Source organism: Vicia villosa, linkage group LG6 (assembly GCF_029867415.1).
Source record: "Vicia villosa cultivar HV-30 ecotype Madison, WI linkage group LG6, Vvil1.0, whole genome shotgun sequence".
Taxonomy (NCBI): Eukaryota; Viridiplantae; Streptophyta; class Magnoliopsida; order Fabales; family Fabaceae; genus Vicia; species Vicia villosa.
Window position 1 is genome coordinate 152,975,537 of NC_081185.1, and position 144,179 is coordinate 153,119,715.

The 144,179-nt window shown below is 33.3% G+C and overlaps 12 protein-coding genes, 5 non-coding genes and 1 pseudogene across 21 annotated transcripts; 12 read left to right on the forward strand and 6 right to left on the reverse strand.

The window, feature by feature from the left end:
• The first annotated feature begins 1,995 nt into the window (after positions 1-1,995).
• LOC131615028 (protein FAR1-RELATED SEQUENCE 5-like) lies at positions 1,996-12,677 on the forward strand (annotated as a pseudogene).
• Positions 12,678-17,552: 4,875 nt separating this feature from the next.
• On the forward strand, positions 17,553-19,229 carry LOC131610564 (uncharacterized). The gene is made up of 3 exons (XM_058882534.1): positions 17,553-18,128; positions 18,330-18,574; positions 18,679-19,229. The coding sequence occupies exons 1-3, from the start codon at positions 17,661-17,663 to the stop codon at positions 18,923-18,925; spliced, it is 960 nt and encodes a 319-aa protein (XP_058738517.1). The 5' UTR covers positions 17,553-17,660; the 3' UTR covers positions 18,926-19,229.
• A 4,991-nt stretch (positions 19,230-24,220) lies between these two features.
• On the forward strand, positions 24,221-25,757 carry LOC131610561 (uncharacterized). The gene is made up of 3 exons (XM_058882530.1): positions 24,221-24,728; positions 24,979-25,223; positions 25,328-25,757. Exons 1-3 carry the CDS (start codon positions 24,261-24,263, stop codon positions 25,572-25,574), a joined length of 960 nt encoding a protein of 319 aa, XP_058738513.1. The 5' UTR covers positions 24,221-24,260; the 3' UTR covers positions 25,575-25,757.
• A 6,690-nt stretch (positions 25,758-32,447) lies between these two features.
• Positions 32,448-33,959, forward strand: LOC131610563 (uncharacterized). Its single transcript, XM_058882532.1, has 3 exons — positions 32,448-33,067; positions 33,175-33,419; positions 33,515-33,959. Exons 1-3 carry the CDS (start codon positions 32,600-32,602, stop codon positions 33,759-33,761), a joined length of 960 nt encoding a protein of 319 aa, XP_058738515.1. The 5' UTR covers positions 32,448-32,599; the 3' UTR covers positions 33,762-33,959.
• Positions 33,960-45,403: 11,444 nt separating this feature from the next.
• Positions 45,404-46,907, forward strand: LOC131610562 (uncharacterized). Its single transcript, XM_058882531.1, has 3 exons — positions 45,404-46,008; positions 46,099-46,343; positions 46,437-46,907. The coding sequence occupies exons 1-3, from the start codon at positions 45,541-45,543 to the stop codon at positions 46,681-46,683; spliced, it is 960 nt and encodes a 319-aa protein (XP_058738514.1). The 5' UTR covers positions 45,404-45,540; the 3' UTR covers positions 46,684-46,907.
• An 8,727-nt stretch (positions 46,908-55,634) lies between these two features.
• Positions 55,635-60,727, forward strand: LOC131610566 (uncharacterized). Of its 2 annotated transcripts, none has more exons than XM_058882537.1 (3): positions 55,635-56,145; positions 56,224-56,468; positions 60,342-60,727. In XM_058882537.1, exons 1-3 carry the CDS (start codon positions 55,678-55,680, stop codon positions 60,586-60,588), a joined length of 960 nt encoding a protein of 319 aa, XP_058738520.1. In that variant the 5' UTR covers positions 55,635-55,677; the 3' UTR covers positions 60,589-60,727. The 2 variants fall into 2 exon arrangements, with proteins under 2 accessions (XP_058738520.1, XP_058738519.1); XM_058882536.1 differs by lacking the exon at positions 60,342-60,727 and adding an exon at positions 56,645-57,000.
• A 4,354-nt stretch (positions 60,728-65,081) lies between these two features.
• LOC131610565 (uncharacterized) lies at positions 65,082-66,521 on the forward strand. Its single transcript, XM_058882535.1, has 3 exons — positions 65,082-65,616; positions 65,694-65,938; positions 66,102-66,521. The coding sequence occupies exons 1-3, from the start codon at positions 65,149-65,151 to the stop codon at positions 66,346-66,348; spliced, it is 960 nt and encodes a 319-aa protein (XP_058738518.1). The 5' UTR covers positions 65,082-65,148; the 3' UTR covers positions 66,349-66,521.
• A 6,011-nt stretch (positions 66,522-72,532) lies between these two features.
• Positions 72,533-96,413, forward strand: LOC131610567 (uncharacterized). Of its 4 annotated transcripts, none has more exons than XM_058882539.1 (3): positions 72,533-73,101; positions 73,337-73,584; positions 96,003-96,413. In XM_058882539.1, exons 1-3 carry the CDS (start codon positions 72,634-72,636, stop codon positions 96,247-96,249), a joined length of 963 nt encoding a protein of 320 aa, XP_058738522.1. In that variant the 5' UTR covers positions 72,533-72,633; the 3' UTR covers positions 96,250-96,413. The 4 variants fall into 4 exon arrangements, with proteins under 4 accessions (XP_058738522.1, XP_058738521.1, XP_058738524.1 ...); XM_058882538.1 differs by lacking the exon at positions 96,003-96,413 and adding an exon at positions 73,765-74,168 and having other exon boundaries at positions 72,548-73,101; XM_058882541.1 differs by lacking the exons at positions 72,533-73,101; positions 73,337-73,584 and adding exons at positions 94,194-94,828; positions 94,981-94,989.
• LOC131610570 (uncharacterized) lies at positions 83,577-89,564 on the forward strand. The gene is made up of 3 exons (XM_058882543.1): positions 83,577-84,194; positions 88,842-89,083; positions 89,159-89,564. Exons 1-3 carry the CDS (start codon positions 83,727-83,729, stop codon positions 89,403-89,405), a joined length of 957 nt encoding a protein of 318 aa, XP_058738526.1. The 5' UTR covers positions 83,577-83,726; the 3' UTR covers positions 89,406-89,564.
• Positions 96,414-111,209: 14,796 nt separating the features above from the next.
• On the forward strand, positions 111,210-111,917 carry LOC131615030 (NDR1/HIN1-like protein 10). The gene has a single exon (XM_058886547.1). The coding sequence runs from the start codon at positions 111,210-111,212 to the stop codon at positions 111,915-111,917; it is 708 nt and encodes a 235-aa protein (XP_058742530.1).
• Positions 111,918-115,932: 4,015 nt separating this feature from the next.
• Positions 115,933-119,171, forward strand: LOC131610569 (uncharacterized). Its single transcript, XM_058882542.1, has 3 exons — positions 115,933-116,574; positions 116,793-117,037; positions 118,616-119,171. The coding sequence occupies exons 1-3, from the start codon at positions 116,107-116,109 to the stop codon at positions 118,860-118,862; spliced, it is 960 nt and encodes a 319-aa protein (XP_058738525.1). The 5' UTR covers positions 115,933-116,106; the 3' UTR covers positions 118,863-119,171.
• A 922-nt stretch (positions 119,172-120,093) lies between these two features.
• Positions 120,094-123,474, reverse strand: LOC131610571 (large ribosomal subunit protein eL18y-like). Its single transcript, XM_058882544.1, has 5 exons — positions 123,371-123,474; positions 123,222-123,275; positions 121,798-121,926; positions 121,470-121,685; positions 120,094-121,342 (listed from the first exon to the last, which is right to left on the reverse strand). The coding sequence occupies exons 1-5, from the start codon at positions 123,371-123,373 to the stop codon at positions 121,247-121,249; spliced, it is 498 nt and encodes a 165-aa protein (XP_058738527.1). The 5' UTR covers positions 123,374-123,474; the 3' UTR covers positions 120,094-121,246.
• On the reverse strand, positions 122,072-122,150 carry LOC131615433 (small nucleolar RNA snoR53Y). Its single transcript, XR_009287845.1, has one exon. It is a non-coding gene; the product is annotated as a small nucleolar RNA snoR53Y (small nucleolar RNA).
• LOC131615426 (small nucleolar RNA snoR69Y) lies at positions 122,276-122,371 on the reverse strand. The gene has a single exon (XR_009287839.1). It is a non-coding gene; the product is annotated as a small nucleolar RNA snoR69Y (small nucleolar RNA).
• On the reverse strand, positions 122,515-122,609 carry LOC131615429 (small nucleolar RNA snoR69Y). The gene has a single exon (XR_009287841.1). It is a non-coding gene; the product is annotated as a small nucleolar RNA snoR69Y (small nucleolar RNA).
• LOC131615425 (small nucleolar RNA snoR69Y) lies at positions 122,746-122,838 on the reverse strand. Its single transcript, XR_009287838.1, has one exon. It is a non-coding gene; the product is annotated as a small nucleolar RNA snoR69Y (small nucleolar RNA).
• Positions 123,069-123,162, reverse strand: LOC131615427 (small nucleolar RNA snoR69Y). Its single transcript, XR_009287840.1, has one exon. It is a non-coding gene; the product is annotated as a small nucleolar RNA snoR69Y (small nucleolar RNA).
• A 4,996-nt stretch (positions 123,475-128,470) lies between the features above and the next one.
• On the forward strand, positions 128,471-131,208 carry LOC131610572 (serine/threonine-protein phosphatase PP1). The gene is made up of 4 exons (XM_058882546.1): positions 128,471-128,831; positions 129,742-130,301; positions 130,577-130,771; positions 130,859-131,208. Exons 1-4 carry the CDS (start codon positions 128,636-128,638, stop codon positions 130,874-130,876), a joined length of 969 nt encoding a protein of 322 aa, XP_058738529.1. The 5' UTR covers positions 128,471-128,635; the 3' UTR covers positions 130,877-131,208.
• Positions 131,209-144,179: the final 12,971 nt, after the last annotated feature.

Genomic DNA, 144,179 nt, shown 5'->3' on the forward strand with positions numbered 1-144,179 from the left:
ATGTATAAATTAAATATATATAAATTTTAATATTTATCAAATTAATTAATGACATATATAAAAAATGTCATTTATATAGAAAATTAGAAACTTCGATATTTTAAAAGATTTATTTCAATTTGTATATAATTAAAACTCAAACTATAGTAAACAAATAACATATAAAATAAAATATAAGAATAGTAAATCATTAATAAAATAAATATATAATATTAATCAAATGAATTAAATGAGAAAATAATCGATATTTATAAATGTATTGATTTTAAAGATATTTTTGTAGTTTATATGTGATCTTTACTTTAATTCACATATTAACATTAATTTATATTGTTAAATGTATTTATATAACATTGTATTATTAGAAATTATAAGGAATCTCATTCATGGTTTATATAAATTAGTAGTATTTATACTAAAAATACAATAAATATCTGTTTTAATTAAATGAGATGCCATGGAAAAAAAATCAATAAATTAACGAAGAGTAATATAGGTAAAATAATATATGTAGTAAAATTTGTTTATATCAATTCTTTTAACGGTTAAGATTTTGGTGTCAAATTAAACTTTGACACCTTGATGTCATTTGATCCTATCTCATATATATATATATATATATATATAAATTGATGAATAAAAAAACAATTTTAATACAATATTTATACTTCATATAGCTTTATCTATAAATATTATTTATCTTTTTATGTTCTTTTTAAAAATATATGTAATTTATTAATTATAATTAAAGATACAATTAAATAATAATAAAGGATATTAAAAATTTCAATTGATACACTATTAATAAAGTATAATAAAAAATAACGATATGCTATCAATATCGATATTGTGAATTAAAATCTGAAAATAATAATGATACACGGTTAATATCAATATTGTGAGTAAATATTGTTTTTTTATTCATCAATTTATATAAATATATATATATATATATATATATATATATATATATATATATATATATATATATATATATATATATAGGGGACGACTCAAGTGAGAACATTTGGTTATTATGAGAAATGAGAACAATGAATCACGACCATTAAATTTGATTTTAATGGACTGGATTGGTTTCTCTTTCTAAGATCCTTAATTTAATGGTCGTGATTCATTGTTCTCATTTCTCATAATAACCAAGTGTTCTCACTTGAGTCGTCCCCTATATATATATATATATATATATATATATATATATATATATATATATATATATATATATATATATATATATATATATATATATATAGGGGGCGACTCAAGCGAAAACGCTTTGCTATTATGAGAAACGAGAACAAGTAATTAGAACCGTTAGATCTATTTAATTTATATTAGCGGATCAGATTTCATTTTAATTAAAAATGGCACGTGAGATCTTTCTATTTAATGTTAACAAATCAGACCTTTTTTTTATTTTATTATTATTATTATTATTATTATTATTATTATTATTATTATTATTATTATTACAACGAATATAAAACCCTTGCCTTATTATTATTATTAGAATTGCTACCAATATAAAACCCTTGCCGCCAGGTAGCGCCAACCCTATTCTTATTTACTGTTTTCGATATTTTTCATAGAAGTTGCATAAGCTACCTACTATCCATCATCTCTTAATTTTGTTACTATCTCCAACAATAGTTTCAGGTAAGAAAAGATTAGTAATATCATCATATAGAAACAGTGATATATTGTTTTATAGCTATTAATATTATTTGATAATTATAATAAATTACACATGTCTCTATATTGAAAAAATTTGTTGGTTTGTAATGAAAATAATTTAAATTGATACTGCATATTTGATATAAATTGTTCTTGCATCATTTATAATTTCGGTAATATTTCTACACTTAACGAGATGATATTTAAAACATTGTATGTTAATATTAATATTTATATGTTTTAATATTTAAAATATTAAATATTAATATTCATACTTATATATATTTTTCTATTTTTTCAAGCATGAGTGATAATCATGACGGTGAATATGGACTTGGTAACTTAGAAGATAATCTCATATCTCAGGTAAATGAGCATTTGAATTAATTATAAATTTTGGGTTTTTTTTATTTTATAATTTAAACGTGATTTTGTTCAAAGTTTTTTTGATAATTTATTTTACTTTTTAAAAGATAAATGAATGGGTGCCAAATTGTGAAGAAGAATCCAAGCCTAAGATAGGACAGTTATTTGATACATTAGATGATGCTGAACAATTTTATAAAAGATATGCACATACTGTTGGATTTAGCGTGCGTTGCTCATCTGAAAGTAAAAACAAAGAAGGAATGAAGCGTTGGAAGTATTTTGTGTAACACCCTTCTAATACCCCGCATAAATATTAAACAATAATCAGAGTAAAACATGAAAAGGGCATTACAACTTCCATATAATTAAAATAATACTCATGTCATGCCATAAAAGAGAACGTCAACCAAATTTATTCAGATCATCATGTTTAACACAGCGGAATTATCCTTAACATCTGAATAACAAACAGCCAAGTCACAGACTTAAAACATCAACATAAAAATCCATCCAAAATAAAAAGAGTTTAACAAGTACTCTAAACGACGCCCCCAGTGTTACACGACCAGAGCATGACACGGACCCAACTGACTCTAACGAACTACTTGACGAGCTAATCCTCACCAAGTACGAGAGCTACTCCTCAATCTGAAAAATAACAACAGTAAGGGTGAGTCTCATTCACATTTAACTAATGTTATAAGATATAGATAATAAAATATCATTTCACATGCCATTCACCCAATCACAGTTATGATCAGATTCAAACCATACAATCAGTAAGCAAATAACCAGATTAACACATATTATAACATTGGACAATCTTCCATTCATGTTATAATAGCAGAACAGCCTAATGCAATGCAACTATATGCATGTGGTACCAAAATCTGGGATAACCCAACTCACCGACCCACCATCGTCAAGGATACGGTAACACCCACTCACTAATTCCACACAATGGGAATTAGCTACCACTGATCCACCATCGTCAAGGACCAGCCACATAATGATTATGAATGCATGCATCAACCATAACATGCTCATCACCCACATAAATCGATCAATGTCATAATCATTAATAAAACACGCATTTCACGCCAACAATACATGTATAATAAACACCAGTTATAACCACAACATCATACAGGTAAAACATTCATTAGTGTACCTATAAACATATCCCACCACAAACAAATAAGATCGAGTGTTTTAAAAATAATTCAAGCCACAACTCAAAACACCATTTGAGTATATAAATTATTTGATTAGCTTCACTTTACTCGAAACGGCACCAAAATCCCGTTTACGGTTTAAAAGTTACACATTTTTAAACCTTTCAAAACGGCCTGTCGCAACAACTAACAGCACGCGGCGCCACACACATTCACGGCGCGGAACGAATCGGAACTACGCCTTCGCGGCGCAAACAAGGTTTCGCGGCGCGGAACGAGAAGGAACTACGCCTTCGCGGCGCGTACTGAACACAACAAAACTTCCTGGCCTTCTGCCAAGCAGTTCGCGGCGTCAACCCCTGGACGCGGCGCAAACTGGCGATTTCCAGAACTCCGAATAGCAGAAAACAGCCTGCGATTTCGTCCCTCTTTCACCGAATCACTACCAAACCAATCTCATTCCAACCAGATTTCGCATACAGTGAAATAACACATATTATAACACATTTATAATACATTCAACCATCCAATTATCACCATGCATGATCAATACAATCATTATAAATCAATTCTCTCAAAAACCTAATATTTCTACAACCTAAGCATAACCCAATTGATCCGAATAACACGATCAAATTCTATCATACTACCTATAATCCCATAATAGAAGATAAACGGAAGAGTCCCCCCTTACCTGAAGGTTGATTCTCCGTTCTTCCTCGCGTCGCACTTCTCCGCTCCTCTTCTCTTTTCACGTTCAGACTCTTTTCCCAAAATGATGTAACCCTCTCTATTCCACAACTCCTTCTATTTTATTAAAATTGAAATAAAATTATTTTAATTAGTAATAGGGCCTACCAATGCACCCCCTCTTTACTAACCACAACACAAGCCCGATTGCTTAATTCCTCATAATCTTCCATAATTCCAAATAATTCCCCATAATTCAATTAAATTAATTAAATTAAATTATGAAAATAAATGGAGTGTTACAACTCTCCCCCACTAAATAGTTTTCGTCCTCGAAAACATACCTTAGGCAAATAACTCTGGATAGGAATCCTTCATCTGACTTTCCAGTTCCCAAGTCACATTCCCACCTGCTGGTCCTCCCCAAGCTACTCTGACCAACGCTATCTCCTTGCCACGCAATTGTTTCACCTTCCGATCTCCAATCCTCATAGGCAAAGTTTCAACTGTCAGATTATCCTTTACCTGTACATCATCGACTTGGATCACATGAGACGGATCAGCAATGTATTTCCTCAACTGCGATACATGGAATACATCATGCAGATTTGCAAGTGTCGGTGGCAACGCAATGCGATACGCCACTTCTCTAACCCTCTCCGTAATTTGAAACGGACCAATAAAACGCGGAGTCAACTTCCTTGACTTCAGTGCTCTACCAACACCAGTTGTAGGAGTCACCCTCAAGAACACATGATCTCCTTCTTGAAATTCAAGTGTCCTCCTTCTTTTATCATGATAACTCTTCTGACGACTCTGAGAAGTCTTCATCTTCTCCTGAATCATCTTAATCCTTTCTGTTGTCTCCTGAACAATTTCCGGCCCAATCACAACACTTTCGCCAGATTCGTACCAACATAAAGGCGTTCTACACCTCCGACCATACAAAGCTTCAAACGGAGCCATACCAATACTCGAGTGAAAACTATTATTGTAAGTAAATTCGATCAAGGGTAGATAACTATCCCAAGCACCACCCTTTTCCAACACACAAGCACGCAACAAATCTTCTAGTGATTGAATAGTTCTTTCTGTCTGTCCATCCGTCTGTGGATGATAAGCAGAACTCAATCTCAGCTTAGTACCCAAAGCCTTCTGCAAACCTTCCCAGAATCTGGATGTAAACCTTGGATCTCTATCCGACACGATACTCGAAGGAATACCATGTAAACTCACTATCTTTTCAATATACAATTGAGCCAGCTTCTCCATTGGGTAATCCATTCTCATTGGTATAAAGTGAGCAGACTTTGTCAACCTGTCCACAATAACCCAAATAGCTTCACAATTCTTCACCGTCCTCGGAAAACCTGAAACAAAATCCATAGATATACTATCCCACTTCCAGTCTGGAATAAATAACGGTTGCATAGCTCCATACGGTTTCTGATGCTCAATCTTCGACTTCTGGCAAGTCAAACAAGCGTAGACAAATTCAGCTATTTCCTTTTTCATTCCAGGCCACCAAAACAGCTTCTTCAGGTCATGATACATCTTGGTAGCACCAGGATGAATACTCAATCCGCTAAGATGTCCTTCTTCAAGAATACTCTTCCTCAATTCGGCAATGTCAGGAACACAAACACGATTACCAAACCTTATTATACCATTCTCGTCGATTCTGAATTCACCTCCTTTATCTTGGTTAATCAGAGTCAACTTATCAACCAACTTTACATCAGTCTTATGACCTTCTCGGATTTCCTCAAGAATACCACTAGTCAGCTTCAGCATACCCAATTTAACACTGGTAGGAGTGTCTTCACATACTAAACTCAAATCTCGGAATTGCTCAAGTAAATCCAATTCTCTCACCATAAGCATAGACATATGCAAGGACTTCCTACTCAATGCATCGGCAACAACATTTGTTTTACCCAGATGATAATTCAGTTCAAAATCATAATCCTTGAGAAATTCTAACCATCTTCTTTGTCTCATATTCAGCTCTTTTTGGCCAAAGAGATACTTCAAACTCTTGTGATCACTAAATACTTCAAACCTTGAACCATATAGGTAATGCCTCCACAATTTCAACACAAATACCACTGCTGCCAACTCTAATTCATGAGTCGGATAGTTTCTCTCATGCACTTTGAGTTGTCTCGACGCATAAGCGACCACCTGTTGATTCTGCATTAGTACACCTCCTAATCCCGACAACGAAGCATCACAATAAACAACAAAAGATTCCGCCGGATTCGGCAAAATCAAGATCGGCGCACTAGTCAACCTCTTCTTCAACTCTTGGAATCCTTCTTCACATTTCGAATCCCAAACAAAAGCTTGACCCTTCCTAGTCAACTTAGTTAACGGCAATGCTAACTTTGAAAAACCTTCAATGAACTTTCTATAGTAACCCGCAAGACCAAGGAAACTACGGATTTCGGAAACTGACTTCGGAGCTTCCCACTGAGACACTGCTTCTACTTTCGTAGGATCAACAACAATACCATTCTTAGAAATCACATGTCCCAGAAAACTAACTTCCTCTAACCAGAATTCACACTTCGACAGTTTGGCAAAAAGTTGCTTCTCTTTCAACAGCTCTAACACAGTTCTGAGATGTTCTGCATGTTCTTCCTTACTCTTAGAATATATTAGGATATCATCTATAAACACCACCACGAACTTATCGAGATAAGGATGAAATATCCTATTCATATACTCCATAAATACACCAGGTGCGTTAGTAACTCCAAACGGCATTACCGAATACTCGTAATGTCCATACCTTGTCCTGAAAGCGGTCTTCTGAATATCATCGTCTTTCACACGAATCTGGTGATACCCAGACCTCAGATCAATCTTATTAAACACACATGCTCCAACCAACTGATCCATCAAATCATCAATCCTCGGCAAGGGATACCGATTCTTGATAGTAACCTTGTTCAATTGTCTGTAATCCACACACAGCCTCATTGAACCCTCCCTCTTCTTCACTAGCAACACAGGTGCACCCCACGGAGAGACACTAGGACGAATGAATTTCTTCTCCAGCAATTCTTCCAACTGCTTCTTCAGTTCTGTCAGCTCAGACGGTGACATACGGTATGGTGCCATTGACACTGGGCTAGTTCCCGGAATTAAATCAATAGAAAACTCCACTTCTCTTTCCGGTGGTAATTCATTCACTTCTTCCGGAAAAACTTCTGGGAATTCATACACCACAGGTAATTCGCTACTCGCCACTTTTTCTTTCACATTCATCAATGCGAACAACATAAACACTGTTGCACCATCCTTGATAGCTTCACCCACTTGTCTAGCCGTCATCTCCAGATCATCAGAATGAACTTCTTCAGGAAAGATTACTGTCTTCGAAAAATAGTTGATGTGAACACGGTTAAATTCTAACCAGTTCATCCCCAGGATTACATCGAGTTGTTTCAATGGAAGGCACACTAAGTCCATCCCGAATTCCCTACCAAAAATATCAACCGGACAATTCAAGCATGCAGACGAAGTAGTTACTGACCCCGACGCTGGAGTATCAATAACCATACTTCCATTTATTTCAGATATTTCCAAATTCAACCTCTCAGCACAATCCCAAGAAATAAAAGAATGAGTTGCTCCAGTATCAATAATCGCAACTAAAGGTGTGCCATGAATAAAACACGTACCTTTAATTAGTCTATCCTCCGGAGTGGTTTCCGATCCAGACAAAGCAAAGACCTTCCCTCCAGCTTGGTTCTTCTTCGGTTTAGGACACTGTGGGCTAATGTGACCCTCCTCACCACAATTGTAACAAGTCACAATCTTCTTCTTACAATCAGCGGCAACATGCCCCACCTCTTCACACTTGAAGCACTTCTTCTGATTCAGCTTGCACTCATTCCTATGGTGCCCGACCTCACCACAGTTATAGCACCTGACAAAAGCACTGGAGTCTCCCCCACTAGGCTTCTTCCAACCACCAGTCTTTGGATTACCTCTACCATATGGCTTACCCTTATCCATAGGCTTCTTCCCTTTCCTGTCATCTAACTCGCGAGAGTGAGATGACTTCAGCTTGAGATTATCTTCCTCGAAGATCCTACTACAGTCCACCAAGTCTACAAATCTCCGGATTCTCTGATATCTGATACCCTGCTTAATCTCATCGCGGAGACCGTTCTCGAACTTGACGCACTTCGAGAATTCACTAGCTTCATCATTGTTGTAGTGGACGTAGTACTTTGCCAACTCAACGAACTTCGAAGCGTACTCTGGTACTGTCATGCTACCTTGAACTAGTTCCAGAAATTCAATTTCCTTTCGACCCCTTACGTCTTCAGGAAAGTACCTTCTCAAAAACTCTCTCTTGAACACAGCCCAAGAAATAGCCACCCCATCAGCTTCCAGTTCAGTCCTGGTAGTCAGCCACCAGTCGTCAGCCTCTTCAGACAACATGTGAGTACCATACCTCACTTTCAGATCCTCAGCACAATCGATGACTCTGAAGATTCTCTCGATCTCCTTAAGCCACTTCTGAGCACCTTCAGGATCATGCGTGCCCTTGAACAATGGAGGATTGTTCCTCTGAAAACTGTTCAGCTGCCTGTCAGCACCGATCGCAGCTCCATTGGCATTTCCTCCCAGCACACCAGCAATCATGCCCAGAGCCTCAGCGATAGCATCATCGTTTCTTCCTCCTCTTCCAGCCATTGTTCTGCTTAAATCACAACCAATTTAATCAGAACAGAAGTATCGACAGTTAACTCTTACTAGTCGCATACACAGGAAAGCAAAACTGACACTAAGACTCTGGTCATAACGACCGACTATGCTCTGATACCACTATTGTAACACCCTTCTAATACCCCGCATAAATATTAAACAATAATCAGAGTAAAACACGAAAAGGGCATTACAACTTCCATATAATTAAAATAATACTCATGTCATGCCATAAAAGAGAACGTCAACCAAATTTATTCAGATCATCATGTTTAACACAGCGGAATTATCCTTAACATCTGAATAACAAACAGCCAAGTCACAGACTTAAAACATCAACATAAAAATCCATCCAAAATAAAAAGAGTTTAACAAGTACTCTAAACGACGCCCCCAGTGTTACACGACCAGAGCATGACACGGACCCAACTGACTCTAACGAACTACTTGACGAGCTAATCCTCACCAAGTACGAGAGCTACTCCTCAATCTGAAAAATAACAACAGTAAGGGTGAGTCTCATTCACATTTAACTAATGTTATAAGATATAGATAATAAAATATCATTTCACATGCCATTCACCCAATCACAGTTATGATCAGATTCAAACCATACAATCAGTAAGCAAATAACCAGATTAACACATATTATAACATTGGACAATCTTCCATTCATGTTATAATAGCAGAACAGCCTAATGCAATGCAACTATATGCATGTGGTACCAAAATCTGGGATAACCCAACTCACCGACCCACCATCGTCAAGGATACGGTAACACCCACTCACTAATTCCACACAATGGGAATTAGCTACCACTGATCCACCATCGTCAAGGACCAGCCACATAATGATTATGAATGCATGCATCAACCATAACATGCTCATCACCCACATAAATCGATCAATGTCATAATCATTAATAAAACACGCATTTCACGCCAGCAATACATGTATAATAAACACCAGTTATAACCACAACATCATACAGGTAAAACATTCATTAGTGTACCTATAAACATATCCCACCACAAACAAATAAGATCGAGTGTTTTAAAAATAATTCAAGCCACAACTCAAAACACCATTTGAGTATATAAATTATTTGATTAGCTTCACTGTACTCGAAACGGCACCAAAATCCGATTTACGGTTTAAAAGTTACACATTTTTAAACCTTTCAAAACGGCTTGTCGCAACAACTAACAGCACGCGGCGCCACACACATTCGCGGCGCGGAACGAATCGGAACTACGCCTTCGCGGCACAAACAAGGTTTCGCGGCGCGGAACGAGAAGGAACTACGCCTTCGCGGCGCGGCCATATGCTCGCGGCGTGTACTGAACACAACAAAACTTCCTGGCCTTCTGCCAAGCAGTTCGCGGCGCCAACCCCTGGACGCGGCGCGAACTGGCGATTTCCAGAACTCCGAATAGCAGAAAATAGCCTGCGATTTCGTCCCTCTTTCACCGAATCACTACCAAACCAATCTCATTCCAACCAGATTTCGCATACAGTGAAATAACACATATTATAACACATTTATAATACATTCAACCATCCAATTATCACCATGCATGATCAATACAATCATTATAAATCAATTCTCCCAAAAACCTAACATTTCTACAACCTAAGCATAACCCAATTGAGCCGAATAACACAATCAAATTATATCATACTACCTATAATCCCATAATAGAAGATAAACGGAAGAGTCCCCCCTTACCTGAAGGTTGATTCTTCGTTCTTCCTCGCGTCGCACTTCTCCACTCCTCTTCTCTTTTCACGTTCAGACTCTTTTCCCAAAATGCTGTAACCCTCTCTATTCCACAACTCCTTCTATTTTATTAAAATTGAAATAAAATTATTTTAATTAGTAATAGGGCCTACCAATGCACCCCCTCTTTACTAACCACAACACAAGCCCAATTGCTTAATTCCTCATAATCTTCCATAATTCCAAATAATTCCCCATAATTCAATTAAATTAATTAAATTAAATTATGAAAATAAATGGAGTGTTACATTTTGTCTGCTCAAAAGAAGGTTACAAACCAATAAAAGAGAAAATTGAAAAAGAAAATGAGTCCACCATTAAAGTTCGAAGAAGGAGTCTTACAAGAGAAGGATGTAATGCTAAAGCTGCTTTCAAACTATCAGAGCAAGGAAAATATGAGCTTGCTCGATTCCATGAAAGTCATACACATGAACTTTCCACGCCAAGGAAGAGACAATTTCTTAGATCAGCAAGAAAAGTGAACCCTGTTCATAGGAATATATTATATGCTAATAGTCGAGCAAATGTTGGACCATAAAAAACATATCACTTATTAAAAGAACAACTTGGAGGTTATGAAAATGTTGGGTGCACACAAAAGGATCTTCAAAATTGCTTGAGAGATTTAAAGACATTGACTAAAGATTCTAACGCGTGTGTGTTTGTTGATAATTTTAAGAGGAAACAAGAAGCAAATCCTTCATTTTATTATGAATATGAGGTAGATATTGAAGGTCGATTAAAACATATATTTTGGGCAGATGGTATTTGCAGAAAAAATTACTCTTTGTTTAGAGATGTGATTTCTTTTGACACTACATATGAAACAAACAAATATTCTATGATTTTTGCACCATTTATCGGATTGAACCACCATAGACAATGTGTTTCTTTTGGAGCTGCCTTTCTAGAAAATGAGAAAAGTGATTCATTCATTTGGTTGTTTGAAAAGTTTTTGGAAGCGATGGGAGGACATAAACCTGATCTTATAATAACAGATCAAGATCCCGCCATGAAACTTGCAATAGAAAAGACTTTTGATTCTTCTTCTCATAGATTTTGCATGTGGCACATCATGAAAAAAGTATCTGAAAAGGTTGGTGTTACTATAAATGCCAATGATGAGTTCAATAATAGTTTCAAGTCTTTTGTTTGGAGTTCAGAGACGCCACACGAATTTGAAACATCGTGGAATTCTGTCATGATTAAGTTTAACTTGTAAAAGAATGACTGGCTCTCAAATTTGTATGATATTAGAAGTATGTGGATCCCAGCGTATTCTAAAGATATTTTTTTGGGTGGAATATTGAGAACAACATCTATATCCGAGAGTGAAAATTCTTTTTATCGCACCTTTTTGAATTCTAAGATTGGTTTGGTTGAATTTTGGATGAGGTTTGAGTCTGCCATAGAAGCTCAAAGGCATAAATAGATACTTGCTGATAATGATTCCTTACATTCTCAACCAATACTAAAGTTGGATCGTGCTTTAGAGAAGCACGGAAGAGATATCTATACTCGTGAAAATTTTTACATATTTCAAAAGGAGTTATGGATCGCATGTGTAGATTGTGGAGTTGAAAGTAAAGATGTGAAAGATGGGGTGGAAATACTACTTATAGTTGATAATAGTGGAGACAATCGTAAATTTCGTGAGATTATTTATACTATTTGTGATAATGATGCAAATTGTTCATGCAAAATGTTTCAATCTCAAGGCATACTATGTAGGCATATACTTTGTGTTCTAAAGGTTAAAGGTATAAATGAAATACCAATTAAATACATCATTAATAGGTGGACCAAGTTGGCAACTAGTAAGTCTATTTTTGGTGTTGATGACAAGGTGTTGGAAGGGTGTTCTAAACCAAAAAGTGTAAGTCAACTTATATCAACTGCATGGGATTACTTTTTCACTTATATGCATATGGCCGGACAAAGTAAGGAAAAATTAAGCGTTGTAATAAGTGGAGCTATTAGCATGAAAAAACAACTAATTAAATTTGAAGGTAGTTCTACCCAAACCAAAGATAAAGAAGTTGAGTCCTTCATTGTATGTAATATTCCTAAAGAAGTAGAAATTCGTCCACCGCAAATTTCAAAGACGAAAGGAAGTGGTAAACGATTTAAAGGAGGAAAAGAGAAGGCTATTGAACAACAACAAAAAAGAGCGAGACTTTGTAAAGCATGTGGTCAATATACATATCATGACAGCCGTAATTGTCCTAAAGTACCCAATCTATAATCCGGTAAGCATTCTTTTTTATACTTAATCACTCACATATAATAAATATTTAATCTCATGTTTTTCTATATCTTGATTTATATGCAGGAATGCTGTGCTCAATGAATAATTTCTTTAAAAATAATTTTGGCATCGAAGGAATTCAGAATTTGGAGTGCCTCTTGAAGATTTTAATTTGCAGTTGACTATTTTAGTTAGTTTTAAAAATAACTAACACTTATATGGAGTTATTTATTAATTTTAAATTTTAGTACTTCCATAGACAACTTTTGTGGCACTATCAGCCTAGTATACTACAACTTTTGGTTTTCTTTCAAAATAGATTGGCTTAGTACATAATATAACTTCTAAAATAAAATATCTAGACAAGGTAGCTCTAAGGTTTTGCTAACAGATTAATTAAATTTAATGCATCAAAGCTTTTCATGTACCTTTTATTTCTTAGTTCATGTATAAGCCATGCTAGAATTCTACTTTTTAAAATCTACAAATGCCAAGAATGCATGTTAATGTTAACAGATTTTCAAGGACTGCAATAGCTTTTGATTGATTTAAAATAGATAAATAAATCTTACTCTATCTTCATTAAACTAATAAAAAAACTACTAATCCAAAATATATTTTGTTAGCAAAAAGTACTTGAATAATAAAGATTCACAAATCATTTACTTTTGGATTCTTTGTTTTCCACGGTAAAGCATACAATGATGCATATTTTTACTAGTTGTAAGTTGTAACAATATTACTTACAGGAGAGGAAAAAATGGAGGTGTTAAAATAGAATAAAATAGGTCTTGATCACTTCATAAATTCTGAGCAAGAGAAGATACAGGGAAAATAGAGAGATGAAGAATGATAAATAAACTCCATGAGATTGGAGGAGAAGACCGTCAATGGCAGTGAATTGGAGAAGACTGTCAATAGTTTCAATTAAAAAAAAAGTATAGGTTGTAATTATAATAATAATAATAATAATAAAATAAAAAAAATGGTCTGATTTGTTAACATTAAATAGAAAGATCTCACGTGCCATTTTTAATTAAAATGAAATCTGATCCACTAATATAAATTAAATAGATCTAACGGTTCTAATTACTTGTTCTCATTTCTCATAATAGCAAAGCGTTCTCGCTTGAGTCGCCCCCTATATATATATATATATATATATATATATATATATATATATATATATATATATATATATGGTGTATTTATTGTATGTATAGTGCTCTTAAATTTTAAGAAGTGCAATAGGGTAAATTAATATTATATTTAATTTGAATATATTTTATATTTATGATATATTTTAGTTTAAACCCTAAACCCTAAATTATAGGTGTGCTCGACGAGCCGAACCTATTTTTCTAACGGGCCGACAAAAATATTTACTTAAATTGAACCGATATTATAGATCATATGTTTAATCACTTATTAGTTACTATAACATATAATTTCTAAATTACTACACAAATTTAACAAATATGAATACACCTATTTTTCCAAATTTTGTATTCCAAAATTTGAATTCGAAGATTTGTGTCACAAAATTTAAGTCATACAATCTCTTTAATGATTACACTATAGATTTTTTAATCCATATATTATTTTTTTTTCTATAGATTTATCTCAATTTGTTTATAATTTAAAATCAAAATTTTGTAAACAACTAACTTATAAAATAAAGAGTGAAGACCCATTTTGGTCCCTCACAAATATTACACGAGTCAAATTAGTCCTTCACAATAAAATAGACCCAATTTAGTCCCTTATAAAATTTAACCGGATCATATAAGTCCTTCTCTTAATATTTTTTTCAAACCGGTTTTTTCTTAGTTTTAAACTGTGACTGTACTGCCACGTTGGATTTTATTTATTTTTCATTTTTTAAATCCTAAGTTGATTTTTATTTTTAAATTCATTTTTAAACAATTATAAATTAATAATATAAAAAAGTCAAAATTATTTTTTATAAGGAGTTGAACACAGGCTCATGTGGTTAATCTTAAACAATTCTAAATTTAAAATAAAAAATACAAAATTTGTATAAATATGGTCTTGAACCTAAGTCTCTTCAGATTAAATGAAAGTCAATTTAATAAAATAGAAATTGATTTGTCTATTTGTAAATGATAGTCATTTTACTAACAATAGAGATTGATTTGTCTAGTTGTTATTGATAGTCACTTTACTAACCCTGGAAATTGATTTGTCTAGTTGTAAATGATAATCACTTTATTAACAATAGAAATTGATTTATTTAGTTGTAAATGATAGTCACTTTACTAACAATAGAAATTGATTTGTCTTGTTGTAAATAATAGTCACTTTACTAACAATAAAAATTGATTTTTCTAGTTGTAAATGATAGTCAATTTATTGATAGAAATTGATTTGTCTAGATGTAAAGTGAAAATCATTTAACTTGAAGGGACTTGGATTTGAGATCTCATAGGTAAAAATTTATGTATAGAATTTGTTAATATTAGTAGAAATCATGGAAATTACTTGTTTAAAAATAATTTTGGCTTTTTTGATATTATTCATTGATAACTATTTAAAAATGAAATTAAAAATAAAAATTAATTTAAGTATTTAAAAAAAAAATCCAACGTGTTCACGGTTTAAAAGGATGAAAAGAACCGATTTAGAAGTAGGAAAAAACCGATTTGAAAAAATATTAGCAGAAGGACTAATATGATCCGGTTAAATTTTGTAAGGGATTAAGTTGGGTCAATTTTTTTGTGAGGGACTAATTTGACTCGTGTAATATTTGTGAGGGACCAAAATGGGTCTTCACTCTAAAATAAAATACAAGAATAGTAAATCATTAAGGAATATTTAAAAAAATAAAAAATTAATTGATTCAGAACTCTAATATTTGAACATTTTTACGATGAATTTTTTATATATATAGAAATTGTGTATTTGTTGTATTTATAGTGGTCTTAAATGTTAAGAAGTGCAATAGGATAAATTAATATTATATTTAATTTAGACCATTTCTTCATAAATAGTGGTATTAAATGTTAAGAATTGCAATAGTCATTATTATTAACACGGATATAATTAAAAGACAATTTTAATACAATATTTGCACTTCATATAGTTTTATCTATAAATATTATTTATTTTTTATGTTCTTTTTAAAATTATATGTAATATATTAGTTTTATTACAAAAAATTTCTTTATTTTTATATGTTGATATTAACCTATAAATGATATTTTTGAAAAAATAAATCTATTAAATGTATTGAGATTTTTATTTAAAATAAGTGAAAAAGATTTCAAATGCTTATAATAAGATAGGGGTATGAGTGACAATGAACAAAAGTTGGGCAACAAATTTTGTACATGTTACCAAATCAAATAAATATAATCATATATTTATTTATTATTTATAACATTGTGCAATAAATATAATCACATGTATTATATTTATTTATTATTTATAACATGTACAATCCATGTGAACGCACAGCTAGATGACTACTCATGATAGATTTGTAACGATATTGTATGATGTGTGTGAGAATGCACGGGTGGAAGACTACTTAATTATTTCATTTATTTTTTCTACTCAAGTATATATTTCTACCTAGATTAAACTACTATTTATATGACAATTATAATTTCAAATGTTTTTTATTTTTAATTTACATATCTTTTATATATATTTATTAACTATCTTTATATATTTATTTATTATTCATATCGACTTTGCGTGACCCGTGCGAACGCACGGGTCCTTTACTAGTTATCTTATATAAGTGTTACAATATAATATTCAAATGTGAAAAATTTTATACATATTTTTTGTTAGTAAAATTTTTAATATTGGGTGACTAAAAAATTATAATTTACTACATAACGTTAAAAAATTGAATTCACTTAATTTGAATAAAATGTTCAAAAACAAATTAAACTATATGTTGATAACTTTGAAATCGTAATGAATTATTTAACACATAAAATACATAAAATAATTTATTATTAAATATAAATAGTTTAAATTTTTTAATAAAATAAATAAATTAATTAAAATGAAAAATTTAAAATTTGATATAAAAGAAAATATGAAAGGATTCATAACAAAATTAGAAAAAAAACATAAATAAACATAAAAGAGTTATAAAAAAAATAAAAAAGTGAAATGATTATGATTTATATTAAGGACAAAAATTTTAAAATAATTTGAAGGTAGAGAATAATTATAATAAGTTGATAGAAGCAATCGAGAAAAATCACACAGAAGAGAGCAATAAAGAAAATGAATAATTTTAAAATATTAAAATTAAACTGAGGATATTATAGTAATTATAATATTTTTTAAAATATTAAAGTTGATATTCCCTCTCCTCCCCTCCAAATCCCTCCGATTTGGAGGAACGCAAAAAGTGTGTTTTGGAGGGGTTTTGCTCCCCTCCCCTTCCCTCCCCTCATAAAATTTGAACCAAACACATTTAATTAAAAATATTCCCTCCCCCCCTCCCCTCCATCTACCCCGAACCAAACACACCCTTAATGTACGGTTTACCACATTTATATTTAATTGGTCTTATTGGTCATTTGACCAACCCAAAACATATTCCATTTTATATTAAGAAAAAATATTATATCAAATATCATTATTCAATTTTGAAATGGGACATTGAAATGAAGATGGATATAGAGAGAGGAAGAGAGACAACGGAAAAACAAACAATTAGTTGGACAAAATTGACATTAGAAAAGATTTCCAAGAAGAAATATCAAACATGACAAACTTTGTATTTTGCTATTAATAATTTTCATTTCTAAATTGATATTGATACTAAAATCAATAGAGATAAGACAAATATAGTTTATCTTTCCTCGCTGTATAAAAAAGAACAATAACTTTCTTTATTGTAGACTCCGACATGATATAGTAGTTTATTTTTCGTGATTGTCAAACATACACTAGTTTCTTTTTGCGGAGAAAAGAAAAGAAGGAAAAAAGAAGATGAAAGGAATAGAACACAGAACAGTGGAAGTGAATGGAATCAAAATGCATATCGCTGAGAAAGGCAAAGAAGGACCGGTTGTTTTGTTCCTTCACGGCTTCCCTGAACTCTGGTACTCATGGCGCCACCAGATTGCTGCTCTCGGCTCCCTCAGTTACCGCGCGGTGGCTCCGGATCTCCGTGGATACGGCGACACCGATGCTCCAGCTTCCATTAACAGCTATACGATTTTCCATTTGGTTGGTGACATAGTTGCTCTTATTGATTCACTCGGTGTTGAACAAGTGTTTCTCGTGGCTCATGATTGGGGTGCTCTTGTTGGATGGTATTTATGCTTGTTTCGCCCTGAAAGAATCAAAGCCTATGTGTGTCTCAGTGTTCCTTTTGTCCGTAGAAACCCTAAAGTCAAAACCATAGATGGTAGGCGAGCTGCTTATGGAGATGATTATTACATGTGCAGATTTCAGGTCATTACTTTTCCAATCTTTCATTTATCATTAAGAATCTTAGACTGAGTTCTGTTTGATGATGATGGATTATGTGTGGTGTTCTCTGGTTCGAGGGATTAGTCTCTGCTCTTGCAGAGAATAATTGATTTCTACCGGAAAAAACGAGAAATCGCTGTAATGATAGATCTATATGTCATAATTGTTTTTTTTGTATCACAGGAACCGGGCAAAATGGAAGCTGAGATGGCTGAAGTTGGCACTGCATATGTGCTGAAAAATATCCTCACAACTCGCCAAACTGGTCCTCCAATTTTTCCAAAGGGAAAGTATGGAACTGGATTCAACCCGGATACTCCCGACACTTTACCCTCTTGGCTCACAGAAGATGATCTTGCTTATTTTGTATCCAAATTTGAGAAAACTGGCTTCACTGGAGGATTGAACTACTATAGAAACTTTAACTTGTAGTTTTCTTTTTCTCTGTGCTTCAACAATTGTTCTTCACAAATAAAAACCAACTATGAAAAGAGTCTCAATTCTAAGGGCATTTAAACTATTTGTATTGCAGAAATTGGGAGCTCACAGCACCATGGACTGGAGTCAAAATCAAGGCGCCTGTGAAATTCATTACAGGTGAATTAGACATCGTATACACCACGCCCGGCGTGAAGGAGTATGTCCATGGAGGAGGATTCAAGGAAGAGGTGCCAAATTTGGAGGAAGTGATTGTGCAAAAAGGTGTGGCTCACTTCAACAATCAAGAAGCAGCAGAGGACATCAGTAATCACATTTACGAATTCATCAAGAGGTTCTGAGCTGATCCGCCTGTACTCCATCCTCTTAATAAGATGCTTGATCTATCTCTCCAGGTCAAGCAATAACATACCTCTTCAATGTATGCCTTCTGAGAAAGCTTAATTGTGGATATAGTGTTAATTATGTCAATTTGCTTCTATAAATGATAAATGAATCCAAAAGAGAATTGCACATACATGTTTCTGGATAAAAAAAACGAAACATGCTGTGTAATTTGTTGTGTGTAATTAGTTGTTTGACGCATAAATCATGAAGTGTAAAACAATCCAAGTGGATATTTAAATGTTGACAAAATGGCTGGAATTAGTCTCAACAATGAGAATTTTTTTTCCATTTCTCATAAATACATGAAGAACTAAAAAATAAGCCGTGTATTCTTCCTTACGAGTTATAACCCATGAAACTTCTCCTCTTTCCCTAGCACTTTTTCTTTTATGGCTTGAAAAATTTTAGATTCTAGAATTCAAATTTGCAAAACACCTCTTCCACATATTCAAATTATATATGAAAACCTATTATAACCCAAGAAGCCTCTCCTCTTTCTCATCACTTCTTTTAGTTGAAAATTTATTAATTCTAGAATTTGACTTTGCAAAACACCCCCTCAGCGTATTTGAATTCTACAATAAAAAAAGGACTAATTTGAGAATTATAATTATAATATTTCTAGACAAGCACTAGTTCTACTGACTAAAATAACATCGTCTATTAAAATTAATCTTGTTTAACTATTTATGCAGATCATGCGTGTGTGTTTTTTCACTATTGAAGGTATGTGAGGCCTCACTTCATGTTTTCCCTTATCCATATGTGTGTAGCTTCCTCATAGGGTATTTTTTCTTTCTAATTTTCTAATTTTCTTTGACTAGTGGTGCTATAAAAATGAAACACGGGTAAAATTCTCAATTATCAAGTTTTAGTCTTGATTGGTTTCTAAAATCAAAGAACGTCATAGAATTTATTGGACAAAATAATGTTTTGATTACTTTGCATTTGAATGTGTTTGCATTCATCTAACCTCCCATCGGATGAAGATGCATCGCATTGTTAAATCACCTATGCGTTGATCTCCACATAATCAAAACCTATAGCCTTCATATTCCCTAACAACTTTCCACCATTCCAAGATTTCATCTAGCTCATCAATACCATTGCTCAACATACGTACATGTTTTGTCATATTATCAAGTTTGAATTTTGACAAGGTTACTTTCTCTTCCAGCTCAGTGATGATTGAAAAAAGTTTCTCTTTTTATTGGAAGAGATCACTTATGGTTTTCATCTGTTTCTCCCTGATCATGCAAGCTTCCTCCCACTTGCTGTGTAAGAGCCTGAATGTTGCATCTAACTTTTTTTTCAGTCATGTCTTATTCACTAGAGTATCCTTCAGACTCATACTTCCTATTGAAAGCCATTACTTTTTTAGTTGTTTCCCCTTCACTTTCACCATTAGAATCAGACCAAGTGATTGACAATCCCTTTTTTCTGTTTCTTTAGAAAAGTAGGACATTCAGCTTTGATGTGATCAAACCCATCACATTCATGATATTTAACTCATTTGCCTTTGTAGTATTGTCATCATTTTTACTCTTTCTCTGACAATTGACGTCTGACCCCTTGTCTTGGACATTTGTCCTCCATTATCTGTCCAGCCTTCTCAGGAATTTGTTAAATTTTCTTCCAATAAGAGTTTTAGCATTTGAGAGGCTTTCAATATCCTTCTCATTATGGTCTTCATTCTATTCAGTGTTGGATACAAAATATATATTTACTCTTGTTCTTCTTTTCAGATTTCTCACTTATAGTCATCTCAAAGGTTTGTAAAGGCACAATGAGTTCATCAACTTTTGCTTCAGTCTTGTAATTCTTCAATTGTTGTTACCTTCATGTTAAACTTCTTAGGCAAAGATCTGAGGGTTTTTTTGAACAACTTTTCTTCTGACATCTTCTCTCCCAGAGCAAATGAATTGTTGGCTATGTCACGAAGACGAATGTTGAAATCAGATATGGATTCATCTTCCATCTTTATCATATTCTGAAACTTTGTTGTGAGGAGCTGCAATCTTGACATACGCACTTTCGATGTGCCTTCATAGGCAGTTTTGAGAATCTCTCAACCCTCTTTAGCTACAGTACACATGTTGATTAATCTGAACATGTTCTTTTCAAAGCCATTGAATATAACATTCAAGGATTTGTCGTTTCCAAGAGATTCATCATTTTCATTTTTAGACCAGTCGACTTCGGGATTTAAGTTTGTTGTATCATCTTAAGAAGTAATCACAGAGTGTTTCTAACCTTTAATCACAACCTTCCATATTTTGTTGTCTATGAATTTAAGAAAAGCAACCATCTTAACTTTTCAATAATCATAATTGGTGTCATCCAAAATAGGTGGTCTATTGATTGACCCATCCATCCTTAGTGTTGTCCATTTGAATAAAAAATATCTTCCCTGAACAGACACTGCAACAAAACGCGCATACAACAACGCCAAAGTCATCACAGTTCATCAGTACACCATGATGACATATCTAAATTGAGGCGCTAACCATTTTTTTAATTAAAAAAAATGTTAACATATAATAACGATGGATGGTTTAACTGTGGTGATAAAATAAAACTTTCATGTGTTCGAACCTCAAAGCCCTCAAATATTTTATTCCTTTAACATTAAGACGCATTTTTTATTTTTTATTTATTTTTAAATAAATAATAAAAGGGATATCGCTACGGTTGATAGTTTTAATCTTTGTGAAATAGTATACCCATATACGAGGGAATTAACTCTCACTTTTTTATAGTAGCGTCGTATCCTTCGCAGGTAAATCTTACCACCCATTTTTTCTCTTCTTCTTCGTCATTAGTCATGATTCTAGTTCTTCATACATAATGTATTATTCTTCTTCCATCTTTTTGTTAGATAGTTCTTGTGTCGCATCTTGTTGAATGTTCTCTTTTTTTTAGATTCGTCTTCACGACCTTAACATGAAGAAAGTTCAAGAAGTATGAAGCTATGTTGAAAAATTCATTCACCTTGTTCTTCTTCTTCATAGCTTCACAAACAATATGAACTTTATACTTTGTTACAGTTCCACGACTTCATGTATATCCATTTATGATGTAAGTTGTTAGTGTTTTTATTTTTTTGCATGTAATTGTTGTTGAAAATTAAGTTTGCGGTTTCACATCTTGATAACTTTCATGGTGTTTGTAGGACTCAAAACAAGAACAATACATTGTTAAGTCACAAGAAAAGTAAATGAAGAAACAACATCAACAAACTTCATCTAGTTTGAGAAACTATGAGAAGAAATATAAGAATTATGAAGCTGTTGTGTAAAATTTTTACTCCTTATATTTCTTTTTCATAGCTTCACAACCTAGATGAACCTCATAATTGATTCTTGTTCCACGTACGATTAGTTTCAATAAAAGGTGTGTCCTGGAAACATTTTATAATATTTGGTTCTGCATGTATTATGTTGTTTTGTTGATAACTGCTTTTGTATGTTGTTTTTGTTGTTGATTAATCTACCTCGTCATCAACACTTACAATCGCAATTTTTATGTTTAGTGCTATTAACCTAACTAAAAACCTTGTGCTACACTCTCATACTAAACATATTGAGATACATTACAATTTCCTACGCGATCATGTTGAAAAAAGGGATGCCGTTTTTGAGCATGTTGATAGCAAAAAGCAACTTGCCGATATTTTCACAAAAAAATCTCTTGCGGTTGAGCCGTTTTTTTAATATTCATCGGGAATTAGACATTCTCGATATCTAAAATTTTGCCTAAATATTTTTAATGCATGCGCTCTCTATAACTTTTTTAACCTTTGTTCAAAAGTTCTATTTCATGTGAGTGCATCCTCCATTTCTCATCCTATGAAGTAATATCGTCTCACTTATCTCCTTGTTCGTATGTTGTTATGTCTTCCGTTCCTTATCTATGTCTCTTGTAATTTAATTACATGTTTATGCTCCTAAATGTGTGGTATATTTAATGTACGAAACAATCTCATGACTGGTCATTTCCAAAAAAATTGTTTTTGGCCTGTGAGTATTTTCAATCTATATGTTTATAGTAACATCATGTTTTAATCATTTGTATTCTATCATCATATGTATTTTCTGTTTTAATACTCATATGTTTTAATCTTTGATGACGTTAATATGATTGAACATGTTAATATTATTATTGTTCTATTCTGACTTTATTCAGACAAATTTGAATTTGCAAATCTCCCTACAATGTTAGAAAATCTCTCTACATGTGATTATATAAAACAATTTATGAATATAATATAAAAATATTATTTAATGTTAAAGTTTTATTTAAATAATTTATTTATTATTTGTAGTTTTAAATAAGTAAAAGTTATTAAATATTTATGTAAATAATTATTTTAAAAAAAATTAAATATATAATAATTAAAAAAGTTAATTTTTAAAATAAATTTTACTTTTTAGATTCTTTGAATAAATGATGTAAATTCTCTAAGAGAAAATGGGTGATGCGCTGACAGTGTAAAATAGTTTTACATTGTCAACCAATCACAACCATGTATCTAATTCCATCACACTTTTATCTTTAAAAAATTTTAATGACATGACAAATTGGTTGTTTTCTATTAGATGACCGTGTAAAACTGTTTTACATGGTCAGTGCATATCCATTAAACCAATTCTCTAATTAATATTATAAGGAATTTTTTTTAATACATTTGACCAAATGTATAAAAAAAATCAAATTTATTGCGAGTAAAGAGTGTGGATATATAAAATAGGGCAAATTTTTATCTATCCAACTCAAAAAAATGGTTTAGATTACTTTTTTTTTTTGTAAAATACTTTGAAAACAATAAATATTTGTAGTATTTTAATAAATAATTAAATATATTAAATTAAATAGAATCATATAATTGGTTGGAGGTACACTATCCAACTTTTTGTTTTGGGTAGAGAAGATGAATTAATTATTTAATAAACTAAAAATAGCTTAAGATAAGGAATAAAGAGAGTAGTACTTAATTATTGACCATTGACAATGACTACAAGTCCAGATCGGACGGTGAGGGTTGTGTACACTTGCGATCCGTATCCAATTTTATTTATTAAGGTTATTAAGATTATGGTGGATTGATGTATCATACGGTTGAATTATGTTCCACGCTGGCTATCCGTGTGCTAGTTTTGGATCCAATGGTGTTAATAACAATACCAAATTACCAATTATACGTAGAGTGTCTTATCCCGAACCTCATCCCCTAGATGGTCTTCTCCTATATATTTCAACATCCACTTCACTTCACAACTCACACCAACCATGGCAGGAATTGAACACAGAACAGTTGAAGTAAATGGCATCAAAATGCACATCGCCGAGAAAGGTAAAGAAGGACCAGTTGTGTTGTTCCTTCACGGCTTCCCTGAACTCTGGTACTCATGGCGCCACCAGATTGCTGCTCTCGGCTCCCTCGGCTACCGTGCAGTAGCACCGGATCTACGTGGCTACGGTGACACCGATGCTCCAGCTTCGATAAGTAGCTACACAGCTTTTCATATGGTAGGTGACCTCATTGCTCTCATCGATTTACTCGGTGCTGAACAAGTGTACCTCGTGGCTCATGATTGGGGTGCTACCCTTGGTTGGTACCTATGCATGTTTCGTCCCGATAGAATCAAAGCTTATGTGTGTCTCAGCATTGCCTTCCCCCGTAGAAACCCTAAAATCAAAATCATGGATTATAGGCGTGCTACCTTTGGAGATGACTATTATATGTCCAGATTCCAGGTCAATCATTTTCCTTACTTTAACAATCTTATATTACCTATTGTCCTATTTACAAAAGAAAATTGGGTTTTATATTCATTGATTAATCAATGTATATAGTCTATATCCAGTCCATATACATTGACTGTTCAGTAAATTTAAAAATTAAAATTTCTCTCATAAATTGTTTGTTTATGTAAAATTAAGTGAGAAATTTCTGTAACCGTGTTACTATATGTTATATATATATTTTTTTTGATGCGTATCACAGGAACCGGGCAAAATGGAAGCTGAGATGGCTGAGGTTGGCACTGAATATGTGCTGAAAAATCTCCTCACAACTCGTCAAACTGGTCCTCCCATTCTTCCAAAGGGGAAGTATGGAACCGGATTTAACCCGAATACCCCTGATACTTTGCCATCTTGGCTCACAGAAGATGATCTTGCCTATTATGTCTCCAAATTTGAGAAAACCGGCTTCACTGGAGGATTGAACTACTATAGAAACCTCAATGCGTAATTTTCTGTTTAATTATACTTCAAGAACTGTTTTTCACAAATAAAAGCCAACTGTGAAAAGAGTTTCAATTCTAATGACAGTTGAACTATTTGTATTTCAGAAATTGGGAGCTCACAGCACCATGGACTGGAATCAAAATCAAGGTGCCTGTGAAATTTATTATTGGTGAAGAAGACTTTGTATACACCACACCCGGTGTGAAGGAGTACCTCCATGGTGGTGGATTCAAGGAAGATGTGCCAAATCTGGAGGAAGTGATTGTGCAAAAAGGTGTGGCTCACTTCAACAATCAAGAAGCTGCAGAGGATATCAGTAATCACATTCTTGAATTCATCAAGAAGTTTTGAGCTAATCCGCTTGTACTCTATCCTTTTAATAAAAATACATCTTCATATGCACGGGTCACTTAGGTTTTTAGGACACCTGCATAATTACTTGAAGTTGTAAAATAATTGGTATGCTTTGTACCTAAGCATCGGCAACATCGAGGGTATGTTTTGCTCTATTTCCTCAAAGTTAACATTTGAACATATCGAGGTCTTGTAGTATGGAGTACAGAGTCTAAACTTTCGTGCATGTTATACAGCACAGCAGTTGTTGTTTTGTTTAGTTTATTCCTTTTCATTCGGTTTTGCATGTGCATCTATGAAATTATTCCAATATATGCTTTCTTTGAAAGCTTGGTTATGGATATAGTATTAAGTATGTCAATTTACTTCTATAGATGATAAGTGAAGCCAAAAAGAATTGCACATAAAAAAAACGAAACAGATGCCGTGAAATTAGGGATGTCAAGTGCAACGGTTAATGGAGATTATGTGGGGGTTGTTTCTTTGGAGCTTTGAATGATTTGCAGTAGATTGATAAAGTGTTGAGATCTTTGATTGCAAGTTTTGATTATATTTTAATAATATTTATTGAAGAGTCCAAGAACCTAGTTGAAATGAAGTTAGAAGAACTTCAAGCTTCATTAGAGGCTCATGAGATAAGATTGAAGCAGAGGAACTCAAAAAGAGAGAAGGTGACTGAACAGATATTGCAAACAAGATTCGTCAAAAAGTTTAGAAAAAAAGACAAAGTAAAGAAAAAAATCCTGCTTATAATGAGAAGTCGAGCAAAAATTCAAAGAATCATAACACATGTGAGGAAGAAAGTTAACATGAAGGAGGTGTATTGCTACAAGTGTCAATGAATTGATCATTATGCTCGAGACTATCGAAAAAAGAATGAATCAAGAGCAAAAGATAACAAAGAAGTGAAGTATGCACATGTTAGAGAAATGGACTTTAAGGATGTGCTACTTGTGGCCAATACACAATCGAATTGATAAATAAGTCAATATGTGGTATATGGATTCAAGACGCAGTAACCACATGACTAGGAACAAAAATTAGTTCATCAAGTTATATGAATTGGCTAAGAAATGATCAAGTTTGCATATGGAAGGCATGTTAGATCAGAAAGGAATGGTAACATAGATGTAGTAAAGAAATATGGTCAGAAGGCTACCATCACCGACATGTTGTATGTACCTTCTATGAAAAGTAACCTAATAAGCATATGTCAGTTACTTATTAAAGGGTATATCATGAAGATGGTAGACAATCAAACGAAGGTGTTTGCTAGTGAAGGAAGGATGATCCTGAAAGCACCATTGACAGATAACAAAACCTTCAAGATTAATATCGACACAGTTGATCATCAACGTCTCGCCTCGACTGCTATAGAAGACAAGAACTAGATATGACACCATATGTATGGACACCTAAACTTCATAAGTTTAGGTATGCTCGAGTTAAAGAATATGGTGTATGGCTTACCTTAGGTGAAAGAACCAAGGCATATGTGTGAGAAGTGCTCCAAAGCAAAGCAGGCTCGGAAAACATTAACGCATGACTTGCCTAAGAGGTCGAAGGAAAATCTAGATCTTGTTCACTCTGATGTGTATAGACCTTTTGAAGTAAGATAGAATGAAGATAAATACACCTATATGAAATTTGCAAGATATTGCAATGAGGAAGATATAAAGCATGATGTCATTTCACCATAGACACCACACCATAATATTATAGCTGAGAGGAGAAATAAAAGTATAGTGAACACGACAAAGAGTATGTTGAAAGCTAAAGAAATGCCAAAGATATTTTGGGAAGAAGTAGTGTGGACAATACTATACATACTTAATAGATGTCCAACTAAGAAGATAATCAACAAGACACCTTATGAGGCTTGGACTAGACTAAAGTCAAATTTTAGACATTTTAGAGTATTAGGATCAATGTGTTTCAGTCACATACTTGAGCAATTGAGGAAGAAACTAGATGAAAGAAGTCAGGTCATGGTGCTTATTGGTTATGCTTCGACTGGTGCATACAAGTTGTATTCACGAAAGGATGATAAACTAGTGATCAATAGGGATGTTCTTATGGAAGAAAGCAAAGGATTGAATTAGACTCAAAGGTCAGTTCGACATGAGCAAGATACAGTCATAATTGTGCTTGAAGAATATCAACAAACTAAAGCCACAACCTCTCGAAATGAAGAACTAATTGAGAAAAATGGTAGAAGATATGCTAGAATGAGAATGAGTACACAAGGCTAGCTAAATATGAAGGATTTCCAAATCAAGCAATCGATGCAGATGGTGACTTCATAGGAGAAGTGGCGATGATGGATGAATCATAACCAATTGATGCATATAAAAAATACCTATGACATACCATTTACATTTTTTCTACAATTTGTGACATGTAACAAATCTTTCCATGCCCTTATAATTTCATTTTTACTCACAAGCTTTTCTATTCTAGTTTCTTGTCCGAGTTCTCACATGGTCTTCATTCATGGGTATTTGATACACACAAACAAATATCTTATTTATTTTATGATAAAACCAACTTCATTCTCTTTGATTTTACCTCTTTTTTAGAATTTTTCTGGTCAGTGAGTTTTTGACTTGTCTATCGTTTGAACTCTCGCTACTCGTGTGCTTAATCAGAGTGTTTATCTTCACACTTTTCCTTTTTGTATTGATATTGTTCTTTAAAATTTATATTTCACCTACCACACGTTGCATCAGAGTGTTTATATTTATACTTCTCATTTATTTGTTGATAGTGTTCTTTACAATGTATATTCCACCTACCACGCGTTGCAAGGAAAAAAGGGATATTTCTTCAGCGTGGGTGGATCTGGAGACCTTGGATAAAATAATTTTGCAGGGTTGTTTAGATCAAACCTTCTTCGAAGGGTGTGATTGAGGAGTGCTTATTTTTCTTCATGAGTGTATATTCTCTTTGATAGGTTTTCGTCTTCTTTTCAACGCATTTCAGGTTAGCATTTTCAATCACTTGTCAATTGCCCTTTCGCAACTGCACCAGGTGAGTTGACTTGCATTAAAGTATTTCAATGTTTGTGTAAATACAAGAGGGTGTGCTGACCTTGATGCTCTTTTATCATCTCTTCAAGGTCAAGTAGCTTGACTGCTTTGACGAAATACCATGACTTAATATCTCTTATCCAATATGTCACAATGTTTGACGTTTATTGGGATAACGCGAAACACTTCAAGGACCATTTCTTCCTGGTCATCCCTCATAACAAAGAGGCTCGCGCTAAAAATTGATCCATAGATCTTGGTCGCCCTACCAATAAATAGATAAATTTTCTAATTTTTTGCGCTAAATCCATTTCTTGGTGAAGTCTTGATCCTAGGTTTATAAGATGGATGATTTGACTCGAGAGGACACCTTTCTTGAAGAGGTAGCTGATATATTTCTATGAGGATTTAGGTTATAACTAGGGTGTTACCCCTTCTGATGCGACTTTAAAATAAATAATTAAGGCGACTTATAGAGACATGCATGCTTATGGAGGCTGACTCAAAAGATGCTAGAAAGGAAAATTTGGGTAAGTTAGTTAAGAGTATCTTCTTTTTTAATATTACTATATGACCCCATCTATAATCCATCTATCCTTTCCCCACAAATAATATGAAATGTGAGAAAATAATGTAGTATATGTATAGGGAAATCGAGATAATCCCTTTTCCCGCCATCGTAAAAATGTGGTGGTTTGGGCACATCTATTATGACGTAGGTGGAAGTTTGGGATTCGTCAATCCGTTATGATGGAAGATGCTTTGGGTCGCTCACGACTAGACGATGGAGAAGGATTGGGGCCTAGTCCCGATCTTGAGGAGCTTCGAGTGACATACCACTTATTAAACATCCCCATAAGAGGTCTGGTGAGGAACATGTGTCGACTTTAAATGGATAATATTTTACATTGTTAGCTCGCCATGGTCAAGGAACGACTAAGGAGCTACCGTCTTCCTTCTTTGAAGAAAATAATTCTTATTTTTTGAACAAATCTAAATAAGTTCGCTTGAAGGAGTTATTGAATTTGGCGTACTGCACTCGTCGGGCATCAACCGTCTTAGTATTTGGAGGTGTTAGGCGATGGGAAGTTTTCTTTCCTGACCCGTTTTTAGAGGAAGAAAAACCATTGAGAAAAATTGGTATTATGAAGAGGTTAGGGGAGCACCCATCTTTCTTTTGAGTATAAATGTTGTTGTGGAGGCTTTCGGGTATCCCGATACACTAGTTGAGAAAGTCAAACTGCTTGCTCAAGAAGGGACAGAGAAGTTCAAAGCCTTTGTTTCCGCTCAGGTGCCATTATCTAGGGTAGATGCTACTCTTAGTGAAGCAAGTTAGTCTTTGGATTTTTCTCAAAAAAGGGTAGAAGATCTTGAGGCGTCTTTGAAGGAGTCTCAATAAGGTTGGAAGAAGGCTGGAGACTAACTTCGTGCAAAGTGCCTCGAGAACCTTGATTTATCCAAGGAGTAAGTGAATTTATTGGAAAAGAGTTACTTTATTGAACATGACTAATTTGAAAGTGTTTTGTAGTAGGTGGAGTATTTCTATCCCACTGAACCTATTCTCGAGGCACGTTCGCCTTCACCAAGCGATGGAAGATGGGAAACCTGTTTCACTGGTGAATTAGTCGATTTCAATGGTGTAATTCTTCTTTTTTGGGTGTTTGTTCCCGACATGTATGTATTTAATAAATGAGTAAACTTTATGGTTCCTGTCCTGCAATTATATTTGAATCTTTACCTATTTGTGTGGTATTACTTTCAGTCCTGAGTCAGTATCTTTGGGAGGTAGATTATCTACCGAGATCATGCTTGGAATTTTATTGGACGTCTCTGGAGACCGTACTCGGCCAAGGGTCGATACTCTTTCCCTACCTCCAGGCGAAAACTTGATTTGAGGCCGACGTAGTATGGACTCACCACTTCTTCTTGAGTGGCTAGCTACCAAGGCAGGAGAGAGCTTGTATTTGCCACTTGGTGTTTTGCTGTCTTTGTCCGTGCATTAGCATTATGGACATTCTAATACTTTAGTCATACGACATAAGCGTTTATGACAACACCCATGAGTCTTTGTGTTGTTGCTTTATCTACTTTCGGTCGTGCACATAGACATTTATGATAGCACCCATGAGTCTTTGTGTTGTTGCCTTTAAAGTCATAAGGAAAAGGCAGAGTTTAGTGAAAATTTATTTATTCTTTGACGTAATTACGTCGTACATCATAGATGTATATCATAGCTTTATATACGAGGAAAATTAAAATTGACAACGCGACATGGCCGCTGCTTATTATCCAGTGGGAATGTGATAACTAACTTTGACTTTCATCAAGACTCATAACCTACACATTTCTGGCCATAGCATTTTGCTTTACCTACCGGGCCTTGGATAACCATGTCTCTTAAGTGGCTGACTAGGGAAGAAATATTGATCTCCATAGTTTTGCCTTCTCCCTCTTTATGGTTTCGTTGAAAGGCCTTGTATATCCTCTTTAATCCTAACAAGTCGATACTTATCGTCACCAACTCATCATGGACGTTATGGTATTCCAGCTTGAGATTGAATGCGGAAGCCGCAAAAAGTCTTCATAGGATGTTGTTGTAGACACTTCTACAAAGAGCTACCAGAAATTATGAATCAATCTGCTGGCGTCTCGTCCTTCTCCTAGAGGGATCATTAGTTCAATGTAACTCAAGAGACGAGTTATTGTGTCGGTGAAGGGACCTTTGTAAGGTCATAATTTCTCTTTCTTCAACACCATATTCTAAAAAAATAATAATTTGTATTATTATTTAAAAATATATATTTAAAAAATGATTTGTTAACATAAATAAAAATTTGTTTTTTTTTTTAAAATAAAACAAACGGCCCATAAGAACTACTCCCTCCGTCTCACAATAGATGTCCTCTTTGAGATTTTCACACTTTTTAAGAAAATAATTAATTATGTTGATTTCAATGATAAAATGAATCTCATTTACTAAAATAATCTTATTAATAATAGGTAGTGGAGTACTTAAATGAATTAAAATACAATAAATAAGGGTAAGTTAGTGGAAAGAAATAATAAATATTACATTGATATTCTAAATGGACAAATAATTTGACATGAATAAAAATTGGAAAGAGGACATCTATTGAAGGGAGTAGTTTTAATGACAAATATGTATATTGTTTTATATTTAATTACACAATTGTTTTTATGACAAAAAATATATGCTATTTTACATCGAAGAAATATATGACAAAAAGTCACTTAATTTTGAAAATAGTTCGAATAAATTTTTATAAAAATCACTTTTGTAATATCATTTTTAAAAAAAATTGATTTTGATTATATTTTTATATTCAATAATATATGTTTATCTTATAGGATGTCAAAATTAGTGTTTTAATTTTAAAAAATAAATATTAAAAATATAAAAAAAATTATTTTTTTAAAGCTGAAACAAATTTATCCTATATTATTTTATAAAAGTAAAACGGCATTCAACTTATTTTGACATTTTTTTTAAATTTAAGATTGAAGGTGAATATTTTTTTTTCTAAGACGATTGGAGGTTAGTCTGTCATCTCATGCATGAAAAATTGAGTATATTTAATGAGTTTAAAGGTAGTGCACTGAGAGTGTAAACAAACTTTACACATACATCCAATCAAAATCTTCACACTTGCCATGTTATATTAATTTTTTTAAATTAAAATTGTGTTTTAATTGAATGCATGGTTGTGATTGGTTGACAGTGTAAAAATATTTTACACTGTCGGTATTTAATACATATTTAATGACCATTGACCAGGGGTATTCCTTACCTTAAATAAAGAAATTCAATACATATGAGATTACCAATTATACTACGCAGAGTGTCTTAGTTTGGTCAGTGAATAGACATAACCCCGAATCTCATTCCCTAAACACCTCATCTCCGTTTATATTTCAATATTCTACTTCACTTCACAACAAATCTCATCACAATTCACACCAAACAGATCAATCATGGAAGGAATAGAACACAGAACCGTCGAAGTAAACGGCATCAAAATGCATATCGCCGAGAAAGGCAAAGAAGGACCAGTTGTCTTGTTCCTTCACGGCTTCCCTGAACTCTGGTACTCATGGCGCCACCAGATTGCCGCTCTCGGCTCCCTCGGCTACCGTGCCGTGGCTCCAGATCTCCGCGGCTACGGCGACACCGACGCTCCAACCTCAGCAAGCAGCTACTCGTGTTTTCATATAGTAGGTGACATCGTTGCTCTCATCGATTTACTCGGTGTTGATCAAGTGTTCCTCGTGGCTCATGATTGGGGTGCTTCCATTGGTTGGTATCTATGCATGTTTCGCCCTGAAAGAATCAAAGCCTATGTGTGTCTCAGTGTTCCCTTCCTTCGTAGAAACCCTAAATTCAGGACCCTAGATGCCTTGCGTGCTGCTTATGGTGAAGATTATTATATCTGCAGATTTCAGGTCCTTTCTATTTCTTCCCTACTTTTACATTTTCTTATACATATAAATAATCAATAATATTTTGTTAATTCTATTTTCTTCGAATATGCTTTTCATACTTGTTACAGGAACCGGGCAAAATGGAAGCTGAGATAGCTGAGGCCGGCACTGCATATGTGCTGAAGAATATCTTCACAACTCGCCAAACTGGTCCTCCGATACTTCCAAAGGGAAAGTATGGAATTGGATTCAACCCGGATGCACCTGAAACTCTGCCATCTTGGCTCACAGAGGATGATCTTGCTTATTATGTCTCCAAATTTGAGAAAACTGGCTTCACTGGAGGATTGAACTACTATAGAAACCTCAACTTGTAATTTTTGGTTTCTTTATGCTTTAAGAATTGTTTTTCACGAAAAGAGTCTCAATTCTAATGACAGTTAAACTATTTGACTATTTGTATTGTAGAAATTGGGAGCTCACAGCACCATGGAGTGGAGTCAAAATCAAGGTGCCTGTGAAATACATTACAGGGGAGTTAGACATGGTATACACCTCGCCGCGCACGAAGGAGTATATTCACAGTGGAGGATTCAAGGAAGATGTGCCCAATTTGGAGGAAGTGATTGTGCAAAAAGGTGTGGCTCACTTCAACAATGAAGAAGCATCAAAGGAAATCAGTAATCACATTTATGAATTCATCAAGAAGTTCTGAGCTTATCTGTGAATGAAATAAGGAGACACACATATTCTGGACTGGAACACCTTGGTATGTTTTGGACCTAGAAAGTATAAGCATCAATAATATTCTAGATTATGTTTTGTTGTATGATCTCAGATTAACATCAGAATTCAGAACATATTGAGCTTTTTTATTGGATTACAGAGTCTGAACTTTCTTGCTTTTGTACAATTGTTCTTAAATTTTTCTTCTTCGCTCAGTATTCATACATACACCAATGAAAAATATTTTTATACATGCTTTTTGAACAAGCTTGAATGATTGTATAAGCTTGATGATTTCTTCTCTAAATATAAAATTTAAATTGAAAACCAATAAATCTATTAGTACAAGACCGTGTAAAATGAAAAGAGTAGGCGTCACTTATGCATCCATCCCCACTAAAAAGATGTGGGCTTGTAGTCTATTTGGGTTAAAAAAAAATGTCAAACAACAATTTTCTAGAAAATCCTTGTTATCCCTCTCCCATTTAAGAACTGTTGTGAATAAAAATTTGTAAAGGAAAAAGAAGAAAAACATATAAGTAGGCTTGAGAAGAAAAAAAAACCCCTTTCACTTAAGAACTATTATTCCCGTCCATATTTCTAGAGCTGTCACCCGAAAAATCACTTAAGAACTGTTATCCCCGTCCATATTTTTAGAGCTGGATTATTTTATGCCAGTGTTAAAAAGTCTGGTATCCATTAGGACTATCCCGTATGAACCGCCGTAGACTATTATGACTAGGGCTCGTATATTTATAATAAACTAGCTAATAAACCCGTGCGTTGCACGGGATTAATTATAATGTATTTAAATAAAAATTTTATGATAGGAAAATAAATTATTTTGGTTTACTTGATTTTTTATAATTTTTTTTATATAAATAATTGTATATGGTTTGTACATAATTATATATAATAAAATAATGATTTTGATATGTATAATTATGAAAATTAACTTTATTATTTGTTGGAGAAATAAAAATAAAAATTATGGCTTGAGAAAAACGTCCATATTTTTTATGATTAAAATAGCTTTACATGTATATGATTAAAGATTTGCTTGCTTCTATAATAAAAGAAGAAAAAATCGTATTCGAATTCGATATTAAAACAGTGAGGATAAATGATAACAAAAGTGGTATAAGAGGCGGAAACAAAAATAATAATGTTAAAATGTATTACTTTTTAATTATTTTTTTTTATAAATTATAATGATTAGAACATTCTTTGTCATTGATATATGAAAAAAAACAATTTATTTAAAAAGTTTTTTTTTGAAATTTATATTTCACTCAACCTCAAAAATTCTCCTAATGCTATGAGAATTTAAATTGATTTAGGCAACCATAAAATTAAAATTTTAAATATAAAATTATTTGATTATAGAAAATAATGTGTTAAAAAATATCTGATACTATATTATTAAAGTGTCGATTATAATATGCAATTATAAGAGTTAAAAATGTATAGGAGAATTGTAAGAGACGAATGTATTTCTAAATAATCTATATTTATAATCTGTAATATATTAATCTTATGACCAATCATTTTTATTCAAAAAATGAAAAAATGATTTGAGTATTAAATATTAAAATAAAATATAACTCAATTAAAAAATATTTAAAAATTAACTGAATGGAATTGATTATTATATTTTATTATTATATATTATTAAAATAAAATATATTATTTATAAAAAAAAGTGTATTCAATTAAAAATCATATCAAATAAATAACTTTTGTCTCTCTATTGGTACTAAATATATATGATTATTATTAGTAAATTTATTTTCTGTTTAATAGCACAGAAGATACATTTAAGAATTTCAAAATTATAAATTTAAAACTTCATATAATTTTTCTTCTATAAAGTAAATAATAATATAAGAGTGTATAGAATATTAAAAAAACGGTTGTGAGATTTTTTTAATTAATGTTTTTTTTAAAATAACGTAATATTGAATCAATATTTTCAAAATAGTCATAATTAGAGTAAAAGATTTTTTAATACAATTTCATAATATATGACACATGTTCAATAACATCAATTTAAAAAGTGAATAAAAATCTCTCAAATAATTTAATAATATAAGCATGTTTACTACTATTAATTTACTATAGTATAATAGAAATTATTAATATACATAATATCCTTCTTCTTTTGTTATCAACTCTTTAATGGTTGATGATCTAAATCTCCCATAACATCACTTAGATCGACTATTCTAAATCTCCCATAACATCACTTAGATCTCCAATAGTCGATTTGGACAAAGAGATGTATCCGAATAAAAAGTAGACAAATATTGTTTAAGCTTACACAATTTGTAATCTATGTGTCTTTGATTCTTTAAATATTGAGGGACTTGATATCAACATTTGTATGTATGATCTTCTCAATTAGATTTACTTCAATAATAAACTCATTTACATATCAACAAAAATATATAATCTATTTTACATGAAAATATAATAATTGAATATGAAATTTAATAATAAGATAAACTTACTAACAAATTTACCTTTAAAACACACTAATTTAAAAAACATTAGGAAAAAACAAAAAAACAACTTACTTGTTGAAGTTGTATCAGTAGCATACATGATAAAAAAAATCATATAAAATGGTAAGTCTGTGAAATATGCAGTAGACAATGCATATGAATATGAGATTAAGTGAGGTTATATATATGTGGAGGAATACAAAGAGACGTGGCATTTTATTAGTGTTTTATTATATTATCATTAATGTTATGAGCTGTCATTTTCTATTTTTGATATGAGAAGTTATGAGCTGTCATTTTCTATTTATGATATGAGAAATAAAACTGAATATTTTGTGAGAATTAAAGTTATAAAAATTTGAAACGGACAATTAAATGAATAGTTAAAGAAAAAAATAGTGAATGTCAATTTTTTCTATTTATGATATGAGAAATAAAACTGAATATTTTGCGAGAATTAAAGTTATAAAAATTTGAAACGGACAATTAAATGAATAGTTAATGAAAAAAATAGTGAATGTCAATTAAGAGATAGAGGAGATATTTTTCTTCCAAAAATGTAAGAAGTTTGAAATGTGCAATTTAATGAAAAGTTAAGGAAGAAAATTTAAAAAAATGAATGTCAATTAAGAAATATAAGAGAATTCTAATAATCATATTTAATTTTTTAATTTTATATGATAATATCAAAATTTAGCTATGAAAATTATATTATAAAAATATCATAAATTTATAAAAGTCTTTGTCATAATATATTTAAATCTTAATTTTTCGCTTTTTAATTGACAAAAGCAAAAACATGTGGTAGAATATTTTACATTAGAATGTACTAAAAAAAGACCTCTATAAATAAAAATTAAAAAAATAATTAGAAGAAATGATGTTACAAAATGTGAGAATTAACGGGATAAGATAAAATTTTAAAATAAAGTCAATAATCGGAGATAGTGAGAATTTTTTTGTGACATAAATGTGTTAATTTAAAGTGATAAAATTAAATTAAATTTTTTATATAAATAATTTCGTATAGTTTAAACCTTATTATTATTATTATTATTATTTTATAACACTGACTTAATATTCTTATTATAATTATTATTATTATAATGTCAATTAAATAAATAATATAATTAAAGTTATTTGATTGATATATATATATATATATATATATATATATATATATATATATATATATATATATATATATATATATATATATATAATGATATAAATTATAAACAAATTAAGATATATTTGTTTGACAATTTTTTAAAGCAAAATGTATTTATATTTATATTTAAAATAAATATAGATTTTTAATTTTGGTTTAGATTGAGAAGAAATTGTGAGATTGTCACATCACCATAAATTATTTGATATTTATATTTAAAATAAATACATATTTATTATTATTATTTTATTATTAGTATTAGCTAGATATTATATTATTATTATTATTAATAGTGGTGGTTTAATATTATTATATTATTATAATTTAAGAATTAAAGGTTTTACTATTATTATTAGTTAGATATTATTTTATTATTATTAATAGTGATGATTTAATATTAATATATCATTATTAATAGTTGTCTTGAATTGGAGTGGTGTGAATAATTAAAATAAGATAAAAATTATAAATTTTAATATGATGTCACATCAGCATTAGGATTCTAATATGATGCCATGTAAGAATTAGGGTTAGGGGAGTGTCCAAGGTTGTTATCATGACAACCTTGGATTTATATTAAGTAGATATTATGAATTTTTATTTTAATTTTTCATAAAAAAATCCGTTTAGGGCCGGGTAGCTTGAAGTCCATCTAGAACCGACCTCAGATAGTAATTTTCAGGCTCATATTACAACAAGTTTTATTTGGCCCGACTCTATAAAACCCGAGGCTTGCTAGGGATGACCCGTTTACGGTCGGGTTGTCCATTTTGACAAATCTACATATTTTAATGTAGATCAATGTAAGCTAAAATAATTTAGGCTTAACTAATTTTTTAATCCATGTAAGTTGGTGCATTTTTGGTTTTAGTCCATAAATCTTTTTTTAGATGGAGTCCCTAATTGTTCCTTTTCTAAACCCCCGTTAGAAAAGATGATGCGGCAAACAACGATGATTTGGACCTAATTTTATATTTTCCTCTTCTGATACTCTAATATGCACGGAAATGAGAGTTTTGTTATTATAAATGGAGAACTAAATCCAAAATTAAAAAAATGTTTTTCAAGTTGTCCTTCTTCTTCGTCTTCCTCTACATAAATCACTATTCTTACAGGTTGTCGTCCACTTCTACACAGTGAGGCATGAATATGTCCTGAGTTGGAAACTCTAATCTGTTTCAAATCTCAGTATGTGGTTGCAATAGATCAATGAGGATGTACATTCCAAATTCCACTGAAAACCCTAAAAGGAGATATTGAAAATGTGCAAATTTCGAGGGTAATGTTCAATGTTCATATGTTAATGTTTCATTATTTATATGATTTTGTTCGTTGTTTAACATTCATAGGCATTGTCAAGTTACAAGTTAGTCATGTGGGATGATGAACTTGAACAAAACATGTCAAGTGAACCCAGAAATTCAATCGGTTGTAATTGCCCAGAGATTGTAAAGGATTTAGGCTGCATTTTCAAAGACATTGACTATAGGAAAAAAGAGAAAATGAAGATGAAGGTGGAAGTCAACATGTTTAAGTTTTTGTTGGTTGTTTCACAAGGTTTCTTCATTGCTTACCAGAAATGGCGTTAATTGTAATTGTAATGATTTGGATTTTTTGTTTTGTTTCCATCCCTCTATCAAGTAGAATTTATGAATTTCGTCCCTGTATTGTTTAAGTAAAGAATATAGGTGGGTGTTTTGAATTTTTTGATTCTCGTCCCTATAAGTGTTTCATTTTTTTTCATCCTTGTGACTTAATGAAGTGAAATAAAGATTTGCACAAAACGATAATGTATTACATAATCAAAATACATGAACCTATATGATCAACACTAATTGGTAATTTCTTTAGAGTGTGCATGTGCTTCCTTGCTATAAGTTTTACCTTGCTCCTTTTACCCTCGGCCTCATCTTGTTTATCAATTAAATCAAAGCCGTCATCCAACCCAAGAGCCCTCTCATCCTCATTATCATCTAATGACATGCCATCACATTCAAAGTCACTACCATCACTATCAACACTACCATCATCATCTACTTCATCTTCTTCAACATTATTTTCAACATCATCTACTTCATCTTCTTAAACATTATTTCCAACATGAGCTACTTCATCTTATTAATCATTATTTCCATCATGAGCTACTTCATCTTCTTCAACATTTTTTCCATGATGAGCTACTTTACCTTCTTCAACATTATTTCCATCATGAGCTTATTCATCTTCTTCAACATTATTTTCATCTGGAGCTACTTCATCTTCTTCAACATTATTTCGAACATGAGCTACTTCATCTTCAGAATTATTTCCTACATCAACTACTACATCTTCTTCAACATTAACTCTATTCATGCCTTTAACATTATGCTCAATATACAGTCAGCCTCAACGACATATTTATAAACCTCTTGAGCAGCACTATCACTAACCATTCTACTACACCTGTATGCATCATTGTTATACCCACATGGCCAATATTCTGAATGGTCAAATTGAGTAATATCTTTCACAATACCTATAGCTTTAAAGAAGATCCACCTATTAGGATCAATACCTAATGCACGTTAAAGTCCCCTTTTGTAATATACTACATAGTCCCTAACAAAAAGATCCACATAAAGAAAACTCAAAGTAGAACTCATCTATAGATACTTCAACAACACATACCGAAAAAACTCATAATGAATAGAACCTAGTTAATCGAAGAATATTGCGCTTGAGTCAATCGTCTTCATCAATCATGTACCACGGTGAATCACTCGTCCTCTTCCTCATGCAATCGCCTGTCACACTAAGCTTTTCCTATTTTGAAACCCTAATTTTGCACGGACTAAATGTAAAAAAGATTTTGGGCATTTTTTGGTGGGAAACTCTCATTTCCATGTAATATTAGAGTATCAGAAGAGGAAAATATAAGATTAAGTCAACATCATCACTATTTGCCACATCATCTTTTTTTAACATAAGTTTAGCATTAGGGACTAACGCCAAAAGAAAAAGAACATTTAAGAAATCCATCCAAAATAAAAATATTTAGAGACTTAAATAAAAAACGCGCCAACTTACATGGAGTAAAAAATTATTTAAGCCAATAATTTAATAATATTCCAATCTTTTCATCTACATACTACAATATCCCAAAGCAACTATAAACTATGCCCTTAATCCTAATGTTGTTATTGTAACCAATAAATCTTATATTTGAAGCCAATTTTCATATCCACCAATTTCAAAATTATAACAAACAATTGTATGAAACCCTTTTCTTTCTTTCTTTTTGGGCATTACTCTTTGCATTATTAATTGTGCTCACCCATCTTAATGAAAAATCAATAATATTCTTAAAATTCAAATGCCTTATGATTTGTAGTAAGTTATATATACGTAGAAAGGCTGATAATTGACTAAAATATATGATGATGAGGTAGTTTAACCCTAGGACCCTAATTGGTTGAAACAAAAAGGAAATGTGAGGAAATCATAGGTTTTGATTGAATTAAGCTCAATTGTGAGACTCACATACAAAATGCTGCCTTGGTGAGCATCCGTATATGAGTAGACATAGGATCAGAATATTCTATCTCCTAAAATTCCTTAGTTGGCATGAAAGTATAGCGATGGACTCATTGTGAGTCTAGTTGGACTTGTACGAGAAATAACTAGACAAAGTGATTGCTAAGAAGAGTCACGTAATCGAGAAGAACCCCTACTTATACTTGTCATGTGTTCGAGGCTTACGTAAAGTAGTAACCGGGAAATATGAGTCACCAGAATATGGATTTCCATAACCCGTGTCTCGACCCATGTAAGCGATGCATTCCGGGGAAAGATAATCCATTCGGGATGGACGTTCGTGACCCATGTCTTGACCCATGTAAAAGGTAGTTATCGAAGAAAGAATTTTGTCTAGTGTAGAGGATTGTGTCTTTCCCCATGTAAGAGTCTCTTACTAAGGAAAGACATTCCTCATTGGGCGAGATATGCATGAACTGTTTCCATAGTCCCAAACATGGAATCAATCAGGGAAAAATGCTCTGATGTCAGCAGAAACATCCGTGATCCGTGTTCATAGTCCTAGCGATGAGATTAGTTAGGGAAAGATGCTATGTTGGTGATTTCCCGAGTTATGTTGACTAATGGGGTAATTTGGACCCATTATCGTTATGTTCCTATACGATGCGAGATCACGTGAATTCTCGATTTCTCGATCTACTGTGTGATTGTATACACGTAAAGCGGAAGTGAATGATGTAACACCCCATAAATTCTGATTTATTAATTTAATTGAATTTTTAAATTAATTAATTAATATCAGTATTTTAAATTGGAATTATTGGAGAATTGTGGATTAAGGGCCATTGGGCCGGATGGTGAGATTAGTAAGGTGGAGGTGCTAAGTAAGTAAACCCATTACTAATTATTTTATGTTTTCATAAAATAAAGGGAATAATGAAAAAGAGTGGAGAACGTGAAAAAGGAGAAGAGAAGAGAAAAGCTGAGGAACGTAAAGAGGAACAAAGAGAAAGAGACCAAAGATCAAGAATTTGGCTAAGGTAAGGGAGACTCTTCCAATTACCATCTCTTATTGTAATTATGAATGATAGTGCATGATTGGTTGTGTTGTTGAGTCAATTTGATTATATTTCAGAGTTAGGTTTTGGGGTTCTAAGAATTGATTAGAAATTGGGTTTTTGGGTGTATAACTTGATATAGAAGGATAGTCTAATAAGTATGAAGGAATCCTATGAATAAAAGTGTGAAAATGGACTATTTTAGACTCAAAATCGTGGACTGATAGGAGTAAAAACGAGTGAGAATTGGACTGATACGAAGTTGCAGGTTCTGGGTAATTTCTGGTGTTTTGCGTATGAAACAGTGTCATACGCGTATGGGATGAAGCCATACGTGTATGAGGGATAACCCCAGGGGAAATACGCGTATGATACGCAGCTGCCCTGTCCCAAAGACCATTTTCCGGTGGATTGCGTATGAGAAGCGTATGAAAGTGACCATACGCGTACGAGGGATTTTTAAAAAGGATTTTGGTTCTGCTGATACGCGTATGAAGAGGTTGATACGCGTATGAGATGTTTTCTGGGCAATTTTGATTTTGGTGAAACGCGTATGATACGCGTATGATGAATGGCGATACGCGTATGGGCGAGGTCATACGCGTATGGCTGCGTGTGTTAAAATTTTGTTTTGGTGATTTTCTTCGAAACTTCAATGATGCGTAACTTTTGATCTGTAGGTCTGTTTTGAGTGCCATTTTGAGGATGATGAACCTTGTGATACGATCTGTGTTTTAATGATGATTTGAACTATATTGAATGATTGCTAATATACATATGAACATGCTTAATGATGATGATGATGATATAAGTATGTTGTGTATGTTGCATTCATTTCGTAGTTATTTGATGAGGGCTGAATCCTAATGATGAGAGGATTCAGTGAAGGGCATAATTCCCATTGTGTGGAATTTGTGCTGGCAGGGCCGTATCCGAACGATGTGGATCGGTCGGGGGGTTATTCCCATTGATGATGTTTGGTACCACATGCATAGAGTCAGTTGCATTCATATGCATGAATTTGATAATATGACTGAATGTACTTCATTATTATGATTGGTAATTTGTGTTGTGTGATGATGGATTATCTGAATATAGATGAATTGGGTGAATGATATAACTATTGATGTGTTGTTATTTATAATGCAATAATATTTGTTAATTGCGAATGTGACTCACCCTTACACTATATTTTTCAGATTGAGGATAGCGACTTCGACTTGGTGAGGATTAGCTCATGAGTCAATATGATAGTTAGCGTCGGGTGTCATGCTCTGATAGATGTAACACTGGGGAACGCAATGTTTTTAAGTTCATGATAATGATTCTACTTGTTTAATTTATTTTGAGGATTAGAGCATTGATGATGTGATGCTAGATGATGATTTATTCCGCCGTGTAAACATGAGATTTGTATTTTGAGTTATGCTAAGATGTTTCTCGGTGAATGCATGACATATGACGGATGATGTTTATTTAATTATGAATTGTGACGCCCTTGTGGATGTTACTATAATTTACTTATTTAATTGCCGCGGGGTTTAGAAGGGTGTTACAAATGATCTGTAAATTAGTATGTCGTATAAACACACTATAGGTCCAAGTGAACCCATTAGATAAGAAACTCCAATCAGATTTAGTAATCTCACCCGAATCACGTTGTTTTCTTTCAGGTATGCTGAAGAAGCCAGAGGATTCGATACAAGATTTTAATTTGAAGGTTGTGGTGTCTGATGGATGTTTTTCACTCTATCTTTCTGTTTAGTTTATTTTGGACATCGGATGTATTAATTTTTATGTATCATCGAATGTATTTCAGTACCAAATTTTTAACGCCTTGCGTAATATGATTCTAGATATTATTATGTGGGGTGTTATATGGTATATGTATATATTTATTTCATCAATATTATTTTAAAATTATTAGTTTATTTTTTGTTTTTCTAAATTTATTTATTAATTTTAATTCATTGCTATTCTATTTATTATTACTATAAAATTTTTTAAAAAATATATTAAATGATGATAAGTCAATATTAAATATTTATATACATGTGATTATAGCTAGAACGATAATAAATAATAAAAATAATAAAAAATTAAATTTATAATTAAAATTTGCATCAATACATTAAGTAAATGAATGATCATAATTAAATAATAGGAGTTATAGAATAGAGAAAAAAATATAGTTCAAAATTTAAATATTTGTGTAAATAGTTATTAAAAAAATAAATATAATTAAATTAAAAGAGAATTATTTTCTAACATCGTATAAAGATTTTTATATAAAAATTCTTTTTAGCAAAAATTTTATGGTCGTTTTTATTGTACAGAACAAACAAAAAGTTTGGTCAAAACAAAAAAAAAAGTTAATAAAAAAATATTTTTTAAAACTAAATTATATTTATTATTTTGAATAGAAGTTTAGAAAAAATGAATAGTTATAAAGTTTTATAAAAGTGATAATTTACTTTTATATTTCTATATGTTATTTTTTTTTAGAACTTAATTATTAAAAATTACTTCGATCAATTTTTATGTGAAATTATTTAAAATAGCTTTTTAATTAATTATTTTCTAAAATTCAATTACATAAAAAGTCACATAACAATAATAAAATATTTAAAATAAATATTTATAAAATATTTAAATCAACTTTTTATTTGAAGTTTTCTTTAGAATGTTTTTATTTTATTTTAAAATATAACAAAAAGATTAAACATTTTTAGAAAAGGTGGTAAAATATATCATGGGTCTATTTGTTTCAGCTTTAAAAAAAGTTTTTTTTTTTTTGAAAATATATTTTATAATTTTTTTTAAAAATATTGCAACTTTTTATATTAGTTTTTTTAATTGAAACATAATTTTTATATCCTAAAACATAAATACACATTATTGAAGATCAAAACATAGTTAAAATTGCAATTTTGTTAAAAAAATTATATTTTAAAAATAATTTTTAGAAAAATCTATTTTTAGAATTAAGTGTCCTTTTAAAATTTTGATATTTAATTTAAATAATAAAATGATGAAATACTTAAAATAACATTTTAAAAATAATTATTCAAATTAAACTTTTATAAAAATTTATAATTTTTTATACAAAATTATGTAATACTATAAAAATTATTTAAAAATAAAATCTAACACAAACATTATTTATACTATATGATAAAATAATTTATTGGATGACAAAATTACTTATATAATACGGCAGTGTGAATTTTTTTGTCTCTGTGCATTAAACCTATTATGACAAAAAGATAAACATTCTATCACTAAAATAACTTTTTCTTAAAAAGGAATAAAGTTTTGAAAATAATTTTTTATAGATACTCAATAATTAGAGACCTGACTTAAAGATAAGGTAAATGGTTTTTCCCATTCAGTCACACACACCTCTTCAAAGTTGAAAGTTGAAACCCAACCCTTCTTCGTTATTATCGCCCATCACCTTATATTTAAACACCAACACTTCACAGCAAACACTCCTCACACTTCACACCAAAGAGATCAACAATGGAAGGAATTGAACACAGAACAGTTGAAGTGAATGGCATCAAAATGCACATTGCCGAGAAAGGCAAAGAAGGACCAGTTGTTTTGTTCCTTCACGGCTTCCCTGAACTCTGGTACTCATGGCGCCACCAGATTGCTGCTATCGGTTCCCTCGGTTACCGTGCCGTGGCTCCAGATCTCCGTGGTTACGGCGACACCGATGCTCCAACCTCGGTAAGCAGCTACACATGCTGTCATATAGTAGGTGACATTGTTGCTCTCATTGATTTACTCAGTGTTGAACAAGTGTTCCTTGTGGCTCATGATTGGGGTGCTACCATGGGTTGGTATCTCTGCATGTTTCGTCCCGAAAGAATCAAAGCCTTTGTGTGTCTCAGTGTTCCCTTCCCCCGTAGAAACCCTAAAATCAAAACCATGGATGCTAGGCGTGCTGCTTTTGGAGATGACTATTATATGTGCAGATTTCAGGTCAATCATTTTCTTTACTTTTGAATCAGAATTCTTTGTTTATGTAAAATTAAGTCAGGAATTTCTGTAACGATTGTATCTATATCACAGGAACCAGGCAAAATGGAAGCTGAGATGGCTGAGGTTGGCACTGAATATGTGCTGAAAAATTTCCTCTTAGCTCGGAAACCTGGTCCTCCAATATTTCCAAAGGGAAAATATGGAACCGGATTCGACCCCGATACCCCGGACACTTTGCCTTCTTGGCTCACAGAAGAAGATCTTGCTTATTATGTCTCCAAATTAGAGAAAACCGGCTTCACTGGAGGATTGAACTACTACAGAAATCATAACTTGTAATCTTCTGTTTCTTTATGCTTCAAGAATTGTTTTTCACAATTACGAAAAGAGTCTCAATTCTAATGACAGTTAAACTATTTGTATTGCAGAAATTGGGAGCTCATAGCACCATGGAGTGGAGTCAAAGTCAAGGTGCCTGTGAGATTCATTACTGGTGAGTTAGACATAGTATACACCTCGCCCGGCACGAAAGAGTATATTCATGGTGGAGGATTCAAGGAAGATGTACCAAATTTGGAGGAAGTGATTGTGCAAAAAGGCGTGGCTCACTTCAACAATGAAGAAGCTGCTGAGGAAGTCAGTAATCTCATTTATGACTTCATTAAGAAGTACTAGTTCTGAAGCAGCTATTAGCTAGAAGTTTTGTCTGAATTGTTTTCTAATAAAATAATTTAGCTGCAATCTATGCTACTTTGTAGTCTTGATTGTGCTATTATGGAAACTTTGATGTTCCAATGAACCGGAGATTTCTTTGTTATGTTTTCTATGTTTTGGACCTAGAATATGTTTTTGCTGTATGATCTCAAATTAACATCAGAATTCAGAACATATTCGGATTAGGCTTCACGGACTTTCAAGTGGAAAATTCATCATGCCTTTCAGCTAATCCAAGCCATTTGATCAATCAAAGGCTTCAATTGACACCACACAACTTTTTTTTTATTTGAAAAAAAGCACATAAATTATACTCCCTCCGTCACACAATGAGTAACCAAACATACCATTTCACACAGTTTAAGGAAATTGTATAAAAATAAGAGAGAATATTGTTTTTACTATAGTACTCTTATCATATATTGGAAATGGTAAAATTTTTATTAATTAAACGGTATAATTGGAAAAAGTGTATTGAAAATTGAAATGAATTATATATTTTGGGACATCATTTTATTCCAAATAAGTCCGTCATTGTGGGACGGAGGGAGTATATATTTCCCCATTGTTCCTTTCTGTTTCTATTCTTTTCCTTAACTTGTTATGTTCCTCCACCATCGCCCGCCGAACAAATTACTGCCACCTGAACAATCCTCAATATTACACCTAGAAATAATCTCTTTAATTATTGAACTTGAATTGCTTCATCCTGCTTTCAAAGCTTTCAAGTTGCCAACTTCTTCTTGCTTTCAAAGCTATCAAGTTCCCAACTTCTTCTTGATGTTTTGTTTTGTTTTTCACATGTTGTTATGATTAGCTTTCACAAGTTTGAGCTATTGTTTCCATTTCCCGTGTATCTCCATCCATGCTCTCTTTGCACTCATCTATAGTCAATTATGTAATGGTTATTTAGCTTTTTCATAACAATACAACGTCAGGGTTTTACTAACCGTTGGAGCATAAGGTTGAAGATGGAGATGGTGATGGAAGAGAGAGAAAAATGGTAACTAACTTTTACTCCATTGAAAAACCATTACAATAAATGATTTTATTATGTACTATTGCAAAGCAAAAAATGCAATATATACTATCTTATATTGAGTCAACTAACTAAAGTCCAACACATGACCCAAAATAAACTAACAGCAAACACTGAATGTGCAATTACACTTCAACACCATCCATTGATTCACATTTAGAGATAAAATCAATAACACCAATTCTCTTCCTCAGATTGATGAAGTGATTAGTCTTGATGGCTTTAGTTAGCAAATCTGTAACTTGCCTCTGGGTGCTACAATGCACAACTTCTATCACTCCATTATGAACTTGATTCCTCATATAGTGAAACTTTGTGTCAATGTGCTTGCTTCTCCCACGTAGCATTGGTTTCTTGGCAAGACGTATAACTGACTTGTTGTCTATCATCAGCTTCACAGGTTTGCTTACCTTGATCTTTAGATCCTGCAACAAATTTATCAGCCAAACAGCCTGACACGTAGATAAAACACCTCCAAGGTACTCAGCTTCACAAGTTGATAAGGCAGCCACATGTTGCTTCTTGAAGCACCAAAAAAGAGACTTTACAGATATTTGAAAAAATATCCAGAAGTACTTCTTGTGTCGACTCTATCACCACACCAGTCAGAGTCTGAGTAGCACATCAGTTCCAATATTCATCACCAGAAGGAAACAAAACTCCAAACTTCAGAGTCCCTTTAGTATACCTCAGAATCATAATTGTAGCTTGGCAATGTGACCATTTTGGTTTGTTCATAAACCTACTCACCATTCCAACTGCATAATAAATGTCATGTATTGCATTACAGAGATATCTTAACGAGTCATCAACTGTTTAAAATTTGTAGAATCTACATCATCATCCTCAACATCAAAATTTAGCTTGTGATTCGTCTCAGCAGGTGTGATTGCAGACTTGCAATTTGTTAACTCAAATCTCTTCAGAAGTTCAAGTTCATACTTTAACTAATGCAAAATAATATCCTTCTTAAAATACAAAATCTCCATGCCTAAAAAATATACCATATTTTCCATATCATTCATATCAAACTCATTCATCAGCACTTTCTTGAACTTGAGTATCATCAGAACAACTTCCAATCAGAAATATGTCATCAACATAGAGACATATCAGAATCACATTGCCTTTCGAAGTATGTTGAACATAAATACCACATTCCATCTTACATTTCTGAAACCCCTGCTTCTTGAAAAACGAATCAATCTTCAAATTCCAAGCTCTGAGAGCCTGCTTCAATCCTTACAAGGCTTTATGCAACTTGTACACCCTCCCTTCTTGATTCATTTTCACAAATTCAAGAGGTAGTGACAGATAAACTTCTTCTTGTAAAGGACCGTTCAGAAATACATATTTAACATCCAGATGTATCATAAGCCAATTTCTATTAGCAGCTATAGCAATCACCAACCCGATTGTTTAATGTGTAGTTACAGGTGCAAACACCTCATAGTAATCTAGCCCAGATTTTTGAAGAAAACCTCTAGCTACTAACCTTGTTTTGTATTTGCCAATTGATCAATCTGGCTTCAACTTCACCTTGAAGACCCATATGACGTTGATGACTTTCTTCTCCTTTAGAAGATCAGTCAACTCCAAAGTCTCATTTCATTCTATAGCCTTAAGTTCTTCTTTCACGGTCTTCAACCACACTTTCTTCTTAAGTGTTTCTCCTGTATTCACAAGTTCAAAGTCGACTAACATGGCACACTGAATGACTTCGTCTGCAGATTCTATTTCAGTATCGCGTAACATGTCAAACTCTACAAACCTTATGGGTATTTTTCTCATTCTTTGTGATCTCTGAACTTGATTTAAATCTTCTACAAAACCTGTAACAATGTTAGCTTCTGGACCTCCTTCAGAAACACTACCTTCAGAAACATGGTCACCTCCAGAAGTTTGACCTCTAGAGTCTTGACCACCAGAGTCTAGACCACCTTTAGAGTCTGGATCACTTCCAGAGTCTCCGTCAGAGTCACCTTCAGAGTCACCTTTAGACTCTGACTCCCCCTTAGTGTCATAATCATTTTCAACTTCAGAGTCATCTGTTAGAACAAGATTTGTTCTGATCAATTATCTTAGTTTTGATGATAACAATAATATGAATTTTGCTTAAGATAATATGGTACTCTAATCCAATGCAATTTCCCTTTCAGGAAATATATAAAGAGTACGCATAATTCAGCGCTCAGAAGTTTTGTCTCAAATGGTTCAGCATGCAACATCAGAACATGGTCTGGCAAGACATCAGAAGATGGTCGAAGCAGAATCAGAACATGGGTCTATGGAAGCATCAGAAGAACAAGAGAACAGAAGCACTGAAGTTCTGATGGTATCACGCTCAGAAGCACTTCAAGGTCAGAAGATCAGAAGATGCTATGCACCAAGCTGTTTGACTCTGATGATATTCAAACATTGTATTCACAAACATCAGATCAGAAGAAAGTACAAGTGGCAAGCTACGCTGACTGACAAAAGGAACGTTAAAAGCTACTAAAGGCTACGTAAGTAGACACAGCGTGAACAAGGCTCGAGGTAGTTGACAAAAGCGTATAACATTAAATGCGATGTTGTACGGAACACGCAAAGCATTAAATGCATTCAACGGTCATCTTCTCCAACGCCTATAAATATGAAGTTCTGATGAGAAGCAAGGTTAACGATCCTGAACAAATACAATTCAAATTAACTTGCTGAAACGCTGTTCAATCAAAACTCAGAATCTTCATCTTCATCAAAGCTCACTACATTGCTTTTGTAATATATTAGTGAGATTAAGCTTAAACGTTAAGAGAAATATCACAGTTGTGATTATCGCTTTTAAGAAGCATTTGTAATACTCTTAGAATTACATTAAGTTGTAAGGAACTAGAGTGATCGTGTTGATCAGAATACTCTAGGAAGTCTTAGGAGTGAACTAAGCAAGTTGTAACTAGAGTGATCGTGTTGATCAGTAGACTCTAGAAAAGTCTTAGAGGGTATCTAAGCAGTTGTTCCTGGAGTGATCAGTGTGTGATCAGAAGACTCTGGAAGACTTAGTTGCGGACTAAGTGGAAAACCATTGTAATCCGTGCGATTAGTGGATTAAATCCTCAGTTGAGGTAAATCATCTCTGCGGGGGTGGACTGGAGTAGTTTAGTTAACAACGAACCAGGATAAAAATAACTGTGCAATTTATTTTTATCTGTCAAGTTTTTAAAGCTACACTTATTCAAACCCCCCCTTTCTAAGTGTTTTTCTATCCTTCATCATCTTCAAACTCTAACTCATCTTCATAAACAACTTCATATTGGACAATAAAGCTTATAAGCACCTGTATCATGGTACCCCACCAATAACATCATTTTGCTTATGTCATCCAGCTTCTTTCTAGTAGCTCTGAAACATGTCCATAGCAAATATAACCAAATACCCTAAGGTGACTCACACTTTCCTTATCTTCAGTCCACATCTCAAAAAAACAACTTCCTTCAGTTTTTTAGTTGGACATCTATGGAGCATATACATTGCAGTGGCAACAACTTCTCCCCACAACAAGGGAGGTAACTTCTTCTCCTTCAACATGCTCCTTGTCATATTAAGAAAAACAAAATTTCTTCTTTCAATAAACCATTATGTTGTGGAGTATACAGAGCATTCACTTCATGCTCAACTCCATTTTCTTCACATAATTGTTTGAATTCTGTAGAGTTTACCCACCTCGACCATCAGTTTTGAGAATATTCATCTTCTGACCACTCTGTCTTTCTGCCTTTATCTTGAACTTCTGAAACTCACTAAACACCTCATACTAATATTTTATTATTCTAATTCTACCTAAACAATTAGTAAACCCTTTTAATTCACAGTGTACCCTTGCACTAGTGCTCTTAGCCTCATCACAATCAATCCAAATTATTATAATTGTAACACAAACAACTAGATATTTAAATAGAGTGTTACATCACGAGCTTTTAATTCACGTGGGAATCATGACAATCATCCATTATGGACCCGGACACTTGGTCCATAATGGAGACCATTGGCCAAGCACTAGGGGCTCATTATAAATACCCTCCTCCGAAGGAGGGTCATATATTCAATTATAAAATCCCTTTTCACTTACCTCTTCACCCGAACTGACTTAAGCATCAGAGTGTCTGTAGGTACAATCCCTCCTCCGTTGATCATTCAGAGCTACGGACATGCTGCTGACCACATTCACACTTTTTGGTCACTAGTAAGATCAATAATTATTGTAATTTAATGACACATGACAAACTTGACAAAGAACTCCTATTTCTTTATTATATATTATGCTTTATGTGTTTATAAAACTTATTTATGTTTATAAGACATTCATACATTTACTTTTTAAATTAAAAAGTTATCCTATGAATGTTGGCCAAAGCAGCTGGGCCCATATGTTTCATAATTAAAAATGAAAGGCTTAAATGCAGTTTTGGCCCCTCAAATTTTTCAATTGTTTGATTTTGGTCTCTCTTGTTTTAATTGTTTGATTTTGGTCCCCTGAGTTTTTTAATTGTTTAATTTTAGCCCTTAAGTTTCAATTGCTTGATTTTGGCCCCTCAAGTTTGCCCCCTTTTGTATTTGATCGTCCCTAATAACATGTAGACTAACTTTTTTTTGTTGTTTTTTCTTTTCTTTTTATTTTATTTTTATTTTCTTCTTTTTGATTCTATTTTTCTTTTTTTAATAGGTAAATTTTGAATGGAATATTTTGAAAATCTTAAATATTTATTCAACTTAGAATCTATGGACAAACATGCAATATCCCTTATAAAAATTGAAATTCTATATGACTAATAGAATTGCTAGACTTTGGGACTTTATGCTTAACTATGTGGGAGTTATTGGCCAAAGAGTTTGTCATTTTAATTAGGTAGTGGTCTATTTTATTTTATCAAAATAGTTTGCCATTACACATAAGTTAAGTGAAATATTTAAGATTTTTAAATATTACATTCAAAGTTTAACTATTAAAAAGAGAAGAAAAATAAATGGTAGAGAAGAAAATTTAAAAAAGAGAAAAGAAAAGAGAAAAAACAAAAAAAAGAAAAGTTTAGTCCGCATGTCATCAGGGGACTATCAAATACAAAAGAGGACAAATTTGAGGGGTCAAAATCAAGCAATTGGAATTTGGAGGGCCAAAATCAAGCAATTACAAAACTTGAAAGACCAAAATGAAGCAATTAAAACATGAGAGACCAAAATCAAACAATTGAAAAATTGGGGGTCAAAAGTACATTTAAGTCAAAATGAAAAATATGAAACCATAATTAAATGTAATAATTAAATTTTTTCTTTAAAAAATAATAAAATATTAACATATTAATAAGTTATCTTAATCGTAAATTCCAAGTCATTAAACTTATATTTTTTGTCCTAATCATCAGAAAGAAATAAAAGTACATTTAAGTCTATTTTTAAATAGGGTTTATGAATTCTCTAAAAGATTTATTTAAATTTTTGTGTATATTTTGTTAACTTTTTTTTTTGACTAAAAAAATATTCATTAATTCAAATTAAAAATACATCGATCATTACAAATTCAAGATTGATAAAAACTGAAAAAGGTGAATCTGCAAACAATCTCGCAACACCTAGGTTAATAGCATGCAACGGCAACATGAAAGTGCCTACAAATATGACAAAATAAAAGTCACCAAAATATTCATACTTCTGGATATGCAACATTGACGCTCAAGTCTTCCTTAGATATGCAATGATTTGAAATGAATGTGTCAATTTGAACCAACAAATACCGTACTAAGACGGGAAAACCAACAAACACCGTACTAAGACGGGAAAACCAACAAACGCCGTACAAGACGATGAAAACTTAAAAACACACAAAACAAGAAGCACATCTGTATGGATAACCACTTATTTAAATAAAAAGAGAAAGAAAAACGATGTTAGGGGTGATTTTTAGCCGACAATGACAAAAAACCACCCCTAAGATGGAAGAATGAAAAGAGAGAAACGATGAGAGGAGTTTTTTCTGAGGAATACTCGATTTATATTATTGAAAAATAGAAAAACATTTTTATTATTGAAATTTGAAATATTGAAACATTTTTATTTTGTTAACTTATAAAATTTGAAATATTGAAATTTTTTAAAATAAATAATTAATTGTTTCATAAAAAGGAAATTTTAATATTTAAATATCATATAAATTAATTGTGGCAAGCCTTCCACGATAGACTACCCACAAAAGACCGTCGGATGAGATTTGGTTTATTGAATAATAATTCTTGTTTCTGCGATGGGGTAGAGTCTCATGTCCACCTCTTTTTTGGTTGCAATACTCTTGGTGCAATTTAGAAAAAAGTTTTTGATTGGATTCAGGTTAAGCATCGTCCAAAAGAATGACAGAAAGAGTTGAAATGGATTATTAGATGCGGTAAAGGAAAAGACCATAAAGCCTCTATTTTGAAATTGGTTGCAACTGAAACTATCTATGGCATTTAAAAACACCAAAATGATAAGATTTTTGATAATACTGTAGATAATACGATTATAATAGATAAAATTATAGAAATGATACTATATAAGGGGTGGTATAATGTTAAGTTCACATAGCTCATTTGATGATGTAATAAGCCATTCCCTTTGATTTGTTGTCTTTGTCTTCTTTGCGGATGGATTTGTGATCGCCATATTATTATTATTTTGAATTATTAAAAAGTCCTTTTAATTCAAAAAAAAATTATCTTATTATTATTAAGTACATAAACACATAGGGTCTGTTTGGTAAAAATAGTGGTTGCCTGATAAGCTAGCTGATAGCTTATAGCTTATGACTGATGGCTGATGACTGATGACTTATAGCTTAAAGCGGATGGTTGAGACTGATAGTTTATAAGCTCATTGAAGTGCTTGGTAAAATTAGCGGTTCAATTAACTTATAAATGTAAAATGACATAAAAGATATTTAATATATAATTATTTTATTTTAAATTAAAATAAATTATAAGGGTTAAAAATAGATTTTAATTAAAATAATAAGGATAAAAAAGGAAGAAAAAGTAATAAGTTATAGGACATAAGCTAAAACGCTATTTGAAATAACGTTTGGAAAATAAGTTATAAGCTAGTAAAATAAGCTATAAACTCGTGATGAAAAGACCGTTACCAAACGGGTCTAAATTATCACATGAGCTTATAAGACATAAGATATAAGCTATAAACTCGAAAAATTGTCTTACCAAACAGAACCATAATAGGACGGCCATTTATATTTTAACACATCTTATTTTGTCTCTATCCAACATTATACATCAAACATAAAAACAAAAAAAAATTATTATCACAAAGAATTATCTATTATTTTTTTATCTTCAATTACACAACTGATTTCACAATACAAGTAAACGACTTCTCTAAGTAATCAACTTCTTCCTATTTCAACTTATGTTGAATTTTATGTATATTTCAGATCATAGGGAGTACACGTTACTTATTAGTAGTATTTGGTCCATTGGTGATAATTTCATGAAATATATTTATTACTATTTCTGTTTTTTTATAAAAAGACAATATTTTTTTATAATAATTGAATAACCTAATATATTTGGTTTATATAAAATAATAATTAAATAATTATGATTTTACTTAAATAAAAAATTAATAATATTCCTTATTTACTCTTATATTACCGTTTCAATTTTTTAATAAAAAATACATCAAAAATTAAGGTATGTTATTCAATAAATACATTAAGTTTTTATTGAATAAGGAATGTATTACCTTTGTTCATTGTATGGACAATATTATCGAATAAGAAATTAATTAAGTCTCCTTAGTACAAATCGCCTAATTCAATTAACCTTCTCATCTCCGCTTATATTTAAATACAAACGCTTTACAACAAACTCTCATAACACTTCACACCAAAGAAATCGACAATGGAAGGAATAGAACACAGAACAGTTGAAGTGAATGGCATCAAAATGCATATTGCCGAGAAAGGCAAAGAAGGACCTGTTGTATTGTTCCTTCACGGCTTCCCTGAACTCTGGTACTCATGGCGCCACCAGATTGCGACTCTCGGCTCACTCGGCTACCGCGCGGTAGCTCCGGATCTCCGCGGCTATGGTGACACCGAAGCTCCGTCCTCGGTTAGCAGCTACACAATTTTCCATTTGGTTGGTGATATTGTTGCTCTTATCGACTCACTCGGTGTTGAACAAGTGTTTCTGGTGGCTCATGATTGGGGTGCTGTCGTTGGTTGGAATCTCTGTTTGCTTCGACCTGAGAAAGTGAAAGCTTATGTGTGTTTGAGTGTTCCTTATTTTCCAAGAAATCCCAAAATCAAACCTGTTGATGGCATGCGAGCTTTGTTTGGAGATGATTATTATGTCTGCAGATTTCAGGTTTGTATTAGTGTTGATAGTTTAATCTTGATTAATTCTTAATCCTGCATAATGATCCAATTTAAATCCATGTTACAGGAACCAGGGAAAATAGAAGCTGAATTTGCAAAAGGTACCATAGAACTTGTGCTCAAGAACATGCTCACAACCAGGGATCCTGGGCCACCAATTATTCCCAAAGAGGGAACGGTTCTTAACCCTCAAGATTTAATTTCAAAGCCCCTCCCTTCATGGCTCTCACAACAAGATCTCAATTACTTTGCTTCTAAATTTGAGAAGTCTGGATTCACCGGTGGCCTTAACTACTACAGAAATCTCAACTTGTAAGTCTTTTTTTCATAGTCCGCTAGCTAGGGTCCATTTAACAAAATTCGAACCTGTAATTTTGAGAGGAGCACATTTTCAGGTCCCAAACTTTCATCATCAGGCAAACTCTTCGGGTTTGACATTGACATCCCATTTATATTAGTATGCTCATGTGTATATATTATGTTTACAGAAACTGGGAATTGACAGCAGCTTGGACTGGAGCACAAATTAAGGTACCAGTGAAGTTCATCACAGGTGATTTGGATTTAGTTTACGTTTCAATGGGTACAAAGCAATACATTGAAAGTGGTGGTTTCAAGAAACATGTGCCAAATTTGGAGGAAGTGGTTATACAAGAAGGCGTGGCTCACTTCAACAACCAAGAAGCTGCTGAGGATGTCGGCAATCATATTTATGAATTTATCAAGAAGTTCTGATCTTATCGACTTCATTTTCAAGCAACTCTTTACTTCTTTTAATTAATAAATTAGCCACAATCTATGTTACATTTGCATGCTCATTGCTTGATTCTGTACTTAAAATTTATGAAAACTTTTTATCTTTTGAATGTTTTCATTTGGGTCATTTGGCTCTCTTATAGTGCAAGTTTGTGTGATCAATGATCATCATCCAACAATTGAGAATTTTTAACTCATGTTGTGAAATTCATATCTCATAATTGCAAAGGAGGATTTGACTTGACGTGTATAGTAGGTTTGGGTGGGTGGAAAAAGCAATTTGACTTAAGTCACTAATACGATAGTGTATGTAGAACAAATAGCAGTGGTAGACAAATACTAAAATAACTAAGAAACAAAACTTTTATGTAAAGCAAAGACATAATAAACAAAGAACTAAATAAAGGAGGAGTGAAATTGATCAACATTTATACAAATAATAAACAAAGAACTAAATAAACGAGGAATGAAATTGATCAACATTTATACATATAATAAACAAAGAACTAAATAAAGGAGGAATGAAATTGATCAACATTTATACATATAATAAACAAAGAACTAAATAAAGGAGGAATGAAATTGATCAACATTTATACGTTTAGAAGACAGAGTGACTGCTTGTTCATTATTTAAAAATTGCAACAAGTTATATATAGAAGTTGCAAAATATTCTATTTTTCATGTTCTATCATAACAATCTATAATTTCTACCCTTACTTTTTTCATTTAACCCACACAAAATTTTTTAAAGAAACAAGATAGAACACTACTATTGATGATGACAACGATGATGATGAGTCCAATTTTTTTTAATAAATTGATGTTTTTCAAAATAAACTAGAAGAAAACGAATCGTTGCTTTAAAGAATTTGAAGTATTGAACCAAATACTATACGAGAGATAAATTACAAGATGCATGCAATTTAAAAAACATTGATTGATTTAAGTTGGTTTTCAAATATACCTTTTTTCTAATTATCATTTTCTAAATCAATTTAAATGAACACGTATGTTCAGTGAAGAGTTAGTGAAACAAACAATCTACATACAATATAATCCTCATGAAATTGATGTTTTTTTTTTTTTTTACAAAAGATAAATTAAATATGAATTTTTAAGTGTCAATTTTCCATAAAACATAAACAACGCAAACTTTGGCATATGATGGAATTTTGATATAATGTTTTGCTGGGATTTATCTCATAACACATAGAAACTATGTGCAAAGTTTTGTGACATTCTAAATAAATCTTAATTTATTTTAATTTTTCGATCGAAACACATATATTATTGTACTTTAGACAAAACAACATAAACATAGGTGTACACATTGTATTTTGATCAATTTTTTTAGTATTCTACGACAAAAAAATCGAGAGAAAATACAAAGTTTCATAGAATTACGACGATGCTTCGATTTATTTTGCTTTTATGAATGTCAAGTTTTCAAGAAGCCAAAACAACGTAAACATAGGCCTAAGCATCACATTCCATCTATTTTTTTTAAAGGAATTTCAATAAAGACAAATAGAGAGAAACAGTGAAGTTTCGTATCATTATGGGGATACCTTAATTTATTTTGATTTGTTTCCATCTCTTGAAAAAGAAATACATTTATGTGTTTCAATAGAAAAATGAGAACAAATCGAGACTTATTTGAAATGTCACAAAATTGTATAGATCCTTTTTATATGTTATAGTATAAATCTCTACAAAAAATTAACTCAAAATTCAATCATATGACGGTGTTTCCGTTGTTTCTGTTTTATAGAAAATCGACGCTTAAAAATTTTATATTTAATTCATTCAACGTTAAAACAACTTCAATTTTTATGAGAGAGAAAAAAAATAAGTCTAGATCATTATAAGTATTTATTTAGGATATATTTTTTTAAAATAATAGTGTGTTTGAATTACAAGGGATTAGGGCGGATCAACTAGGGAATATCTATCATGTTCATCTTACTGACGGATTTAGCGTCAAACTTGCCGTACCTATTTAATTAATTAATTATAATAATAATATAAAATGACAACAAATTGATATGTGACATCCATGTCAATGTCTTTGTGACGATGGCATTGCCATAAATATGCTCAATCATAAAAAAAATTACACTTAACACTTAACATTATTTCATGTCTTACTATTTTATAGAATAAGAGTTGGTCAATTCAGTTCAAAACATGACCGCGTTAAGCATCCACTGTAAAAAATTCTCATATTTGTTGACAAGATAATTCTTTAATTTCAAAGACCAGGTTCCTTATTTAGAAGATTATCAAAAAGATATAGATATACATTTTATTTTTAAACAGTGTTTATGAATTTTTTGAAATTATTTATTTATTTTTGTATATTTTGTTAACTTATAAAATTTGAATTATTATAAAAATTTTCAAAATAAATAATTAATTGTTTCACAAAAGACTATTTTATCATTTATAAAAAACAAAATTATTTTTTAAGTTCATTGAATAATCAATATAATTGTAATTATTGACCAGATACATTGATCATTTAATTAATCTAAAAATCAATTTTTTCTTATAAATAAAAAATTTAATATAATAAAATAATATTATCCTATTTATTACTATGTACGTAAACAATAATAGGACAAACATTTATAGTATTTAACATATTTTATTTTGTCTCTATCCAACATTATACATCAAATATAAATTAACAAGATCAAAAGTCATTATTATCACAAAAAATTGTCTAATTTTTTTATGTTCAATCATACAACTTTTCTAAGAAGTAATGTTCAATCATACAACTTTTCTAATAAGTAATCAACTTGATATTTCAAGTTATGTTGAATTTTATGTATATCTCTGATCATAGGAATTAGGGAGTGTACGTAACTTATTAGTAGTATTTGGTCAATCTGTAATCCCTAATTTCATGAAATATATATTTTTACTATCTCTTTTGTTTTTATTTTCATAATAAGACAATATCTTTTATATTGGTTGAATAAACTGATTAATTTCTATATAAAATAATAATTAATTAAAAATCATGATTTTACTTAAATAAAAAATTAATAATATTCCTCATTTACTCTTATATTAAAGTTTTCAAATACAACAAAATTAAGGTATGAACGGTTTCTAACCCTCAAGATTTAATTTCAAAGCCCCTCCCTTCTTGGCTCTCACAAGAAGATCTCAATTACTATGCTTCTAAATTTGAAAAGTCTGGATTCACGGGTGGCCTTAACTACTACCGAAATCTCAACTTGTAAGTCTTTTTTTCACCGTCCACTAGTTAGGGTCCATTTAACTAATTTCGAACTTGTGATTTTGAGAGGAGGACATTCTCAGGTCCCAAACTTTCATCATCAGGCAAACTAGTCGTGTTTAACATTGACATGCCATTTATATTAGTGTGCTCATGTGTATATATTATGTTTACAGAAACTGGGAATTGACAGCAGCTTGGACTGGAGCACAAATTAAGGTACCGGTGAAGTTTATCACAGGTGATTTGGATTTAGTTTATGTTTCAATGGGTACAAAGCAATACATTGAAAGTGGTGGTTTCAAGAAACATGTGCCAAATTTGGAGGAAGTGGTTATACAAGAAGGTGTGGCTCACTTCAACAACCAAGAAGCTGCCGAGGATGTCAGCAATCATATTTATGAATTTATCAAGAAGTTCTGATCTCATCGACTCAATTCGGGAGCAACTCTTTATTTCTTTTAATTAATAATTTAGCCCCAATCTATGTTACATTTGGACGCTCATTGCCTTGTTCTGTACTTGAAATTTATGAAAACTTTTTATCGCTTGGATGTTTTCATTTGGGTCATTTCGCTCTCTTATAGTGCAAGTTTGTGTGATCAATGATCCTCATCCAACTAGAATTTTTAACTTATATTGTGAAATTCATATCTCATAATTGCAAAGGAGGATTTGACTTGACGTGTATATAGTAGGTGTGGTGGGTGCTTCCAAAAGCAATTTTACTGTCAACAAATACAATAGTGTGTGTAGAACAAATAGCAGTGGTAGACAAATACTAAAATAACTAAGAAACAAAACAACTTTTATGTAAAGCAAATACATAATAAACAAAGAACTAAATAAAAGAGGAATGAAATTGATCAACATTTATACGTTTAGAAGACATAAGACTCTCTAATTCATTATATAAAAATTGTAACAAAAGCTATATAGAAGTTGCAAAATATTTAATTTTTCATGTTCTATCATAACAATATATAATTTCTACCCCTTACTCTATTCATGTCACCCACAAAAATTCCTAAGGAAACAAGAGAGAACACTACTATTGATGATAACAATGATGAGTCCGAATTTCTCAATAAATTGATGTTTTTTAAAATAAACTAGAAGAAAATGAATTGTTGCTTTGAAAAATTTGGAACATTCAACCAAATTCTATATGTTAAAGAATGGGAGATAAATTACAAGATGCATGTAATTCAAAAAATATTGATTGATCTAAATTGGTTTTTAAATATAACAAAAATTTCAAATTATCATTTTCTAAATCAATTTAAATGAACATATATGTTCTGTGAAGGATTAGTGAAACAAGCAATCTACATACAATATAATAAACTCAACTATAATTAGAGCCGAACTAAATCACATTTACATACGAGATAATCCTCATGAAATTGATTTTTTGTTTTGTTACAGAAGATGAATTAATATGAAATTTTAAGTGTTAATTTTCCATAAAATGGAAACAACGCAAATTTTGGCATATGATTGAATTTTGATATAATGTTTGTAGGGATTAATCTCATAACACGTGGAAAGTATGTGCAAAGTTTTGTGTCATTCTGAATAAATCTTAATTTATTTTAATTTTTTGATCAAACACATATATTAATGTATTTTAGACAAAAACAACACAAACATAGGCGTACACATTGTATTTTGATCAATTTTTTCCAGTATTCTATGACCAAAAAAATTGAGAGAAAATACAAAGTTTCATAAAATTACGATGATGCTTCAATTTATTTTTCTTTTATGAATGTCAAGTTTTCAAGAAGCCAAAACAACGAAAACATAGGCCTAAGCATCACATTTTCATCTATTTTTTTCCAGGAATTTCAATAAAGACAAATAGAGAGAAATTGTAAAGTTTCGTATCATTTTGGGGATATCTTAATTTATTTTGATTTGTTTCTATTTTTTGAAAAAATACATTTATGTGTTTCAATAGAAAAATAAGAACAACCGAGAATTATTTAAAATGTCACGAAACTTTACATATCCTTTATATGTGTTATAGTATAAATTTTTGCAAAAAATTAACTCAAAATTCAATCATATGACAACGTTTGCGTTGTTTCTATTTTATGGAAAATCGACGCTTAAAAATTTCATCTTTAATTCATCTAACTTCAAAACAACTTCAATTTTTATGGGAGAGTTCTTTATAATATAATAAATTTTCATGCAGAAAATCATTGAGAAGAAAAATGAAGTCTAGGTCATTATAAGTATTTTTTTTAGGATAAAAAAATAGAAAAAAATATTGTGTTTGAATTGCTAGGGATTAGATCGGATCAACTAAGAAATATGTATCATGTTCATCTTACAAACGGATTTAGCGTCAAACTTGCCATACCTATATAATTAATTAATTATAATAATATAAATGACAACAGATTAACCTATGACATCCATGTCAACATCTTTGTCACGCTGACATTGTCATAAATATGACCAGTCATAAAAACATTACACTTAACACTTAACATTATTTTACCAATGGAACATAGATTGTCTTATTATTTTATAGAATCAGAGTTGGTTAATTCATCTCAGAACATGACGACATTAAGCATCTCCTATCAAAAGTAATATTTTAAAAACTGGATCGAATCGGCCGATTCAATTGGTTGGACTTTGAACTAGAGATTAATTCGGCTGGGTCAACCTTTCAAAATCTCTAGTGGGTCAAAATCGGTGTAGAACCGGAAAAACTAGATTGAATCGTTCAAAACCATTCAAACCATAGAATCAGAGCCGATTATATAAAACCGCCCGATTAAAAAAAAAGCATCAAATTGGTTTTTTTTTTAAGTTTAATATGTAAATATCAAAACTTAACATACATTCATACATTTTCCAATCACAAAAAATTCTTCAGTGTTTTTATTACAAGCATATAAATTTCTAATTTTTGTTACTCTGTTATAGTTTTCTTTCAACCATACTCCATTATATGTTTGTCGTAGTTCAACTTGAAATTTTTTGTTGTTTAATTAAGTGTATTATTGTATTGTTTATTTTTTATATTCTATATTTTAATTTAGGTATTTTTAATTATTTGAACTTTATTTTAATTATTATGTTATATTATTTTACTTTTTGTTTGAATTAGTTTAACTTATTTTGTTGTAGTTTTTTAATTTGTTCAAATTATTCTTAAATGAAATTTGAAATGAAATGTACAACTATATCATGTTATTATATGCACTATCAATATTGTTAAATTAAATCTGCAATTAATTTTTGAAATATTTATTTAATTAAGTTGTGAATATGTGATTATGCACGACATATCTATCAAAAATTAATTTCATATTAATAATTTATTTCATTAACGGTTCAACCATAAATTTAATCAGTCGAACCAATTAAACCTTAAACCAAAAGTTTTATCAGTTCAATCTCTGGTCTAATTTTTATAACATCGGTCAAAAGTTCTCATATTTGTTGACAAGATAAGTCTTTAGTTTCAAAGACCAAGTTCCTTATCTTGAATATTATCAATAAGATATAGATATACATTTTATTTTTAAATAGTGTTTATGAATTATTATCAATATATTTGAATTTTTTGTGTGTGTAAGCAAGATGATATTAATGGGAGAATTAAGGGTTCTCCAACCTGTTTACACAATGAAACGGGGAAACAATCCGACAAAAAGGGACAAAGAAATTACCAACCAAATAAATTACGAAAGAAAAAGCAAAAGATCTTTGCTAAAATCGTAGAAGCTAAAGTTGGAATTAGTAATTTCTTCTAAAACCGTCCATTTTCAAACCAGAATCTTAATATTCCAAGCCGTATTATCAACACTCCAACCGTCGTTCCAAAAACATACGCCGTTATGCAGAAGCCAAATATTCAAAGTAGTAGCAAGCCAAACGACTCCCAATTTACCCTCCTTAACTTTCTTACATTTACAAAAAGAATACCAATTCATAAAATTCAAGAAGCACTCTTCCACCACACTAACCGGTTTACCAATCCAAAAAAATCTCATCCCACACACTTCACTACTTTACAAAAGAAAAAAGAGTGGTCTCTACATTCCAAATTTATACCACATAAAACACACTTTAAACTATTTAAGAAAAAGATGATTGGTTGAGAACATGTTCCAAGAAAATTTATCAGAGATACATTGATTATCTAATTAATCCAAAAATCAATTTTCACTTATAAATAAAACATACTATAGTAACAAATATAATATAATAAAATAATATTATCTTATTTATTAATATGTACATAAACACATAATAGGACAAACATTTATAATATTTAACATATTTTATTTTGTCTCTATCCAACATTATACATCAAATACAAATTAACAAAACCAAAAGTCATTATTATCACAAAATTGTCTAATCTTTTTATGTTCAATCATACAACTTTTCTAAAAAGTAATTCATATTTCAACTTATGTTGAATTTTATGTATATTTCTGATCATAGGGATTAGGCATTAGGGAGTACACGTAACTTATTAGTAGTATTTGGTCAATTTGCGATCTCTAATTTCATGAAATATATTTTCTACTATCTTTTTTGTTTTTATTTTTATAATAAGACAATATCTTTTATATTAGTTGAATAAAGTAATGTACTGGATCTATATAAAATAATTAATTAAAAATCATTATTTTACTCAAATAAAAAAATTAATAATATTGCTTATTTACTCATATATTACAGTTTTCAAATACAACAAAATAAAGGTAAGTTATTTCAATATATAAGTTAAATACATTAAGTTTTTGTTGAACAATGAATGTATGACTCTTGTTCATTGTATGGAGTGTGGACAATATTTTAATATGGACAGTGAATTGGATAAGGAATTAATTAACTCTCCTTAGTAAAAATCGTCAAATTCAATTAACTATCTCATCTCTCCGCTTATATTTAAATACAACGCTTTACAACAAATTCTCATAACAGTTCACATCAAAGAAATCCATAATGGAAGGAATAGAACACAGAACAGTTGAAGTTAATGGCATCAAAATGCATATCGCTGAGAAAGGGAAACAAGGACCTGTTGTGTTGTTTCTTCACGGCTTCCCTGAACTCTGGTACTCATGGCGCCACCAGATTGCTGCTCTCGGCTCCCTCGGTTACCGTGCTGTGGCTCCGGATCTTCGCGGCTATGGCGACACCGAAGCTCCCTCTTCGATTAGCAGCTATACAATTTTCCATTTGGTTGGTGACATAGTTGCTCTTATTGATTCACTCGGTGTTGAACAAGTGTTTCTTGTGGCTCATGATTGGGGTGCTATCATTGGTTGGAATCTCTGTTTGCTTCGACCCAAAAAAGTGAAAGCTTATGTGTGTCTCAGTGTTCCTTACTTACCAAGAAATCCCAAAATCAAACCTGTTGATGGCATGCGAGCTTTGTTTGGAGATGATTATTATGTCTGCAGATTTCAGGTTTGTATTAATGTTGTTGATAGTTTAATCTTAATTAATTCTTAATTCTGCATAATGATTCAATTTAAATGTGACAGGAACCAGGGAAAATAGAAGCTGAATTTGCAAAAGGTACCACAGAACTGGTGCTCAAGAACATACTTACAAGCAGGGATCCAGGGCCACCAATCATACCCAAAGAGGGAACGGTTTCTAACCCTCAAGATTTAATTTCAAAGCCCCTCCCTTCTTGGCTCTCACAAGAAGATATCAATTACTATGCTTCTAAATTTGATAAGTCAGGATTCACCGGTGGCCTTAACTACTACCGAAATTTCAACTTGTAAGTCTTTCTCTCACTATCAACTAACGGATCCATTTAGCGGGATTCAAACCTAGGACATTCTGAAAAATAACTCTCAGATACCAAGTTTTCACCAAACAGAGCCGACAATTCACATGCCATTTATATTACTTTGCTCATGACTGTTTTTTTGTGTTTACAGAAACTGGGAGCTGACAGCAGCATGGACTGGAGCAAAAATTAAGGTGCCAGTGAAGTTCATCACAGGTGATTTGGATTTAGTTTACGTTTCTTTTGGTACAAAGCAATACATTGAGAGTGGTGGTTTCAAGAAAGATGTGCCAAATTTGGAGGAAGTGGTTATACAAGAAGGTGTGGCTCACTTCAACAACCAAGAAGCTGCTGAGGATGTCAGCAATCATATTTATGAATTTATCAAGAAGTTCTGATCTTATCGACTCAATTCGCAAGCAACTCTTCACTTCTTTGAATAAATAATTTGGCAACAATCTATATATGCTACTCGTGGCAATTTGAAGTTACATTTGCATGCGTATTGCTTTAATTCTGTACTTGTAATTTATGGATAACTTTTATTGTTTGAATGTTTTCATTTGAGTTATTTCGCTCTGTTATAGCGCAAGTTGTGTGATCGATGATCATCATCCAACAATTGAGAATTTTTAACATGTTGTGAAATTCATATCTCATAATTGCAATGCAAAGGCGTATTTGACTTAACGTGTATAATAGATGTTAGTGGGTGATTCAAAAAATCATTTTACTTAGATCAACAAAAACAATAATATGTAGAACAAATAGCAATGGTAGACAAATACTAACATAACTTCAAGCAAAAAAAAAAAAACTCTTATGAAAAGCAAACACATAATACACAAAGAATCAAATAATGGAGGAAGAAAAACCCTACATTATCTAAGGGTCATAAGTACATATTAGTAGGCATCAATTATTTTACCAAATGGGTCAAAGCGTTGCCTTTGACAGATGTTGATTAAGATGATGTGATCGATTTTATTTAGAGTCACATTATGTCTAGGTTTGAGATTCCTAAGACCATAACCATAGATAAAGGTTCAGCGTTCATTGGTCGAAAGATGGCTGAGTTTGCTTTAGATTCAAGAATCAAACTTGTAACTTCTACCTCTTATTATGCTCAAGAAAATGGTCAAGTCGATGCTGCGAATAAGATCCTTATTGGCCTAATTAAGAAGCATGTAGGTCAAAAGCCAAAGAAATGAAATAAGACTTTGGACCAAGCACTTTGGGCTTGTCGAACGTCTCATAAGGAAGTAACTAGCTCTACCCCCTTTTCGACTGACATTTGGCCATGAAGTCGTCTTGCCTACTAAGATATACTTAAAGTCAGTAAGAATCCAAAGGCAATATGAGTTTCCAACCAACCATTATTGGAACATGATGATGGATGAGTTGGTATATCTAGATGAAGAAAGGTTAGCTTCCCCAAACGTTCTTACTAGAAAAAACAACGAATAACTAAGGCTTACATCTAAAAGGTTAAGTCAAAGGTTTTTGCAGCTTATGACTATGTTTGAAAGATAATCCTACCTATGGATTGAAAGGACATAGCCTTAGGAAAATGGTTATCAAAATGGGAAGGGCCATTTCGAATTAATCAAGTGTTTTCTAATAACGCTTATGTAATTAGAAGAATTAGGTCCTGACAGTCGAATTTTAAGAGAATGTTGCAAAAAGTCAAAATATCAGACGAATAATAATATACAGGAAGTTATAATCCTAAATTGGTGTTCATTCAGAAGCGCCAATTAATCAAATTACATGGAGAACGAGAAAATTAAGATTTCAACTCAGTTTACATGGAATCACATGTTTGATTCCAGCATTAGGCTCTTTGACTAATTTTTCTTTGGTAGAAGTTAATTCAGAAGCATCAATCCCAACTTTCTCCTTTTCGCCCTTTTTGTAGAGCACTCATCCTTTGTGATCACCTCTACTAACGAAGATGGTGGCCTTTGGGTGAGAGACTTGTTGATGTTCCCTAATTTGAGACCCTTATGGATGCTCCCACGAACATTTTTAAGTTCGGGTGGACGACCCTTATTATGGATTCATTACGCCCGAGGTACTCCCTCAACGACTCTGAAGTGCCTTGTCAAATGTTAAATAAGCTAGTGGCGGATATCTTCTGGTGTTAACTGGCTACGAACTAATGCATGAGTTTATTCATCAGCTCTTGGTAGCAGGAGATGGAAGCTCAGGGTAGGCCCATATACCATCGTAAGGCTGCATCTATGAGAGTTCTAGATAATATCTTGCATTTTAGAGAGGCGGGCGCTCCGATGACAGCCATATGTGGGTTGATGGAGACGACGTGCTCGTAGGGTCGCTGCGGCTATCGAACTTTGCTAAGGCGGGAGGCTTGAAGCTTTCAAAAATATGTGTTTCCTATATTTCTCCTGAAAGTGGATAGGGGTCCATCACTCCCATCTCCTATATGGGAGTAACCTCCTATTGGCGTTGTTGGATATTGTGAACATTGTCTTCCAAGCTTTGATTCTAGCAACACAGTTCTTCCATGGGGGCAAGTATTTCGGCCATATCGTTGAAATCACTACTACCTCTAGTATCCTCCTGTGTCAGGGATTGTGCCCTCCTAGAAACCATGATTGAAGATGGTTAAGGCTAGAGGTGGAGACTTTAGTGAGTGTGGGAGTGGTGATGATCATGGAAGGTATGGGCTATGTTAGTTTTACCATGGCTCCACGTTGGGTGTCATTGTACTTGTAGAAAAAACATAATGCGTGATACTCCATATGCTGGTAGGGTGGCTAGAGGCTTTGTAAGTTTTGGTGGGTTAGAGCTTACTCACGGCGGTGAGAAACCCTATTCGACAATGTGTTTGGCTATGGAGAGAGCAAGCTCACGTGAGGTGAGAAACTTTGTATTCTTGGTGATATTTCTTATGTATATAAGTTATCTATCCTCATGCTAGAGATGAAGTATTTATCTACGTTTCCCCTTAGGACGAACTCCCTTCTAAGTAAGGGTTATGCTTCAGGCGCCTGGTGAAGGCAAATCATGTACCGCCCCATTTGTGGGCTCACACACACACACACACACATATATAATTGATATTATTTTGTTACATGATTTTTTAACTTAAGATGATATTAAAATTTTATGCGAATATGAATATATTAAGATTATTGTTACTTAAGTCTAATAATAATAATTTAATAGGTTTATAATATAAATTGATGTAGTCTAGAATGTTTTAAAATGAGCAACGACTACAAACCGTTGTTATATCCCCAACAAAATCGTTCCCTAAAGTATATGAATCACAACAGTTTTAAAATGGGAATGAGTAAAATCGTTGCTATTGGGAAATGTTCTTTAAAGAAACCTAAAAAACGATTATCTCTAAGGAGTTTTCGTTTGGTACAAATTTTTTTGCGAATGGATAAAGTAACACCTCAGTTTGGCACGGCCTAAAAAACCGTTATCATAGTTAAAGCCGACGAATTTTTTTAGATTTTTCCACAGTTTTCTTGCGTTGTCGTAGAGTCAAAATATTGTAGTGATTTGTGCTTTGAAAGAAAAAATATCGGTGATTTGAAAGAGAAAAGCCCGATGATCTAGATTCGTGGTGAAAAAATGCCGATTTTTCTTGGAAATTCGCGTCAATCAAAAGTCGATTCCCTCATATGGCGCCACTCTTTCGTACATAAATTAAAAATATTTGGATATTGAATAAAACAAAGATCCAATGTGACTGAGTGAGCTTCCGATACGGAGAAGCAAGGTGGACCTACAAGGTGAACACTCCAACGTTTAAGTCACTAAATGAATGAAAAAGTAGTTTGATTGTGCGATTGAGAGAATACGTAAAATGAATGGTCTTATTCTACATGTTGAGTGAGATTATGGACAATAAACGGTCTAGTGGGAGGGGGATTGAATAGACCTCCCAGCTCATAATTTCTTTGAAAAATAGTTTGAAAAACTTTTATCATACTTTCCAAAACAAAAGCGATTTTGCATGGTGGAAGCTAATTTAGGGTAAATTAGATTATAATTATTGATTAAAATTGTTAAATGACAACTTAAACAGTTCAAAGCTCAAATATGATTGATACACAAGTATAACCAAAAATGTAAAAAATAGTAATGTATTGATCAATTGCTAAATTACACGAGAAGTGTGATTTAACAACAATTATACACAATGAATTCTACAACTTTAGTTTTCAGGTTTAATCGACAAAAGGCAAAATTGAATTACCAATTCTAATAGAACCTACACCTTTATAATTAATCGCTACCAAGAGAAATCCTAATGGCATGCAATTTCTAGAAAGCAATAAGGAACAACCTAATCATGCAATTAACTATAGATCTATTAAAACCTACACCTTTACTATTAATCGCTACCAAAAGAAATCTTAATGGCATGCAATTTCTAGAAAGCAATAAGGAACAACCTAATCATGCAATTAACTATAAAATTAAAAGGATATAGAGAGAGGAGAGATAGAAAAAGAGAGTACATCGAGATTTATAGTGGTTTGACATGTTCGTCCTCACTTTGTGCTTAATTCAGTCTCTAATGGTCCGTTGAAAATTCTTTGGTCATATAATATGATTTGTAACAAAAGTATAAGAGTTCGTACAATCACAATATCCAAAATAAATGCTGGAAAATAAATTTCTTCTTTCTGTCTACAAACTGAACAACTATATGTGAAATCTTTACTCGAATTCGCCTCTTGAATCTTACAGCCCTAACAAACTGCTACTAAGTCTCTGTCTATGGAAATCTTTACTCTATTCCACCAGTATCTTGAGTGTTGTTATTTCCGAAGATTGAGAAGAAGTCCTACCTTGTATGTAGACTTCCACACAACACTACTAAGGTTAAACTGGAGAGAAGAACTTTCTTCTTTTCCACTGAAATTGTCAAAACCAGTCGCAACATCACACACCCTTGCGAACCTTTGAAATTTTAACCAAATCTTTGAAAAAAATATTAAATTAAAAAATGAATCTCCTCAACAACCACGAATTTTCAAAATGAGATTCATATCCATGCAACAAAGGAGAAATAATGAGGTAGAAAATGAAAGAAAATATTCGCAAGTATTCATAAAAGATCCAAAACTCTTTTGAAAAATGAAAGAACAAGTGGTTTGTGAGTTTTCAAATCAATAATGGAAGTATATCTTTTCTAACATTATGAATGATTTGAGAGAAAAATGATTTATAGGTAGTGGAGATTAAGCACATAAGATAGTGAAAAATCATGCTTGATGAGTCATGAGCACTTGTGTAATTTGAGTCAAGTGAGAAAGTAGTTTGGATCAAGATCTATCTTATGAGAGATCCATTTTAGCCATGGTTTGAGTCAAGGCAAAGTTGTGATTCGAGTCACACATGGCCTAATTCGAGTCAAGAACAATCTATGATTTGAGTCATGAACAACTTGTAATATCAAGTCACGTGATTCATGATTTGAATCTTGCACTGACTGTGATTCGACTCATAGAATTCTAATTTCCCTCTAGGTGTGTGATTCGAATCACACAGCTAAAATCTCGATTTTTTGTTGTTGCAATATGAAGATATTTTAAGATTTCACTTATGTCCTAACTTGAACCATTCTCACATATGGTTCTTGATCCAAAAACTCAACTAATTGACTTAAAACGTATTGCTCATACTCAACCACAAGCAGTTTGAATTATGCATGCTAAAATATGAATCAAAAACTCGATCCAAAAATGCGCAATTGAAGATGAGACTCAATGATATAAATTAAAATTGAAATAAAACTTAAAAGACAAACAACATAACCATATAGCATATACATGCATAATCTCCCCCTTAATATAGTATAGATATGCAACTTTACTCTATATAATGTGAGAAGTTAAAACTGTCTCCATGAGATTCAGCGTCTCATGCGGATGATCATCCGATCATGTCCAAATGTGAAAAATATGCTAGAGACTAGGGGTGTTGAAAACTGAACTGATCCAATAGAAAACTACAAAATAAGCCAAACCAAATCGAAACCACAAAAAATCGCCAATAATTCAAATATATTTGAGTCAATTTTTAACAAAATCACATGATTTAATTCAGTTTGCAGCTTATATTTTACAAACCGAACCAAACCAAACAGTGAACACCCCAATATACCATAGTCACATATCCTTAGCTAAAGCAATACCTCATCTATTTCACGCATCTTTCCAAGCACTGTTCATTTTTTTTAAAATGTTGAATTACACAACTGTTTTCCTGATGCATGTAAAAAACGTTTCTAAAAAAATAGTCTAACTTTCATTTAAAAATGGAGTAATCAACTTTCAGATTTCAACTTTGAATTTTGTATACATTCAGATCAAAGGGAGTACATACACGTTACTCAATATTCTACTCACCGGTCAATTTGTGATCCAAATCTCGAGAAATGGAATATATTTAATAACACAGCAGAAATAAATTAATGACAACGATTTTACTTAAATAAACAAATTATATCAATTGTATGCAGAGTGTCTAGTCATAGTGATTTTGAGATAACATTAAATCTCTTCCCACGTGTATGCATGAATTAATTAAACAAACACATCTTCGTTAAAATCGCCATCACCTTATATAGTTATATTTAAACACAAAAACTTCACATCAATCTCTCATCACACTTCACACCAAAGAGATCAATCATGGAAGGAATTGAACACAGAACAGTTGAGGTGAATGGAATCAAAATGCATATTGCTGAGAAAGGTAAAGAAGGACCGGTAGTTTTGTTCCTTCACGGCTTCCCTGAACTCTGGTATTCATGGCGCCACCAGATTGCGGCTCTTGGCTCCCTTGGTTACCGGGCGGTGGCTCCGGATCTCCGTGGCTACGGAGACACCGAAGTTCCCGCTTCGGTAAGTAGCTATACGATTTTCCATTTGGTTGGGGACGTTATTGCACTGATCGATTTACTCGGTGCTGATCAAGTGTTTCTTGTGGCTCATGATTGGGGTGCTATCATTGGTTGGTATGTTTGTTTGTTTCGTCCTGAGAGAATCAAAGCTTATGTGTGTCTCAGTGTTCCATTTTTACCGAGAAACCCTAAAATCAAACCTGTTGATGGCATGCGAGCTTTGTTTGGTGATGATTACTATATCTGCAGATTCCAGGTTTGTTTTTTTTTGTGTTTTCACTTTTAATTATTACTACCTTTGAATCTGTCTATGCAATTTGAACTTTTGACTCCTCAATAATAGCGATGGTGCCTTTGACCGTGGCCAGAACTAGAAGTGTCATTGCTTCATTGGGAGTTGGGACATATAATAAAATTTGTAAACCCTAGTTGTAGATATGAAAATGATATATTAATTCTGCATAATAATTAAATTCGAATCCATGTGATAGGAACCGGGGAAAGCAGAAGCTGAATTTGCCAAAGCTAGTCCAGATTTGGTGATTAGGAACACGCTTACAAGCAGGAATTCTGGACCACCAATCTTACCCAAAGAAGGAACTGTGCTATCTAATCCTGAAGCTGCAAGTGCAAAGCCTCTTCCTTCTTGGCTCTCACAAGAAGATATCAATTACTATGCTTCTAAATTTGAAAAATCAGGATTCACTGGTGGGCTTAACTACTACAGAAATTTCAACTTGTAAGTCTTTTTTATGTCCATTACAGTTAAAACGGCATTTGTTGATGCCGATACAATTATTCACCGTTTTTATGATAAAAAATATATTGTGGTTAATTTATACCGTAACCACCGCAATTAGTGTCCATCAGTTACATGTCATTTAAACTACTCTCCTTATTCTGTGTATTATGTTTATAGAAACTGGGAGCTGACAGCAGCTTGGACCGGAGCAAAAATTAAGGTACCAGTGAAGTTCATCACAGGTGATTTGGATTTAGTTTATGTTTCAATGGGTACAAAGCAATATATTGAGAGTGGTGGATTCAAGAAAGATGTGCCAAATTTAGAGGAAGTGGTTATACAAAAAGGTGTGGCTCATTACAACAGCCAAGAGGCTGCTGAAGATGTTAGCAATCACATTTATGAATTTATCAAGAAGTATTGATATTATTAACTCAATTCTCAAGCAACTCTTTACTTCTTTGAATAAATGATTTTACCACAATCTAAGCTACTTGCGACAATTTGAAGTTACATTTGTGTGCTCATTGTATTAAGGATTACTTGGACTTGTAATGTAAGGGTAATGATTATTGTTTGGATGTTTTTATTTTGCACCATAGACGTTAATCCTTATTTTAATCCTTGTTTTTGCTTGATGAATTTGGACCACTTCAATTCAAGATCCTAAAATTAGGACCACTTGAATTATTTTTTTTAACAACGATTTTAAAAAAATTGGGTCAATTTTGTCGTCTCGGGTTGTTTTTTCTTTTAAAAAGGGGTGGGACAAGCCAATTAAAAGTGTAGGACAAAAAATCCTATTCGGTATCTTTTTATGGGTATCTTATTATGCGTGGTTAATGGATTGTACCGTCAATATTTTATTAAAACATGTATTAGAAAAAGTACATAAAAATAAAATAAGTTTTTAGGTGCACCTTGAAATACTCATTCACACTCAAAATAAAAATTATATGTAAACTTAATTAATGTTGACCAAATTCATATTGAGTAGTACTTCGGCAGGCCTGATTTATAAAAAGATAATAATTTTCACTACCTTATTAAGAAAGTTAGTTAAATGTATTAAATTTTCTTAATTTCATGTAAAAGTAATAATACAATTACGAATGTACTCTTAATTAAATGGTTAACCTTTAACAATAGTAAGTAATTAAAGTTGAGATAGTTTTTGAATTAAAGCATTAAATGTGTTTAGATTTATTGACATTTGCTTATATTTAAGGCCAAAAATTTTAGAATACTGTTTGCGGTTAGCAATTTCTGGCTGCAATGTATTCCTATCCCTAAAACGGTTATCAAAAGGATTGAATCTATCTGTAGATCATTTATGTGGGTTGGTACTGATATTATAACCTGTAAATCTCCCATTTCCTGGCAGCAGGTTTGTTATCCCCGAAACAAAGCGGGCTAAATGTTATTGGTCTCCTGGATTGGAGTAACATGATGAAAAACATATGGAATCTTTATAAGAAGGCTGACAGTTTGTAGATTCGTTGGATCCACGGTTACTACGTAAATGGAGCAGATATTATGAACGGTTTCTGTCAAACAATCTGCCTCACGGATCATAAAGAGTATTTTGAGTATGAGAGCAGAGATTAGTAGTGTCCAAGTGTGGCATGATATCCTGAATCAACAGCATTTCAATACAAGAAAGGTGTATAGAATGCTTAAGGACTTGGGACCAGATGTGCCTTGGAGGAAAATTATGTATGGGAATGTTGCTAGCGCGAGATTTGTTCAGGTGCTTTGGATGGCTTGCCATAGGAGGTTGGCCATGAAAGCAAGGTTGTATAGACTGGGAATGTTAGCTAACACTTAATGTGTGTTTTGCAGGAACATAGAAACTCTGGATCACCTTTTGTTTGGATATGCTGTGATGAAAAATATATGGGGCCGTATCCTTAGATGGTTGGAAATGGCACACCAACCTGAAGAAGAATGGCGTATGGAATTGTACTGGATGACAAGTCTATGTAACAAAAAAAAAGGGTGGAGACTGAAGATCCTCCCATGTGCTTTCACGGAGACGGTGTATGAATGTTGGAGGTATCAGAACCAAACCTGTTTTGGGGGCCAAACCTGCCAAGATGTTGTTGTCTCGAAAATAATTGATGCTACGGTGTACCGGTGTTAGGCCAAACCTAAGCTTAGAGTGCCTCTTAATAGTGTGCTTATGCCTTAATGTTTGCAGTCAGATTTGTTGTTTGTAACTTGGATTGTTGGATCCATTGGATCACTAGCTTGTAATGTTTTTTAATTTTCTAATAAAGTTATTTCTTGATTAAAAATAATATATATATATATATATATATATATATATATATATATATATATATATATATATATATATATATATATATGAAGCATATCAAGTGAGAGCATTTTTAAATGAGAGACGAGAGGAATAAATATCAACCTTTAGATTCATCAAGAGAGAGAATGTTAATACATTAATGTGGCTATTAATTTCTCTCTCTTGATGAATCCAAAGGTTGATATTTATTCCTCTCATCCTCTCATTTAAAATTGCTCTCGCTTGATATGCTCCCTATATATATATATATATATATATATATATATATATGAAAAATTAATATCAGTTTAATTATTCAAGTTATACTATATATTCCAAATTAGTTTCAAATTTTTTTAAATATATACTATACTTTATTTATCCAAATATATGCTACAGGTTATTTCTAAATTAATTTAATTCATTTTTATATATCATTTTAAAAATAATTGTACACCAAAACACATTTTGATAGTACATATTAAAATAAAAAATTAAATAAAACAGAAAATTAAAATCAGAAATTAATTAAAATAGCTTTAATAGTTGTTAATATTAAAATATTTAAAACACAAAATTAATAATAAATTATAATTAATTTTGAATAATATTGAAAAGATTATGCCTTTAAGTTTATAAATAAATATTTTATTAAATATTAAATAATATTGATATAATAATATAATTGATATAATAATATAATATTATTAATGTACTGATAATGTATTGATAATATTTACTATAATATAATAGTAAATTAATGTAGGCAAAATACCCTTTTTGGTCCCTTAACTATACCCTAATGTCCATTCTGGTCCCTTATCTTTAGAAAGTATCAAAGTGGTCCTTTAATTGTTCAAAAAGTACCACGTTTGTCCTTTCTGTCAGCTCCGTTAGTCAAAATCTGTTAAAAGTCTACGTGGCAGTGACACGTGGATCTAACCAAATACTGTGATGGACTTAGTGTCGAAAAAACCGACGCTAAAAGCTAGTTTTGGATTTTAATTATTTTTGTTCATCTTCTTCCCCAAAAATTTTCTTAAAAAACCCCAGAAATTTGAAGATAACAAAAATTCAGAATTTATTTTATTCAGATTTTAATTCCAATTAATGCTAATTATTAAAATAATAAGAGGAAAATAATTAGGGTTTTTAATGTGACGTTCCAGATTTTTTTAAAGTTCTCAGACCCTTTCTTCTTCATCTCTCTCACGACGGCACGACGAAGAAATTTTCTTCTCCGGTGAACTCAACGCCCGTCGCTCATCTTGCATCGTGACTCTCTCCTCCGATTTCGTTCTCTCATCTCCCGTTTATTCCATTTCTTCGATGTCGTTCTATGCACTATTTCCATTTTCTTCCATTTTCACTTTTTGATTCAGAAGCGAGGGCATGTGGGTCTGAGGATGATAATGACAGAAATGACGCAGCAGAGGAAAGAATAGATGATGACGATGATGCCACCTTTTTAACACACGTGATTTTCTATCATCATCCAGTTCTTTTAAAAGTAATGGGTCTGGATTTGGTGCTCAAGTTTCACTATGCTTATACTTGTTGTTAGCTATTCAGTGTATTTGCTGGGAACAATGTTTGATATTTAAAACCATTGATGATGTCATGCAGTGCAATACCCTTATGAGGATTCTCAATGTTGCTGCTTTTGTTGTATCGCCTTGGAAAATTTTGCAAACCATTCAATCCATTACTGGGAGAGACATATGAGGCTGGCTTTCTAGATAAAGGCTATTTCTGGGTTTTTGTTGTTATCCCAAATTTCTGGGTTTTTTTAAGAAACTTTTTGGGGAAAAAGATGAACAAAAATAATTAAAATCCAGAAATAGTTTTTAGCGTCCGTTTTTTCGACGCTAAATCCATCACAGTATTTAGTCAGATCCACGTGTCACTGCCACGTAGACTTTTAACAGATTTTACTAACGGAACTGACAGAAAGGACAAACGTGATACTTTTTGAATAATTAAAGGACTACTTTGACACTTTTTAGAGATAAAGGATCAGAATGAACCTTAGGATATAGTTAAGGGACCAAAAAGAGTATTTTGCCATTAATGTATTGATAATGTTTATTATAATATAATAGTAAATTAATGTATCATTATTTAATTCGAATTAGTTTGAAATAAATTAATATTTATTTGTATTTTATTTAATTTCAATTACATATAATTTAATTTATTTTTAATTGATTAAATATATTGGGGATTTACATTTTATAAATTTATTTTTAAATTGGTGTATTATTTGAAATTAGTAAATATGTATTTGTGTGTTATTTGAAATAAGTAAATGTTTGTTCTAAATTAAGATAAGTATTTATCATTAAGAATATTAACAATAGAAATTGATTTGTCTAGTTGTAAAGTGATTATCATTTATCAGACTTAAATTTGAGACCCCATATTGGTACAAATTTTGTGCATGAGGTCTTTCTTGCCCCTTTTTTTCGAGTTTTATAAAGGCTTAATCCTCTTATCTCTTTGTGACTTGTGAGTTTGTGTACTACTAGAAAATATACAATTAATTCTTTCGGTTTTTAATGAAAACCGAAGGATAAACTAATTCAGTGTACATGCTTCAAATTTCATCAGCTTCAGATTATGTTTTTATTTCATTAAAAGTGGTGCCTTCCTAGATATTTTATTTTTAAACTAAAAATAAGTCACATTTCACCTCGATTTTGTTGAGGTGAATTTGTTTCTCTCTCTCTCTCTCTCTCTCTCTCTCTCTCTCTCTCTCTCTCTCTCTCTCTCTCTCTCTCTTTCTCTCTCTCTCTCTCTATATATATATATCTTGTAGCATTCAGTTTCACTTGTCTAAAATAATAAAAACATAACTCTAACAAAGAGCCATAAACAAGAGATCCAACAAGAGAGGCCTAAACAACTAGAGTTATAAACACATATCATCTTCAATACAAAGATGATATGTGTTTAGGGCTCTCGTTTCTTCTTCAAAGATCCAAAACATTTTCTTTCACTTCTTCTTTAGAGATTTGGTACGTCGAACATAGCTACTCATCTTGTTGTTATAGTTGTTGTTTTTGTTATTGTTTTAACAGATTTATGTTATAGGTCTATTGATGGTGTTGTTGTTGAGACCCGTTATTGAGACCCTAAATTCTAGAGGTTTAATCTTGTTGTTATTGTTGTTGACACTCGTTGTTGAGACCCTAAACCCTAGAGGTTTAGTCTTGTCGTTATTGTGTTGTTTAAACAGAATTATATTAAGGGTTTATTGATGATGGTGTTGTTGTAGATTTGTTGTGAGATTGTTTTTTTGAGTTTTTGTTTAATGGAAGTTTTTATTTTTGAGTTATTGATGTTGTTGTTGTTGTTTAGTTGTTCTACTACCCAAAGTTATGAAAATCTATATGTTGTAGTTTATCTTTTGTTATTGGGTTTAAGTTTGAGATTGATATTGATATTGAGATTATATTTTTGTGATTCTTTGTGGAACTGTCATCTTGTTTCATCGAGTTGAGTTTATTATATCTAATGTCGATTGTTTATTTTACTAACCCCTCTTTGAACATATAACCTATTAAATTGACTTGAAAATAATCATATGAAAAATTATGTTGTATTTAAAAATAATCTTACAATGATTTCTGCGACTCATCTTTTATCTCATGTTCTTTTATGCTTAAAATCTCTCCAATACTTCTAGTTTTTGTTCCTTATTTGTTCATTTTTCAAAGCATCAAATTTTATGCTTTCAAGAATGAATTAATTGAAAAGGAAGTGTTGAATAAAGAACTTGAAATATTGAAGAGATTTTAACCATTAAAGAGCGTGAGATGAATGATGAGTTACATGATGCTCGAAAATTATTGATTAATGTAAGTTGTTAGTCAAATGTGACATAATTGTTCATAAAATTATTTTCCTACCCAATTTTGAGAAGTTTTAAGTTCAGTTAGGGTGTAGTGAAATAAGAAATCCATATTAGATTTATTAAACTCAATTGTGTTTTACTCGTCAGTTGAATTTTAAAACCAAGGTGAAAGGTGTTATATTTGTCAATGGAATGTCAAAACCGAAGGGAAATGTGTTATACCCGTCAGTGGAATGTCAAAACCGAAGGGAAAGGTGTTTTCGCCATTTAAAAATTCTAAAAAGGATCTCCCTGGAGATCAAATACATGAACTTTACATTTTACTTGTCGGTTTAGTTAAAACTGAGAGGTAAAGTGACACACTTTTTATGACGCCCTTCGTTACCTCGCATGTGAAACCGAGGAAAACCCCCCTTTTTAACTGAGGTAAAATGTGTTTTTCGTTTTTGTGGTGGTTTCTAACTATTATATGATTTCTAATTGGTTTGGGTGGTACATAGTCTTACTTAGGAATTTCTTGATCCATTTTCAAATGTTCTTCACATCTAGTGATATGTCTAGGATTAGGCCATTAGGGGGTATCTTCCGATGCATGTTGTGGTTTGGTTGATATTGAAACCTTATAATGATATAGTGTTATCAGATAAGTTGGTGTATTTGAAGTACATGGGAGATATGGAAATATTTTTGACTTAGAAATGATATATTAATATATGTGAGGGAAACTCATGTGCTTTCTTAGCCTGACTCGAAAACCGTATCTGACATACGAGTCAATAGTAGCGTGAATGTCTTTGGCCTTCTTCAGGTGTGTTCTTGCTATTCAATGGTGATTGATGTTGTTTATCACATGTCTTTGACTGAGGAGATCTAACTCGTATCCCTTCTAGTGCTCTTGATTTTTGTCTATCTTCGACTCTCCTACCTTTATATTGGTTTTTCCATTATTGATCACGTTGTTTTGGTGTTTTTCTTTATTTTGCACGTTGGTTCGTTTTTGTATTTTTTTGAATTTTTCTTCACCCACCTCCCAACCTTCTTGCCCACCCATGGTGAATTTACCACAATACCCCTTGTTTCGGAAGTTCATTTCCGAAACTGTACTTTTTTTTTAAAAAAAGGTGATTTCGGAAATGCATCTCCGAAAACGTGTTTTTTTTAATATAAAATATTGATTTCGGAGATGCATCTCCGAAATAAAGTTACATTTTCAGAAAATGTGGTGTTTCGGAAGTTCATCTCCGGACGCACCCCCTTGGGGAATTCGGAAATGAACTTCCGAAAATATGTCTGGACAGAAGAAAATGAAAAACAACAACAATTCGCTTTATTTAATCGGGTGAAGATTACAACGATAATATTACATATAATTAAAGTTACATATTGTTGATCACAGGTAGGTGGGGATGAGTCAACATTTTGATAACATCGTCCGCCGATCTTTGAAGTTTCGCGTCCAACTCGATCGGGCCCTTCGAAGAAAATCGGTCGAACGTTGTCCACAAAACCGCCAAATCTTCTTCGTTCTTGATCTCAAAAGGTGTGAACTTAATGCCTCCCTCGTCGTTAAGCGATGGCGAGCGGTACTCGAGCTTGACAACCTTTCGATTCTCGGGATAGCGCAAAAGCGTGTTGAGCGACGGTATCAACTCCGCAAACGGCGTGTCGCGTGAGAAGCGAAATTGGAACGGCATCGGGTAGCCGGTTTCAAAGTAGACGAATGCTAGGTGGGGGTAGGTTTGTGTCATTTGTGTTTTGTGGTGTGGAAAGGATGAAGAAGAGTGTGTATTTATAGACTTATTGGAGCATTGATGGCCTAACAAACCTTATCCTGCCTCAGGGGACATTTCGGAAATGAACTTCCGAAAATAGGTTCCAGACATGTATATTTCGGAAGTTCATTTCCGAATTATGCAGAAACAGACATAAATTTTGCATTTTGTTGATTGCTTAGTGTGTTGTCTAAATTGAACATATGGAATTGACATTAACCATAAATTAGACAAGCAAGTCATAAAACATAATTATATTATACATGTATTGAATCGGTCTGATTTTACATGATAAACAACAATACATACAAAAAACGATCCGGAACAAACTAAAATTCACCGAACCAATCGGTGGATCCTAAGTCCAAAATAGGCTCATTCTTCGACCGCTCTCTATTTTGCTCGCGCTCTTGGCTCATCATTTCTTCAAACTCCGACATTCTTGAAACAAAAGGATCCGGCCAAGTTTCCGCCTTATTTGAACGATGTGCGGTCCATTGACAACAAGTAGCCGGTATAGGACACCCCGGTTTCAAAAACACTTGGACGAAGTGCCGCGATCGTAGATACCCGATGCATATGATTCGGCCCGACGAGTCCAATGGCGGTCGACTATGAAGTGGAAAGAAAGTCTCACTTAGTCCAAACCTCGTCAAATCGACGCATACAATATCATATGCACTTGCTATGAGATGACCCATATCGGGGAATGACATCCACTTCGAGACCGGAGCGATACCGGTAAGTGGTGGAACAAGTGCATCATGAATTTTTGCAAACTTTTCTTGATTTTCATATAGTCGGCCGTAGATGTCCCGATACGAAGTCAACTCCGCAAGAAGTTCCCGTCGGAGTAAAGTGTGATTATTTTCCCCTTTACCGAGCAAACCCGCAACGGCCCGATATCCACAATTGCCGTCTCCTCCAACATCCACGATGTTATCGATATATTTGTGCATAAAAAGTGGCATCTCATCAATGTAGACAATGGGTGATTTTTTTATCGGAGGTGTGCGAGGTGGCTTCGAAATACGGGCACCTTTGTTACCACTATTCTTGGACTTAGGTGTCTCATGAATTTCCGAATTATATCAGTGTTCAGCAGAATTTTGTTGAATCAATGTAGTGAAATAGGGAATGAAATAAGTGATGTTTACCTGAAATTGTAGCTTTTTATGCTCCCTTTAACGTGATCAACGGTCTGAAACTTGATTTTAGGACGAAAAATAGATGGAGATTGATTGGGTTTTGTGGAGGGTTTGGAAAAGTGTTGGAGAAAAATGATGAAATAGTGAAGGAGGGAAATTTGTATATGCAGAAATATTTTCGGAAATGAACTTCCGAAATATTAACGGTTTTGACATCTTCGGAGGTTCATTTCCGAAGACAAAAAAAAATTCAAAAAAAAAAAACGTTTCGGAAGTTCATTTTCGAAACAGGGGTAGTTTTGATTTTTCGCTGGGGGTCACCCCCATAGGGAGGTGGCTAAAGAAAAAATCATTTTTTTTTACTAGTTGTTTTGTACATTTTGTGTCGTCAATCAATCTTTTATTTTATACTTTTGGCATTTAGTGCCTCTATATTAATATATAGTTCTATTTGCTTAAAAAAAACAATTTTAAACAAAGGAGATTAACTAATGACCATTGTTGGTCTGAATGTCCGATTGTTATAAAATATTTAAAAAGTAATATTTTACTTTATATATTTTAAAAATGTTTTTGAGAATATATAAAAAAAATAGTACTATTAAAAATTATTTCAATCAATTTTTCTGAGAAATTCTTTAGCATATATTTTTAATAAACATTTTTTAAAACTTCGTTACATAAAAAGTCATATAACAATTATAATGAAATATTTGAAATAAATCTTGATAAAAAAATTTAAATTAATTGTTTATGAAGTCGTTTTTAGAATGTTTTTTTTAATATAACAATTTTTTTATAAAAGTGGTAAAATAAATTAAATGGATTTAATAGGGATAGTTACCAAATTTAAAATAAGTTTTTTTTATAGATAGTTTAAATGGATTTAATAGGGATAGTTACCAAATTTCCTCCACATGCAGTATGAATTTTTCCTCATTCAGTCACACACGCCTCTTCAAAGTTGAAAGTTGAAACCAAACACTTCTTCGTTAAAATCTCCCAATTCAATTTCAATTTTCATCTTATCTCTCCGCATATTCACACAAACTAGATCGATCATGGAAGGAATAGAACACAGAACAGTTGAAGTGAATGGCATCAAAATGCATATCGCTGAGAAAGGCAAAGAAGGACCGGTTGTATTGTTCCTTCACGGCTTCCCTGAACTCTGGTACTCATGGCGCCACCAGATTGCCGCTCTCGGCTCCCTCGGCTACCGCGCGGTGGCTCCGGATCTTCGTGGCTACGGTGATACCGAAGCTCCGTCTTCGATTAGTAGCTATACGATTTTCCATTTGGTTGGTGACATCGTTGCTCTTATTGATTCACTCGGTGTTGAACAAGTTTTTCTTGTGGCTCATGATTGGGGTGCTACCATTGGTTGGCATGTTTGTTTGTTTCGTCCTGAGAGAATCAAAGCTTATGTGTGTCTAAGTGTTCCATATTTTCCGAGAAACCCCAAAATCAAACCTCTTGATGCTATGCGAGCTCTGTTTGGCGATGATTATTATGTCTGCAGATTCCAGGTTAGTTCAAATATTTTTAAGTTGATTTATTTCTACTTAGATTATTGCCTTTGAATCTGTTAGGTAACTAAACGAAGAATTTTAATCTATGCATGTGGTAGAATGGGAATTGTTGTTTGCTGTTTGTTGTTTTTTTTAATAAAGAAATGTTGGTGTTTATCTATTCTAGTAAGATATTCTCAACTTTGCAACTCAAAACAAAGTTCACTGGCTCCGGATGATATAATGTTTTAAAATACATAATTAATCTATTTATCTTACATTCAATAATAAATTAATTTAATTTCTTGTAATATTGTTGAACTCAATTTTCATAAATTCGAAAGTATTCTTTTATTTATTCTTGCTGCATTTTATATAAGTGAAAGTTTTTGTGAATTTTCTTTTTGTTTTAGTTAAGTTTAATGTATCAACTTTTAAAATATACATACCTATTAGTACACAATAACTGACTTATTTAATAATTGTATGTAAATTAAGAAAATATAAAAATAAAATAAATAAATAAGAATATTATTCTTACATCATCTTATTAAATATTGGTACTATCCTAGTGTCGTTCCTTTTTCTGCTTGTGGTGGAGGATTTAATATGCGGATGACATTACTCGGATTGGTATTCCACCGATGGATGATTTGTTATCGATTAATGTCATCCTTAGGGATTTTGAGTACTTGCTTCTGGATCTGGAAGAGGGTTTTTTGCACTGCAAAGCTGGTACTTTTCCTTTCAAGTATTTGTGACTTCATGTTGGTTATAATCTTAAGAAAGTGGAACCTTGGGACTCTATAGTTAAGGTTATTTCTAAGCGGCTTGATTGCAAGAGGAACATGTTTATGAGTATTGGTGGTAGGATTTATCTGTTGAATTTAGTTATGAATAATTTATCGATTTTCTTCCATTTTTTATAAAGATGCAGATTTTAATATAGAATAAGTTAGTTAGGGATTTATTTTGGGGTTTAAAAGGGAGGGGTCAATGTTGCTCGGGTGAAGTGTGAGGATGTGTGCAAACCCAAGAGGGTCGGTGATTTAGGGGTTATGGATTTGAGGATTGTTCATTTGGCTCTGTTAAATAAGTGAAGGTGAAGGATGCTAGACGGCATACCATCTTTGTGAAAAAGTTTAACATCTCTTCCAGGTATGGCTATCAAATAGGTATTTCCCCATTGGATGGTACGAATGATAGCAGGCGAAAGGCTTCTTCCTTTCAGAGATGGGTTTCCTTTCTTGGTCCTACTTCTGATCAGCCATCAGATTTGTTCACCTCTTCCCACATCAAGGTAGTAGATGACTGTATGAGAAATATGTCATGGCATGATATTTGGGTGTGGGTGAATTCGATGTGTGTGTCTTTTGAGAGGTTGTTCCTCGTCTTAGGGAAAAAGTCTCTCGTAGTGGGGTTGATGGGCATCTTGGAGAATCTTACAAAGCTTATTAGTTCTATTGTTGGGTGTTTAAGCAAGATCGGGTGGATGTATGGTCGTGGTTGTCGTATCTCACTGAAGAGTTTTCAGTCAGTTTTGCTTACATTAGGCTTTCCACCTGGATGATTGGTGTTGATTGTAGATCAGATTAGATGATTCAGGGTTTGGTTATGGCTTGGAAGAGACGTGTGATTTCTAAAGTGTTGTTTTTTTGTGGCAGCTGCTTCAAGATAGATTGTCAACTAAGCAAAATATTTATAAGCGTTAAATTGTGTTTGTTGATAGTGGTTTCAGGAGTGTGGTGTGAATAGGACATGTTGAGTATGTGGCTCATTTGTTTGTCTTGTGTGAGGCAGGCTTTTTGATTAGATATAATGATCTTAGTTGGGTGGAAATGCGTTTACCTCTTGCGTGTTTAATTTTAGGGATTTTCGAGATTTTTCAAGGGGTTGGATTGAGTAAGAAGACTCGTTTAGGTTTGCTTTCAATCTGACATTATGTGGTCTAGATATTTGGAAAATGCATAGTAAAATCATCTTTTTATCAATAAACCTTCTTGGTTAGTCACTGGGTGAATTCGATAATTAACCTGACTTAAAAGTGAATTTATTCGCATGATCTAACTTTTGTCTTCTCTTTGCTTGACTGGAAGTGTGACTCGCTCTGGTTCCTTAGATTTTAAGGGTGTGTTGGGTGCCAGCATCCTTTTTTTTAGGTGGTGGTGTTTGCCTCTCTTAAGGCGTCTCTTGCTAGGGGTGTGATACTGTAGTTCTTGAATTGGTATGTCTTGTTTAGTGTGTTGGATTTGTCTGCACGCATTTCTTTCTTTGTTTTTTGTTTAGTTGGGTTTTCTCTGTTTTAGAGCATAGTTGGTGCTCCTTGTTTATTTTTATTAATTAAAATAAATATAAATCAATATGCATTAAATTGAAAATTGAAAAATATAATTACTTTGAAAGTACAATTTCAAAAATATAATTAATGTTATCTTAAAAGTTAAAAATATTTATTTTTTAAATATTCCTAGATATATTTTAAAAATTAAGATTAGATTGGGTGACTCTGATTCATTTGTCATCACTATTCTTTTATAATCAAAGGTGCTCACGCTTTTACAACCAAGGAAACCAAAGAAAAACAATAAACCCACCTACAACAAAATAAAAACGCATATTACACCCAAGAAGCTCCAGGGTTGTCACACCAATCCGACCGAGAGATATTCTCCCTTTTCTAATAAAAGCATTGAACCAATCCCAAACTAATAACTTAATCAAACTCAAGACATTTGAGTTTATGAGAGTACTTATCCTTAAAAATAATAAAATTCCTACAATACCAAATGAATCAACAAAATGCAAGACAAAAAAAAGGAAATGGTCGAATTTAAATCGTGGAGGCTATCCAACAAAGAACCCGCAATAGAAGAATCATCCATTCCAAAACACAAGCAAAATTTTGTCCTAATGAGATTTGAAAGAGAGCGAGAACAAAACAGTTGCTACACACTCTCCTTTTCCAAAAATCATAAAGGACAAACACATTGTGAGCACCATAAATAATTCCACGCTTTTCCTAATCCATTCTCGTGGGCAACTTGTTAAGGATTAACCTCCAACAAAAAATAAGGATTTTGCCGGGAACTTTAGATTTCCATAAACAAGTTAATACTTTTTCCTTTAAAGGATCCAAAAAAGGCACGGAATTGCAAAACTCAAGAATCTTCTTGTAACAATCATTGACCGAAAATCCATTTATATGCCTCCACAAAAAAAAATGTGATCCTCTTCTAGAGACTTAGGCTTCACACCATTCAAAATTTTCAATAACTCTTATAACAACGAGACATCATCTCTCTAAAAACTGCCTCATTAAATCCAAGATCCCACACCCAAGAGTCATTGATCCAAAACCCCTGCATCACCAACTTTAAGACAACCTGGACAACTAAACCGAAACAACGAAAGGAATAAGACATCAAAGGAAGAAGACTCAAGCCAATGGTGTCTTCCAAAAGTCTAAATACCTCTCATTCCCAATCTTTTAATAAATGGAAGAATAAAATCATTTAATGAGTCAAGAATTTACCACTAACTCCCTAATTGCACACAAATCCTTTCACTAAAAAGACACATTCCTATTCAAACAAGGACCACCTAAAACCTCCCAATTCACATTATCACACCTATAAGAAATTAGCTCGGCCCATAAAGAAGTATCATCATTTAAGATCCATGATTTCCACGTGCTTAACAAAGCAAGATGAAAAATCCCACAATGTTTAACCCCTAAACCTTCTTCCTCTTGTATTAAACCAATAGACTAACGAACCCAACTAAACTTATGAGAATCTTTAACCCCGCCCCATAAGAAAGCTCTTTGGATCTTTATGATCTCTTTTAATCACCTTAGGAGCCTTATTGAAAGAGAAGAAAAAATAGGAATGTTGGATAAAATGGAATTCAAAAGAACCACTTTACCTCCCTTAGACAAAAATCTATCACGTCACACCGTCAACCTTATTCTAATTTTCTTCTAATTTTGGAGCCAATATGAGCCCATGATTCTTTTCTTCTATGACTAATTCCAATTAGGATGTCAAGAAACACAAAAGGGTATCAATCCAAAACCACAAGACAAGAAAGAAGTGACTACCTACAAAAGATTGGAATCAAGATTAAGACAAAATAATTTATTTTTGGACCAATTCACCCGAAGACCCAACATCAACTCAATGCCTCTAAGTAAAGCTTTGATGGTCCGAATATTCTTCCAAAACCTATCTCTGATCAAGAGAGTATCATCCGTGAATTGTAACAATTCAAAAATGAGAATGAATCATTAAATTGAAAACCCTCAAATTCCCCTAAAGAGACCACTTGGTACAATACCTTCTGCCACCAAAAGAAAAAAAATAAAAGGTGAAAGGGGACCCCCATGTCTCAAACCTCTAGTGATTTCCCTTATAGTTATGTCTTCTTCCAAATTCCATTCTCTAGTTTCAAAACATGGTTTATCTGTATTCTATAAATGACCATACGACAATATTACAAAGTGAATATGTCATTTCATTTGCATGTGCTTTGTATTACTATTTTTAACTATTTTTAATTTTGTTAGTACAATTGTACTATAAGTATCTTTCACTTTTTAGTACCCAAATTATTACTATTGTACTATTTCTTACTTGGCATAATCCAATACAAACACATGTGACACAGGAACCTGGGAAAATAGAAGTTGAATTTGCAAAAAGCCCTGAGCTAGTTATGAAAGCCATGCTTACAAGTAGGAGTGATAAGCCACTAATAATACCCAAAGAAGGCTTCTTAGCTTTTCCAGAAGCTATAAGAACAAGATCCCTGCCTTCTTGGCTCTCACAACAAGATATCGATTACTATGCTTCTAAATTTGAAAAGACGGGATTTACTGGTGCCCTTAACTATTACAGAAATTTCAACTTGTAAGTCTATTTCTATGTCTAACATTCGCATGCCATTTATATTACTATGTTCATGTCTATTTATTATGTTTATAGAAACTGGGAGCTAATAGCAGCATGGACTGGAGCACAATTTAATGTGCCAGTGAAGTTCATCACAGGTGATTCAGATTTAGTATATGTTTCTTTTGGTTCAAAGCAATACATTGAGAGTGGTGATTTTAAGAAAGATGTGCCAAATTTGAAGGAAGTAGTTATACAGGATGGTGTGGCTCACTTCAACAACCAAGAAGCTGCTGATGAAATCAGCAATCACATTTATGAATTCATCAAGAAGTATTAGTTATGATCTTATTAACTCAATTCTTAAGCAAGTATTCACTATAAGTTTTGTCTAAATTGTCTTCTAATAAATGGCTTAGCTACAATCTATGTTACTTTGTACTCGTGGTTGTGCTATTATGGACATTTTATTGTTCTAATGAATTGGAAATTTATTTGATATGTTTCTCTTTGCATGATCAACTACTTATCTCTACTCAATGATAAAAATCATATAAAGACACCATCTATGTATTTTCTAATTTAGTCACTTGTTTGTTAAGTTAGTTATTGTTTATCTTTCATAACCCTCCATTCACATTGTAACTCTTAGCTTTAAAAAGAAAGTTTAATGAGAATGAGTAGATATTTTCATACATTTAATTTAGTCGTGTGTTTGATAGCGAGTCAAGGATGACCCATATGTTATAGTAAGAAGAGCGGAAAGAATGTTAAACAAAACATGACAAGCATAAATAAAACTTTGATTGAAGAAAGGTAAATAAATAAGATATTGTTGTTTATACATGTAATAGGAAACCATAAGGCAACAATATCCTATCAGCATTAAACATAACATCAAGACTTTCAACTTGAGGCATTGCACCTTCATCCTCCACGAAAGCTTCTTCCTAAACGAATTTGTGCATGTCAAGTTGTGAGCATAGAATATGAATACCTTAACGAATCACTTCCACTTGGTCGGAGGATTGGTCAAAGTTTATGTGCTCCATTTTAAGAGTTTTCTGGAGGGCATCATCAACTTCCTTCCTCAATCCAACCACCCATCCCTCACAGGCTTCACGATCCTTATACTTAGTTTCCTTCCCCTGTTGAAAATCTCCCATGACCTCGTTAGCACGGGATTTCATTTTCGCAACAGCACTGGTAGCCTCCATTCGAGATTTTTTCTTTGCTTCTAGAGAGGATTCGAGCTCAATAATCCTGGCAGCAAGAGAGGAAGGGGATCCATGAATTTTCCCCTCCTCTTAAAGAGACTCTACACGACTAGCCTATTCCTAAAGGACCAACAGTTATTTTTGAAGATTGGGTCTCTCTTGTTCAGCCGCCTCACACTTTTCCTTTCAAGTATTCATTTACTTGGAAGGATTACCCATACCTAAAACATCACTTCAAACGAAAACATTTAGGAAAAAAATAGAGAAGCAGTATGGTAAGTGAAGAAAGTGACCTAAGAGATAGCAATGAGTGCCTCATGAGAAGTGCGAGGAATCTAGGATGGAAAAATGGCCGATAGCTTGAGAAAAGGAGTGGATGACCTAGAAAAAGAACCATTGGACAGCCGAGAATGTTTATCCAAATATACCTATGGAAGAGGACTATGATCCTTTTCTTGGTCCATTTTGTTATTAGGAGAAGGATATTGAGTCTTGTCTTTAACAACTGCAGTATAAACCCTAGAGGCAAGGTGGCCTGGGCCAAGGGAATTCCAATAGTCATAGAAGAAATATCCCTCAATGTTCCCTAATTTCTCCATGAAGGATATATCATGCTTTAGACCATTCTCAAATATCCAATACTTAAGACCCTTTTCACTTCCTCCTACTTCCACAACTACTTGCATGAAACAGTTAATGTACACTCGCAAGCTAGTCTTCTTCCCCATGCATTATCCCACTGAGGGAAACTAGTGTCACTAATTGCCTTTTTCAAGTTGAAAAATAAGAAGTGAAGTTCTCACACTGATTGTCCCAAGAGTTAATGCTCGTGTCAAGTAAAGACTTAAATCAGAGTATCCACGATCCTATTAGTGTTGGTACAAATAGTTTACACTTAGGATGTGTTTGGTTCGAGGTAGAGCGAGGGGAGGGGAGAGGAGGGGAGGGGAGGGAATATTTAAAATAAAATGTGTTTGGTTCAATTTTTAGGAGGGAAAGGAGGGGAGCAAATTCCCTCCAAATGACACTTTTTGCGTTCCTCCGAATCGGGGGGATTCGGAGAGGAGGGGAGGGGATATGAGTTTTAATATTAATTAAATTAATATATTTACTAAAATAACCTCAATTTTATTTTATTATTTTAAAAATATTATTTTCTTTCACGTTCCTACTTTTCTTTTTGTGATTTTTTTCTATTGCTTCCATCAATTTATTGCAATTATTCTTCACCTTCAAATTATTTTTTATTTTTTTATTTAATAAAATTATAACTACTATAATTTTTTGTTTTTTATTATAATTTATTTTATGTATTCAAAAGTTGTTATCAACACATAGTTTATTTTGTGCCGAAAGTTATAATACGAATCAAGTGTACTCAATTTTTTTAATATTATGCGATAAGTTATAACTTTTTAATCACTCAGTTATTAAAATATTATTTCCAATAAAATATTTATGAAATTTTTACAATTGAATATCATATCACCTATATAAAATTACAAGGATAAAATTGTAAATTATTATTAAAATCCCTCCCCTCCCCTCGTGAACCAAACATATTTTTAAACGAAATCCCTTCCCTCCCCTCCCCTCCCCTCCCCTCCCCTTGTTTGAACCAAACATATATATAATTACAAAAAATCCATCCCCTCCTCTCCCCCTCCCTTCCCTCCATTAAAATCCCTCCCCTCCCCTCCCCCTCATTTGAACCAAACAGACCCTTAGTTGACTGTCAACGTGGAAGTAGTTTAAACTGTCATCTATTAGTGTTGGTACACTTAGTTTACACTTAGTTAATGCGTGTTGTATTTGTTTGTCCAGATCTCTATTCTTGTCGTACTCCTTTAACTTTGGAGGTTCTTCCAGCAACTTTGGTATCTAGTTTTCCAGTATACGAGCACAAAGATGATCCTTCTTCGAATTCTTCACAGGTGGTATCTCTACTTGTTCCTCAGGAGGAACGGGACTACCTCAACCTCATCTTGGGCTGTGAGGAGGAGTTTGACGTCCTTTTCTCTTTTGGTGATTTGGAAATTTCATAACTCTATCATTTCTAACATGGCCGACTCAAGGACGATTGTTCAACTTCCTTTGGAAGTGGCTTTCTACACCATGTTCCCCTTCGAATTCACGTTCTACAAGCATTCTTTCGAACAAAGTAATCTTTCTTCTATGACTTGCGAGTTTTGCTGTCGAACTATGTTGTACATATTATTCAATAACTCGTTCACACCTTGTATTCTGAGGCTAACTTGTAAGAACAGAAACCCATGTAGTGCCTCTGGTGTTGAGATCGATGGTGGTGCTGGTGGTTTGAGTGAATACTCACCTTGTTGGAACTGCAAAGCATGTCCTACTATCTGAGGAGGTAAGAGAAGATTTGGATGTCACGAAGTGTTCACAATGACACTATCTGCACCGCATGAGGAGGAGGGAAATCTCTTGCGGATAGAGTAGTGGCAAGAACAACGACTGTTTCGCCCAAAGTGGCGGAGCGAGTGACTTTAGATCTTCTATTGTTGGAAATATGGAGATTAGAAATTTAGAAATTCTAAAAATCAGAGTTGATTTGCTACCAAACTAAATAGAAAATAGTAGGTATGTGGCTTAATCTCAAGAATTCTGATCTGCTAGGTTGATAAAGCTTCGAATATATGAATCAAAATAGGTGTATTCAATCGTGTTAAACACGGGAATCAGAAGTCCATTTCCAGAGACGACGATGTTGTTCCGTTATGGAACCAGAATTGATTAGATGATAGAGGTTGCGAGGTGCAACGCTATACTTGAGTTTCTGGTGCGGTGAAGAAGAGAAATTGGCATGCAAGGTTACTACTCCAACGCTCAAGTCAGTATGCGAGTAAGATGGATGAATAAAGTTTGACTTTAAATTATGTAGCTTAAAAATTGCATGATTCATCTTTATACAATTGAACAGTTATAACAACATATTTTTCTTTATACGTGAGATATAGGGAACCATTGGATGAATTCATGATCTAAATCTCCTACGCTAGCCCAAGATAATGTTCCTACTCATTGGGTGAGGTGGTAGATTATAACCTTCTCTAAACGGCAACAACATGGCCTTTTAGCCGAGTCAAAATATGTGTACAAGTATTTTCAGTGTTTAGGTATTAATCTCTCTCACTCTCTATATTAATTATTTTTTACAATTCTGTATATTAAAATAGTTTATTTATTTCACGTTTAAATATAATATTTATTATTCTTTACAATTCTATATAACCCATAAGCTATTGATAATCTGTTTTTTTTTTTTTTTGGTTAAATAGAATCATATTCTACTTCAAATAATTTATAAAAAAAATTATAAGATGATAAAAAAAATATATAAACATGCAAGAAAATAATTTTTACCACAAAAAAATGTAATATATGAATAAATTATAAAATATAAGCTCAAAAATAAGGAGTTTATTGAAAAGAAATTTTATTTTGAGACAACTTTTGTTAGGATGGCCACTCAGTTTTTTGACGAAGAAAATTAACTAATAATTGTTATACAAATTTTAAAAATTGTGATATTTTACTTTATATTTCTAAAAACTATTTTTGAGACCCTATTAAAAACAGTACTGGTAAAAATGATTACAATCAATCTTTATGAGAAATTATTTAAAATATCCTTTTAATAAATATTTTTTAAAACTTCATTACCTAATAAAATATTTAAAATAATACTTATAAAGAAAATCAATTTTTATTTGAAGTCTTCTTTTGAAAGTTTCTTTAATATAACAAAATAATTAAAACATTTTTAGCAAAAGTGGTAAAAAAAAATATTATTATAACAAAAAGATTAAACATTCTATATATAAAATCAGTTTTTCATAAAAAGAAATAAACTTTTTAAAATAAATTTTTATAGACAGTCTAAAAGTCTAAAAGTCTAAATGGATTTAAAAGCAATTGATTTGATGCCAGGCGAATAGGGATAGTCACCAAATTCATCTTATCTCTCCGCATATAATTGAATATCGAATTCTCTTCACAAATTCACACCAAATAGAACGATCATGGAAGGAATTGAACACAGAACAGTTGAAGTTAATGGAATCAAGATGCATATTGCCGAGAAAGGCAGAGAAGGACCGGTTGTATTGTTCCTTCACGGCTTCCCTGAACTCTGGTACTCATGGCGCCACCAGATTGCCGCTCTCGGCTCCCTCGGTTACCGTGCGGTGGCTCCTGATCTCCGAGGCTACGGCGACACCGAAGCTCCCGCTTCAGTAAGTAGCTATACGATCTTCCATTTGGTTGGTGATATAGTTGCTCTTATTGATTCACTCGGTGTTGAACAAGTGTTTCTCGTGGCTCATGATTGGGGTGCTATTATTGGTTGGAATCTCTGTTTGTTTAGACCTGAAAAAGTGAAAGCTTATGTGTGTTTGAGTGTTCCATATTTACCGAGAAATCCCAAAGTTAAACCTGTTGATGGCATGCGAGCTGCGTTTGGTGATGATTATTATGTCTGCAGATTCCAGGTTCGTTTGTATTTGCGTTTTCATTATTTGAATATGTCACTTAATTTGCATCTCCCGTTGTATTTTCATTTTTGACTATTTTTAGTTTCGCTGGTACTACTATTGTACTTTTAGTGTCTTTCACATTTTAGTACTGAACTTCTTTGCCATACGGCTCTTGCTGCCTCAAATATATAATTATGAAAAGAGGAAAAGAGTACCACATACAAATAAGAAGCACATGCAATACTCTAAAAAAGAGAAAGAAGAGTCATCTAAAATAAAAGGTTGAAGAAAGAACAGACTATTAGAATCATCAACACACAAATAAAGAACAAATCAATATTGGAACAAGGACAACACACTACTCGAAAGAGACAGTTGATAGAAGGTAAATTCGACCCATGCAAAATGTTGGCCGCCCGGCGCATCCTTAAAAACAGAGGCACCGGAGCGAATCATGCTCCAATTCTAGCAAGGAGAAAACAAAGGCTGAAGTATGAGAATGAATTCATTTCCAAGTCAAATTTCAATCAGTGATTAACCAACATGTTTTCCTACAAAAATGATTTTATTACATATAATTCAGACCATTGAAAGCAAACTATACGGGTCTTCTTACCCTTGCCAGGCCTTGAAAAACCTCAAAAACCCTAGAGTAAAGCCTAGAAGTAGTCCTCATAGAAAAACTTATTTAGGAGACGGGTAACCATGATCAAGCATCCTTCCGACTTTGCTTGATCGGGCAAGAATAGATATGGCCTATCCTCCACCTCCACTTACTTAACAGAATCAAATTAACAAGCCTTAAATCCTTGACCCTTAAACTTCCCTCCCTCTTGAGTTTGCACACATACACCCACTTCACCTAAACAACCTTAACCCCCTGCTGAAAACTCCATAAAAACCTCTTCTGAAGCCCAACTAGTTTATTTCTGATCGAAACCAGTCATAAAAGAAAGAAAGAAAAATATGACATAGAGAATAAATCCATGAATTTAATTTGCTGTGCAAATTAATTCTATAACTGTATTAATTTAAATGCTATTGCTTTCTATGTAATTATTATTATTTGATATACGATAAGGTTATGAAAGTTTTTCAATCCACGCTTGAAAATGTATGGCTTATGGAAGAATCACTCTGGTAATGTATATCCTAACCCCCGGAGGTTACGTTCACATGCAATTTACATTACTCTGCTCATGTGTGTATATATTATGTTTACAGAAACTGGGAGCTGACAGCAGCATGGACCGGAGCACAAATTAAGGTACCAGTGAAGTTCATCACTGGTGATTTGGATCTAGTTTATGTTTCATTGGGTACAAAGCAATACATTGAGAGTGGTGGTTTCAAGAAAGATGTGCCAAATTTGGAGGAAGTAGTTGTACAGGAAGGTGTGGCTCACTTCAACAACCAAGAAGCTGCTGATGAAATCAGTAATCACATTTATGAATTCATCAAGAAATATTAGTTATGATCTTATAATCAACTCAATTCTTAAGCAACTATTCACAATAGAAGTTTTGTCTAAATTGTCTTCTAATAAATGGTTTAGCTGCAATATATGTTACTTTGTACTCGTGGTTGTGCTATTATGGCAACTTTATTATTCTAATGAATTGGAAATTTCTTTGATATGATTTTCTTTGCAGGATCAACTTATCTATACTCAATGATCAAAATCATATAAAGACAACATCTATTTATTTTTTAATTTTGTTGTGCTTGTTATGTTGGTTATTATTTTTCTTTCATGACCCTTCATTCACATTGTAAATTTTAGCTTTAAAAAGAAAGTGTGATGAGAATGAGTAGATATTCAAACGTACTAGATTATAAAATATTATATATTAACCACAAGTTCTTGCACAAAATAAATTTACTACAACGATATAGTCCAAATTTTATTGTTCTAAACTTCATAACTTTAAAAGTAATTATGAAATTGTAAACAAATTATAATTATGAATTTTAAAAGTCTTTAAAGTACACTGAAAAAATAACTTAAATGTTAAATTATAATTTTGACTTAATTAAGAACTACACATGATAATAACATGTCTAAAGTGCAATCACCATCACCATAAATTATATACTTAAATAATACATTAACAACTATTAAATTCCAAAATATAGTAGCAAAGTAGATTATCAATTATAATATCATGTTTATCATTGTGTTTTAGAATCTTTGCACAAATAAAGTGATAACACCAATCTCAAAGATGTAAAAAATGTAATTATTTGTGTATGTAAACGTTAGGTTCTAAAGAGTCGAATCAATGTGTATTTGACAGAGTCGAATAGAGTTGTATATGTTGGATTCAACAGGGAGTTGAATACAACTTGTCAAAGTATATGTTAGTCGGTTATTTTGAGAATTGCTTAGTGATCAAGCAATCTAACTATAAATGGGGAGGTACCATATTGTTGTAAGTGTCAAGAAACGTTGAATAAAATTTTTAGTTGAAAGTAGATAGAAACTCTGCGGACTCAATTCCATCTTCTTTACTTTCTCCCAAAACCCTAATTTCTCTTTTCTTCCCTAATTAAAGTTCACAAATTTCTTCTCTTATCAAATTAATTGTGCACAAGAATCCTCTTGCAACCAATGAGTGGTTAAATCACCTGAGTGAAGAGTGAGAAGTGAGAATTGTTAATCAATCAAGAAAGTGATTGAATCTCGTTTCGTAAACAAGAGTGATTTCCTAACATCTGGTATCTAGAGCATTGGCTACTGTCATACCCCAAAATTTGCCCTCTTATAATTGTCTATGTCATGTTATTTCAAATAATTGACGTAGCGCAATCGGTAAGAATTTGAGGGCAAAAGACGTACGACCGAAAGGTCCCGGGTTCGAATTTCACGTCTAACCTTTATTTTATTTTCTAACTTTTTTTCCATTTTTTATTATTTTTTTAACTTCATTAGTTATAATTTTCTTCTTTTTTATCAGGAAGTTTAAGACATCTTTCTTCTTTAAATCTTAATTTTTATAGTCCTTTCAGTAAAGTATATTCAAAAATTACAAAAAATACGGGATGCTGGATAGTATGAGTTGCTGTTTTTGCCAAGAACAGGAAACACTGAACCATATCTTTTTCGAATGTAGTACTTACAAGAAAATTTGGTTGGAGGTTCTACAATGGTTGCAGATCCAACATAATCCGCAAAAATGGGAGACGGAGATCCAGTGGCTAATCCGTCACACTAAAGGTAAAAGTTGTCGAGCTCGAGTTTTAAAAATGGCTGTGGCAGAAACCATTTATGAAATATGGAGATTAAGAAATGATAAAAGTTTTGGTAATGATGTTTCTCACACGGGGATAGGAAACAGGATTATAGATACGATTACATATAGAGGCTGGAATAATAAAGAGATTCGAAGCTACATAGCTCTCCTTATGATGGAAATTTAGTATTTTAGCAAAACAGGTTATATTTTTTGTCTTTTTGTCTGCAAGTTTCAATGACTGATTGCTGGATCCCAATTTGGATCGCTTGTACTTATTATTATTTTTGAATAAATATATCAAAGTATTTTACTTCAAAAAAAAAAAATTACAAAAAATATATATAGTTTTTAGAAGTTACTTTTTTTTTATTTTAAGCATTAGTTTTGTTATTAGTATTATATTAAAGATTTAGAAATATTATATCAGATAGATGTTTTTATTATTATTATTATTATAGTTTTAATTCAGTTATTATTAGTTTTATATTTTTATTTCTAATTATATTATAGTTAGTTAGCTATTAGTATTGTTTAGTATTATAATTATAATTAATAGTTATTAGAATTTTATTTTTATTACTTATTAAATCCTTTTTAGAGTCCAAGCCCATTGTTTTTTAACCTAATATTTTTCTTATAAATACTAATATTTTTTGTACTAACAATTCTAACCCTTATTCTCACTCTCTCTCTCTCTTCTCACAAATACAAAAAATATTTTCTCCTATTTCTTCTTCTTCAGGGTTTCAATTCCGGTTGCAGCAGAGTGATAAATTTTCCAGCCTATCAGCCGAATTCTGAAACTACTGTTTTGATTTGCTCCGAATTTTTTCCAGAAGTTCATAAAAAAAATCAAGGAACAATACTCCTTTAGAATAGAATTCTAAAGAAGTTCGACGCTCAAAATCGCAAATTCCTCTTTTTTCTATTTTATTTGATTTAATTTCTATTTTCATATTTTCAAACAAATCTAAAAAAATTTGTAGTTTCGTGTTCTTATTTTATTTGATTTATAATTAGGTTTTTATATTTTTTTGATTTTATTTTAATCACTTTTCTATTTTTCCATTTGTTTTCTTAACCGTGACATTACGTTGGTTTATGAACAGGTTTTCTATGGATTGACCAAGTGGATGGTACCCAATTGCTTTAAGGAAATCAGGTGTCAATTCTTCCTTACATTGCTTCATTGCCCTTGAAAACCTTGGTAAAATCAGGTGTCAAATCTTCCTTACATTGCTTCATTGCCCTTGAAAACCTTGGTAAAATCTCTTTTAACCATTAACCCTAAAATATATATAATAGGTAGATGTTGTCCATTTTCATGAATTAGGGTTAGGATTTTATCACATTCTTTATTTTTAGGCTAATAATTATTTTTAGGATAATTAATTTATTTTTAGGCTAATAATTATTTTTAGGCTAATTAATTTATTTTTAGGCTAATAATTATTTTTAGGCTAATAATTTAATTTTAGGCTAATTAATTTAATTTTAGGTTTGTTAGCCTTGTTTTCAAAAAACCTTTGTTGCCTCTTCGCTCTCCTTTCAATTTTATCCTGCTTTTATTTTCGCGCCCAATTCTTCCTCTATATTGTCACTGACCCACTTTCTTGTTTATTGCGAGGTACATTCGAGCTGTTCATCTATTTTCGTGGATATTCGCAAATTCATCCTCACCAGAACGTGTTGCTCCATCATAGACCTCCACCACACCTAATCAGAGGTTACCTCAAGCTCCTCCGACCGCGCGCCATATCAGATCTAAAAGCTAAGTTTCTGATTTTATTATTTATTTAATATCATTTTATTTTGCCTCTTTTGATTAAAATAGGGTTAGCTTTAATCGCCAATAAATTGGTAATGCACTCACCCTTTTGTTTATTCTTCCTTTGCCAATTTTCAGGGTTAACCAACCATTAAAGCTCGAAACTTCGGTAATCCTAAAACCCTGATTTACTTTCTTTAATTATTACTTGTTCAGACCTATTGCACTATTGATCCGCTGGTTTCTTTTTCCCCTTCCCCATATTATTGCGTGGTTAGTAATTTAGGGAGTGTAACCTTGAACTGAATTAGAGCCATTTAATTACAAGATAATTTATTTTGAATTGAATCACGTGATTGTTGCACCCACGCACCTTTTATGGTACCCCTCTTGTTGCCTGTTGCCTTGTGTTTTTTTTTTGCAGAATAGCCATGTCCCTCGAATACGAGGATACCTCAGCCATGTTGCCTCGATAAATACAAAGGTCATAAGACCCTAATGATGCTGCCTTCGATACACGAATATGACCTCGACCCCCGGAAGTTGCCTATGAAAGGCTGAGGTATCCTCTGGTAGCCTAAACGAACGGCTATTATGGTCCTTCCCTTAGACTACCTGCCTCTCTATGGCATGGGGAAGTCTTATGGCGAACGACATTGCGACGACCCTTGAACCTCCAAATGAAAGGCTTTCTGCCCTCTTATGGCATGGATAGACCCTTTCACCTAGAAAGGCTAAAAGAACGTTCTTTTTCAAATACTAAGGTAATTGCCCCTAATTGCCTTGCTCTGGCTAAAACTTATTCATATTCTTTCTCATAAACCTTCAAAATGGCTACGCTCATTTACGAGCTAAAGTCCGTATTCACTTCTTCTACATTTCTTTTCAAAAAAACGAGCAAAGCAATTAAGAGCCCATGGATAACCATGGATGCAAAGGGTGCCTTACACCTTCCCTTTGCATAAATTACCCCCCGAACCCGCTTTCTTTTAAAAAGGTTTTTTCCTGTTCTTTTAGCCTTTCTGAATATTTGGATAAAATAAAAGTCGGTGGCGACTCATGTTTAACCGCGACATTTTGATATAAAAGTCAGTTCACCGTATTACAGCTACGTTTCGTGGGAAGCATAAAACAATGACTTCTCATCTGAACGGGCGTTTTCCAGTCAATCTTTCAACCTTGAATGGTAAGAATTATGATAATTCTCTTAAGCAGATGAAGGTTATCTTTTGTTATCAAGGCATGTGGAATCTTGTGAAGAATGGAGTAACACCAATTAGCAAAAATGCAACAGAAGAACAAAAGGTTGCACATAAAGATTTGAAGAAGAAAGATTATAAAATTCTCTTTATAATTCATCAATGTGTTAATCCAGACAACTTTGAGAAAGTTAATGATGCAGAATCATCAAAGAAAACATGGGATATCCTGGAGAAATCATTTGGAGGTGATGAAAACTTGAAAAGGTGAGATTACACACTCATAAAAGAACGTATGAGTTTCTTCAGATGGAAGAAACTGAAAGCATGGCTGATTTTTCACTAGGGTTATGAAACTGGTGAATGAAATTAAGATGTGTCGATCAGTACTAACATCAAGATCAATATTGCAAAGATATTTAGGTTATTGACTCCAAAATTTGATCATGTGGTAGTAGCCATGCAAGAATCGAAAGATTTGTCAAGTGAGACAAAATAAGAGATTCGAGGGACGCCTGAATCTCATGCACAAAGAATAGATGAAAGATTTGCAAGCAAGTCGAAAGGTGGTGTAGCTCTACAAGCGCAATCAACAAAAGAAAAGGAAGACAAAGGAAAATGAAATGGTAATAAAGGCAGAGGAAGTTAGAACAACTCGAATGGTAAAAGTAACCAACAAGAAGAAAATTTTTCGAACCAAAGAAGACCCTCAAACCAAATCAATCACATAGATGGTGTTGCAGGTAGATAAAAGAGGCGGTGGAAGAAAACTTGACAAGAGTCACATTCAATATTTTAATTATTAGAAATATGGTTACTACGCTAGTGGTTATCCTGAAAACAAAAGAAATAATCAAGAAAATGAAGCAAGGCTTGCATGACACGAAGAAGAGTAAGAAGAGATGATGTTGATGGTCACAATAAAAGATGAAGAAATATTCAAGGACCATTGATACTTGGATTCAGGTTGTTCATCACACATGACTAGGAGGAAAAATTGGTTTGTCAATATAAGTCCCTCAATGAAGAAGAAGGTGAGATTCTCAAATGATAATACCCTAGTTGTTAAAGGTATTGGTGATTTTTTATCATGAGTAAAGATGGCAAAAGGTCTGTGATTTCAAATATATTGTACATATCGGGCATGAAAAGAAATTTTGTTCGGCATAGGGAAACAGATCTAGAAAAATTACGAAGTGTTAATTGAAGATAAGATGATGAGAGTTCTCTGTGGAAATTTAATCTTGTAGGCACCGATGTCTCAAAACAAAACCTTCAAGATTGAACTCAATGTGATGGAGCACAGGTGTCTGCTAATGAAAGGTTATGGCCCTATAGACTTAGCCATCTCAATTTCAAAGACATCAGAAATATGAAAAGAGGAAACATGGTTTCAGGCTTACCAGAAATCGACATTCCAAATAAAGTGTGTGAAGAAAGTGTTTGGGCAAAGCAATATAAGAATAGCTTTAGCAAAGATGCAGGAAGCATGTCAAAGGATATTCTTGATGTGATATACTATGATGTGTGTGATCCTATCCAAGTGGATTCGATTAGAGGAAACATATACTTTGTCATATTCAAAGATGATTTTAGTCAAAAACTGTGGACTTACCTGATCAGGAAGAAAAATGATGTAATCGAGGTATTCACCAAGTTCAAAGCTATGGGGGGAAAGACAGAGCAATCGAAAGATTAAGACCTTAAGGACAAATGGTGGTGGAGAGTATGTTTCAAATGATTTTGCTGATCTATGTGAAAAAGAAGGGATTGTGCATCAGATGGTATCACCGTACACTTCACGGCAAAATGGAACCTTTGAAAGGAAGAACAGAACCATCATGAATATAGTAAGAAGTATGTTGAAAGGCAAGAATTTTTAAAATGAGTTATGGGGTAAATCTGTGTTGATTGCAACATACATCTTGAACAAATGTATGACTAAAATGATAGAAGGAAACACACTAGAAAATGTTGGTCTGGTGTCACTCCTAACTTAAGTCATTTCAATGTGTTTGGATCAATAGCATATAGACATGTTCCTGATCAGTTGAGAAGAAAACTTGATGACAATTTAATACAAGTGATCCTGATAGGATATCACTCAACAGGTGGATACAACTTATTCTATCCCTTGAACAAGTAAGATGTGATCACCAGAGACGTGATCATATATGAACTGAAGGAAAGATATTGGAATGAAAACATCAAGAAGGATTGAGTAAGAGTTATATGTGATGAACCAGCTAGTGAAGCTGGTAGACAGGTACAACCATAAGAAGGCAGAACTCAATCAAGCTCAGGTTAACCTCAAAGGTCAAAAAACATGCTTGAAAGGTTGTAGGAATGTGTAATCACATCAATTGATATGGTCTATGATGAAGATGAGTTGGTAAAATATGCAAATAATGAGCCAGAAAATGTAACTGGGGCATTGAAGGACTCAAAGTGGATGAAATCCATATTGGAGGAATTGGAATACATAGAGGTCAACAAAACCTGGTTACTTGTCGAATTACCACAAGGTAAGAAGGCAGTCGATGTGAAGTGGGTATACAAAGTGAATTTAAATCCAAAAGAAGAAGTAACCAGACACAAACCAAGACTTTTAGCCAAAGTATTTCTTCAGAAGAAAGGAGTAGACTTTGATGAAGTTTTTTGCACCAGTTCCTAGGATCAAAATAATAAAGTTGGTTGTTGACTTGGAAAATATAAATAGTTAGTATATGTGTCAAATGGATATGAGATGTGTATTTCTGAATGATACCTTAGACAAAGAAGCTTATGTTGCACAACCAGTTGGGCTTGTGAAACAATGTCAAGAAAGCAAAGTATATAGGTTGCATAAAGCCCTGTATAGCCTTAAACAAGCTACAAGAGATTGGAATAAGAAGATAGATGGTTTTATGATAGACAGAGAGAGAGAGAGAGAGAGAGAGAGAGAGAGAGAGAGAAGTTTGTAAAGAGCACAAATAAGCATGATATATTTCAGAAGAAGCATGAGTGAACTACATATATTATGCATTTATGTTGATGACCTATTGATAACAAGAAGCTGCAAGAAGGAGATCGGAGACTTCAAAGGTGATCTAAACTAGGAGTTCGAAATGTCTCACATGGACAATATTTCATACTTCTTTGGTATGGAATTATACAAGAGTAATAGAAGACTTATGATGCATCAAAGAAGATATGCAAGTGAGATATGAAGGTTCAAAGAAACACAAGAAAAAAAAGGGTTTGAATTGGGTTTCTAAATTTAAATGTTTTTTGTGAACCTAAGACAAGCAACACAAAGTTAACAATTATATAGAACACAAGTATTTTATCTTGGTTCACCGTTAACTAGGCTACCTCCAGTCCACCCACCAAGGTGATTTTGCCTTATCAAGGGGACTTAATCCAATAATAAAAAACTTTGATTACAATCACAAAGACTATCTGTCAATGCCTTCTAAAGGATCATGAGTAACCTTAGTCCCTCAAGAAAATTAACTCAAAGACTTTGTCAATGAATCCTCGAGTATTCTAAGTAAACACGTAGTCACTCAAGGAATTTAACCGACTGGTTAAAATTACAAAGGTTTGTGTTTATAATATGCTTCTTGAAAAGTTAATACACACAGTTACAATGCAACAATATTTACAACGAATGAAAGTTATGAAGCTTTCAAGATATTAACGAATTTCTTCTATGTGTTGATTCTCAACTTTTTATTCTCAATGTTTCGCTCTAGATTTTTTTTTAATATGTATGTTGTGGTTCTTTTGTTCTTCTTTTCTTCTGGGTTATTTTCATTGCTTCAAAATCTCCTTTAAATAGATGAAGAATATATCTGTTGGAGGGTTAAGTTGGAAATTTACAAATCATAGCTGCAAGAAGACGTTTGATTCACAATAGTATAGTGGCTCTAGAAGCAGTGAGAGGAAGGATTATACATATTGAAAAAGTTGGTACTGATATAAAGTCCTTTTTACAGAGTAGCGTGGAGGATAATGATTTCGTATTATTATAATATTTCCACACTACCTTCCTTCAGTGACAAAATTTTGAGTTAGAGGCTTATGAATAAAGTTGTTGAAACTTGATCATAGTTCAGAGTCTCTTTCTCTCTTTAGTTAACTTCTTGAGTCACAGGCTTTTCATAAATTTGTTGAAGCTTGATCATATTGTCTTTATAGCTTTGAGAATGTTGAGACTTCAAAGCTTGAATCAATGTCATTATGGATAATATATTTTCATGATTTGACTTGATGATTTCAGAAGTTGCTTTGCCTGTAAACTCATTTTGTATATCAACAATGGTTCAGAGTATGTTTGGTGCCCAGAGTTCAGGGTTACTGATTAAGAGTCCAAAACTTTCACTAGTTTAGAGTCTACAACTTGCTCGCCCAGAGTTCAAAACTAATTATCAGACCGTGCGTACTTAACAAACCGTTAGAATACGATATTGTTCTCTTTACATTGTATACTTTTTATTATCAAAACTCAAGGATTAGTTGTAGAACCAAACTTGTTCCAACAATCTCCCCCTTTTAATGATGACAAATCCATGTATTTTGATGAACAGTTTTTCTTTGATAAACGAACAATAATTTAAAACATCGGAGTTAGGTTTGTAAGCCCCCCTAAGTTTAAACTTTAAATAAAATCACCAACTTCATCAAAGTGACATTTGTAAGCTCCCCCTGAGAATATTATCAAAATTTTCATGACTTCTTCGTAGTGAGGTTTGCAAGCTCCCCCGAAGTGTATGACTTAGAAGATTTTGATCAAATTTATCAGAGTTATCACAAGGGTATCTTCAGCGCAAAACATAAATAGATGTTGCAATCAAATTTATTTTCTTGAACATTATCAAGATATATCATATGTTTAGGTTTCTATTTAGGAAATCAGATATAGTAAAATCAATTCTTTTTCTCCCCTTTTGTCATCAATCAAAAAGAATTAATAATAAGAACAAGATTGAAAAATAAAAGGATAGAAACATGAAAATTTTCATTGATTGAAATCAAAGATTACAACATGAGACGAAAAACAAACAATCAATATAAAACCAAAATTAGTTCACAGAATGGACGAATGAATCTAAGACAAATTTTTTGAAAACATCCACAATAAATAATATTAATCACGCCAAAAGATTAATGACTTATGAGAGAGAGAGAGAGAGAGAGAGAGAGAGAGAGAGAGAGTTTCATATGTTTCAAATATATTGTGCTCCCAAAAGGTCATTTTGAACTTTTTGATAGTTGCGTGCATGAAACATGACATACTTCAGAATCTCAAAAACTTTTTACTGACTTTGAAATAGAAGTTAGGCTCTGATGTCACTTGTGGTACATATGGCTCTACATACAAGAAAGAGGATGAATTGTAGGCTTTAGAAAAATATTGCTTTGAAAACAAATTGTTATCATTTTTAGAGTTTAAAAACATTTTGATAAAGGTTTTTTAGAAATAGCAACAGAAAGTAAATATCCAGAAAATAAAGAGTTCAGGGATAACACTAGAGAATTATACAGGTTCTGCCAGGACGGACTAATCATGTCCCAAATATTTGATCTTGAGGGTATCTAGGAATGCTTAAAAGCTTTTAATAGTTTAAACTCTTGAAACCCCTTATACAAGATAAAATTAAATTTCAGGCTAACTTTAAACCAACCAAATAAAAGTTGATTAAAGCGGTTAATATTCCTTCCATATAGAGAATTATAGTGGTTAGTCTTCCTTCCAACCAAGAGCTTAAATAAATTAGTCCCCAAGCGAAACCAAGATGTTTCTACGAACTTATCTTGAACCAAACTAGAGTTTTAAACTTTCCTCCAAAGTGAACTTGGATTTTAACCAGGCTGACCACGAACCATGTTGAGATTTTAACGGGGATAATCTCTAACAAAGATGAGATTTTAAACTAGGCTAATATTGACCCAATAAGATCTTAATCCGGGATAATCTCTAACTAAGATGACATTTTAAACTAGGTTGATCTTGAACCGAAGTAAGATATTACAATGGTTGGGCTTACAAAGCGAAACGACAACTTAAGAAACTAAATCCCCAAACAAAACTTTTTAACGGATTTAGCTTTGAACCAAAAGAAACACTCTTGTAAGGATATATTATTCAACCAAGAGAAAAAGATCCCTTGGTGAATTTACAATAACGCAATTTTTCTAGAATACAAATAACCTCACTTAAGAACAATTACTTTCTAAAAGAGCTACAGCTAAATTAAAGTGAGAGAAAGTAGAAAAATACTTTTGAGAGAGTGAGGAATGAAATAGAAGGCTCGTGTTTCTGGATGTGAAAATGTGAATGGAGATACCTGTATTTATAGGCTAGAGGTTGGAACCGGAAAGGAAAGATCCATGGGTCAAAATAAATGTTTCGATCGATTAAGTCCTAAGTCCAACCAATTGGGAGCCTCAAATAATCGATTCCAAATCCTCGAAGAGGAAAGAATGGATATGTAGACGTTGCCTTTCATTAAGACAATGTTACAATTTCTTTTAGATAACATTTTCATCTATCCAATCGATTGGGTAAATATTCCCAATCAATTGGTCAGTTTAACATTTTGTCCAAAGTATTTTGGCAAGTGACTACACTACAAAATGATTTATGGTTGCTTGCTTTGAGAAATATGGGATTTTTAAAATATATTTTAGTGTGTGCGTGTGTGTGATTTAGCCATACTACTTAACGAGAATTCCTTAGAGTTTTTACAAAACACGATTCACTGAGACGCGGCAGTTTGATGCTTTAAGTTTCTTCCTCTCTTTCACACTTTGAAGCTTTGCAGAATAAACCAATCATATAAGAACTTGCTTGAGTCTTAATGTAGATGAGGCTCGAGGTGTCTTCAAATTTAATTTCATCATCAGAGGATGTTTGCAGTTTTCGTTAAATCCTAATTTGTCTATTTGCATTTGTGATTGTTTTTCATACTTGCTTGATTTGATGCTTTAAGTTTTATCAAAGGTTTCATCTTCACAAGTGAAACCAAGTTGTATCCAAGTTATCAAAAGAACATCATCTTGTCCAAGTTGTCATCATCAAAAGCACATCATCAAAGGCATAACACGGTTGTCTTTGGATTTAATTATTCTTTAAATAATCTGTAAAACATGGTTCCGCATATGCTTCGTGCTTTTTTCAGTTTTTCTGGTTGACTAGGAACGGGACCCACTCTAGTGGCTGCGCATTTAGGGATGTGGTGGGTGTTCAGTTTCCCTCCTTTTATTTTGTGTAGGTGGTGATTTCTACCTTCCTCTAACTCGGTCTTTTTGAAGCTCTGAGGGTCAGAAGATTTAGAAAGTCTTCGTAGCCTCTGAGGTTAGCTTGTGTTTTTTCTTATGAGGCGGTTGGAGTGTTTTCTCATTGTTCTAATTGATTTTTGTCTTCGGTTTTAGATAGGGTTGGGTAGTAGTTCCTAATCACTTCTGGTTCTCTTAGTTTTATTTGCATTCTATTTAACTCTAGATTTTTTATTTTCAATATATGGCTCCTAATTCACACTATTAAAAAAAAATTCAGGGAATTTTCTTTTCCAAGTTCAAGTATTAAAGCTTGATATTAGTTGTTAATATATTAATTTTATTGAGTTTGGAGTATATTTACTCTTTAGTTGTTAATATATAAATTTTATTGAGGTTATAGTATACTTACACTATTTTTAATTGACTTTTTCCACCTCATTCTAATGGTTGAACCACCATACTCTAAGGCTATGTTTGGGAGTTTGGAGGGGAAGGGAGGGGAGGGCTTTGGAAAATAAGAAGAATTGGATGAAAAGGATAAAAAGATTTTGGGTAGAAGGGTTTTGGAGGGTTTGAGTTTATTCATAACACCAAAAATCCCATAAAATGGGGGAACTAAAAAATTGTATTGAAAGAGGGTTTTTGGAGGGTTTTGAAGGGCTTACATAAATTTTCCAAATATCTTTTAGGTTGTTATAGTATTCTGAAAATTAAAAATTTACTAATGATAATGACTCTTTTATCATTCTAAACAAAATCATTTTTTAAAAAAATGTCAAACATTTTCCTATATTTTTTTAAAATTTCATTTTTGGAAGCCTTCCCCTCCCCTCCAAACTCCCAAACATAGCCTAAAGCTATTAGACATAGAAGTTTGTTTTCACCTGCTCAGTGTGCTCAATTTTGAATATTACACTATAATGAAATTCTTGTGCATCAGAGGAATTATTTTCTTCTAATTTTTCCAAGTAAACGTATTATTATCACTCAGAGTTATCAATCCTGGGGAATAGCGATATCATATCGGGAGAGCAGTGTGGAACGGGGAGCGACCATACAGTGTAGCAGTTCATGTCTCGATTTGAGATAACAATCGCTTTTTGGCTTGGAGAGGGTTGCAGAAGATGAGAGCTTCGTGAACCAGAGTAAGTGTCAACTCGCTACCTATTTTAATTGCAAAAAAACACATTTACCTTTAAAACAAATGTTGAAAAAGTTTTTCTGGAATTTCGCCTAGTTTTCCCTAACTCAGGAAATAGAGGATTCATCTTCTCACTTCCTTAAGCGTTTCACTTCAAGTTTCATCGCTTCCACCCCTAACTCAAAAAACTCTATTTTGTCTTCTCACTAGGTCGATTCCTCTCTTCTTAAGTAGGTTTGCGGAAGTTTTTCTTCTTACTTCTCTGTTCTTCTTTCTTTACTCTTCTCATTGTCCTTTGTGTTTTCTCTTCTTTATTTTCTACTTTTTCTTTACTCTTCATATTATTCTCTATTTTTTAAGTAATCATAATTTAATAACTTTATTCATGTGATTTCTTCTTCTTTTATTTGTAGACAATAACATCATCTTCTTCTATGTTTGTTTGAACTTTAAATAAGATGTGAAGTTTTCTATGTTTGTTTGAATTTAAATATAAGATATGATGTTTCGAATTTGATTAAGAAATTTTGAATTTCGTACTTGCTAAAAAATACAATGTGGTAGCCCTGTGTTTCTATGGTTGTTTTTGATGTTTAGGGTATTTAGATGGTATTTAAGGTTAGTTCACACAGAATGGTGAGAAGCTCTGTATGTGCATCTCTAGGACAAACTAGAGATCTTTCCTCAGCCTTAAGGATGAGATATTTATAAAAGTCCCTTAGGTCTGGGCGAGAGAGTAGTTATCTCTGCTCTCTTCTTTAGAAACATGGAGAGGAAGAGACAAGTTCTTTCTTAAACAAAAGGGATGGTTATCCTTTTTGACTCCCTCTCTGAATTCACTGTAGGGGGGCACATCATCCCCTCATATATTGGATAGGTGAACAGCGGGAATTACTCCACACACATGAATCTCATTTGTGCACCCTGTTGAGGACATCCAGACGTTCTCATGGCCCATTTAGGGCACCCTATAGTTTTGCGGGGATATCTCATTTGAACAACCAAACCTGTAGAATTACATTTCATTTGGGCCTGGAGTTTTCTTTTACATGCTTAAAAAAACTGATCCGAGAAAAATAATAGATTTATAATGAATCTGAAAATGTGGAAAATATATTTCTAATTATCTCAAATTAGAAACTCGGGTTTATAGAGTACATAAAGTTAGCTAGATAGCATAACTAACTCGCAAGTCACAACTACACTGCTTTCAGATTTGGCAGCTATAACGAATACAAACAATTATAAAATTTAATGATCAAACAGTTAAACAAATACAGAAATTACTGATATATATACTCTTTAAATCAAGAGTAATGATATGATGACACTGGATTTTTACATCTGTATTCTACACCGTATATTCATGTGAGTGCTAATATTAAATTGTGTACAAACCCAAATTTTGAGGAATAATTAAAATATTAAAAAATTATAAAGTAGTAGTTTTATACGGTGTAGTGTCATTATATGGTGTACATATAGCAATGCTGTTAAATCAATTATGTAATTCTAGAAAATGTACATAATACTATACCAGCCAACTTTGAAAAACTAAATTAAAGTTACTACAAATAGACCTATGAAAAGAGATAGTTTTTTGTAATTTTTATAATATGTAACAGACTCTAATAACAAACTAACTAACCAACTAACTGCCTAATAACAAACTGTAACTACCTAATAACAAACTAACTAACCAACTAACTGCCTAATAACAAACTGTAACTACCTAATAACAAACTGTAACCAACTATTATATATATTTGGAAGAGTTAGATTTCAAAGCCTCACTCAAATCATACTAACACCTCACTCACCATGGAAGACACCGTCCCCGCCGGTAATAACAATTCGGAAAACGCCACCAACGCCATCAACATCAATACTTTCAGTTGTCCGATTCATTGCCCAGCGACCTTCATACCCTCATGGCAGCAAATAAAGGTCGCATTCGGCATACTTTTTGTGCTTTCGGTTTCTGCCACTATGATGTTCATGCTAGTCATCACTTTTGCTCCCTCTAATCTCAAGTTCCACATAACTGATGCTTCTCTCACAAAGTTCAACCTCACAGCCAACAACACTTTGGATTACAAATTAGAAGCCAACATCACGTCAAGAAATCCCAACAAGAACGTTGAAATATACTACAAGACGATCACCGCAGTTGCACGGTACAAAGATAATGAGTTTGCTAGAGTGAATCTGTCATCTTTTGATCAAGGCCACAAGAATACTACTTTTCTGCATGTAGTGTTTGAAGGGAAGGGTTTGATCAAACTCAAACCTGAGCAACTTTTCGAGTATAATCAAGAGACGCGTGTAGGGATCTACAATGACTTGGCTGTTGATTTGGATTTTTTAGTCAGGTATAAGTTTGTAACTCACACGAGTTATTCCTACAATCCGCCAATGGTGAAATGTCGTCGATTGAGTCTTTCTCTGATTTCTAATGGTAACTCATCATCAATACCTTCTTTTCATGTTTCAAGATGCAGAACTAGATTTTTCTTTATTAATCGTTAATCATTTGTAGCCCTTGAAGATTTGCTTAGTTTTGGTTATTTGTTTAGTTTTCAGATGATAAAGTTGTATAAAGTCATCATATGTGTGTATATGATGACTGTTAGGGTTGTTTAGTTTGGAATTATGATTTGAAATGAACATTCAAAATTTTAGAGTATTTTGTAGCTTGTTATGGCATAGTTATGAATTTTGCTGTGTTTTATTATTTCATTTCAGTTTTGTTATTCAATGCTTCTAATAGTGTTGTGCTATAATAAGAAATGTCCTTTTGTTGAATTCTATATTCAGATGCAATTATATGAACATTGGGGCCTTCTTTAATCTTCAAGTTAGTGACAGAACTATCTATTGTTCTTTTATTCAATTATTATTATCTTTTCCAAAATGAAGTTGGAATTATAAGATAAAGTGTCCAATTTTTAGTTTAGTTAATGCATGACTTAATTAGTACCTTTAAATTTTAAATTTTATGATCTTCAACTCCTTGAAATTTATATCTTTGCACCTATCAACTCTCTACAATTGTCCAATGATTTTTTAATACAACTCAATTTGCATACAGTCTATTTTGCACCTACACAATTTACTGTACAAAGCAACATGTAAAATTTGATTTTTGTAAGTCTAAAATTTTATTTAGTTTTGATCAAGTAATTTAGTGGTCATAATTTTACTGGCGATGTCCTACAAATTTGTACTTACAAGATAAATTTTTGTTATTTTTTCTTGAGGTATTAATATTTTAAAAATACATACTATATTCATCTTGGTGGCTTTCATGGTCAAGCAAGGAGTTTTTAAGTTTTTCACCAACGTACCAATTGTTCACTACATTCCACTCTCTACTTTATGGAAATCCAAAATTACCCTTTCACACATGAATGGATTTTCTCATGCCTTTTGTTATCAGTTCATTATTCTGCTTCATAATCAATGGTTGATAGGGAATACAAAATAATATTTTAGAATATTGATATGAAAAGAATGTATTCAAAAATATTTTATTATAACATGTTGTACCTTTATATTTTTTCCCTACAAATTAGTCTTTTATATTAACTAACGTCTGCACCGAGTTAATCTTTTTCACAAACTTCATTCTAAAAAAGCTGAAGTGGTACTAAAGATGCTGATGTGTCACTTAACATAGGTCAGAGACCATCATCTGGTTCAGTCTCAATTGGTGCCACTAGTTCTGTTTCAATTGGTTATTTTGGTTCAGCTTCAATTGTTACATCAAGTTCAGCCTTGAGTCTTGCATCTGGTTTAATCCTCTTAGTCTTTGGTTTATTCATTGCCTTCTTTGCTTTAGTCTTTTTAGTCTTTGGTTCAGCCTGACTTTTTTTCCTTGTTGATAGCCCCCATAGGCCTCCCCTAATGGATACAGATACATTGTTATATCATAATATCATAATTACAATTAATTGGTCACTAAAAAGAACATATGTAACAATGTTGCATGTGCAACTATGTTTCTCTAAATCCATTACAAAGCTGTCACTAAAAAGAACATGTGTAACTTGAAAATTTAACCTACCAGCATATGTTGTTGTCCAGCTAGCACTTTTCTCAATTTTTCTATCTAACCTCCTTAATGGTTTGGTCATGATCTGCCCCTTATAACCATGTACCTTTTTCCTAAGTGTTGCAAACCTACCCATTAGAAAGTTTTTAATCCACTCAAACATGGTAATAATTGGTTTTTCACTTTGCAAAAGAATTATTGCATTAAAGGACTCACTTATGTTATTCATTAACACATCACATTTTGAGAAAAATAGAAAAGCATGCTTACACCACTTTATTTTAGGAATGACCTTCAACCATTCATAAGCCTCCAAACAGGCCTCCTTGATCATGAGCATCCTTGTCTCGTGTACCAAAAAATAAACTGTCTTTACAGCAGCCATCATTAGATCCCTGAGCAAGGTTCCTCAACCAAACTTCTTTTTGGAGTTAGCATATAAATTCCTTAAGCAAAATTTGTGCTTGAAACCTGGGTACTCCTCTTCAAACACTTGCACCAGACCCTATTGCATTATAACATCAAGTAGTTGAGTTAAAAACAATAGTCAAACATGAATCGAAATTATTAAGATTAGGATTTATCTTTTGCTTGTCAGATATGAAACACCATCTGCTATCTCCAATGTCTTCCAAAAGCAATTTGATGAACTTGCTCCGCAAGTCTTTTGTTTCATTATCTACAACACCAAATGTAATTGACATATATTAGTCATTTGGATCTCTTCCTACATTAATGAGCAAGATACTACCATACTTGTGCTTCAAGTGACATTCATCTAAGACAAGAATGGTCTACATGTTTTTAGTAATGCTTTTTTGGTCTTATCAAAACACATATAGCACCTCTCAAATCTTGGATTCAAAACTGGACGTGAACAACTAGTGTTGCTAGAACCATAAGAGTATAACATGTTAAATTGGTTGCTAGAATCACCTTCCACCATATGTTTAGTTATCTGTCTTTCCTTGAAGGCTTTACAACCTAGGATTTACGTGGCATACCTAAGCCTAACATCTCTTACCACATCATATATTTTCATCTTAGTGTTATTCTTCAATCCATCCACAATGACCTTAGCAACCTACTCGAATCTAGCACTTTTGTTGAAGAATTATCTTCCACACTTGTGCTTAAAATACAATGTTTTTATCCTAAATGTTGTGGATGTTAAGACTCTACTACATAAGACAATGTAGTTATATTTCTTTTTATCATTACATGCCACCATACATATATTGGCATCCTTTTTTTAAAACCTCACATCCCTACCATTCAGTGCATTATGCTCTAGTAAAGCATCTTTAAATTGTCTCAAGGAACAAAACTCCATTCTAAATTTGAAAACAGAATCCTTACTAAAAGCATCTTCTGCATTGAACCTGATTACACATTGCCTTTCATCACCATTGTCATCATCAGCTCTATTATCCAGTTCATTAGTCATGTAATCCTTCTCAACGACATATGCCTTGTCCATCTCTGTTGTGATAAACATGTTCTTGACTGGTTCACTGGGGGTATCACTATTTGCAACACATGGAGTTCTAAGTTCACCACAACACTTGCACAAACCTCTTCATCAAACTCATCCATCCTCTCTTCTTCACTATCATCAAAGTGGACATCCCTCACAAATTTATCACTAGATTCACCAGTGCAGTCACTTATTTTTTCCTTCTCTTCTTCACAAGACTTACCCTTCCCTTTTCTCTAATATTATCCATAAATGTGAAGTCTCATTCATCTAATTTTGGCTCAATGTATATCTCAATTTCACATTTATTCCCAAAAGGATACATAGCTAACTCACATGCATCTCCATCATCTTTGAATTGTTTTAAATCTACTTCAAGGGATCCTTCATCATGTTTCCACCACATCTTAACAATGTTAAAATCAAATCAAGGTCAATATTTTTCACTAAGTCACAGGCTTCAAAGAAAGACCAATATTCTAGATCTTGACTACTAAATTATTACTAAACACATATAGTAATAAACACATATAGGATCAAAGGGACTAATAATTTATGTGATAAAATATTGAACTTAGTATTTAACCTATGTAAAAATAAATAATAAAAAAATTACTTTCTGATATTTTTTCGATAAGAATGGCAAATTATTTTGGCCTAGTAAGTTTTAAGCCGATTAAACTCACTCAATTAATCTGTAAAATTGATTAAACCTAAATCAATAAAAATCAAAAAATTTATGGTCAAATTGGGCCTTGCCAATGGAACAGCAGTTTGTAACTGATCTTAATTCAAGACCCGAATCCTATTCAAACCGACCGATGTCGAACCTTAATTATACTTGTGGTTGCAAAATTCAGGTTGACATCAATCATATCCACCTATTACTCTGTGCATTATTAAAAGCAACCAGGCCTACTTCATGTACTACATTTAAGAGAGAGTAGAGACAGTCCTATTGGTAAAAGCTGTTGAATTGATGTCTAGTTTGACTATATAGGTAAATAGAGACCGTCTCCAAATTTCCATCCACGTGTAGTATGCATTTATTCCTCTCGAAATAGTCATCAAACTTAAAACCAAACACTTCTTCTTTTAAATCTCTTATCTCTCACCTTATACTTATATTATATCGCATTCACTTTACAATCTCATACACATCACCGTTCACACCAAAGAAATCCATAATGGAAGGAATAGAACACAGAACAGTTGAAGTCAATGGCATCAAAATGCATATCGCTGAGAAAGGCAAACAAGGACCGGTTGTATTGTTCCTTCACGGCTTCCCTGAACTCTGGTACTCATGGCGCCACCAGATTGCTGCTCTCGGCTCACTCGGTTACCGCGCGGTGGCTCCGGATCTACGTGGCTACGGTGACACCGATGCTCCAGCTTCAGTAAGCAGCTACACGATCTTCCATTTGGTTGGTGACATTGTTGCTCTTATTGATTCACTCGGTGTTGAACAAGTGTTTCTTGTGGCTCATGATTGGGGTGCTATCATTGGTTGGAATCTCTGTTTGTTTCGACCTGAAAGAGTGAAAGCTTATGTGTGTCTCAGTGTTCCTTATTTACCAAGAAACCCCAAAATCAAACCTGTTGATGGCATGCGAGCTTTGTTTGGTGATGATTATTATATCTGTAGATTCCAGGTTCGTTCATATTTTTGTGTTTTCACTATTAATTATTGCCTTGTAACTAGAAGATTATAGTATGTGTTTGTGGTAGGCGGACACTGAGACACCATTTTTCAGAGGTGTCGGTGCTAGCATAACTATTAAGGACTGAGTAGTTACTATTTGATACTATAACATTAATTGTAGACATGATATCTTTATTATGCATAATTCAATTCCAACCCATGTGACAGGAACAAGGGAAAGCAGAAGCTGAGTTTGCAAAAGGTAGCTCAGAACTGGTTATCAAGGCCATGCTTACAGGTCGGAGTGCTAAACCACTAATCCTACCCAAAGAAGGCTTGTTGGCTTTTGCAGAAGCTTCAAGTACAAAGCCCCTCCCATCTTGGCTCTCACAAGAAGATATCAATTACTACGCTTCTAAATTTGAAAAGTCTGGATTCACTGGTGGACTTAACTACTATAGAAATCTCAACTCGTAAGTCTCTATTTATTTTGCCCATCATTCATATGCCATTTATATATTACTCTTCTTATAGAGAAAGTAAAGTCGTGTGTAAAGAATAGAATTGATCACTCGGTTATTTGATGGTACGGATACAAATGCTTGTTTTATACAAGAGTTAAGCTAACAACAAGTGAGAGAAAGGATCTAACTAACTGCTAGTTAATTGTTATTAACTAACACAACTAACTAGTGGTTGCTAACTGATTTGGTTAGCTTGTAGATCAAGCAAGTAACTGATTCTTATTTGACCATAATGCCTCCCTCAAACTGGAGCATGTAAATTGAGCATGCATAGTTTAGAAAGGAGCCTTTGAAATGAAGAAGTCGGCTAATGATTGAAATAAGTGATAGGAAGAAAGTGGAACAAATGTGATTGAAGCTTTTCACGCACAATGTAACAGTCAATATCAGTGTGTTTATTATATTCATGAAATGTTTGATTGACAGAAATGGCTAGCAAATTGAGTATCATAGTAGAGGAGTATTGGAAATTGGAAAGGAATTTGAAGATCTTGAAGCAAGAAAGTGAGTCATGAAAGTTCTTAAGTTGTAGCAGTTAAGGCCCTACATTCAGCCTCTGAAGAGGATATGGAACCAGCGGCTTGTTTATTAGAATGCTAAGTGATTGATGAATTATCTAGAAAGATACAAAACTCAGTGGAAAATTTTCTATAAGTAGGACAAAATTCAGTAGAAGAAGCAGGGAAGAAGAGACTCATTCTAGGAGATACCTATGGAGTCTCGTAGTTGCTTGATGGTAGAAATTTGTAGGATTGTTCATGTATTGATTGAGAAATTGGACAGAAAATCATATGTTTGATCTAGTAGTTGTGAGGTATAAATTTCTCCCACAACTCTCCATTTTTGTGTAGCATGAAAGCAAGTAAAAAATGCACACTAGTTAGTTTTGCAACAGGACTAAAAGTATCAAAATAGTCTACACCTTTGCTGAGTATAGCCATTGGCTGCTAATTGAGCCTTATAACGTTATATAGAACCATTAGTACGATGTTCGATTTTGTAAATCCGTTTGCAACCAATAGGTACCTTACTAGTAGCCAAATCAGAAAAAATTAAAGTTAATAGACTTTGATGCCAATTGTTGGAGGGTCCGGTGAGCGCCAGAAGTATTAGAGGAGGATAGAATAAAATTGCTCGATAATTCTAGCCTGGATGCAAATAGAATGGAGAGAAGCATCCAGAGCTGAGCTGCATCTCTGGCGGATAATTCTGAGAGAGAAGTATTGGAATTTTCCATGAAAATGAATGAGTGGAGAAGAACAATTACTGCATAGAGAAAATAAAATCACGTGTAAAAAATTCATCATTCATTTATTACAAAAGGATACAATGGATGCAATTTAACAAAAGAAAATGATTTAACAAACTCTTCACAACTAATATAACTAAATAGTAACTACCTGTTATTTTAACTAATGAAACTAATTAGTCGTTTCTAATGTCTAACAAACAATTGGTTAGCTTGTAGATCAAGTAACTAATTCTTAATTGATCTTAATAATGCTAATGGCTATATTATGTTTACAGAAACTGGGAGCTGACAGCAGCATGGGCTGGAGCACAAATTAAGGTACCAGTGAAGTTCATCACAGGTGATTTGGATTTAGTATACACTACTTTTGGTTCGAAGCAATACATCGAGAGTGGTAAATTCAAGAAAGATGTACCAAATTTGGAGGAAGTAGTTATACAGAAAGGTGTGGCTCACTTCAACAACCAAGAAGCTGCTGAGGAAATCAGCAATCACATTCTCGAATTCATCAAGAAATACTAGTTCTGAATTCTGATCCTATCAACTCAACTAAGTAGAAGCTTTGTCTATATCATCTTCTAGTTAATATCTTAGCTGAAGTTTATGCTACTTTTATACTCGAGATTATGCTATTGTGAAAACTATTTTTCTATTGAACTGGAGATTTCTGTTATGTTTTCCTTTCAAAAATTTGGAACATTTGTGTTTTGCCTTAACTTTTAAAGCCAACGGGGAGAAGTTAGGTTCTAGGTTCAAATAATGTATTTACTGAGGAGTTAAGACTGATGTTAAGGGTCATATTTATTTGACATGCATACTAGAGAAATTTTTATTTTAAGTATGTAAATTTTTTTGTATATTATCTCATATCAATCAAAGTCCTCTAAAGGAATTGTTCCAAAAACAGAATGTACACGTAACAATCAATTATATTTTGATGACCTAAAGGAATTGCACACCTCAGAATAATGATTCAGTCATTGGAAACAGCTTATAACAACAGAACTACGCCATTGTTCACCTACTCACTCTCATTCATAAAATACACAAGTATTCCAAACTTACATCATGATTCCATTGCAGAATCTCAACCTAATCATACCGATAAAAACGTTGAATATCCACTCATAAAATCTACTAGAGTGACTAAACTACCAAATTATAGCTAAGATTATCATTATAAACTTCTCATCACTACAATTCAAAACTCATCTACTCTCGCACCCATGTCATCATTTGAGCACATTAAGAATCCTATATCATCTTTTGTGTCTTATTGAAGTTTATCTTCAATTCACTATGAAACATGGACACCTTTAAAACGACATTGACACGACGATACTGTTAATAATTCAAAAAAATGAATAAATTAAATGTAATTACAAGTGTCAGTGCAGGTGTCCGTCATCGATACAGACACCGACATGCCTGATTTTAGAGATGTCGGTGTTTCATAGTCAATTCATAAACATCATCCGATGAGGAAACAAACAATGTTTGATGAAAAATGTAGAATTACGGTCAATATTGAGTTATAATGAAGAGCAACATTTAGAATCTTCCATAATTATCTGCTCCGAAGAAAGAATGATTGGTAGGCTAGAAATAAGCCAACAGCAATGAATACAAAACTTATTGAGTCATTCATTACTTCATTCAGACTATGTTCCATCCAAAGTTGACTATCCATTATTAAAATAGAATAGCTACAATGGTATCATTACTATTTTACTCTATTTGGATTATATGATATGATCTTGAGAGGGACGGACGTTGATTAAATTAATAAAACTAAGACCTTTTAAATGAAAAGTTTAGTAACACCGTAGGAGTTAGTTCTCAAATACATTTTACAAGTTGGGATATCCTATGATAGAGAAAGTATACTTTGGATTCACCCCAAGATGTACATTTGCTTGGCCATTAAACCTTTTCCCTTGTAAAAATCATTCGATGAACCATTATCAGAACCGACAGCTTTTAGAAGAATGATTGTTAGACTTTTGTACTTTACTAATTCAAGACCATAGATTTCTTATGTTGTTAGCTTAGTCAATTTCTAAATTCCTTTACTAAATGTTTATATGTTGTTTGATGATTTATATGTTTAGTGCTGAATTATTGTCAAAAATAGATGATGATGAAGAATGTGGAATGAAGAAATCTTTCAACTTGTTATATTCACCAATTGCATATATATACATCTGTGCATACATGATTTATATCTATTCAAAATTGATTATACCTATTCAAAATTGAGGGGGTCTTAATTGCATAATTGAAGAAGAAAAAAGTTGTTGCTTGAGGCAAAATTTAGTTAGTTAACTGGCTGTTAATCAATATGGCTTCATGGCTCCAAGAGAGATAATCTCTAGAAAAAATATATATTTACTAGCTTCGAAGTTGTCCTGAACTACTATAGAAACTTAAGAAAGAAGTGAAAACCATGGTGACAGTGAAAATTACTACAGTATTCACAAAAGTTCATAATCAGTACAACAAACGTAGCTTGTAATTTCTAGTTCATCAAAACGTAATTTACTCTCTATTGAAATCTACACAATACTGTATCTATGTAACAGAAAATATACCAATTTGGCAACTTTCAAGGATGTTGAAGAAACAAATGTTAAAAATCAAAAAAGTATCAATTGTAAATAAAGTTAACACACCTAAAACCTCTTACTCTAAAGTTAAAAATCAAAAAATATCAATTGTAAATAAAGTTAACTCAAACCCTAAAACCTCTTACTCTAAAGTTAAAAATCAAAAAATATCAATTGAAAACAAAGTTAGCTCAAACCCTAAATCCTCTTACTCTTACTCTAAAGTCAAAAGTTAACTCGAACCCTAAGTCCTCTACAATTCCGCTTTCCTCTAGCCTTCTCAAATTTCCTACCCTTTGCTCATACATAAGGTTTGGCATGGCTATGCGGCACACCAGGAGCCCGACCAAAATGTTTCACTGCTTCCTGAGCATTCTTCGGGCCTCTTATTAGAACCTTCATTAAACAAATATTTAAAAGAAATGTTTATCAGAACCTGAATACAAGGTGTTATATCAAATCCCAAATATGTAGTAATCTCAAGAACAGATACATCACAGATCAACTTTATAATCTCTCATACCGTGTTTTGTCCAAGGGGAGCCATCTTGACGAGTTCATCAAAAGTTAGGCATTGACCACCTGCACTTTCAATACGTGAACGTGCTATATCTGTGAACCTTAGTGCTGTAACTTTAATTGCCGGAAGTTCCCTTAGTGCAGTAGCTTTAATTGCCGGTATGTTATATACTCTGCTATCATCAGTTACTACACCTACAACAACACAAACTTTGCACTCCTATATGGGAAAAAAATCAAAAAGAAAATAAGATCATAGCAGAGCAGAGCAAATCAACCTAAACAATAATTTCTGGGATAAACTCAGAATACACAGAAAGACGGCAACAAACCTTCCCCTTCATGGCATCAGTCAACCTTTTCAAAGAAATCAGAGGTTGGTTAACTTTGCTCATCATCAACCTCTTGAGTACAACAGCGTTGAATTTGCTATTGGTCCTTCTGACTAGGAAACGATATAGCTGTGATCTCAAAAAATCAGGATCATCAGACAAATTAAAAATAAAACATTTATACACAAGTAGATATTATACATAAAATTTTATAAAAAAGCTTCCATGCAGACAAGAACATTTGATGCATCTAACAAACAAAGATTAAAGAACTAGTTCCCTCAGTCAATTGATATTAGTAATAATCATGACTAATCAGCATTAGCATGGTAATAAGTAACATCATTGAGAACCACAAGTCTAGATTAAGAAAAACACATATCATTAGGTTGATATTATATATACTATCATTAGTAAATTGTTGACACCAAAAGAAGTGAGAATAAATATATTATAAAAAAACATTATGAAACAAGTGAAAGAGGCTCAGACAAATGTGTGTTGGAACTAATTGTATTCCCTGACCTAGAGGTCTCATAGAGCTGGGATCACATTTATCATCATTGTCGCATTATATACACATTAAGAAAACTACATTATGAAGACAAATTCAAGATATGTAAATTACAAAACAACATTCGAAAACTACATATAAGACACAAATTGGACATCAAATCCAACAGTACAACACAAGGTTAACCTAGAAAATATATGCAATTAGAGGCTCAGAAAAACGTGTGTTGGAACTAGTTGTATTCCTTGACCATAAGTCTCATAGAGCTGGGATCACATTTATCATCATTGACACTCAATATACATGCCCACATAACATAACAAACGACTGCTCATATCTATAAAATTATAATAAGAATAGTGGTATTAATTAATTTTAAAATTAAATTTAAAAAGCTGAAAAAACGAGTAAATGTGATAGTGTAAGAAATGCATTGAGAGGCTCAGACAAATGTGTGTTGGAACTAATTTTATTCCTGGATCTTGCGATCTCATAGAGCTGGGATCACATTTATCATCATTGTCACATAATATAATTAGACCCATAAAGTAAACTGTTGGCAAACAGGCATATCCATCATGAAAAAATAGAGTGGGGCAGGCAAATCGGACATGTTCAACGGGACAGGCCAATTTAGCCACCCTAATTCACCGTTAATTAAGAAGGTTAAATACAAAGGTTAAATACACTTGTAAACTACAAATTGGAGATCAAGTTGAACAATAAACTATATGGTTAACGCAGCAAAATCATGCAATTATAGGCTCAGACAAATGTGTGTTGGAACTAATTATATTCCTGGACCTAACGGTCTCATAGAGCTGGGATCACATTTATCATCATTGTCATGCGTAGAACACACTACGAATCTCAATTTTCATATTCATATAACCAAAAAAAAAAAATGGACCTTGATTAAGAGGTTGAGGTAGATATCATCGGAATTAGATGCTGTTCGTTTGGTCTGTATATCAAATTCAAAATAAAATTCAGTATAATCAAAACGAAAAACGGAGAAAAACAAAAGATAAGGAGAGAAATTCAGAGAAGAACAAGCACCATTGTGGCTTAGGGTTTTAGAGAAACAATATGCTGCTTCTTCTGTTGCGAGTATTGGTATTTAACGGCGAGACAAGAAAGTGAAGATAGGCTAGGGTTTTGCCTGAGGAACTGGGCCTTATGAATTTGTTTTGGGATTCTGAAATAAAGCCCAAAGCGTATATCTGATAATTTGAGCTCATACCTTCTTTTGAGTCTATAGTCTATACCTTCCATATTATATTTTTAGACTCCCAAATTATAAGAAGAGAAAGTGTAAAATATTTTTACACTGTCAATCAATCACAATCATGTATTCAATTAAAACATAGTTTTAATTTTAAAAAATTAATATGACATGACAAATGTAAGAATTTTAATTGGTTATATGTGGAAAGTTAGTTTGCACTCCTTTAAACTCTTATAAGAATACACTAAAATATCCTTAAATTTTAGAAACTGAATCATAATGATTTTCCTCTAAAAATACTTTACTCAAAAAAAAAATGAAAGTTCCGAATGAATAAATTTATTTTTATTCAATGTTTTACTCGCGAAAAGTTTAACATGTATGAAAAATGTTATATATTTAATATATACTTTGAATTCAAGACTTTATTTCATTACAATATTTTTATCAAACCTGTGCGTTTGCACGGGTTCTAAGACGAGACTCGCATTTTTTCAAATCTATATTTTTTAATAAAAAATGTTTGATTAGTTGTGAAAAAATACTAATTAAAGATACAATTAATAAAAAAATATTTTAATCAGTAACTTCATGTCCCGTTAATAATCAATATTTTGATCAATAACTTCATGTCCCGTTCATAATTATTTATAGGCAAAAGACACTTATTTTTCTTGTAACAAATTATAACAAAAAAAAAACATCAAATTTATTTCATTTAAAAAAAATCTTAAAAATGTACATCTTTTTCAAAATAAAATTAAATGTGAATTGCATTTAATGTGGTTTTCCTTGAAATTTTCTATAAAAAGTTTAATATTTTTTAAAGGAAAGACACATTTTTATTTTTATTTCTACATTGGTTATATATGTAATTTTTCCAAATATAAAAATAGTTGAATCAATCGTATATTTTGTTTCCGTATGTAAATATTTTCTTTGTTTTGATATTATTTATAAAAAAAACTTATAATTAAGATTTATTGAATTATTTAATTTTATTTATATTTTAAAATATAAGAAAATATTGAAGTAATTGATTTAATTACTGACATTTAATATTTTTTGTTTTAGTTATTTTTCGTCATAAGATCCTTAAAATATTTTTCTCCGTAATATCGTAAACAAAATTTTTATAGATTTATAACTGACATAAATTATTATCGTATTTAAATTAACGATACATTTTCTCATATATATATATATATATATATATATATATATATATATATATATATATATATATATATATGGTTACTTCTGAGGGAATAGTCAGAGTTAATACCTGGCTTATGACAATAGGATTTTCTCCAACGAACGTTGAAATCCTTAAAGTGCCACCAGTCGACCTGATCGGTTGTTCTCCTGAGTTTGGAGTATTGTTCTGGGGTAGGGGTTGGTTTCTTCCAGGGCGAGACATTTTGGGAACTTCTCTACCACTTCTTAGACGCATATACGCTCAGAACTCATAGTATTACGTATGAAGAACTAAATAAGTGAAGGTACTTAAGGCACCACTTTTCTATACAAATGTTAGAGTTATTCGCACAAAAGGGTCTCATTGGGCATGCCAAATTATTTACCAGTGTTTTTAATAAACAATCACGAGTTTATTATGCTTGTGATATTAACTCGAAAAATCTCGAAATCAATCTGTGCAAGTTAATCGTACAAAAAGCAATGTGCGTGAATTGAATGCAACTGTTTGTACGAAGACAAAATAGATGCAAAACTTAATCAAAGAAGAACTTTGATAAATAAAGAAAAATGTGAAGTGTAATAAAAGACATTAAATGACAATGATAAATGCTTCATTTGAGGAAACAAAATGACAATAAAAAGAAAGTACACAGACACATACATGTTTCTCACAAACTGTTTCACTCTTTCACTCGAGTTCTATAGAGATAACGTATGAAATTTTGATACCATGATTACAATGTATAAGTTTGATACTTATGCTACTCTAAAATAACCGTTAACAATGATTATCTTTCAAAGATTTCGAAAAATATCATCCAGTTCAAATTTGGATTTCGGTTGTGTCACCACATGTCTTATAAGATGTAACTGCTGACTAACCACATTCCATGTTGACAACTGCTTCGAACTCCGAAAAATTGATTTTGCTAGCATATGGTTTTATCACTTTGTCGATGTACCTCTCGATCGCCTCCTAGACTTTTAGAAAACTACTAACTATTTGTCAACTAATAACCTTGTTGAAATTACCGTTTTGTCGAAGCTGGATATTCTTGTTGAATGTCTTTTTCAAGATTACGAACATGTTTCAGAGTGATTTTAATCTTGTGGATTAATTCTTGAGATTCCTCCAAACCATGGCCATCAGGTTAATTGAAGCTTCTCGGTCGATGTGGCTAACTATGTCGAAGCTTGCTAATGAAGGTCTTGACACTTAACGTTTTCTCAACATAACATTATTTATTAACATCCCTTAGTTTGAATTTTTAGGATAATGTTTGGTAACTCAGACAGACACGACCGGACAAGCACTCACACTTTATCACTTTCATAACTCGAATGCTTTCAAGGTCCGTTGTTGGATACATCGATAATATAATCACTTTAATGAGATTTTGAGTCTCATACTAGATGATGCTTGAGATGTCTCCAAGTTTGGTCATCATCATCAGAGAGATGGAAAACCATCACCATCGACTTCAGTAGTCATTAGTGTTTTCGTCATCAAAACTTTAGGAAAGTTCTTATCAAGATCAACTTCATACATGCAAGCACATGAATATGCAATTTATCTAAGTAAGCATACATTCATAGAATGGAATAAAGCACTCCCTGAATCTGTTACATATTCTTTTGCCTAATTCCACGAGGAGAACCAACCAATAAGAGAGACTACCTACTTTAATATTAGCATTCCTCAAGACTATAGGATTATTTAATGCAGATGGAGTTTCTGATATATATATATATATATATATATATATATATATATATATATATATATATATATATATATATATATATATATATATATATATATATATATAGTCCAGCCAACTATACTTGCTCGCATCAACCAGCTTCACAAGCTCAATATAACTTAGAAGTAGCATGTTAGCCAAACCTTTATCGGGTGGCCTGAGCCAATTGACACTATTAAGCCAGGTCCCACACGTTAGATGATCCTTAATCTCATCATCACTTGGATCTGACCATAAATAGTATAGTAGGTCTTGATGAAATTTCGAGCCTTTTGCATGTTCAAGTAAGGAAGGGTAAATGCTCTATAGTTGGGGATAAAGCGCGCGCATAATTGATTACCCAGTATCCTCCAACATCGTCATTAGAAAGGAGTATGTCGAAGGAAGACCCGTCAAGAGAAGTTTCTCTATCAAGAGAGTCACTAGAAAATCTCTCATACTTAGGACTATTAGACAAAATTATAATCATTGGAACATAATGGCTACCACTTGAATGCTAGGAATATGAGGTGGAAGATGTGTCTATTCTAACTAAATGAGAATAATCATTATTTCCAAAATTGCTAGATAAACTTATAGGATAATCATTTATACGAGCCATGACAAAAATAAGAATTAGGTACGAAGAAATAAACTCAAGGAAAAAAGGGTGCCTACTGAGAATGGAATCTGGGGAAGAAGGTGGAAAGTAAATGCAAAATTGGAAAGCTTCGTTCTGAAGAAGACAAATGCTCAAGAGAAGGAAAGAAATTGTAGTTACAAAAGGGAAATTTACTCCTAAAAATACCGACAAATTCCCCTAAGAACCGAGAAACCTTTATATAGAGGAGAATGAGTAGTGACACAGATCAAAAGGAAAATAAAATTAGTGGCCAAATTTCACAGTGGGAATGCAAGTGAAATCATGTGCACTCGAATACCCTAACCTGTGAACCTAAAGCCATGTGCCTGAAAAACCAACGAAATGTTTCAATGATGGAAAAGACATTTAATGCACTTGTTCTCCATTACTTTTGTAACTTCTCGATGACCATCCCACTTCTCTTTATGGTCGGGGTGATAACGAGATACCGACCACAAATTTGAAACACTTACCAGTTGGCGGTTGGTAAAACACCCTACAAGCTTTGGGAGAACTGTTTTGGGCCGATCAAAAGCCCGATGCGGGTGAAATACAACCATCTATCCTAACCATTCAAAACCCAATCAAAATTGTCCAATGTATATAATGAAGACACGTGAAACTCAAGATACATTTTTTATCTCCATTTTTTTACTTCATTTATCTTGGATTTTGTAACTAACTTGGACGTTAAAGTGCTAACTAGCAGGTTCATCTTGTGTCACCCTATCAGAGATCAACATTATCGATTAAAAAATCCAATATCATCAATCAACATCAAATATTTCGCACGAATTAAAAACAAAGATAAAACATACTATGTTATACTTAACAAGAACAACACTCAACTAAAAACAACACTCAACTGTAATTTTCTACAAATACAAGGAAATTCATTTTTTTCTTCTTTTAATTAGTGACAAAAAATATCTTTCTCAAATATTAGATGTATCAATAAATTTCAACTTAAAATTTTGTATAGATCTAATTTAAATCTTAAATTACTCTAAATTCATTTTGTTTATAATTTGATTGAAGAGAGTAATAGATATCGGCTAGTGAGGGCGAAACATTTCGGTGCGATTCCATCATTTGACCAACCAACCATTTTCTCACACGTGGAATATTTTCGCTAAAAACCGCGCCTAATGTATAATTACATAATTAATAATCTTATTACGCGCCATTCAGTTGAATCTTTCAACCTTCCATTAATTAATTCTGAAAATAATAAAGAAAAAACACAAACATACTCCAGTATTATTAATCAATTAATCTAATGACAATGAAAATAAAAAAAATTGAAAAAAAGACATAAAGTTAGAATCGTCCAAATTGGAAACAAACAGCCACTTCAAGTTGTGCCATCTTGTCCATCTATCCATATTTTCCCATTTCAACAACTTTTTTTTCTTTATTTATCTTTTCTTTCTCATAAAATTCTGCTTCATTTATTAACCCATAACAATAATTGCAACAAAAAAGAAGAAGAAGCCATAACAATATCAACAATGATGATGACAACAATGGAAGGAATAATGGACAAAGCTGTAATAGATGATGTGATTAGAAGATTGTTAGAAGGAAAAGGTGGAAAACAAGTTCAGCTTTCTGAATCTGAGATTCGTCAACTTTGCATCAACGCTAGACAGATTTTTCTATCTCAACCTATTCTTCTTGATCTTCGTGCTCCTATCCGCATTTGCGGTTAGTTCTTTCATCATTTCTGAATCAATTGATAAAATAATTGTGTTCTATATAAGGAGAATTTCAGATTTCAGATATGTGTTTTTTTCTGTATCAATCAATTCAATTTCATGAATTTTTATTGTTTTTTTTTTTCATGAAATCATGGAGAAGATGAAGAATAATTTGTTGTTTTTATTTTATTTTATATATTCTGAGGAGATTTTGATTAGAAGCTATTATAAATAAAATTAATCGGTGACTCTGAGAATTTGTTGTTGCTTTTTATAGTTATATAAGGTTTTAAATAACAGTCGCGCGGTCGGTAATGACTTTCACGATTTCGGTTAAAATAGGTGTTGTTGCGGTGATTGTGATGTGTGAATTAATCACAGTTCGTTCTTTATCTTAAAACGGTGAATAACGGTATCAGTATCGGCACTTTCCGATACCATTTTGTTGCGGCCATTTTCATTGGACTGTTTTTAAAACCTGTGTATGCAATTCTTCAATTCATCTGTCATGAATTATAATTTGATGCATTTGCAATATTTTTGCAGAAAAATTTGATGGAATTTGTGTTATTTTTCTCTGTCTGCAAAATTTGATGCAATTTGTGTTATTTTTCTCTATCTACAACCGTTTGCTGAAAAATTTGATGCAATTTGTGTTGTTTTTCCCTGTCTGTAATGTTTTGCAGAAAAATTTGATGCAATTTGTGTTATTTTTCTGTCTGCAATGTTTTGCAGAAAAGTTTGATGCAATTTGTGTTATTTTTCTGTCTGCAATGTTTTTACAGAAAAATAACAATCTTATACATTTTTTAGGGTTATTTATCGAAACCCTATGATGTACTTTGCATTTTGAAGTTTATCAATGCCATTGTTGCGCCTATTTTTTCCTTGTTTCTGATGCTGTTATTCTCTGGCAGGTGATATACATGGCCAGTACCAAGATTTATTGCGACTTTTTGAATACGGCGGCTTCCCTCCGTCGGCGAACTACTTGTTTCTTGGTGATTATGTTGACAGAGGGAAACAAAGTTTGGAGACAATATGCTTGCTTTTGGCTTACAAAATAAGGTATCCGGACAAAATTTTTCTCTTAAGAGGAAACCACGAAGATGCAAAGATAAACCGGATATATGGTTTTTACGACGAATGTAAAAGGAGGTTCAATGTTAGGCTATGGAAGATATTTACCGACTGTTTTAACTGTTTGCCGGTAGCTGCACTCATTGACGACAAAATACTTTGTATGCACGGAGGATTGTCTCCCGAGTTACAAAGTTTAGATCAGATAAGAGAGGTTGTGAGGCCTACGGAAATTCCTGATAATGGTCTCTTGTGTGATCTGCTTTGGTCTGATCCTGATTCTAGTATTGAAGGTTGGCAAGATAGTGACCGAGGCGTTTCGTGTACTTTTGGACCTGATGTTGTCGCAGATTTTTTGGATAAAAATGATCTTGATCTTATATGCAGGGGTCATCAGGTAATAAAACCTCTTCATTTGAGAAAGATGAATGAATTGGTACATCTTTTTCTTTTGCTGTTATAGCGGTTTTTGTCAGCCTAATTGGTTATCAATTCACAAAGGGGGAACAAAATTTTCTGACATGCATATTGTGTCAAAACCAGACTCGGTCGAAATAAACATGCATTCGTACCTCTAACTCGTTTGATTCAATCTTATATTTTCGTTTTTATGTTACTTCTGCCATCTTCTGATTAAGGTCTCGTTGTACTTTGTTAAAAAATTTCTTATAGGTTGTCGAGGATGGATATGAGTTTTTCGCTAAACGGAGATTAGTCACGATATTCTCTGCCCCAAATTATGGTGGGGAATTTGACAATGCCGGTGCATTATTATCAGTTGACGAATCTCTTGTATGTTCCTTTGAGATACTGAAACCCGCTGATAAGGAAGTAGGGACAAGTTCAGCAAAAATGAATTTTAAGAAGGTAAATTTCATCAATCAACTGTTGTAATTTCCAGCGTCTCAATGTTTGTTTCTGTGTATTAATATATTGTTTTAACATTTTTTGCAGCCCCCAACATTGGGATAGATATAGTAATTCGACAACGATTTTCTCGGTTCAAATAGGAATCCAGCTAACTCAGAGTTGAAATCGTGGAGTAGGAGTTTGACATGGGAGAGGCAAACATTTTTTTCAAGTTGCAGATTGATAATCGTATAATGGTTGAGACCATATTGTAAGTTGAAATACCCATGCATCCTTTTGTGCAGAAGCAGTAATTTGTTATTGCTTTTATGCACTAGTTCATTGCCTGAGTTTGGCAAATTAGTATGTAATTTATGAGTGCAAAGAAATTTCATGTTATCAAATTAGTAAGTTTTCAATGCCATTTATGTGAATGACTTATAGGAATTGTGTTAGAGACCTGTTAGATTTTTTTGCGTTGATATGGCATTGATATTTGATACCATAATCAACCATGAGACTCCTTTACATAAATTAACTAGCTAGATTATCACAACTTTGCAAGAGCTTATCCAAATTCATGATATTGTTCATAAAAGAACTCTTTAATGCAATCAACATTTAAATTGAGCAAGACTGTCTTTGTCTTTGAGGGTGTGCAACATAAGTTATAACACAAGGCCTCAAATTTTCATCGTTAAACTTTGGTTAAATGAGATTTCATAATAAATTTGTCTTTGTCTTAAATGAAATTTTCATCGTTAAACTCTGTTTCGACGAAGCTTGTTGTCTGAGTCGTACCTTCGACGACGTATCAATTTTATTCCCTTATAATTTTTGGTGAATATTATACCCCTCCACATGTCTTGTTATTCTTGATCTATTATTTCTTTTACTGGGTCACTTCAATGTGTCAAGATGTGATGATACTCTTCAAAACCTGTCAACTTTATTTCCTTCCATGTGTCGTTCATGGTTTAAATGGTGATGTCATATAAATATGCGTGGTTTAGAAACCATACCTGCCATTACGACTTTGATAACTCAACCTTTGCTAACATGACACCAACTTACTAGCGGATGTGCATCCTAGAGGGCCTTTAATTTTTACCAATATTGACGATACAAACCATATGCATTTGGAGAAGAAGAGATAGAGTTATGGGAAAATATGATTTGTATTATCTACATTGCACCAATGAAGTGCAGCCATATATACAGGGAATCACTAAGGGGCAATAAGGGAATAGCACCTATTTATGTGTAACTGACTTAACTAACACTAAGCTAAGTATAATTAAGGGCATTATATTGATACCGCCCCACAAGTTGGAGTATGTATCGTACATAATCCTAACTTGGACAGGAAAGAAGTGAAAAGAGGACCGTGTAACGGCTTTGTGAAAGCGTCCGCTAGCTGAGATGCAGAGGAAACTGGCAGCAGAATGACAAGTTTAGACTGGAGCTTTTCCCGTATGACATGGCAATCGAGTTCTATGTGCTTACTTCTCTCGTGGAAAGTCGGGTTGTGCGCCAAATAAACGGCTGATTTGCTGTCACAGTAAAGGGATGCAGGAGCAGGGAAATGGACCTGAAAATCTGCAAAGAGATAAGATAGCCATTGTACTTCACATGTCAAAGAGGCTAGTGCACGATATTCAGCCTCGGTAGAAGAACGGGAGACTGTATTCTGTTTCTTTGAGCGCCAAGAGATCAGAGAATTTCCCAACAACACACAAAAACCTGTGACTGATTTTCTGGTTTCGGGACATCTTGCCCAGTCAGAGTCGGCAAAGCCATGTAGTTTCAGTGCACTGGAGCTAGAGAGAAAAATGCCTCGAGCAGGAGAACCTTTGAGGTAGCGCAAGATACGTGTGGCAGCCTGAAAGTGAGGGACCAGAGGGTTTGCCACAAATTGGCTGTGATGTTGGACAGCAAAAGAAACATCTGGACGTGTGTTGGTGAGGTAAAGAAGTCTGCCAACTAACTTGCGATATGAGGAGGGGTCTGCAAGTGGTTCACCATCAGTGGAAGAAAGCTTGAGATGGGGATCAATGGGAGTGGATACCGGCTTTGCACCCAAGAAACCTGTATCTTCTAGTAGTTCAAGGACATACTTTCTTTGATTGAGAAATATCCCTGATTTTGACCTTGCAATCTCCAGTCCCAGAAAGTATCTTAAGGTACCAAGGTCCTTGATACGAAACTGTGCATCTAGAAAGGTTTTAACAGAGATTATTTCTGAGATAGAATCACCTGTGAGAACAATATCATCAACATACACTAGAAGGGCAGTAAAGTGGTTAGATGATCTTTTAGTGTATAAGGAGTGATCAGCAATGGACTGTGAAAAACCAAGAGATAGAAGTGCTGCAGAGAGTTTAGCATGCCATTGTCTGCTGGCCTGCTTCAGCCCATACAAGGATTTGTTCAGTTTGCATACCTTGTTGATTCCCATATGTTCATAGCCAGGGGGAAGTGACATGTAAACTTCTTCATGGAGATCTCCATGCAGAAAAGCATTGTTCACATCCAATTGTTCAAGATGCCAACTGTTAATAGCTGCAAGAGAAAGAAGAACCCTAACAGTAGTAATTTTAGCAACAGGTGAAAAAGTGTCAAAATAATCAACTCCCTCCAATTGTGTGTAACCCTTTGCAACTAATCTTGCTTTATATCGTTCTATAGAACCATTGGCATGATATTTTACCTTATATACCCACTTGCATCCAATAGGGGTTTTATTAGGGGGAAGGTCAACAATGGTCCAAGTATGAGTGTCCTTAAGAGCAGTAATTTCAGAATCCATAGCCTTTCTCCAACAGTCATGTTTAGAAGCTTGAAGGTAGGTTTTTGGTTCAAGGTTTGAGGATATAGAGCAACAAAAGGTTTTATATGAGGGAGAGCATTTGTCATAGGATAAGGAGTGAGAGAGAGGATAAGGAGTGGTGTGAAGGAGAGATCTAGAGCCATCGTTTGTTTGAGATTGGAGAATATTGCAGTGAAATTCCTGCAGATATTTGGGGGGATTTTTGGTTCTGGTGGACTGCCTGAGGGGTAAAACAGGGTTGGCATTATTAGTAGGTTGGGATGTTTCAGGAGAGATAATGTCCTGATGTAGGTTAGGATCATGGTCTATGATTTGAGGTTGAGGACTGTTGGAAGTTACTGAGTCATGGTTTGAAACTGCTGGATTTTCAGCAGTAGGAACAGGGATGGTAGTAGGACTGTGATAAGGGCTGGGAGCAGAAATAGTATTGTCCGGACTGGTGTTGTGAGTGGGTGATGTGACAGCATCTGTAAGGGTTAGGGGGGGGGGGGCTGATCCTCTATGTCATAGGAAACTTCTATAGGAGTAGGTATAGAAGTAGATGGGGGGTTCTTTTCAGTTTGGAAAGGAAAGTGATGTTCATAAAAGATGACATGTCTGGAAATGAACAGGTCATGTGATTTAAGGTCATATAAGATGAATCCTTTTGTGCCATCCTTGTAGCCCAGAAAGACAGATTTTCTGGCTCTAGCATCAAACTTTGTCCTATGGTTTTGTAGGGTAGTGGCATAGCATAAGCAGCCAAAGACTTTGAGGTGGATGAGGACAGGAAATTTTTGGTGGAGGATTTCATAGGGTGATTTGAATTTGAGAAGAGGAGTGGGAATTCTATTGATTAGGTGGACAGCATGTTGTATGCTAAAGGTCCAGAGATTAAGGGGTATGTTAGAATGGAATGTTATGGCTCTAGCAATGTTCAAGATGTGTTGGTGTTTTCTCTCTACTACCCCATTTTGTTGGGGTGTTTCTACACAAGATTTTTGATGGATAATACCTTTGGAAAGAAAAAAGGAATTGAGGGTTAGAAACTCAGATCCATTGTCTGACCTGAAACATTTGAGGGAGGTTTTAAATTGGTTTTCTATCAAGGCTACAAAGTTCAGCACACTTTGTTTGGTTTCAGATTTGGTCTTTAGAAATATTACCCATGTAAACCTAGAGTAATCATCTACAAGAGTTAGGAAGTATCTATGGCCAAGAATAGAATCATGGGCTAAAGGCCCCCATAAGTCAGCATGCAGTAATTCAAAGGGAGCATGAGTGTTAGTAGTGCTATTAGGAAAAGGAAGTTTCTTTAATTTGGCCAAATGGCAAGAATCACAGGGTTGCATATCATTTTTATTAGGAATAAGAGGAAACTGTTTTGACATACATTGCATACCAGAATTAGAAAGATGGCCTAATCTTAGATGCCAAGTTTCAAAAGAATTAGAAATAACAGAATTGATAGAGGTACAGGTGGAATGGACATCATCTGTATCAAGCACATAAAGTCCTCTGTGCAATTTAGCTGTACCAATCGTTTTCTTCGAATGGGTCTGCAAAATATTACACAGAGTGGAGGAGAAGCTTAAAAAACAGTCATTTGAGGAAGTAAGTTTGGTAATGGAAATTAAGTTGACATGAAAATTAGGAATGTATAAGACATTATATAGTTTCAATTGGGGTGTAATATGGACTGTGCCAGATATGTGAGCAGATATGTGTGAACCATTAGGTAAGGATACAGAGATAGGAATAATGGAATGGTAAGAACTAAAAGATTCTAAGCTAAAGGTAATGTGATCTGTTGCTCCTGTGTCAAGGATCCAAAGGTTGGGGATTTTACCTGCAGTATTCAGGGAGTGAGAGTTGGAAACAAAGGGTGAGCTGGTGATGGCATTGGCTTTGGGTGCAGACTGTGATTGTTGGAGCAAGGCACGCAGATTCTGGAATTCTTCTTGAGTAAACCCAAAACTGGAACCATTAGTTGGAGCCGGAGTTTGTGATGTGGTGTTTGCTTGAGTGGTAGCATCAGTAGAACCATTGGATTGTGGCTTGGATCGCTGCCGAAAACCAGGAGGATATCCATGCTTCACAAAACAGGTGTCGACTGTGTGATTCGTGCGGCCACAATGTGTACAAACTCTATTGCCACCTCTTGATGGAGCAGATGAACTCTTGCCTTTGTTGAAGGGAACACCCTTGCCCTGAGTAGAAACCTGAAGAGCTGCCGTGACTGATTCATCAGAATTCGTTGCAGGATGTGAAGCTAGTTCTCGTTCCTGCTGAATTACCAAGGAAAAGGCTCTATCGATGTCAGGGAGGGGTGTCATCATCATGATTTGAGATTTTGAGTGGGAGAAGCGCTCATTCAATCCCTTGAGAAACCTAATTACGTAATCCTGATCACGATAGGTTTTGAAAGATGCAATGGCATCGCAAGAACAAGCAATCGAGCACTTACAGCGAGGGAGGGGACGATAGTTCTCTAATTCGTCCCAATAGACTTTCAGCTGTGTGAAATATTCAGAAACGTCGAGCGTACCTTGGCGAAAACGATACAACTCTTCTTGAATGTCTGAGATACGGAAGATATCGCTCTGGGAAAACCGAATGCGCAGATTCTTCCAAACTCCAGCTGCAGAATCGATCCATAACACGGACTTAGCAATGGAATCTGAGATAGATCGCTGAATCCAAGAAAGAACCATCGTATTGCAGCGGATCCATTGCGCGTAAAGAGGATCGGAAATCGCAGGTTTCAAGAACGAACCATCTATGAATTTTTCTTTGTTCTTGGAGATCAATGCGATGTGCATTGATCTTGACCATGTGTGATAGTTCTTGTTATCCAACGGAGGAGCGACGAGAATCAGTGCCGGACTTTCGTTGGGATGCAAGTAGAACGGGTTCGCAGAGTTGGTTGCGAAGTCGGAGAAGCTCTGGTGATCCATGGAGAACGCGGAGTAAAGAAAGGATAGTAGATCACGGCTGATGAGGGAGAGCCGGTGGCAAGAAGATCGCCGGAAAAAAAAAGGGAGGATCAGCCGGAGATGATGGTGGTCACCAGAGCTATGTGAGCTCTGATACCATATTGACGATACAAACCATATGCATTTGGAGAAGAAGAGATAGAGTTATGGGAAAATATGATTTGTATTATCTACATTGCACCAATGAAGTGCAGCCATATATACAGGGAATCACTAAGGGGCAATAAGGGAATAGCACCTATTTATGTGTAACTGACTTAACTAACACTAAGCTAAGTATAATTAAGGGCATTATATTGATAACCAATTGAATCTTTGAATGTTGATATGTCGTTGCCTATAATTCGAAGTAAATCTTTGCTATGGTTCCTAACATAGAACGACGCTTATTAGCTGACATGGGGATGTTGGGTCTTCAGAAGGCTCTTGTCGAGTGTATGCCTTATTTGAAAATGTCAGTGACCCTTACTAGTTTCATGTTCACTACATACCAAGAGTTTAATACCGAAGAGGAAAAAGTGAGATCTAAAATAGATCTATTAAAGAAAGAGCTTAAAACAACACGAGACTTAGAAGAGTCTCCTCGCCTCTCTCGTCTTTCTTTCCCTCTCGTCTCTCTCTCACACACAAGATTTATCAATGACAAAGGAGGACTTGAAGAATGCATAAAAGCAGTAGGGGAAGGAAGTGGAGACTCTGATTGGGAAAATGGAGACTTTGGCTGAAAACTTGACAAAATCCTATAACTCTTGGGAATGTTAAAGGAGAAGCTAGAAGAGGTCAAAGGGTTAGTACGGTATATGAATTCCAAAATCTTGAAGCAATGAAATACATTCGAGGTGGAAAACTGGATATGATTGACGATGTCATGGATGCAACCTAAGAAGCTTGTACAAAGGCTTTGCAACAAGTGGCCTTCCTCCATGGTTCATCTAAACATTAAAGTCATTGATGTTGAAAAATTAGTGATTAATAAGAATTTATTCTTCGCTCCAAATGATTCCATTTGATTTTCTATGTTCGTGTTATCTACTTTTTTGGATTGTGGAAATTGTTTCGAGTTTAATCATTGTATTTTAGAAAATGGGCTAGGGATTTTTTCTAGATCTATAATTTGTATAAAGTAGTGATATTGTTTAATTATTTGTATTTGTGAATAATGTGTATATCTTCTTGCAAGGGCACTCTATGTGAGTGCACTTTCCAAATTAGAGGTTTTGCATGATGTAAAAGCTAGGATATTTAGTGTTTTTGTATATTGGACGGTATCATATGAATCATGATGTGCATCTTTGCATTAGGAAGCTCAAAAACAGCTCAAAAACATCTTAGAATGTGTTTAGGAAAAGTTTTGTGCATCAAAAAAAGGTTTTATGATAAAAAATATGTTTCATGTGAAAAACATGCTTATGTGTCAACACATACTTGCTACGAGTCACTACGCCAAAATTGGCTTTTAAAAGCGCACCTACAACAGCGCTTATTCACAAAAGCGCTTTCGTAGGTTTGGTTAAAAACAAAATAAAAAAACACGCTAGAAAAGCGCTCTTAAAGGGGGGGCAATGAAAGCGCTTTTCAAAAGCGCTCTTATAGGAGGTGGCTATGAAAGCGCTTTCCAAAAGCGCTCTTAAAGGGTGGGGTACGACAGCGCTTTTCAAAAGCGCTCTTATAGGGGTCTTATAGGGGGTGGATATGAAAGCGCTTTTGAAAGCGCTCTTAAAGGGGGGGTTACGAAAGCGCTTTTAAAGAGAAAGCGCTGGTATAGAGTGGCCTATGAAAGCGCTTTTGAAAAGCGCTCTTGTAGCCCTCATTAAATATTTTTAAAACTAAAACACGCTCTTTTATTTTAATTTCCAGAAACATTCTGAAAGTTCTTCTTCTTCCTCTCACGCTATTACTGTTATTCCGTCGAACCACTCACCCTCTAAACCACTCACCCTCACGTCTGAACCACTCACCGTCCGTCTCAACCACTCTCCGTCGTCTTCTCACCTTCAGGCCACCGCCGCCGCCGCCGTTCTTTGGGTGGGATTTTAGGGTTTTCTTGGTCAAAATCAACATCTTCTTGCTGCTTCTGTTCAGGTAAAATCTTCCCACTATTCTGGTCTGGTTTAGGCAATTTCAGCGAGGACTTTCTGTTTAGGGATTTTAGGATTTTAGGGATTTTAGGATTTTAGAACTTGTAATTGCAAATGAAATTTCTGGTCTGGTTTGAAGACAGTAATGAAGTCAGTGATACATTCTTCTGTTATGGATATCAATAGAAAAATTAAGAGAAATATAATGTCTTAAAATGCTAGAAAGCAACACACTTACTGATTGATACATAATTTTGAACTAAAGTGTTGCTACTCTTGGACATTTTCTTCCACTCTTACCACATTTCATTTAGAAATGTAACTGAGTTTTTGAATACAAAACTACTTGCTGTTGCTGCCTAAATTAAGGTATCTCAAAAAATGAAAACAGAGACAATAAACATCATCGACTTCTGTGAAAGTTCTATTTTAAAATATTTGTACGGTGATACTACATATATGGTTATAACATATGTTAAATAAATAAATATTAAGTGACATAAACTTCAAAAGATAGGTTTTTATTTTTTTTAATTTGTAATTATAACTAGATTGCTTCTGTTGATGATGATGTGAGTTCTAGTTTTGTTTTTGTTTTTGTTTTTGTTATTTAGTGATGATGTGAGTTCTAGTTTTGTGATGCATTTGTGTAGTTTATGTCAATGGTGATGAAGGTTAAAGGTTATTATAGTAATGGTGAAATTATAGTAAGGCAATTTCATGGGTTTATGGATGGTTATTTGGTTGTGGGTTTATTATTATTCTATTAAGTGTACTTTTATAGTTACTTTGAAGTCTATGGTTTCTACTTCTAAAATCATAGTAGTTTGTGCTACAGATTGCATATAGTTCCTTCACTTTTATGATATTTGTATTTAACTGCATCGTGCGTGTGTGTTTAATTTTACAGTTACTTTGAAGTCTCTGGTTTCTACTTGTACAACGCCGATTCAAACCTACCCATCTCCCACATCAAGTCTAACTCAGGTTACTATCCCTTTCTTCTTGCTTATAGTTTGTTATTTTCTGCTTATAGTTTATTGTTTATGGTTCTATTTAATATCAATTTAGTGTCTCTCAACCATTTTTTTGGTTTGTGGACTTATATTACCTTGAAATAAGGTAAGGTCTTCTTTAAGAAATCGGGTATTCTGATTAGGTATTCTGATTAGGTATTTTATTATGATGATAGCTATTTATTATCTTGACAGAATTCCTTAGTACCTGATAGAGAAACCAAGAAGCATTTGTTTAGCTTAATTAAGTCATGGATAAGACATGGATGAGATCAAACCGATTGTCGAAAGAGTACGAGAAAGGGGTATGGGAATTCGTTGAGTTTGCGGTTAAGCACTCCGAAGACCCGCTTCGAATGCCGTGTCCTTGCTTGGGTTGCTGTTATGGGGATAAGGTTGACGGGAAACAGTTGGGATCCCATTTACTACGGTTTGGAATTGATAGAAGTTATACATGTTGGACAATGCATGGTGAGAAAAGTAACAGGAATGCTGGGTCGAGTTGTAATAGGAAGTATGCTTCAAACGAAGATTGCACAGACACATACGATTGCGATCGAGTCGAAGAGATTGCAGAAGCGCTTGAAGAAGATCTTGCGGATTGTCCCAAAATGTTTGAGAGGTTGGTAAGCGATGCAGAGAAACCATTGTATGATGGTTGTTCAAAATTCACAAGATTGTCTGCGGTGTTAAAGTTGTACAACTTAAAGGCGGACAATGGATGGTCGGATAAAAGTTTCACAGAGTTATTAGCCCTTATGAAAGATATGCTACCAGAGGATAATGTTCTTCCCAATCGAACGTATGAAGCCAAAAAGATGTTGTCCTCTATTGGCATGAGCTATGATAAGATACATGCATGTCCAAACGATTGCGTTTTGTTTCGAAACGAGTATGCAGCGTTGAATGAGTGTCCTAAATGTGGTGCCCCTCGATATAAGAAAAAGTTGTCTCCTGCTAAAGTCTTATGGTATTTTCCTATAATTCCGAGATTTAGACGCATGTATCGTAGTGAGACCGATTCAAGACACTTGACTTGGCATGCAGATGAAAGAATTATTGATGGAAAGTTGCGACATCCGGCAGACTCACCACAATGGATGAAAGTTGATACTGATTATCCTGAATTTGCAAAAGAAGCAAGAAACCTTCGGTTGTCATTGTCTACTGATGGAATGAACCCGCATGGTATTCAAAGTATCTCGCATAGCACATGGCCTGTGATTCTTATGATCTATAACCTACCTCCGTGGCTATGTATGAAGCGTAAGTACATGATGTTATCAATGCTAATTTCTGGGCCTAAACAACCAGGGAATGACATAGACGTATACTTGGCACCGTTAATCGAAGATTTAAAGTTTTTGTGGGACAACGGTGTGGAGGTTTACGATGGGTATAGGAAGGAAAGTTTCAACTTGAGGGCGATGTTGTTTGGAACAATTAATGATTTTCCAGCATACGGAAATCTATCCGGGTACAGCAATAAAGGTCAAAAGGCGTGTCCCGTTTGTGAAGATGAAACCGATACGACACGATTGGATCTTTGTCAGAAGAATGTCTTTCTCGGTCATCGTAGATTCTTAAATTCTAATCATCACTACCGTGGGTGGAGAAAAGCATTCAACGGAAAGGCCGAACATGGTACAGCCCCGCCTTTTTTGTCAGGTGATCAAATTTTTGAAAAGGTGAAAGATGTGAGCACTCAGTTTGGCAAGCCTTTTGCACATTCACTTGTCAAGGGTGGGTGGAAGAAGAAGTCCATTTTTTTTGAACTTCCATATTGGAAGTCGTTGTACGTAAGACATTTCCTGGATGTTATGCATATTGAAAAAAATGTATTTGACAGCGTTATAGGTACGTTACTCAATATACCAGGAAAGTCTAAGGATGGCGTTAACATAAGGAATGACATGGCAAACATGGGGATGAGAACTGAATTGAGACCCGTGACGAAAGGAAGACGAACATATCTGCCACCTGCTGTTTACACTCTATCTAGAAAGGAGAAGAAAACATTGTGTAAGTTCCTCAGTGAAGTTAAAGTTCCAGAAGGCTACTCTTCAGATATTAGAAGACTTGTGTCCATGAAAGACCTCAAGTTAAAGAGTTTGAAGACGCATGATTGTCATGTTATAATGGAACATTTTTTACCAATAGGTATACGTTCTATTCTGCCAGAAAAAGTAAGAAGCGCAATAACTAAGCTGTGTTTCTTCTTCAGGTCAATTTGCAGTAAGGTGGTCGATCCCGCGATCTTACCAACATTGCAAAAAGAGATAGTTGTTACTTTATGTGATCTTGAAATGTATTTTCCTCCCTCGTTTTTTGACATAATGGTTCATCTAGTCGTTCATCTTGTGAAAGAGACACAATTGTGCGGACCAGCTTATATGAGATGGATGTACCCTGCTGAACGTTATATGAAAATATTAAAAGGGTACGTGAAAAACAAAAGTCGACCGGAGGGTTGTATTGCCGAACGATACGTTGTTGAAGAAGCGGTTGAGTTTTGTACTGAATATCTGTCAAATGTTCAATCAATTGGACTCCCCAAATCTCATATTGTCGAAAAAAAAGAAGGAAAAAGGCTAATTGGAAATAAAGTTGTGACAGTATCAATGGTCGAACGGGATCAAGCGCACTTGTATGTTCTGCACAATGAGATTGAGGTTGAGCCGTATGTTGAAATGCACAAGGTTGTTCTCCGGGATTTAAATCCAAATAGAAATGAGAACTGGATAGTACGAGAGCACAATCGAAGTTTCATTCCGTGGTTTAGGGATCATATTTATTCAAAGTATCGTTCAGATCCTGCTTCAGTAACAGAAAGGTTGAGATGTTTAGCCTATGGTCCAACTGTAATTGTGCTTTCTTATAGCGCATACGCTATTAATGGATACACATTTTATACCAAAGAACAGGATGATAAAAGTACTATGCAAAATAGTGGTGTTACCTTGGTAGCTGAAGCAATGCACATATCAAGTGCGAATGACTTAAATCCGAAATTTGCAAATTTGTCATATTTTGGGGTTATCGAGCGCATTTTGGTGTTTGATTACGCGAAGTTTCAGATTCCTGTATTTGGTTGCAAGTGGGTTGAAAATAATAGTGGCATACGAATGGATAAGTCAGGATTTTTGCAAGTGGATCTCAATAGGGTAGGGTACAAAGATGAGCCTTTCATTTTAGCCTCTCAAGCTAAACAAGTGTTCTATGTCAATGATCCGACAAGTACGAAATGGTCTATAGTGCTTTTATCTAACAAAATAGTAGATGAAAACATTGAAGATCAAGGTGATATTGGTGTTGGCATTGAATCTTGTACAAGAAACGATCAAAATGAGAATGAATCTTGTACTAGAAATGATCATAATGAGGGTATTTGGATCAATCCAACCGTCCGCGTTGTTAAGAGACGCGTAGAACACAATCCTACCAAGAAAAGAAAGAGACGTTAGTGATAAAGGTAATAGTATACATATTCCGACTAATTTGTTTTATTCAATTTGTACCGATTGTTTTAATCAATAGTATAGTACTTATTCAATTTTGGTGCATATTCTCGTTTTGTACATAACTTTTGAACCATGTATCCGTTTGTCGACTTCTTTACATGTAACTATACTATTTTGACGATTCCGGAGCTGCTCATGCACTTATATGTTCATTTCGGGACTGTTTTTTTATCGGTTTTGCTTCTGCCCGTAATCAAAAGTCGGGCTTAGGGTCTGAATTTCGGAAAACCGACTTTATTTTTGAGTCCGTGGGGACGTTTTACCATAGCCATGTAAATTTCGTTCAATTCCGACAACTTTATTTTTTGACGCTGTCATACCCCAAATTTGTCCTACCCTTTAATTTCTAACTGGCTTTAGCTTTGCATTCATGTACATCTCTCCATTAGGCCATCTAACATAACTCATGCATTCATTAAACAATAAATTGGGCAATGGGGTCAAGGACCGTGTAAACTATCAAATAAGGTTGATTTCATCTGGTTCTTTCTTCAAGCAAGGAGTTGTGGACTGAGGATTTTGATTCAGGTTTATGGCAAACTTCTTTCTTAACCAAGTATGCATCCAAAAGGGCATTAGTGGTGCAAGTCATTCTATCGTACTTCACTCAAAATCTTTGAATTTCATTCAAGAGTCCTTATATGGATTTGGAGTTGACATCAAATTAAATCACTTTTATCTTAGTTGTGCCTGCGAATTTCATTGTTCTATTTTAGATGAGGCACATGAAAATGAGAAGAATGTATTATTGAAAAAGTGGAGGCAAAGTTGTAGAAGAATAGAAATATGAGATTTAATTTCAAAGCATTCATATTGAGATTGTGTTACAGTAGATGTGTGTTGCACAAGAAGAAGCATTGCTTGCTATATTAAAAAATTGAAGTTCACCAAGGACCGAAATGAAAAGAGAATTCAAATTGGAGATAAGATCAGTCATATGTTCAAGAGCCCAACCCATATGCACAAAGCCCATTACAAAAAGGCCAAGCTACAAAAATCCAAATTG

Bases quoted from the DNA above. Each gene is read 5' to 3' on its own strand.
- LOC131610566 (XM_058882537.1), top strand. From the start codon at position 55,678: ATGGAAGGAATAGAACACAGAACAGTTGAAGTGAATGGCATCAAAATG. The intron at 56,146-56,223 runs GTTTGTATTAGT...TCCATGTTACAG, and splicing joins ATTATGTCTGCAGATTTCAG to GAACCAGGGAAAATAGAAGC. The intron at 56,469-60,341 runs GTAAGTCTTTTT...TTATGTTTACAG, and splicing joins TACTACAGAAATCTCAACTT to AAACTGGGAATTGACAGCAG.
- LOC131610572 (XM_058882546.1), top strand. From the start codon at position 128,636: ATGATGATGACAACAATGGAAGGAATAATGGACAAAGCTGTAATAGAT. The intron at 128,832-129,741 runs GTTAGTTCTTTC...ATTCTCTGGCAG, and splicing joins TGCTCCTATCCGCATTTGCG to GTGATATACATGGCCAGTAC. The intron at 130,302-130,576 runs GTAATAAAACCT...AATTTCTTATAG, and splicing joins TTATATGCAGGGGTCATCAG to GTTGTCGAGGATGGATATGA.
- LOC131610570 (XM_058882543.1), top strand. From the start codon at position 83,727: ATGGAAGGAATAGAACACAGAACAGTTGAAGTGAATGGCATCAAAATG. The intron at 84,195-88,841 runs GTTAGTTCAAAT...CATGTGACACAG, and splicing joins ATTATGTCTGCAGATTCCAG to GAACCTGGGAAAATAGAAGT. The intron at 89,084-89,158 runs GTAAGTCTATTT...TTATGTTTATAG, and splicing joins TATTACAGAAATTTCAACTT to AAACTGGGAGCTAATAGCAG.
- LOC131615030 (XM_058886547.1), top strand. From the start codon at position 111,210: ATGGAAGACACCGTCCCCGCCGGTAATAACAATTCGGAAAACGCCACC.
- LOC131610564 (XM_058882534.1), top strand. From the start codon at position 17,661: ATGAAAGGAATAGAACACAGAACAGTGGAAGTGAATGGAATCAAAATG. The intron at 18,129-18,329 runs GTCATTACTTTT...TTTGTATCACAG, and splicing joins ATTACATGTGCAGATTTCAG to GAACCGGGCAAAATGGAAGC. The intron at 18,575-18,678 runs GTAGTTTTCTTT...TTTGTATTGCAG, and splicing joins TACTATAGAAACTTTAACTT to AAATTGGGAGCTCACAGCAC.
- LOC131610567 (XM_058882539.1), top strand. From the start codon at position 72,634: ATGGAAGGAATTGAACACAGAACAGTTGAGGTGAATGGAATCAAAATG. The intron at 73,102-73,336 runs GTTTGTTTTTTT...TCCATGTGATAG, and splicing joins ACTATATCTGCAGATTCCAG to GAACCGGGGAAAGCAGAAGC. The intron at 73,585-96,002 runs GTAAGTCTTTTT...TTATGTTTACAG, and splicing joins TACTACAGAAATTTCAACTT to AAACTGGGAGCTGACAGCAG.
- LOC131610563 (XM_058882532.1), top strand. From the start codon at position 32,600: ATGGAAGGAATAGAACACAGAACCGTCGAAGTAAACGGCATCAAAATG. The intron at 33,068-33,174 runs GTCCTTTCTATT...TACTTGTTACAG, and splicing joins ATTATATCTGCAGATTTCAG to GAACCGGGCAAAATGGAAGC. The intron at 33,420-33,514 runs GTAATTTTTGGT...TTTGTATTGTAG, and splicing joins TACTATAGAAACCTCAACTT to AAATTGGGAGCTCACAGCAC.
- LOC131610569 (XM_058882542.1), top strand. From the start codon at position 116,107: ATGGAAGGAATAGAACACAGAACAGTTGAAGTCAATGGCATCAAAATG. The intron at 116,575-116,792 runs GTTCGTTCATAT...CCCATGTGACAG, and splicing joins ATTATATCTGTAGATTCCAG to GAACAAGGGAAAGCAGAAGC. The intron at 117,038-118,615 runs GTAAGTCTCTAT...TTATGTTTACAG, and splicing joins TACTATAGAAATCTCAACTC to AAACTGGGAGCTGACAGCAG.
- LOC131610565 (XM_058882535.1), top strand. From the start codon at position 65,149: ATGGAAGGAATAGAACACAGAACAGTTGAAGTTAATGGCATCAAAATG. The intron at 65,617-65,693 runs GTTTGTATTAAT...TAAATGTGACAG, and splicing joins ATTATGTCTGCAGATTTCAG to GAACCAGGGAAAATAGAAGC. The intron at 65,939-66,101 runs GTAAGTCTTTCT...TTGTGTTTACAG, and splicing joins TACTACCGAAATTTCAACTT to AAACTGGGAGCTGACAGCAG.
- LOC131610562 (XM_058882531.1), top strand. From the start codon at position 45,541: ATGGAAGGAATTGAACACAGAACAGTTGAAGTGAATGGCATCAAAATG. The intron at 46,009-46,098 runs GTCAATCATTTT...TCTATATCACAG, and splicing joins ATTATATGTGCAGATTTCAG to GAACCAGGCAAAATGGAAGC. The intron at 46,344-46,436 runs GTAATCTTCTGT...TTTGTATTGCAG, and splicing joins TACTACAGAAATCATAACTT to AAATTGGGAGCTCATAGCAC.
- LOC131610571 (XM_058882544.1), bottom strand. The intron at 121,686-121,797 runs GTTTGTTGCCGT...TTTCCCATATAG, and splicing joins CTGATGCCATGAAGGGGAAG to GAGTGCAAAGTTTGTGTTGT. The intron at 121,343-121,469 runs GTATGAGAGATT...TGTTTAATGAAG, and splicing joins CTCCCCTTGGACAAAACACG to GTTCTAATAAGAGGCCCGAA.
- LOC131610561 (XM_058882530.1), top strand. From the start codon at position 24,261: ATGGCAGGAATTGAACACAGAACAGTTGAAGTAAATGGCATCAAAATG. The intron at 24,729-24,978 runs GTCAATCATTTT...TGCGTATCACAG, and splicing joins ATTATATGTCCAGATTCCAG to GAACCGGGCAAAATGGAAGC. The intron at 25,224-25,327 runs GTAATTTTCTGT...TTTGTATTTCAG, and splicing joins TACTATAGAAACCTCAATGC to AAATTGGGAGCTCACAGCAC.